Here is a 144,179-nt window from a genome sequence, read left to right on the forward strand (position 1 = left end):
TCCCCTCAGATGATTGATGACCATTTTGTATATTTCTGTTTTTTTTTTCTATTTTGTGTTGCAAGGAAACAACACCCCTATAGAGATCGTGCACGTACGTCATAAAAACACGTGATTTTGTTTACGTCCCCATATTGCCGGTCAAACAAAGCATTGTTGAAAGTTAATTCCGTTGATATAAAACGAAAATATGTTTAGGTACGGTTTATTATTTTGTTAAATACGCATTGTTCTCAAATGAGTCAACTTGGAATTATAAATACTTCTTGATAAATTGAGATAGATAATAATTTGATTGCCGAAGTCCATCAATATTTTCTTGTCTTTTCAGCTGGTATTCTATAGAATGATATATTTGAAGAACTGTCTCATCTATTGTTACAACCAAACAGCACAAGAGGTCTCGGGCATTGTGAAAAAAATCTGCTCCGGTTCAATGACTCTTGCACTTCCAAGCAGCTTCGTTTTACCGGCTATATGGCGCCGTAAAAACGGTAACGCCACTTGCACAATCTCAACAAGTTTATCTGCTTGTCTTGTCCTTGCTTGTTGGGTCATCTCCCAAGTACCGAACTGTAACAATACAATCTGGCCAACAGAGTGGAAACCTCAGAGATCCATCCTTCCATTTTCTTTGCCGCTTATCCTCACGAGGGTCGCCGGGGAGTGTTAGAGCCTCTCCCAGCTGTCAAGGGGCAGGTGGCAGAGTACACTCTGAACTAGGTGCCAGCCAATCGCAGGGCACATGGAGACAAATAGCCGCACTCACAATCAACCCTAGGGGCAATTTAGAGTGTCCAATTAATATTGCATGTTTTTGGGATGTGGGAGGAAACCGGAGTGCCCGGAGAAAATCCATGCAGGCCCGGGGAGAACATGCAAACTCCACACAGGCGGGGCCGGGATCGAACCTGGGTCCTCAGAACTGTGAGGGCAACCCTTTTTCAGCTGAACCACTGTGCCGCCACCCCACAGAGATGTCTTTGTATATTCGTCTATCATTAATAATTGTCATGGCCGTGTCCTTCCTCGACCTGGTGCGAACCCACCTATACCTGCTTGTTGTTGTTGCACTGATTACTGCTGACACTGTACATATTGCCACGTGTGTGGTCTGGTCCTTCGCCTGATCGTTGTACCTTGATGTCACGTCCCCACAATTCCATGTCCTTGTCTCTGATCCTTTGCGTATCGAACCATGCCTCGTTGATGACCTTGTCTTTTCGCCTTGTGATTCTCACACTGATGGCTGTTTAGGGTGCCTACATGTGTATTGATCCTCGCAGTGAATAAATGCACTCCGCGAACCGTACCTGGTCTCGTGAGTCGTGCATATTGGGTTCAGCCTCAAGTTGGTCATGACAATAATCAACATTATCATGTGCCAAACGAAAACTGGAGCTTATTCCAGGTATATGAAAGTGAGCGTCAATGTATACCATGCACTGATATTCAGTCAAACCCATTACTATCCATAACAGATATTGAATACAATGAAAAATTTATTTTGCAGATAAATTTCGTTTTCAGCAGTTTCCATCCACTAGCCTTTAAAGTTTCTGCTTTGCTATATAAAACATTTTACAAAGTTAACCAAGTACCACCCAAAAAAATACAGCACATAACTCCAAGTCCCATGATAATGACCAACAATAACATACAATAGCATAGTAGGCCTAAGTGTTAATAAAAAAAATGAGAATTTTTTTTTATAATTCCTAAAAAGTATATTTAACATTATTATAAGCCACTGTAACATGCACACTTTGAACATTAACACTGCGTTTAAATACAGGGGGGCGGAAACGCTGCTAAAATAATTATTTAATTAAAGGTTATTACACATAAATGTCAGATAAAAATTGTACCAAAAAAATAAATTAAAAACAAATCGTTTTTAATCTAAATCTAAATCTATAGTACTCAAATATTAAGTGCAACACAAATAAATTGTTGTAAGTGCAACGTACCTATGGAGGCCGCAGGTGTCAAACTCAAGGCCTGGGGTCTTGATCTGGCCAGCCACATTGTTTTGTGTGGCCAGCAAAAAGTAATAATGTGTGTCAACCTCCATGACTCTTGCTAAAATTTGTACCAAAATTTCAAATGGTCAAATGATTAATGTAATAAGTGGTAAGATAGGAATATTGCATTTTTTGTTACCAAACCTCCTTTTTTTGAGGAGTTTAAACAGGGTTCTCATCTTTGATTTCTCACTTCAAAACTACCTTTGTATTTCTGCATTACTTTGTTGTGCATACCGTAGAATGACAAGGCGATTAAACATTTATTTGGCCCTCTGAAGGAACCCACAACTACAATGTGGCTCATGACAAAAATTTGTTTAATACCTCTGGTGTAAAAATTTATTATTTTGAGTCCCACTAGAGGTACCCCACGTAGCAACAATGGTAGTAGTGCCACACTTTGAGAATCATTGTGTCGATAGCATTTGTCTCATAAGAAGCAGAGTCATGTTGATTGAAACTGTCAATGTCCAAACGGGTATTTTTAAAGTTCTGAATGGTAATATACTGTGCAGCTTTTAATTTTATTACATTCAACATTTTATGAAGCAATAATAACAATTAGTGAAAAAAAAACAATATAGTGGTGATTATGGTCAGACACTGTTGTACCCTCCAACCTGCTTTGTTTGGGTGTTTTTGGATTTGTTTCAAAAATACTTCATTTTCACTTCAGTGACCTAGCTGCGCACAAGGCTACTCACGCAAAATCCTTGCATGAAGATAATGTGATTTTACATTAATGAGGATTCAGTTATGTAATAAATATAGAAAACGACCTCTTCTTGACTACATAGATAAAACAGTCTTTGTTATTTTGGATGGAGGAGGAATGTACAAAGCCCAATTCCAATGAAGTTGGCACATTGTGTAAAATCTTAGTAAATACAGACTACAATGATTTGCAAAACATCCATCCATCCATTTTCTGAGCCATTTATTCTCACAAAGGTCACAGGAGTGCTGTCATTGGGCAGGAGGCGGGTGTACATCCTGAGCTTTTTTGCGAGTCAATCGCAGTGTACATGGAGAGACACAATATCCGCACTCACAATCACAACTAGGGGCAATTTACAGTTTGGAACATTCCACAGATGAACAGGTTAAGGGGAAACAGATGAGTGTCATGATTGGGTATAAAAGGAGCATTGCCGAAAGGTTTAGTTCTTCACAAGCAAGGGTAGGGTGAGGATCACCACTTTGTGAACAAATGCATGAGTAAATAGTCTAGCAGTTTAATAACAATGTTTCTCAATGTATAATTGTGATTTCATTATCAAAGACTGAGAATCTGAACAATTTTCTGCAGGTAAGTGGCAAACCCGAAAACCAACAGTGAATGAGTGTGACTGTATTCTTTGTGTAAAGGCTAATGCCTGCATATGGGCATAGGAACGCTTAAGAAAAACATTGTCAGTTAAGAAAGTTCAGATATCAACCATTTACCATACATCAAAAAAAGCCACAAATGCCGCAAGTTTCTCTTGCCCCAAGTTTATGTGGAAAAGTATGCAGCAGTGTGATGAGTCCACATTTCAAATTGTTTTTCCAAGTCATGGATGCCATGTCTATACAAACGACCATCTGAATTGTTACATGCAAATTTCGAAAGCCAGCATCTGTGAGTGTAATTGGGGTGTTTTAGTGCCAATGGCTTGGGTTTTGTACATTTGTGAAGGCACAATTCAAGCTAAAATGTAGATCCAGGTTCTGGAGCAACATTTGCTGGCACCCGAGGAATGTCATTCATCATCATCATTCACCTCTGCTTATTTGAGCGAGAAATGCCAAGCCACATTCTGCACATTTTACAACAGTGTGGTTTTGTAGTAAAAGAAAGCGAACACCCCCTCCTCAAGCGTCATCTTATCGTGGTCCCAATGATCCAAGGAGCTAAGTTGTTTGGGGCTTCACGTCCCTGGTAGGGCCACGCAACAGAATAAAAGGTCCTAGGTGAGGGACAAAACAACGTACCAGTCCATAACCCCTATGACAAATACAAATATTGGATCTAAGTTTCCCTTGCCCAGACACGGGTCACCGGGGCCCACCTCCGGACCTCAGCTGGCCACAGCCTCATAGGGTAACGAGGGTTCCCCTTCCCATGGGCTCACCACCTATAGGAGGGGCCATAGGGTGCCGTGTGAGCTGGCTGATGGTCATAGGCTTGGCAATCCAATCCGCAGCTACAGAAGCTGGTTCTAGGGACGTGTAATGTCACCTCTAAGGGATGCAAGGAGCCTGAGTTGGTGTGTGAGGTCAAGAAGTTCTGACTAAATATAGTCAGGGCCCCCTCCACACATGGCTTAGGTTCTGGTACTACTCCTGTTGAGAGGGTTGGACACTCTTCCACTCTGGAGTTGAAAATGATGAGAGGCACAGACCAGGTGTGGATATTCCCTTTTAACCCACGCTTAGCACCTGCACATTGGGGTTCACCCCGTTAGATGAGAGGGTAGCCTCCCTTTGCCTTCGGGTCCGGGGACGGGTCCTGACTCTTGTTTGTGCCTATGAAGCAAACAACAATTCAGAGTATCCACCCTTTTGGGAGTCCTTAGGGGTATATTAAGGGTGCTGGAGATGAGGGTCCGTCGCAAAGTCAAATCTCAGATTCAGGAGGAGCAATCTGATTGTTGTCCTGGCCATGGAACAGTGGACCAGCTCTACACCCTCAGCAGGGTCGTCGAGACTGTATGGGAGTTCTTCCTATCAGTCTACATGTGTTTTGTGGACCTGGAGACGGCATTCGACCCTGTCTCTTGGCGAGTCCTGTGGGGGGGGGGGGGTCTTTCGGGAGTACGTGGTACCAAACCCCCTGATAGAGGCTGTTTCGTCCCTGTATGACCAGTGTCCGCATTGCTGGCAGTAAGATGGACTTGTTTCCAGTGAGAGTTGCACTCCGCCAAGCTGCCCTTTTGTCACCGATTTTGTTCATAACCTTCATGGACAAAATCTCTAGGCGCAACTGGGGTGTAGGGGTGTCCTGTTTGGTGGCTTCAATATTGCATCTCTGCTTTTTTGCAGATGATGTGGTTCTGTTGCCTTCATAAAGCCGTAATCTCCAAACTCAGTAGAGCAGTATGCAGCCAAGAATGAAGCAGCTGGGATGAGAATCAGTTCCTCGAAATCTGAGACCATAGTCCTCAGTTGAAAAGGGTGGTGTGCCCTTTCCAGGTCGGCGATGAGATCCTGCCTCAAGTGGAGGAGTTCAAGTATCTTGAGATCTTGTTTATGATTGAGGGAGGTCGACAGGCAGATCGGTGCAGCATCTGCAGTGATGCTGGCTTTGTATCTGTCCATTGTGGTAAAGGAGGAGCTAAGTAGAAAGGCAAAGCTCTCAAATTACCGGTCAATTAATTTTCCTAATGACCAAAAAAACAAGATCCCGGATACAAGAGGCAGAAATTAGTTTACTCTGCGGGGTGTCTGGTGTTTCCCTTAGAGATAGGGTGAGAGACTCACTCATTCAGGAGGGTCTCAAAGTCGCTGCTCCTCGCATTGAGAGGGGCCAGATTGGGTGGCTGGAACCTCTGATTCAGATATCACCCGGATGCCTCCCTTGTGAGGTGTTCCAGGCACGCAGAAAGAGACCCCAGGGACAACCCAGGACATACTGGAGAGACTATGTCTCTCAGCTGGGCTGGGAATGCCTCAGCATCCCCCCGGAAGACCTGGACAATGTGGCTGTGTAAAGGAAAGTCTGGGCATCCCTACTAAAGCTAAACCCCCTGCGACCTAACCCGGATAAGCGTGAGAAGATAAATGGAATGCGAGCACTAGACCGGCCTGCGAGTAGTCCAGAACTTTCTCCCATATAAAATGTGTGGCACGAGCGCAAAGTACATCAGAGACCCACGACAGATTGCCCAACTGAAGTTGTACATTGAGCAAGAAATTGAAAGAATTATACCTACAAATTCAATACTTAGTGTCCTTAGTTCCCAAATGCTTGAGTATTGTTAAAAGGAAAGATGACGTAACAGTGAAAAACATGTCCCATCTTTTTTGTAACATGACGCAATCACCAAAACAAAATGATTAATTTTTTTTACTACTTTAGCAGTTGAACATACATCTTGTTTTGTGGTATCATCAATTGGATATAGTTGAAGAGGATTTTCAAATCTTTTATTATTATTATTTTTAAATTATATATAGATATATATTATATTTATTATTTTTATTTAGGTTTTACACAATGTCCCAACAGCAATGGAATTGGGGTTTGTAGGAAATTCATCACCTCTTGAACAAGTTTAAAAAAAACAATGGTAGATGGGAATCAAAATGAAGCAAGAGAACTGCATCACTTGCAGATGTCTAAAAGCAGATGTTGAGGAAGAACTACATGCTCGATTCATTGTGACCACGTTTGTCATTTTCCAAATCACTATCTTGTGAGATGAGCTTGTAAGGTTTCTGCCTCTCTTTTTCCTCCAGCACAGAGTTTCCCATCTCCACATCTTTGCTGCGAAGCTCATGTCGCGAGAGGAACTCTATGATGCCGGCTCCAATTGAATCTCCCAAAACGTTGGTGGTGGTACGCAGACGGTCCCTACCGCACAAGAGAAACAGGATGTTAAATACAAGTGTTGACAACATTGATTCATCTAGATTTCACATTTGCAGAAACATAATAAGGTGCCTTGGTGGTGTTTGGCAACATCTGTTTTTAAAGAAATACCACATTTCTGCCATCTCTATCATGGTTTCTGTTACAGGTGTGTAACGTGATAACATAACTTAATGCTTGACATTAATAATTAAATTGCATACCATTATCATACCATTGTTAAGAAAATGTGCAGCAATTGCATGAGTTTGGCATTGCAGAACAATTAATACCCAACAGTGGCAAGAGGAAACCTGTTTTCTCTACTTCATCTTAAAATTTAGTTCATGAAAACTTATCAGCCATTATCTTAAGTACACATGCACAATACAATACATAACCCAAAATTAGCATGCACTGTGACAAGAATGAAAGAGTAGAAGGCAATTGAAGGCTTTTAATTCAGAGTTGCCAAAGACTGTGATTCCTGTCTATTATTATCCAGGCTTCAGACCAGCAGTGACTAAGAATTGGGACACTGGCTGGAAATTGTCTTCATGATTGGCAGCAACATGTACAACTAAACTGGGTTACTAAAAATATAGAACTAAAAAAATAATGTCCATCCACTTATCTATCCATTTTCTTCTGCTTACCCAGGATCAGGCCACAGTGGCAGCAGTTTAAGCAACAAAGCCCAGATTTCCCTCTCCCCAGCCACTTTGTCCAGGTCTTCGAGGCTGATTCTAAGTATTTCCTAGGTCAGCAGGGGGAGACATAGTCTCTCCAGCAGGTCCTGGATAGTCACTGAAACTTCCTTCCAGTGGGAGTGCTCTGAAAGCCTCACCAGGGAGGCATCCGTGGGGCATCCTAATCAAATGCTCGACCAGTCTCATCTAGCCCCTCTTGATGCAGGACCATTCTGTGCTGCTCACGAACGACTGAGTTTCTCACCTATCTGTCCGAAGGGAGCTCACCCTGTAGAGTGAACTCATTTCTGTGATCTTGTTCTTTCGGTCGCAACCCACAGAGCAAGACCACAGGTGAGAGTGGGAACATATCTTTACTGGTAAAATGAGGGCTTGAACTTTCAGTTGAGCTCCTTCTTCACCATAACAGAACAATGCAGACTAGTCTGCATAACTGCAGACACTGGACCAATCTGTTGTTGATCTCCTGCTCAATTCTTCCCTCACAACCAAGACCCCAAATTACTTAATCTCTTCTAATTGGGACAGGATCTCTTTCTCAACCCGGGGCGGGAACAGACCCTTTACTAATTGAGGACTATAGCCTCAGATTTGGAGGTGCTGATATTCATCCCAACCACTTCACACTTAGAGCTGCTTCAAATCACTCCTGCAAGAGGTGAAGATCACAACTTGATGAAGCCAACAGAACCAAATAATCTGCAATAAGTAAGTACTAATTGTAAACTTATTTATAGTGTATTTATAGCTTGTTATAACATTTCATCATTGAGTTTGACTATTATATTTAAGGTTTGCAGTGGTGCAGTGCAACTTTAAACAAGAAATTACACTTTTTTAAAGTGGTGGTGTTTGAAATAAAGGTGGCATGGTGGCGCAGCTGTTGACCTCACAGTTCTGAGAACCCGAATTCCATCCCAGCCCTCCCTGTGTGGAGTTTGCATGTTCTCCGGGCACTCCAGTTTCCTCCCGCATCCCCGAAAACATGCAACATTGCCAATTGCCCCTAGGTGGGATTGTGAGTGCGTTTGTCTCTATGTGCCTTGCGATTGGGTGGCAATCAGTTCAGTCTTTTTTTTGGGATGTGGGAGGAAACCGGAGTGCCGGGAGATGCCAGAAAAGCAAATCTTTGAGTGGTGGTAATGTGATTTGGTCAAGGTTAGCTGTAATTTTAAGTCTGATTTACAAACATAAAGAACCCTCTATAGTTATATGGGCGTGAATAATGTTCTATACTATTTTGTTCTAATAATGCATGCTCCAAAAAAGGACATTTGGATCATCCTAATTTAGGAGACAGGGATTTTTCCACATTGCCCCAGTTAGCTGAGCAATTTCTGAAAAGGGTCTTCTAATTGGAATTATTAATTTGGGAAGCCTAATTATGTTTCTATTGTTAAAACTCACTCCAGAAAATATTCAATACAAAGGGAAAGATGTAGAGCAGGACTTCAGGGAGACTGGAAAAGTGTGTCACTAGGTGGTAGTAGCGATGAGGATACTTTTGACCTTTAAAACGACAACTATGATTCATGCCCACATGTGAATGCAGTTTCCCCCTTTCCATTGGGTCACAATTATACAGTTAAGAAAATAAATGTTTAAACACCCTGCTACATTGCAAGTTCTCCCACTTGGAAATCATGGAGGGGTCTGAAATTTTAATTGTAGGTGCACGGCCACTGTAAGATCTAAATCTGAATAAAAAAAGATTGAAAATCTAAAAAGAAAAATCCAGAAATCGCAATGTATGATTTTTTAACAATTTATTTGTGTGATAAAGCTGCAAATAAGTATTTGAACACCTGTCTATCAGCTAGAATGCTGACCCTCAAAGACCTGTTAGTACACCTTTAAAGGTCCACCTCCACTTCATGTATTATCCTGAATTAGATGCACCTGTGTGAGGTCGTTAGCTGCAGAAAGACACCTGTCCACCCTATGCAATCATTAAGAGTCAAACTTGTAACATGGCCAAGACCAAAGAGTTGTCCAAAGACACCAGAGACAAAATTGTACAACTCCACACGGCTGGAAAGGGCTACGGAGAAATTGCCAAGCAGCTTGGTGAAAAAAGGTCCACTGTTGGAGCAATCATTAGAAAATGGAAGAAGCTAAACACGACAGTCAATCGCAATCGGAGTGGAGCACCATGCAAGATATCAGCTCGTGGGTTCTCAATGGACCTTTCCAACATGTCAATCACTCGTACAATAACAGCCAATCAGATAGCCGCATTGTCTTAACCCCTGGCTTGTCCTGCCCCTCCCGCAGCCATGTCCCACAAACAGCACTCTTTGTCGGCAGTGTGTGTTTTGAAAAGTTAATGTTGGGAGGAAAATGGTCCTCAGATGCGTTTGGGGAACATGCAATTCTGACAAAAGATATTCTGCTAAGTTACAAGGGGCCTGGTTGATTAATTTTCCAAAGCCTAAAACACAGTTGGTGAAGTGTCTCTGATGGATTAAAGCTTGCGGAAGACGTGTGAAAAATATCAACAAACACAAGGCTGTATGTTTGAAGGTAAGTGAGGGAGAATGTATCTTCTCTGAGTTTGATTTCATTATTATCGGTGCTTTATACATTGCAGGAGAACAAATTTCTCTTTGTTAGTGTATCACTGACCTGCTGAATGAAGTGTGTAATATTTTATGCCGACAAGTCCGGTTCATGATACATAAATGCGCTATGTCATGCAAAAGAAATGTCTATTTGGCCATTTGTATCACATCGGACTTTTAAGACAGAGCACTGGGATCCATTACGAGCCAACTCAAATGAATACACCCACTAGCTTATCAAGACTACATTGATATTACTTGTGAGCTATCTAAGTAAAAAGTACTCACCCTGCTTTACATGCGCAGTACGATTCCACTATTTTATCCAGTTGGATTTCAATATGAAGTTTGTGAGGCGTCAAACGTTTTTGCATTGATCCCCAACATTTCGCTGTAACTTGGACATTGCATCCTGCTCCGTCCAAAATCTCAATTCCGTGTACATATCCTTGTGTGGAATAGTTAACACCTCTCTGTAGAACTCTCTTGGACAAGTCCGACGCATTTGGCAAAAAACATACCCCAATATTATATGGAATACGCGATAGAGGACCCAGTTCAAACCCATTATGTTCAGTCGCCATTTTGGAAGATTGTGAGGCATGGCAACTGTAGCTAAGGGGGGCGGGGATGAAGATCGCCAGTTGGAAAGGTCCATGATCCTTAGAAAGGTGAGGAATCAGTCCAGGATTACACGACAGGACTTGATGACCTGAAAAGAGCTGGGATCACCGTTTCCACGGTGACTGTTGGTAATACACTAAGACGTCATGGTTTGAAATCATGCATGGCACGGAAGGTCGATGAAAATTTCAGACCCTTCCATGATTTCTAAGTGGGAGAACTTGCCATATAGCAGGGTGTTCAAATACTTATTTTCTTTTCTGTACTTTCAAAGACACAAAATACTCACAGGAACCAATCAACTGCAATGATCAGAGTAATGTCATCGGTAGGAAGTCCAACAGATGTTAATACAATCACCATAGTGACCAGGCCTGCTTGTGGGATCCCAGCAGCTCCAATGCTCGCTGCAGTTGCTGTAATGCTTAATTAAAGGGCAGAAAAATAATTTCTATATATTTGCTGTATATTATTGCCAATATTTATTGTTGTCCTCCTTTAGTCATTCTTACCTGATGGTGATGATCTGACCAAAGTTCATCTCCATGTTGTTGACTTGGGCAATAAAAATGGCTGCAAGCGCTTCATAGAGAGCAGTGCCATCCATGTTGATTGTGGCACCCACAGGCAATACAAAACGAGTAATTCGCTTGTCTATCTTGTTGTTCTCTTCCAGACATTTAAATGTTACAGGGAGGGTGGCTGAGCTGGGAGATGACAAAAGAGAAATGAGAACAGAACAGAAATGAGAGGAGGCCTTAGATTGGAATGCTGGGGATCACGAGAATGAATTTGATGCTAATTGTAAGATTGAGGCCGCACCTTGAAGAGGTTCCCAATGCTGTGACCAAAGCTTGCACAAGGCCAGCGATGAAAATGAAAGGGTTCTGCCGAGTGATGACAAAGTACAGGGTGGGAAGAATAAGAATGGCATGGATCATTAGCCCAATTATAACTGTGATAGTATACATGCCCAACTGGCCACCCATCTGTGTAAGATCATCCATCTCCACTATTTTTCCTGCAATGAGGAACAGGATACCAATAGGAGCATACCTGAAACGAGGAAGAGGCAATGTTCAGAGAACTGTATTTGTAAAACAAATTTAACAGGATGTGAAAAGTCATGTCCTACCACATGATGATGGCAACCAGCTGCATGATTGCTTCATTGAGGCCGTCAAAGAAATCCCTTAGGAGCTGGCCTTGCTCCTTCATGTTGCCAATTATCAGCCCAAAACACATAGAGAAGACCACCAACCCCAATGCGTTCACTCCGTTTACCTGACCAGGCACTGGTATCACTTCCTCTTGGGTGATCTCCATGACCTCCTGGGTGTCATTGGTTGTATTGAAGAGTGTGTTGTTCACTGTCACAGTCACATGAATGACTTGTTTTCCATATTTTGTTTTGAACTGGACAAAGAAAGGTTGAAGCTTGGTTAGAAAAAGTAAACTGACTACAGGTACCCCACATTTACATGATCCATCCATGCTCAATTTGCACTGGCGTACACGGCCATGAAGTATTTTCCCACTTCCTGATTGCTGCTTCCCCCCACCCCCACCCTTTTTAATTACATGTAAATGTTTGGGATCAGGCGGCACGGTGGAGCAGCTGGAAAGTGTTGCCCTCACAGTTCTGAGAACATGGGTTCAATCCCGGCCCTGCCAGTATGGAGTTTGCATGTTCTCCCCGTGCCTGGGTGGGTTTCCTCTGGGCATTCCGATTTCCTCCCACATCCCAAAAACATGCAACATTAATTGGACACTTTAAATTGCCCCTCGGTGTGATTGTGAATGTGGCTCTTTGTCTCTATGTGCCTTGTGATTGGCTGGCAACCAGTTCAAGGTGCACCTTGCCTCCTGCCCGTTGACAGCTGGGATAAGCTCAAACACTCCTGCGACCCTTGTGAGGATAGGAGGTTAAGAAAATGGAATGATGAACCAAGGTAATTTAAAAAAACATGAAAAACTAAGTGATTGAAAACCATCAGCCATTTGCAAGGATTGGGGATGCTAGCAGACCACATTTTAGTGCCATGATCCACAAATGGAGAAAACTGGGAGGTGTGGTAAATCTTTCCTGAAGTAGACAGCCAATGAAAATTACTTTGACTGTGCAATGATGACTCATCCAGGGAGGCACAAATAATTGCGAACAACATCCAAAGAACTGCAGTCCCTGCTAGTCTCATTATGATCAGTGTACAGAGACATTGGGCAAAAAAGTCATACAGAACCACGGCGGTCAAGGCTCAGTTAACATTTACCAACAAACATCTTGATGGTCCTCAACATATAGTTTATACAGTAATGACACAAAAGTTGAACATTTTGAAAGATGTACAGGCTGTTACATATGGTATAAAAATAACATCATTTGCAAAAAGGGTTAACCCTAACGAAAATCAGGCAAAGAGTCAAAAGTGGTGGCAGTGTGCTGGTCTTGGGCTGCATACTCCTTAAGGACCTGTACGACTTGCTGTGATTAATAGAACAATTAATTTTTGTGTCTACCAGAGAATTCATTCACCCATTTTCTGAGCCGCTTATCCTTACGAGAGTTGTAGGAGTGCTGGAGCCTATTGCAGGTGTCATCGGGCAGTAGGCAGGGTTCACCCTAAACTGGTTGTTAGCCAATTGCAAGGCACATGGAGTTGCATTTACAATTACAATAGAGTGCCCGGAGAAAGCCTAAGCAGGCAAATCTCAGCCCCCCTGTGTGGCTTTTGCATGTTCTCCCTGTGCCAACGTGGGTTTTCTCCGGGCACTTCGGTCTCCTCCCACATCCCCAAAACATTTGTTAAATGGAGACTCTAAATTGCTCCTATGTGTGATTGTGAGTGCCACTGTTTGTCTCTATGTGCCCTTCAATTAGCTGGCAACCATTTTAGGGTGTACCCTGCCACCTGCTCGAAGATAACTGGGATAGGCTCCAGCAATCCCACGACCCTTGTGAGGATAAGCAGTTCAGATAATGGATGGACGTATTTTGAGATATTTAAATTAATTTGTTGATTTGAAACTGTAAAAAACATGGTACATGTGGAAAAATCTGAAATCCGAAAGGGGCATGTACCCTTTAATCTTATTGTATGTGCTGTAAGCTCTGTTGGAAAAAATTACTTTGAAAAAAGCTGGATATTTTGTGGTATGTGCTTATACAATAACAAACATTAGAAATACAAATGAAAAATAATACAAAACGTCCTCAGCAAAAAAAAAAAAAAAAAAAAAAGAAATATACACTAGCATTTCAAGGACAGCAAATGTGACAATGTGATGGCTCACCTGTTGTGTGCAGGCTTGGACCAAGTTTGGAGGAAACATATTTCTGAAATGAAAATCCTCTCACTTAGAGATTATGGAACTCAAATATGTCATGTTTCATGCCCCCACTAATAGTCTACTTTCTAACAATACATAATTGGAAGCTACCTAATCAGATCCAAAAAGGCATCAGCAGGACTGACTTGCTCTATCATTTGTTGTTTTCCAAATTCATCTTTAGAACCTTTTCCTGGGTGGATGATAAGAACAATGAGGATACCAATGAAGACTGCAATAAAGGTAGTGGTCATGTAGTAAATCACAGCTCTCATGCCCATTTTCCCTGAGGCTTTGCTGTCCAAAGCTGCCATTCCTAATGAACACAAGGGTGGAGACAAAAAAAAAAAAAAACAGTTTAGTGTTTAAGAATCTGGACATTGACGCTCCCAGAACTCATGCAAAAAGGGAGAATACATGAATGCTATATTAAAAAGGCCCAGGTTGTCACAGATTTAAACTATCCAGGGAAATAATCATTAAAAGTCATGACTTTGACATAGGCAAGCATATAAGAAAACACTACTTTTCAATCTGCTATTCGTAATACTATTTGCTCGCTGTGATCTAACTTCAGACGCACTTTACACCAAAGTTGTCTGAGCAGAACGAGAGACAAGAAGGATTGCAGAGAATCTGAAACCTTGGTCATCACATAGCACCCAACGAGTCTGGATTGGTTAAACCATTGCATGTCAGCTCAAAGAAATAATGATCACTACTTTTTAGCTTGGCGGAATCTACTGCCAATACAGATCAGAATAGAACCGGAGACTGAAATGATCTTAGGTTCAGCAACCCGAGTTTATGACATTTAACTTGAATATAATAATCTACAGTGTCAAAACTACACAATACAAATAAAAATATGAATGTTTGGTTTTAAACCTAAAATGCACCTTAGCAGAAACCCAAGTCTTAGATCCCAACAGAGCTCAGCAGTGCAGCATCATTTGTTTGCCTGTTATAGCTCTCTGATCACCTACATTATGTGGTCTCGTTAGAGTTAAAGCAACAAAATGTGTATTGTGGGGTGTTATCTGAATTTGAAATTCCTTTAAAGGGATTAGAATTAATAAAACAGTAATTGACACATTTGGCCATTGCTCATTACGCAAATCGAGTGATTCCATTGATCCATTCAAATGAACCAAAAGTCATGGTTTGACTATTATTCACAGAATTATGACCACAAAAGTGATTTTTACCTGTTATTAGACTGGAGACCAATAAGGGTAGAACAAGCATCTGCAGCATTCTCATCAGTAGTTCTCCAGGGAAAGAGAAGTACTTTACCTCTCGATAAGACATCTTATAGGGACGCAATGCAAATCCAAGAATAATTCCTATGAAGAGAATAAAAGTGTGGGTCTGTGTCTCTGTTATTACGTGACTGATTGAATGTATGATCTTTTGTTTTCTATTTGGTTTGAAAAGGCATCCGTACCTACAATAACTGCACCAACTGTGAAGAGGACAAAGGCATTCTTTTTTAGAAAAGTCTGGATGTCCTCTTTGGAGATCTCTTCCACTTTCCTCTTGGCCTTCATGGTCCGTATGTGGATGCCTTCCCTGAAACGCTGCATCCTGCTGGTGTGAACCCAAAATTTACAGTCGGTGATGTTGACAGGTGAATCTGTAAATCTGGAAGAGGAAGTCATTGATTATTTATTTTCATTTGTCTGGTGCATGGTAGATTTCCTTTATGGGAGGGTGACATGTAAGGGCGATGTGATGTGAGAATAATATTTTCAATTTGTGTGATTGACATGGGGCCGGGGGGGAGCTTTATCCCCTGAGTACTGACACATATGATTGATGAAAGACATTCAAAGTTTCACTTGGAGCAATTAGAAATATGGATACTTCAAGTCATTTTAACTGGATAATGCCATGAAGTCCTTCTGTTTATTTGAGAGAAATTACTATCTATTTATGTTTAAAAGGTGGTAGACAAGAATTTTCTGTAACATCCAAGTAATCAAAAAGGAATGAAGAACAAAACAATGTAACAATTGGTGGCAGCATGTTAGAACAAGCAGAGGAATCCGGGTTTTAATCTTGGTTACATTTTTGGCAGTTTTCTTGTTCATTCTATGCATGTGTAGGTTTTCCCAGAACAGTACTATAGTTTACTCCTCCACTCTAAAATATTGTATGTACAACATTGTATATTGTAAGATTAACAGAAATATGTATGAATGGTTGTTTCTACTCTATGTTCTGAATCCTGAGAGACCTGGAGCCTATCCCAGGTGACTGTGGACGAGGACTGGACTCATCGACACTTGGTCACAAATAGACAACAGACAACAAACAATCCGGCTCATGGAGAAGGGGAAGACATTCACTGCTATTTCACAAAAAAAAGTAACATTTGTTGCCAATTTTGTCGACTGTAGGGTTCAGTGATAACAATTAAATGATATTGATGTACTTGTGAAGGAAAAACGCCAAGTTTTACGAGCACACGAGTATAAAATGGTGTGTCGTGTTCACAATGTGAAAATAAATACCTCATGAATATCACAAAATATTTGTCAAAAGCTTCACTTAAAAACAGATTGGTATGTTGGAACCCTTTTTTTTTGCCCATGCACTGCCACAACTTTAATTTTTATGGAAACATTGACAAAGGTGTATCCTTTGTCTATTCAATATACGTAATAGTGCACGCTCACTGATTCATAATACTAGTGATATAATTTTTCTTTAAAAAAATCTCAAACTGCTCATGATTTGGAACAATAATGAATAAATGCGAATATTTTCCCCAACCACTTAATTATAATAATTATTTGCATCAAAACAATGGGGACATTTGTGAATAACTGTTGTACAGATTTTTAAGCCACAAATATTGTGGTCCGGCCCTCTTGACATCTCATTGGGGTAAATGTGGCACATGAACTAAAACTAGTTTGACACGGGTGCCCTAACTCTATTCTACTACAAAATTTGTGGTCCAGAGTTTAGCAGGGCAGCACCGGAGAATATTTTTGAACGCGCTATTGCAACTTGGCAAGTTCCATAGACCGTCCTGCTATCAAAAATCCTCCACCATCCTTCAGCTCTGGCCTTTGGAAGGACTTTGCTTTTAATATTAGGCATGTTCCAGATGGCAATTGTGTCATAGATAAAAGTACAACATAATGTCGCAAGTGTCAGACAATGCTTAACTACACTGGTGGAAATACAACAAAGATGACACTTATGACAACATCACTAAAATGTGAAAATAAATGCCAAAAACAATGACCACCCATCCTACAAAAATGTACCCAATATATTTGGACAGCATGAGTCCAATAGAGCAAAATAAATTGACCGGGCTGACAACTTTTGTTGTTATCAACATGCGACCCCTTTCTAATTTGTTTGTTGTCACTTGAGCCCTGTTAACCAGATTCCTTTGTGAAGCTCACTGTTGCTTTGATCTCAGACAGCTTGACATCGAGAGCAACTGAGATCTACTTGACTTCTGGCACTTTCAGCCACTGTTACCATGGACCCATACATATAAAAACCTTGTGTTACTGGGCAGATTTTGTCTTCTTCTTTGGCTATCCTGCCAGAAGACACACGTCTCGTGTGCGGCAGATACCTAGATAAGACCCGGACATCTGTACTGCACATTCCTTTGTAATAAATCCATTTGCTGTTAACTTTTTCAAATCATTGGTCATATCTTCCTCGACTCATGAACACGCGTAGGGTCCAAACTCGCAAATCCCTACAATTTGGTGACCCCGACCATAAGTCGAGGGAGGTAGACGAGCATTGGCCGTCGACAGATGAGATAAAGAGAGACATATGAGAAACACAGGAGTGTTATACGGACAAGTCGAGGGTGGTGGTCTGTACTTCAGACTTCTCCAGGTCGCGGCCAAAACCAAAAGGTAAGCAGAAGGCTGTTTACTGTCGAATTCTGCATATTGAACTGCCTAAAGTTGAGAAGTCATTGGTATCAGATTGTTCATCCCTCATGTGAGTCATTGAGAATAAGAGAATAAGAGAATAAGAGAGTAAGAGATAAAGAGGATAAGAAATAAAGAGAAGTTGTATATCCCGTCGTAGCTGACATATATTGTAGACATACAATTGCACTGTGAGGTTTACCTGTTACACCTAAGGGGGATGGGATCCCTTAAAAACAGAGGGTTTGCCGTCGGTTTGAGCCTGGGATGTCGCAAGGGGCGTACGAAAAAATGAATAGTATAGGCTAATTTGTTGCGCGATAGGAATTCGGTTGGGTTTAGTCGAAGAACAGTGACCACTAAATTAAAGAAAAAATCATGGATGGTGAATTTGATCATGAATGTGCTGAATATAATCCAACTAAAGATGAAATGTACATTGCAATTGAGCGACAATGATACCTAATGTTGACAAAAACAAACAAAATAAAGAAAGGAAGCGCGCATTAAAATAATGGCAAAAGCACAACTTGGGGAAAATTTGCAATTGGGACAAACTGACGATGTTATAGGAAATTAACAGAGACTATGTAAATATAAATATAAACGTAAAAGACTATGAAAGATGTAAGAGAGATTAAATAAGGGCTCATGGAATTTAAAGAGGTGAACAGAGAAAGGCGCACTGTGCATTTAATGACGCTGACAGTGATGGCAACTTTGAAGAAAAAAGGGTAATGGTGAGTCAAACGAAGGTAAAGTAAGTAAAGAAGATGGTACAGTTACTCTCGGATCGACGCCAAACGTGCCCCTTTATCCAACACTCTCTTGGCCTTATGCGGGTGAGATTGATGCTGGAACGCGACCAGGAAACCACCCGAGACGGCTGGTAAGGTGGCACGTGACGTTGAGGGCATCAAGGATCCCATGAGGAAAAGAAGATGGGGCTGAGAAAAGTTGTATTTGATATGTGGACGCGAGTGAAGGACCACAAAAATGAGAAAGGAGGCACGTCGAACACGCACACACGCACGTGCCCTGAATCACACGTAAGTACATCACACACAGACAGAGGAAGCGAGAGGCGCTAAAGGGGGGGTTTAGTGAAAACTGTCTTGTTGATTTGATGTGAAGCGTCCTCTCGCATCAGAAATAACACGATGATTATATTATATTATATTATATTATATTATATATTATATTATATTATGGCAGCATGGTGGAGCAGCTGGCAAAGCTTTGGCCTAACAGTTTTGAGTTCCCGGGTTCAATCCCAGATCTGCCTGTGTGGAGTTTGCATGTTCTCCCCGTGCCTGCGTGGATTTTCTCCCACATCCCAAAAACATGCAACATTAGTTGGACACTCAAGGTTGCCCGTAGGTGTGATTGTGAGTGCGACTTTTGTCTGTCTCTATGTGCCCTGCGATTGGCTGGCAACCAGTTCAGGGTGTACCCCGCCTCCTGCCCGTTGACAGCTGGGATTGGCTCCAAGCACTCTCCGCGACCCTTATGAGGAGAAGCGGTAAAGAAAATGGATGGATATTATATTATTATATTATATAATAAGCAAACAAAACGCAACAAAGTTGAAAACTTTTTTTTCTCAGACAATTTAGAATATATCCACTTTTTGATCATATTACTTGCACTGTATGCGGTTTTAATTGCTTTTTTTAAAATATTGTTTGTCATTTTTATTGTTTTTATCCCGTTTTAAATGTTTTATCTCTTTGTTTTCAAATGCCTTTAATCATGTAAAGTTATCTCGTGTATGAAATTTGCTTTGCTTTACAATGATGCCTATGACAGAGGCTCTGGCAGGTCCAATATACAAGGCGTTTGATCTTAAAGATGTTGATTGTCTTACTGCTAACTTGCCTCGTCTCTCTTCTGCTGGTAATGCATGGCTGTCTAGTTTTCTGAAAACTTTACAGGGGTATACACTCTGCATGGGAGACTGGAGACAAGCAGCATCTAGATCATGCACTAGTATTGAACAACGAGAAATCGAGACAACTGCAGGTATGCTTAACGTACCCAATGGAACCTTATTGAGAGCACACTTCGAGCGTGTGGCCGCAGCTATCAGAGAGAGGTTCCCCACTCCTGTTACAGCCGCACCCACTTATTTCCCCTATGTTAAACAACCCACTTGAGCACTTGACTAAGTTTACTAAACTTTGGACTGAATTGACTGAACGTCACCCTGGACAGGAGGCTATGTTCAGGACTGCGATCCTGGCAGGTCTCCCTGAATCAGTACAGACCACTCTTAAAGCTGACCCTGACCTCCTGTCCGGAGATGAGCGTAGATTTAGACGACACTTAATCCATCACCTCAAAATGTATTCAAGTCAACAACAGGGTGAGGATAATGAAATTACTAAACTCCAAAAACAACTTCTTAATTTAGAAGTAGCACAGACAAGACGTTTTAAAAGCAGATGGTAACACTTATCGTATGGCATATGAGCCGTTAATGATGTAACGACCACACGATTGTTACCCCTACCAGAGCCCCACACAATGTTTTCTACCATCACACCTGAAATACTTCATAGCGATTGATTTGGCAAATGCATTCTTCTGTATCCCACTCCCACTCGAGTGTAGACACTTGTTTGCATTCAGATATCAGGGATGCAATTTGCAGGTTGTCACATGGCTTCCAAAATACACCTGGAATCTTTAATCAATGTTTGAAATCATTGCTGCAGGATCTAGATCTCCCAGACGGATCTAAACTCCTGATGTATGTTGATCCCAACAGCAGAGTTGTGTTTTTCTCTAACTAAACTTGTTTTGCTTCGTTTGCATGAGCTGGGATTCAAAGCTTCCAGAAAGAAACTTCAGTGTTGTCACAAATAAGTGACCTTCTTGGGCAGAGTGGTGTCCTCTGAAGGATCCACTATGTCCTCGGAGCATCGTTCTTTTATTCTACAGATTCTCTTTGTCAGGTTTAAACAGCCTAGGATATTTAAAGTAAAATTATCAAGGAAGGAAGTCAAGAGGAACTTCTGGCTCGCGAAGAGAACGTGGGATGTGTCTCTTTCACAATCTCCAACCCGTTCTAATCACTCCACATCTCCACTTTTTTATTGCTTAGCGTGGTCCCCATCACACAAAGCAAATTGTGACAAACAAAGCAACCGTGACAAAAATAGTCTATCTGAGTCTTTGCCCGTCATTTACTCTTTGAACCGGTTTCACTCTTTTTAAACCAAAATTGGACTCACCCTGTTGTCTTCCGTCCGTCTCTGGATCCCGTCAACCGTCGGATACCAGCCGGCGGGCTGCACACCAGTCCCGGAAAGGGTCTTTGGACTCAGAAAGAGTCTGCCGTGGCCACGGTCTTTCTGGTATTCAACACACCCGCTGGAATCCTCAGGCATCTTGGGATCCGGCTCGAAGGACCAATTTAATGTCAGGTTTAAACAGCCTAGGACATTTTAAAGTAAAATTATCAAGGAAGGAAGACAAGGAGAACGCGAGGAGAACGTGGTATGTGTCTCTTTCACAATCTCCAACCCGTTCTAATCACATCTCCACGTCTCCACTTTATTCCTTCCACGTGCTGATCTCTCTGTCCAACCTCTGACTAACGGCAGGGTTCTGTTCACTTATGGTTGCTGTTACTGTCAGCTGAATGACTCTTTGGCTGCGGCGGCTGCCGTAGTGGAGCAGCAGCCCTCAGGTGAATTTTTAACTGTTTCTTCTTCCGTACTAACATCTGCTCCCTCAGCACAGGCAGCGGAAGTGCTCGCACCCTGTCTCGCACTGGAACTAGCAGTCGGACAATCTGTTACTGTCTATTCTGACTCAGCTTACGCTTTCTCGGTTGCTGTGTTGGACCTGTCTGCCTGGAAACCGAATTATTTTAAAACAGGTAAAGGTACTCCTATTGCACATTAGATATTGATCCAACGATTAGATAAAGCCCTGGCCAAACCTTTGGCGGTGGCTATTGTCAAGGTCCCTGGACACTCCAAATCCACTTCAACCACAGCCCTCGCCAATAATGCTGCCGACTTGGCTGCCAAGTAGGCTGCGGGCTATGTCCCACAGATGCTTGTCCAATTATTTGACAAATCCTCTCCTGACCTGCCTGAACCTCCATCTCAGAGTGAATTGGTTAAAATACAGCACAACGCCTCTCCTGAGCAAAAGATATTTTGACCGAAACTCACTCTTTGGCTCATATTTGTCACGTCCCATCGGAACGGGGGTAGGACCCAAATGCAGGACTCGGACGATGCAAGGTAGTACAAGGAGAAACGTTTATTATATGCCGAGGTCGGGGATCGAGCAGGCAGTCTGGTGCAGCAGCGGTAGTTGGGACGTCGGGCGAAGAGAGCAGGTGAGCGGGCAGGCAGGAGTCGGTACACAGGAGAACGATCAAGGCAGGCAGAAGTATCAAAGGAGTCAGGCTTACAAGGTTGGTCGGAGAACGGGCGAAGGTCGGTACACACAGGTTGTCGATCAGGGATACGAGAGTGCTGGAACGGGACATGAACCTCAGCGAACTGGCGGGGACCAATCGTCATCGGGGTGATATAAATACACAGACTAATCAGCCCGCATGAGACGCAGGTGTGCGCCCCAATCAGCGCACCTGCGCAGGCACCCGCACAGCTCATGCTGGAGTGGCAGGATCATGACAGTACCCCCCGCCCCCTCAAAGGCACCGATCCCAGACGTGCCTAAATGAAAAAACACAGACAATAATTAACACAGGCAGGGGTGGGCGGAAAGGGGTCCGGAGGAGGGCACGCCCTCCCCCTGAACACCAGTCTGGTGGCCATACAGGCCACCAAACGCGAGGCGTCCGGTTGGACAGGTCAGGAGGACGACCCGGACGCCAAGCACCAGGGTCCCCACGGGGCGATTCGGGCGGACGACCTCTGTGAGGAACCAAACGGCGAAGCAGGAACCAGAACGAGGCAGGCAACTGCTCCGGACGAGAACCTCCCACGCCGTGGTTGCGAGACGACCAGGGACTGGTCGCCACCGAGGCTTGGTCAGGAGGCAGCCGTGGATTGGTCACCAAAGAGGCCAGGTCCTGAAGCGGCTGGGAGCCCTCAGGAGCAAATAGGATGATGGAGAGAAGGACCAGAGCCATGACCGCCACCATCACACCCATCCCGAAGTCTCTCCAGCTCCAGGGTGGCTCCACAGAACTCCCCAGCTCCTCCTCCTCCTGGACAGCAACGTGAGAAGGCGGCGACACCATCGCCATCGCCACCTCCTGGACAGCAAGGTGAGAAGGCGGCAACACCATCACCAACTCCACCTCCTCCTGGACGGGAATGTGAGGAGGCCGCAGCGCCATCGCCCCCTCCTGCACGGCAACGTGAGGCGACTGGGGAACCGTCGCCACCTTCTGGACAGGAATGTGAGAAGGCAGCGTCAGTGTCCCCATCGCCACCTCCTGGACGGGAACGTCTGGGTGTGCCTGTCGCCGACAGAGCAGGAACGTGGAGCGACCGCGGCCCGGTCGCCGACGAAGGAGGAATGTGGAGTGACCGCGGGCCGGTCGCCGACGAAGCAGGAACGTGGAGTGACCGTGGACTGGTCGCCAACGAAGCAGGAAAGTGGAGCGACCGCGGACCGGTCGCCGACGAAGCAGAAACGTGGAGCGACCGCGGGCCGGTCACAACTGGTACTCCAGAGCACGGACGAGAAGCGGCTGTGGAGACGTCGCCACCTCCTGGACAGCAACGTGAGGTGGCATCGGGTCGGTCCCCACTGCCACGTGAGCTTGCAGTGCATTCGTTGAAACAGCAACGTCTCCAGGGCAACGTGAACGACAGATGGCAGAGGGTCAGTCGAAACTGACACGTGGGCGTGTCTCGGGAGCGGGTCAGTTCCAACTGCCGCGTGAGCTCTGCTCGGAACAGCCAAAACCTTGACGTGGGAATGGCGAGGAGGCGAGTCAGTTTCCACAGCTACGTGCGCTTGGCGAGGTGGCGAGTCCGTTCCCACTGCGACGTGCACTTGGCAAGGTGGCGAGTCCGTTCCCACTGCAGCGTGCGCTTGGCGAGGGGGTGGGTCGGTTTCCACGGCAACGGGAACGAGAGTAGGCAGAGAGTCAGTCGAAACTGACACGTGGGCGTGTCTCGGGAGCGGGTCAGTGCTGGAGCGGCAGGATCATGACAATGTTGGCCCCAGAGCCATGCTAACCAAACTTCGCATGTGATGGCATCCTAAAATGTCTGACTTGTGTAGTGCCCACTGTCGTGACTAATATTTGCCAGCTACACAATGTTCACCCCACACTTAGACCGTTGCCAGGTTCATTTGACCCACCCACCTGGCCTGGCACGGAACTGGTCATGGATTTCACAGACATGATCGCTTCTGTTCAAGGTAAGCACTACCTTCTTGTCTTTGTTGACACCTTTTCCGGATGGCCTGAAGCCTACCCCTGCGCTCGCGAAGACGCCATGTCGGTGATGAAAGCTTTGGTGAACCACTGCATTCCACCGTACGGTTTCCCTGCTCTCATCTGCTTGGACAACGGTGCACATTTCACATCCACACACCTAACTACTGTAGAGAAGTGGTTAGGGTTAACTCACAAGTTTGGTTGTGTTTATCACCCCGGCAGTCAAGATTCAGTTGAACGTATGAATCTCACATTGAAGGAAAAACTGGCTAAAATATGTACCTGTTCCGGCATGAATTGGGTTCAGGCTCTCCCCTTGCTCGAATGTCTGCGAGACAAACTGTGTCTTGCTCTACTTGTTTCTCTCCTTACGAACGTCTTACAGGTCATCTGATGCCTGGCCCTTCCTCGTCATTCCAACCACTGGAGGATGGCCTTGTGTCTCCCAAGTTTTCTCATAAACTGTTTTGGACCCAACTTCATTCTTTTGCTTCTAATTTCTCCTTACAGATCCAGGACTCTCTTCCATCACCACCTCCTACAGTTGATCTTCCTGAATGGTCATCTGTCTCGTAAGTGGTCAGTAAGTTGTTCTGGCCCCCACAAAGTGACTGCTCGTGCCTCCAAAGCCGTCCGCTTGGAGGGAAAAGGAACTAAGTGGTTTCATTATTCTATGGTTTGCCCTGCTACAGACTCTTAATTGCACTTTTATTTTGTTGTTTGTTGGTCGATTGCTTTTTGGACCAAGAGAGGGAGAGCAGGAATCTATGGCATTCTTATTATTGGTGTTATTGTTGTTCTTGGTATTTTGATCTGGGAAATCGCTCAAAAATACCCCATACCCAAGCCCACATCAGTGCCACCTGTTAGCACAACCCCCCCGGAAAATATTTACCACAGAGAAGAGTTGTATTATAAACAAAGCCCTATCTGTTGATGAGTGGTTTAGAGTTTTGACAGGCATAACTTCGACCGCCTCCCGCGAAACAGTATGGGCAGATGTGCACGAGTAACTTTACTTTTGCCTATTTCCGTTGTTCCTCTCACCCTAGATGATCTGGCGGTTGCTTCTGAACACGTCAAGGAATCTCTTGGCCTATTACACCGTTCACGTAGGTCCAAACCTACCTGACTTGGTGCTGACAACCCCACCTAAATTGATGCTATTGGCGCCCCCCGTGGTGTCCCAGATGAGTATAAATTGGGTGATCAGGTAGTTGCCGGTTTTGAAAATACACCTGTAATTTCCACTCTTTTCCCCGTTGTTCCTAACGAAAATGTCGACCATACCAATTACATACATTATAATGTGCAACATTTGGGCAATTTCCCCCTAGAAGGACTTGAAGCTATACATGAGCAACTTAAGGCTATATCTATTATGACTTTCCAAAATAGAATTGCATTAGATGCACTGTTGGCCGAGAAAGGAGGTGTTTGCCGAATATCACCCAGCCGACGGATGCCGCACTAAGGCCGTAGATGGACTTAGAACCCTTGCTAAGAAAATGAAGGAACACTGTGGTGTTGACACGTCTATGTGGGATAACTGTATGAATGTGTTTGGTAAATGTAAGGGTGTCATTTCATCAATCTTCATCTCTCTGGCTGTCCTCACCTCTGTTCTCACCCTCTGTGGATGCTGTTGCATTCCTCGTATTCATTCTCTTTTAATCCGTCTGATTGAGAAGGCGACTGGTGCCCCAGCTGATGGCCGCGGTAATTGTGTCCTCATTAGACCCCCGCCCCGACACACTCATCAAGATGATTTTATTGTTGCTATCGTTCCCCCTGAAAATGATACTAAACTTCAACCGCTTCCTGATTGTCATGATGTTGACATGCACCATGATTGCATCGCTCTTCTGCTCTACTGATACCTTTTGCAGGTTATTACTGTTTTAGAAATGTTTTGCTGTTTTTTAGTTATCTAGTACTGTCCTGCAGGTTTAAAGCTTATGGGTGTTCTGAATCATGAGGCTATGCACTTGTTAAAAGGTATGCTTGGACGATTAGAGAGAGTTTTATGCTTTCCATATGTCTTGAAGGGTTACTTTGCGAATTTTCGTGATTGTTTTTGTGATGTATTTTATAGATCAAGAGAGGGAATGAAGACTATTTTACTTTTATTGCACTTTCATTATTTGCTTAAATATGACCTTATACATTTAATCAACGGATAAAGTGTTGCCCATTTGCTAATCAGACAAAGATGTGTTATGGAGCCGGTGGTTGTCCTTCATCTTTGTACGCAGAAAACCGGCTGGCGCCATCCTCCTCTCCCAGGCATTGCCGTGGAGACGAACGACACCAGATAGGGAGCGGAAAGTTACCATCCCGGCCTAGGACCAGACTGCGTTGAGGGTGGGGGGGGGGGGGTAGCCACTTTTACCGTGAACCCATACATATAAAAACCTTGTGTTGCTGGGCAGCTTTTGTCTTCTTCTTTGGCTATCCTGCCAGAAGACACACGTCTCCTGTGCGGCAGATAACTAGATAAGACCCGGACATCTGTTCTGCACATTCCTTTGTAATAAATCCATTTGCTGTTAACTTTTTCTAATCATTGGTCATATCTTCCTCGACTCGTGAACACCCGTAGGGTCCAAACTCGCAAATCCCTACAACAGTCACTACTGATGATTTAACCAAAGGTCTGACAGACTGCGACTGATCCATTCATTCATTCATTCATTGAACACTTGGAAAAATATTTTTCAGAGGGCCTGCCAGACTTCTACTTTAAAAATGTTCTTCATTGTTTGTTATTTATATACCAAAATATTTCACTCTCTGTGTCTAGTGATCTCAACTCATGCATTTCACACTTTTAATTGAACGACGACAGTATGTTAAGTTTTGGCCATTATTCTAATTTATTGGGATGTACTTATAACTATACCTGTAGTAATGGTATACCTTTTCATCCATCCATCTATTTTCTGAGCCGTTTATCCTCACAAGTGTCACGGGAGTACTGGACCCAATGCCAGATACCAACGATCAGGAGCCAGGGTACACCATGAACTGGTTGTGAGCCAATCACATGGCACATGGAGACAGACAGTTGCACTCACAATCACACTTAGGGGCAATTTAGAGTCTCCAATTAATATTGCATGTTTGTTGGATGTGGGAGGAAACCGGAGTGCCCGGAGAAAACCCACGCAGGAACGGGAAGAACATGTAGACTCCACACAGGCCTGGCCGAGATTTGAACCCCGGTCCTCAGAACCGACAAACGCTCCAAGGAGTTGCACAACCATTCTGGCCCATATATGTATTTATATAAAACACACGGACATAAGGGTAGATTGTCACTCACCTCTGAAATGTTGCTGCTTGGTTCTTCTCGGTTGAGGGTTATCTTGCAGGTGGATCGAGGTAAGCCGTTTGAGTTCTTTTAGGATTCAAGAGAGCAGAGTAACTAACTATACAACACAGAATTTGAGGAGAGATGGTGCTCCCTACTCAAAACTATAATTGGATGGAGAGAGAGAGCAGAATAGACAGGGTGGGAGAGAAAAGAAGATAATTTACAAAGTGATCCTCCCATTGGTCGGTTTTCCCGGTGACACATTTTCAGGCAAAACTTACAGTTATGTCATCTCATCCTTCTCTCCAGTCTTTCCTCCATCCTTTGTGTTGATCACACCTCACTTTGCTTTGGAGCCATTTCTAGAATTGAAAAAACTGTTTTAAAATACACACCTCACTGGGGACTTGTTATAGTTTGCACTTTTTTCTACAGAGAACATGCCACTGTGCAATTAGCTGATAAAAGTAGAGCTTCTCCCAACATGACCTCACTGTACAGATAAAATAGTCCCAGATGAAGTGGGAAATAATTAGTGAAGAATATCTCTAAAATGAGGCCGTACCTTTAAAATGAATAAAAAAATACTTACTCTCTTGCCATGCTGGTGAATGAAATCTTTATCACAGTATGTTTTGAGCAAAGACAAACTTGACATTAGTAAGGTGGTGGCAGAAAAACATACATGTGTGTGTGTGTGTGTGTGTGTGTGTGTGTGTGTGTGTGTGTGTGTACATATATATGTATATATATAGAGAGAGAGTCTCCAATTAATGCATGTTTTTGGGATGTGGGGGGAATACCGGAGTGCCTGGAGAAAACCCACACAGGCAAGGCTGGGATTTGAACCACAGTCCTCAGAACTGAGAGGCCAACGCTCTAAATAGTTGATCACCGTGCTGTCTATACAGCAGAAAATAAGTATTTGAACACCTTGCTATATTGCAAGTTCTCCCACTTAGAAATCATGGAGGGGTCTGAAATTTTAATCATAGGTGGATGACCATTGTGAGAGCGATAATGTAAAAAGAATAATCCAGAAATCACAATGTATGGTTTTTTTTAACGATTTATTTGTGTGATAGAGCTGGAAATAAGTATTTGAACACCTGAGAAAACCAATGTTAATATTAAGTACAGTACTGTTGCTGAGAGAGTTTCAGCTCCCTCCAAAGATTTTCTGTTTGGTTTAGGTCTGGAGACGGGCGAGGCCAAGACAGAACCTTGATATGCTTCTAACGGAGCCACTCCTTTGTTTTCCTGGCTGTGTGCTTCGGGTCATCGTCATGTTGAAAGACCCAGCCACGATCCATTTTCAATGCTCTGACTGAAGGAAAGAGCTTGTTCCCCAAAATCTCACAATACATGGTCGTGGTCATTCTCTACTTAATACAGTGCAGTCATCCTGTCCCATGTGCAGAAAAACACCCCCAAAACATGATGCTCCCACCCCCATGCTTCACTGTAGGGATGGTGTTCTTGGGATGGAACTCATCATTCGTCTTCCTCCTAACATGGTTAGTGGAATCATGACCAAAACGTTCCATTCTGGTCTCATCTGACCACAAAACTTTCTCCCATGACTCCTCTGTATCATCCAAATGGGCATTGGCAAACTTAAGACGGGCCTTGAGATGTGCTGGTTTAAGCAGGGGAACCTTCCATGCCTTGCATGATTTCAAACCATGACGTCTTAGTGCAGGGGTGTCCAAACTTTTTGCAAAGAGGGCCAGATTTGGTAAGGTGAAAATGTGTGGGGGCCGACTATTTAGCCTGACATTCTTTGAACCATTAACATTAAATACAAATTAACTTTTTGGGATTTTTTTTTTAATTTAATTACAAATGGCATACTTTTACTTTTACATTTTTTTTTACATTTAGGTTTTTACCGAAATCACAAACCACAAAAAATTAAGAAAACTATAAAGGATATCTAAGTTCATGTGAAACATTACATATTATTCACTATTATACATGTGAAACATTACATATTATTCACTATTATATGCTCACTGTAGGAAAAGTGCTGAAAACAAAACAATGATCACTGCACCCTCCATGATTTCTAAGTGGGAGAACTTGCAATATAGCAGGGTGTTCAAATACTTATTTTCTTCACTGTATAGGCAGCACGGTGATCAATTAGTTAGAGCGTTGGCCTCACAGTTCTGAGGACTGTGGTTCAAATCCCAGCCTTGCCTGTGTGGGTTTTCTCCAGGCACTCCGGTATTCCCCACACATCCCAAAAACATGCATTAATTGGAGACTCTACATTTTCTGTAGGTGTGATTGTGAGTGTGACTATTGTCTGTCTCCTGCGATCACACAAATAAATTGTTTAAAAAAAAAATAATATATTGCAATTTCTGATTTTTTTTTTCAGATTATCTCTTTCATAGCGGACATGCACCTATGATGAAAATGTCAGATCCCTCCATGATTCCGAAGTGGGAACTTCGGGAGTTCAAATACTTATTTTCTTCACTGTATGTCTATATCAGTTTTGCACATCAAGAGACTGAAATTCTTGCACATTTTTCCTTGCATAACAGCTCAAGCTCAGTGAGGTAGGATGGAGAGCGTTTGTGAACAGCAGTCTTCAGCTCTGCCCACAGATTCTTGATTGGATTCGGGTCTGGACTTTGACTGGGCCATTCTAACACCTGGATACGTTTATTTGTGAACCATTCCATTGTAGATTTTGTCAGGATCCTGCCGGTCCTTGCCCTGGCTGTGCAGGTCCCCTGACACACCTGCAGTCATCAGGAGGCGCACACCTGCGACTCACCCCCAGTAATTACCTGCAATACTTATAGGACCCAGCGGACGGTCTGGCTTTGCCAGATCGTTGCCATTGATGCCTCGTTCCTGCACTTCCTCGACTCTGTTCTCGACTCCCTGTGTACCGAACCCTGCCTGTCTCCCGACCTACCCCATAAGCCTGATGTCATTATCACTGCTGCTCTCGTGGACTGCATGCCTTGGTTACCGATTCTGGACTGAATAAAGATATTTCCCTAACTGCCTCCACGTTTCCCGAGTCGTGCATTTGGGTCCAACTCTGCGTTCTGGTCATGACAGATTTGCTGATTTGTTGATACTTTTCCTCTAGCGTTGACTAGTCCCATGTTCGAATGTTCATGTGTTACATGGCTATAGATTGCCGTGTTTATCTCACTGTTTGCAATAATTAATAATTTGTTTTTCTTTTCTTTTCTTTTTGGGCACAATTAACAGATTCAACACCAGATATTCAAGTCACCCGTGGTGTTCATTCTCGTGTTCAAAATATATTTCTTCATGTCCTCCCCAGTGTTATTGAAGAAGATTCGCGTCTGCCCTGGCACTCCATCACCTGTACGCGTCGCTCTTGACCTCTTCGTTGTTCCGGCTCGGTGGGAATAACGTCCGTTCAATCCATAAAAACATAATCTATCCAACCTCATCACAAACTAAATTTGGATGGTGTTTATACGATGGCCGGATAAACAACATATGATGATTCTGCTTAAAGATAAAAAAAATAGTTCTGAAAACCACCTTGGGTGGCTGCGTGAAACTGAAGTGTATTTTCCCCCTTGAGTCAAGGTAGCAATTGGAGGAAGCACTCTTAGACTGAATTTAGGGCTAATTATTTTATTAAGAGGTGTCACAGCTGCGTGCAAGCCGTCCGATCGTCTGTTACGTTTGTATTAACCGCCCAAGTCTCCCCACCGTTCTCTTGTCCGTTTCTTAAAGATTCCCGCTTTCATCTTTCACATCACCTCACCCATGCTGCATCCTTCCCCCTTCGTGGCTCCAGGGTGTCTGTGGCCCTTGCATACTTGGTTGTGATAAACAAAATAAATGCAAATTTAGAACCAGAACCCTGTTGAACACCCCGGGGGATCTTTTGAGGTGGCTGACTGTGAAAACACCAATCATCAGAGGTTTGGGTGAATGTGGGAGCCCCCTGTACTAAAACCAGTTTGACGGCGTTGAATTTATTGTATCTTTTATTATAGAAACTCTTTGTAAAAGACCAGTTGACCATTTTTTTTCATCACCAGATTGGTTCGATACTAAATTACAGAGGTTTTGGTGATATATTTGCCACTCAAAATATCATCAATTTTGTACGGCCAATTATCCTATTTTGTGCGAACATACCACAAGGTCACCCACTTCAATAAGACCACGCATTCATCTATTACCTTGTCAATACCGATATTTTGCTGATCATAGATATCAATCTAAATACGACGTGCTAATTTTGAGCTACGTGCCTACGATGAACTAGTTCGGCTAGTATGAGCAAAGTCATCAGCACATTGCGTGTAAAAGTACAAGGATGCTGGGAAATAGTGTGACATTTTCTGAGATGTGCTTATTCAGATTTTTTTTTTTAAATCGAGTAGTGAACAATTATTACCTGCCACAAGTAAACCAGGGATATAGAATGATTCTTTTTCAATCAAACTTTGTTTTGAAATGACTAAAAAGTTAACGTGAAAATCGTCGGAGGAATGAGCCGTTTAGATTTAATTTCAATATCTATGCATAGCCTTCGATAAGGAGGTCGCCCCTGCCAACATGGCTCCCACGTCGGCACATTGGTTATCTTACTGCTGCTAAATATATTGCCCCGTATCTAGTATATAATTTCATCCCTGTGGATACGTCATTACGTAGGAAAATACGTGCTGGGTTGGTTTGTACGTGATGTTTTACGCCGTCTTGATTTCCATAGTTGTTTAGGAATTCTACTTTTTGCAGTTGTGTATTAGAGTCTGTGCAACAAGATGAAATCCAGTTGTTAATCAATCATGAGTTTTGTGGTTTACGAATTTTAAGCAATGTGCTAGTCGTTTATAGCTTTGTATTCCTCGTAACGTAGGACTAGCTTGTACACTTGACAAAGGGCACGATAACTGACCTCGTTAGTTAAATGAAGCTTTAGTCCACTGATGTTGCACGTTAGCGAAGTGACTGGAGAACTATTAAAACTAGGTTCTAAACAGTTACTATACGCCTGTAAATTTGGTTGACCTTCCAAACTCAAGTGTGTACTCCCACGTCTTGAATAGAGAGTCGTAACTACAGATGGGTTCCTTGACATGAGGCGCCCTGTAGGAAAGTACTCGTAGCAGCGATTAGGCGCGTCACACAGCAAGTCACTCAGGGGACTTTTATTTGAGCGATTTTGCATTTGGCAAAGTGATGCCTCGCCGTTCTGTGGTGAAGTTGGTGTGCTTTGGGAGTCACGTGGCGAGTGCCCGCAGTTGCCGACTTCACATTTCGTCGTGTAATTTATCAACGAAATCGACAGATGGCTTCAAACCGGCAAAGGTGGCAGTCGTGACCAAAACGACCCGATATGAGTTCGAACAGCAGCGTTATCGTTATGCAGGACTGTCTGAGGAGGATCTAAAGCACCTGGTGAGACTATGTTCCTTCATCATTTTCAAGTAATTTGCTCAGTAACGGTAAAAACGGCCCAGTGTATTTTCTTTCAAGGCAGTTATCCATCAGAACAAACACAGTAGAGTCAGTTGTCCGAAAGAAGTTTAATAATTTCAATGTTTGACACTAAGAGGCATTTAGTCTTTTTTTTTTTGGGGGGGGGGGGGGAGCATACTGTCCTTCTTCGTCACTCAAGCTGCCTTTGCCAGTGGAGAATGTTGCAATACACCAGAGGGATCTGTAAGATGAAGTGCCAGGATGAGGCAGCTATTTTGCGTTCTCCCAATTACAGACAGCAAAAGAAATCTTCCCAATGTATGAATATGGATGAACATATACTTAAAGCCAGACATAAATACACACTGTGCAAAAACACACATTTCCATGTTTATTTATTTATTTTTTTTTGTCTCAATACGATGTCAAATAAGACTAAATCACCAAAATTGTTTGATTTTGTTAAATGCCACAAAAGTGAGAATTAGGATCATTTATCAACAACAATAAACACGTTTTTTTTATGAAGCTCTTTATCATTACCGTTATGCACTTTTTCTTCAAAAGGCTACCAACATTTTTTCAATTTAAGTATTGGGTTTCCTAAGAATGCCTGCAATTTTAAATAATCAGTGATGTTTTAAAAATAGGCCTTTAAGGATGTCCTGTGGAGCATGGGAGGCATTTACCCACATACAAGTAAAGTGGCATTAAAAAAAAAAAAAGTAAAATAGGTTGTCTTTACTGTTATTGATCAAATTGTGTGGCCCTCTAACCTATTGGTTAATGCTAATTAAAAGTACCTTTTTATGACTTTTAATGTTTTACAGCTTGCCATGAAGGGTTCCAGCTACAGTGGCTTACTGGAAAGACACAACATCCACACTAACAACGTGGAGCATATTGTGAAAAGCCTGCAGTAAGATTTTCCCCAAAGACATAACAATTACATTTGTCTGTTGAGATGGAATTTTTGCTTTCTTGCTGCTACAGTGCTTGTGTTTGAAAGGCATTTTAAAATGTTTATAGGAAAGAAGGAATTGAAGTTCAAGTGGTGAAAAGGGGTGAATATGATACAGAAGTAGTGCAATGGGCGGATGCCATTATTTCGGCTGGAGGTAAGAATGCTTTGGGTTACATTTGATTCTACGTTGATAGACTGGCAGTTAATGAATAATTAGAATAATCTAGGAATATCGCGATATTCACCCAGGCAAATTATCGTTGCTGATATTTGGAATTTTGAGGCATTTCTGCATCAGGCTTATTTATTTTTATTCCAATTGCTGATAGGAGAACACTTTGCAAATAATGTATTTAAATTTTTAATTAGTGCTATAAGTGAGGCTATCCCTATCCCTTGGAATTCCCTACGCTGTAGTTTAAAGGTCCACTGTCATGAAATGCATGATTTTTTTAGTATGTTATTAATGAAAAAGAGGCTGCCGAGAATGGACAATTCTGTTTTTTCACCACAAAACATGATTTTGACATATATGGCTTTTTGTAACTCCTGCCATGAAAATCCTCTTAAGGGATTTGTTTTTGGAAAGAAGCAGGAAAAGACGTTAACAAACAGCAGCAGCGCACTCAGGCAGGCTCGTCTGTTTATACGCATTTTACCTGTTGGAAGGTAGCGCTTTGTTCCTTTGTGTTAGCCAAAATGCCGGTTAGTTGTATTGCTGGATATTGTTCGAAAACTCGGGAGGATGGGTTTACTGTTCATATGGCTTTGTTGACAAGGCTGAGCTGGTGGGGAGGTGGTTTGGCCGGGCTCTTCCCCCACCGGCCACCGGGATCTGGGCACCCCACTTCGCACGTCGGCTCGCTGGCGACGGCTTGCGCGTCGGCTCCAAAGTGGAGGTGGTTTGGCCACGTGTGGGAGGAGAAAGGAGCTCTTCCTTCTGCCCAGCATGGGTCCTCCTAAGTACGCTACAAACTGTTGGGGAGTCTGTTATTACTTAGAAGTGATCCACATATCATCCAAATATGACTCAAAACAATAGGGTAATATTGCCCACTTCACTTGATTGTGAGATGTTCTCTTCTTCAAAAAGAGCTTCCGTGTTCAATAGCAAGTGCCACTACGTGTTTTCATTGTCGAATGTCCCAGTCTAACATCTGCTGCTGACACTGCAGGCAATATGGCGACCACATGAATGTCGAATAAGACTTCAGCAACTTTGCGCATGGATGACACGTTCTCCGCTCAGATTTATTTTTTCGTATAGACATTGAAGTGAATAATGTTATATGTATTTTTCATTACGATATCTATTTTAGAATGTTTCTAGACATGACAGTGGAGCTTAAACTTCCTTGTGTGTTTTTACACTTGTTGTTGTTACACACTTGGCCAATGATTCTAAATCTGATTCTGATTAATGTAAAACAATGATAACAAAGTAAGTTATGTTACCAAGTTTTTGAAAACCTTAGTGTGCTATGTATAAGTACGTTTTTACGTTTAAAATATGTGCCGCTGGACTTGGTTGAGCTACCTGCAGTTATTAGAATTTGAAAACAAAGATGTTCGTTGTCAAAAATAATAAAAATAATAATAATAACATGCTGGAACTCTGAAAACCTGTTTAAAGGTTTTTAAATAAAATAGATGACATTTGCATTACTCAGAATTTTGATGGCAATATTTTCCCTTTTACTGCAAATGAAAATTGGCTCTAAATGTCAGTTATTGGCCTTCTTGATGACAAATGTTCAGAATTGGTATCAGGTCTTAAAAAAAAAAGTATCCGTCTTTCTATAGATTATTCTTTTATCTTAATTCTTGTTCTTAATGGTAAATAAATACAAGGGCCCAAAACAGTCAAACATGCACAGGTTTCTGTTAACTTATGAAGATACACAATACATGTTCTCTAACTACAGTTTATTTTATTAGGGGATGGGACAATGCTGCTTGTTGCCAGTAAGGTTTTGAACAAGGACAAACCAGTTGTTGGCGTGAACACAGACCCCGAGAGGTACATCACACCACAGTTGGTAGCAACTGCTAAAGGATGTTAAAGAAGAAATCCAGTGCTTTGCATGAACCCTGTATCCAATAGGTCATATGATATGTACCCTTTTTTGACAATGTGATTCTAAATCCTCTCTCATTTAATAGTGTTTTGAGAAGATTTTTGTGGACAATTATGAATTTTCAGGGGCGCTGCCATTTTTGCTAGCCACATGATGTACGTGGGCATATGTGACATGTCCCGTGCCGTTCCAAACACTGGATTACATGGGACACCATTATGCCCAGTGCTGATTTCTCGGATGTATCCTCATCTGATGAAGAAATAGCAGTATCGGTTGATCGGGAAGACGGAGGAATACTTTACTACAGATTTGAACCTGTGGCTATAATTAATGTTGAATATTCAGATGGTTCTTCGGGTGGAATGGCGCGTAGCCTTTAGCCGAGCTTCAGTGGTGGCGGAGGCCTTTAGCCTAGCTTCGGTCTCTATGGCTAATGGCCTCCGCCGCCTGGAACATCGTCAGACTCTGTGTCTTTTCGCCCGAATACTCAACATTAATTACAGCCACAGGTTCAAATCTGTATGGAAGTATTCCTCCGTCTTCCCGATCAACCGATACTGCTAATTCTTCATCAGATGAGGATAAATCCGAGAAATCAGCACTGGGGATAATGGTGTCCCATGTAATCCAGTGTTTGGAACGGCACGGTACAAGTCACATACGCCCACGTACATCATGTGACTCGCGAAAATGGCAGCGCCCCTGAAAATTCGTAATTGTCAATAAAAATCTTCTCAAAACACTAATAATTGAGAGAGGATTTAACATCACATTGTCAAAATAGGGTATATATTACATGAGCTATTGATACATTTTTCATGCAAAGCACTGGATTTCCCCTTTGAATAACATAAAGCATTGTTTTTTTTTTCTTTTCTGACTTGGCTATAAGTTTATGTAGCATCCCTGCAATTAAAAATTCTAAATGGTTTACATTCTCTCTCCACTAAAGGTCAGAAGGTCATCTGTGCTTGCCTGTAAAATACACTCGTAAATTCCCAGAGGCACTGGGGAAACTCTGCCGTGGTGAGTTCAGGTGCGTATTTTATCAAAGATATATTGATTTCGTGGTCAGCTGTTAATTCTATAATCTAACGTTAGACATCACCTTCATGGAGCTGTTTAGTCTTAATTTGTTAAAATATATTTCACCCTGTGTGTAAAAAGTTTCTTCGTGTCTTAAATGTAGACAGTACTGTTGTTTCGTGAATGCTGGTTTCTTTCAGTGAGGACACAATTCTGATTTTATTTGGCTCTCAAGATGCAAAATTCAGATTTGGATCATGGCAATGTATCGAAAAAAGGAACGCTAAGTTTCAGAATCAGGCCTTTTTCCAACCGCGTATGAAAAATCGAGTCCATATCAAGTATCAGCCATTGCGAGTGTGACGCAAACGTGCACATAAGATATACTAAGTCAATGAAAGCTTCATGTTATCGAAATACTGGGGTGTGGTAACCCCTAACCCTGTGAAATCTGTGATTTTTAAATATATTAACTCCTCCCACACTCTGAATTCTTTAGAATAAACAGTTAAACATATTAAAACACACTTTAAGTATTCCAAAGCGAAGTCTCACATTTTTTACTGTCATGACATGCGAGAACTATGGTATACCATAACTTCAAAAAAAAAAGAAAAGACTCACAGAGTTATCAAAATAAGAAGCAAAGTGTCTTTCTTTAAAGCTGGTTATTTACAGAGATTAGTAGTAAAGTGCTAAATTTACACTGTTACAGATACTCAAGTAACGTTATGGGTAAATTGTACTTGTCAATGTAGTTTTAATGAAACATACTTTTTACTTTTACTCAAGTATTTACGTTAGGAAGCAACAGTAGATTTACTCGGTTACAATAACCTACATGCTACTTGCTTTTTCATGACTTACATTTTTTACTTCCGCTTGAGGCGCCGTTGTGCGAATCCATCACCATTACAACAGTGATGTTTGACTCGGCAATGAAAGGACGCAAAGGCACATGGCGCACAAAATGTTCGATTGGGTTTTGCAGGCCAATTTGTGTGTTGTGACAGCAGCATGCTTGCATGCAGCTTTAACATGCAGTGTAATTTTGTCACTGCTCAATCTTGGTTGTATCATCTTATTTGTAATTTGAGAAAACAGCTTGCTGTAGTTTGCAAATTTTTTGCTGTAGATATGTGAACATAAGCACTATTTTATGGTCGCATGTAACAGTTAACCATACACCTTGTATTCTCTCTCTGTCTCTCTCTCTCTCTCTTTCTCTCTCTCTCTCTCTCTCTCTCTCTCTCTCAACCTCTATTAAGCAAACACCTTCATTCACTCATGTATATGGATAAAGTGAATCTTTCTGTAAGGGAAAAATGCATTTTTTTTTTTTTTTACACCTAAAAACTGAAAGTTGTGTATGTGTACTCCCATTGATCATGAGTTTGAATATGTCATTACTTCTGAACACAGTCACACACCAGTTACAAGGAGAAGTACATCCTTGGCAACCAGATTTTTTTATTTTACTTGAATTTAATTTTAGCAGGTAAAGACCAATCAAAACACATCTCTTTTATTGTAATTGTGACCTGGCCAAAAAGGCACCAAGTCAAACATGAAGTCCAACACAATCAGCTTCAAGGTTTTTTTCACCTACTCTCTTAAAAAGATATTTAAAGGTCTACCGACATCCCTATATACATTTATAATAGATATTGTTATGAAAACTACATATAATATTATTCACTTCAATGTCTATAAGGAAAAAAAATGAGACGAGTGTGTCATTCATGCGCAAAGTTGCAGATGCCACACTGGGACAGTCTCCATTGAGAAGACGCTGTGCCACCTGCAATGGGAGACGAACAACAGAGATTTTTGGATCTGAGAAAATCGCTCCCTTTGTACTTCTATTTTATTGTTTTGCGTTGTATTGTGTGTTTGTGTGTGATTAAATTGTTGCCAAATGGTTTGTTATATGTTGCTGGTTTGACCAAGGGGATTTTTTCTAATTTCACATGTAACATATGCTATAAACTGTGAGAAAAATTTGTCCCCCACAACTGTTTTTATTTATTTTTTTATTTTTAATTTATTTTATTTTATTTATTTATTTTCATAGCTCTATACATACCTACCTGTCATTTGGAACCCACAAAGCTCTTGTCCTTTGCACCTGTGCAATCCATTTTTCACATTCAGGAATATCGTGGACCAAAACCTTCTCCAGAATGCTTAGGACCCCAGACTGGACCAAAGTTTCATCTTATAGCAAGCCAATTACACGAGACACACAGCTAAAATAACAGAGTGGCTTCAGAACAATTCCGTGACTGTTTTTGAATGGTCCAGCCACAGCCCTGACTTCAACTCAGTTGATTATGTCTGGAGAGACCTGAAAACCCTGGTAGTTGTCTCTACTCTTTTTACTGACTGGCAATCAGTCCAGGGTGTAGTCTTTATTTCTCAAAGTGAGTTGCAATTGGTTCCAGCTTCATGCAATACTGAACAGGATAAGGAATGGAAAATGGATGGATACTAGACTAAGGGAGCAAATCTGAGCTCACCTTCTTTGTACTACATTCAGGTGGCAGTGGCGTCAGAGGATTCGACTGCACCTTGAGGGCACCGGAATAAATCCCACTCCACTAGATCTGCATGAACAGCAGCTGAGCCTGGAGCAGCACAGCCAGGCCCACCGCATCACCACCATGAACAACCAGCAGAGTAAATATTTGCATTATGTGACCCTCCACTACACTTGAAAATTTCTTAATCCTACAGTGCTATGGAGCAGTATTTGGCCTATTCTCAAATTATTATTATTTTGCATAGTTTCCCCAACTGATGATTTTAGGATTAAACATCTATTCAAAGCTATTTGGCCCCATTTAGCCATCCATCCACATTCTGAGCTGCTAATCCTCATTAGGTCACCTGAGTGCTGGCGCCTATCCCAGCTAACTTTGGACCGGAGGCAGGGAACACCCTGAACTGGTCACCAGCCAATCGCAGGGCACATAGAGACAGACAACAGTCATGCTCATAATCACACTGAGGCAGATGCTCATAATCAAACTGAGGCAGATGCTGTGAACGGTTGTTCACCGTGCCACCCACGCTCTCAATATGTTGTTAAAGTTGTTTGTTGTTTCAAACTTGTGTAGCGGATATGGCGGTGCCACAGGGACTGCCAATCACATGATACCTGTGACAATGCCTGGTGTACATCACCTTAATCTAATTAGCAGCTTCCTGACAAATGTTTATTCTTGGGTTCAAAGACTCCTTCCCCAACCAAAAGTTTGAGGGACACACCCTCCAAGAAGACTACTTGGTTAATATTCAAACATGAACATTAGGCGCTGTTGAGGGGAACTCCAGCCAGTGGACTTGCTTTTGATGTCCGTTAAGTAGGGTTAGGGTTGGATGAAAAGTGCATTTTGATATCTTAAGTCATCTGTAGAAATATTCCAAATGTCTCCCAATCAATGCATGTTTTGGGGGTGTGGGAGGAAACTGTAGTGCCTGGAGAAAAGTCACGCTTACATAGGGAGAACATGCAAAGCACACTAAACTTGATAACTAGTTGGGCCACCCTCGGCAGCAAAAAATTAAATTGTTTTCTATAACTGGCTGTGATTCTTTAACATCTGTGTTGAGATATTTTCCTCCATCTTTCCTTGCAGAATTGGTTGAATTCAGCAACACTGGAGGGTTTTCGAACATAATGGCTTTTTTAAGGTCATGCCACAGCATTCAAATGGATTGAAGTTTGGATTTAGTGAGGCCACTCCGAAGCCATTTTGATTTGTAAACCATCCAGAAGTGAACTTGCTGTTGTGTTTTGGATTCTTGCCCTACTGCAGAACTCGTGTGCTTCAGCTAGAGGTCACGAATTAATGGTTGAATGTTCTCATTCATTTTTGGGTAAAGAGCAACATTCATGGGTACATCAGTCACAGCAAGTTGTCAAGGTCCTGAAGGGGTAAATCAACACCAGAACTTCACCTACTACCACCATGTTTGACTAATTCTTGTCCTGAAATGTTGTTACATTTATGCCAGCTAGAACAAGACAAACTGAAAGTTGGGAATTCTTCCAATTTTATTTATTTATGTACTTTACAACTAGAACTAGCCTTTACGTTTAGCAGTCACTGTGATTTGACGGGCGCACCATCGCACTCGCAAATTTGCACAGTCGAGCATAAAAAATCCCACAGGTAAAATTTGTTTCAAGTAAAAATACATAATTGAAAGACGTGGCTTATTCTGTGAAGTCTTGACATCAATTTACGTGTTAATTTAATAAATGTTGGTAACAAAACAAGCCTAATCCTAAACAATCAGTATTCACCCGCAAACAGGAAATGCAAGTTAACCGTACTGAGCACATTCAAAAGTTATGCCAAAAGCACATGTTCCGAGCTTCTTCACGTACTGCGAGCGCATTTATGTCAAAAGTCATCAAGATCATGAGCCATGTCAAAGGAAATTCAGTTACACTGAAAACATTTCTGTGATATAACACAGGTAATGTTTCAGTATCTAACTATAATAAATATGAGATTGTGATTTACTTTGACTTGATCTAAATTCTAATGTTAGACTATAGACTATATTTAGTTTTGCAACTGAATATCTATTGACCTATAAAATGTCTGTCTCAGTGTGTGCAGTGTCAATAAATTATGATTATGGTAACATCTACATATTCGGGTATAACATCTCAGTAAGTTATTTTAAGGTCTTGAGATTTCATCCCTAATCACACCAGCAGCTTTATATATGCGGGAATTACTGATCAATATGAGTGGCTGCTTTTAGTCAGCGGTGCTTTTTGCTTTTGGAAGTCTGCCATAGAGACGTTTGTTGTAAAGTCTCTCCCTTAATAATGAGTCAGGAAAACCAAGGCAAGGAAGGCCTGCAGTTCTTTCGACGTTTTCCTGGCTTCCTTTTAGCATCCTGGATGAGTTGTCGCTGTGGTGTTGGTGTTTTTTTTTTAGTTTTTTTTTTTTTATCCCACTTCCATGTTTTGTATATTTTTTTCAAGATAGGTATTTTTTGCAGGCGTTATGGCATTTTTTGAAGGCTTTTGACATTTTGGCTGATTTAATTTTGTTAAGCTGAAGTGATTTCTTGATTTAACAGTTCTGGAAATAATCAAACTTTGGTGTGGTCAGTAAATAATGAACTTGGCTTTACAAAAAATGTGATTAGCCACAGTTTATTCATGATTCAACAATGCAGTGGGGGTGGGGCAATTATATATATATATATATATATATATAAATATATATATATTTTTTTTACACAGGACCAGATACCTTTGAAGTTTTTTTTCCCTCTTTAAATTTTATCAACATTTACAAAACTATGTCGCATTTTTACCTAGTTATGCAACTATGCAAAAAAATAATTTGTCATGGCACTGTTTGTTCTCTTCTTCCTTTCGATCATTTCACAGGGACTGGAACACTGAATGAAAGTTTCCTCAAGCCCAGTCTTCTCCCTGTCAGGAGCCTGAACGAAATCTTCATCGGAGAATCTCTGTCCTCTAGGTGTGACCAATATGCTCACCTGCTACATTACTCATCTTGGCTGTCCGCATGAGCCCAATCATTTCTTTAACTTGTTATTCCTCCAGGGCATCCTACTATGAGATTTCTGTCGATGACGGTCCGTGGGAAAAGCAGAAGAGTTCAGGGCTCAGCATTTGCACAGGAACCGGGTCCAAAGCCTGGTAGTCAAACTTATGTGTGTTGGAGTATGTGCGTGTGGGGGGATGTCCAGAATTGTGACACAAAGATTGCTACAGAAGCATTGTGGCTTGTCATTATGCTTTTCAACAAATTCTGTGCCCATTAGTTTCGAGTGATTTCAGTGACAGTTGTGGCTTATTAATGTTACCTATGTTGCGTATACAAAGAAATGGACATTTTATCCACGGTGAAATTAACCGTAAATTTCACTGATGTTCTTGGTCTGATTTACTAAATCCAGCACAGGGTGTCCTGAATCTCTACTGGGTACAAGTAAAGTCCCAGACAATTTAGCTCTTAGGATCATTGGGACACACAAACTCCTTCACCACGATACGGTGATGGCTCCAGAAAGGGGCCATTGTAGTTCAAAATTGTTTCCATCCATTATCGAAGCCTTGTTTTTATTTAGTTTTTTTTTTTTTTTTGTCTACAGGTCATATAATATCAACAAAATTGCAGAGCAAGCAGTAAATGAGATCCTGAAAATAGGTAATCAGTTTCACATCTTTGAAAGAAAACTACACTGAATTGCTAAAAGTACACTCAGTGTCTGAGTTACGACTTAAATCAGTTGCAACAAACCAGTCGTAAATTGGAGCATATACAAAATAGCCAACACAAGGGTTATACTTCATCCATCCATCGTTCCATCCATTTTCTGAACCGCTTATCCTCACAAGGGTCGCAGGAGTGCTGGAGCTAATCCCACCTGTCATCGGGCAGGGTACAAGCTGAACTTGTAGCCAGCCAATTGTATTCATTTTTATCATTTTGTCTTAGTTTTTTTTAATATACTATTCTCAAGTGATGGAATTGACTTTTTTCCCCCCATACTCCATAATCACTTTCATCTTCGTCCCAGTGTCTTCCTTGGTTTCTTGGTGGAATTGCAATCAGATGACTCAGACTTCCTCTTGGGGATGATGATTTACAGTAAACGAATATAAAATTGTACTGTGTAAAGAGAGATGCTACTGTGACTGAGTGTAGTGGTAGAATGCTGCTGTGAGTGAGAGATGCTGGGATGCTGAGCTGCCATAAATGTTGTACACGGTGCCGGGCTGCCACAACTATCTTACGTACTGCGCCGCTAGTAAAATCATATTTAATAGGCATCTGATGGACGTGCTCGTGAGTACGGATGTTTGTAACTCGCCTACGTCATAACTCGGATACTGATTGTATTTGGTCACCTGTCAATATGAGTTCAAGTCATATCCCGTTCTAAATCCTTGCTGCTATACTCTTTCCAGCTGTAACACCTTTCAACAAGGTTTAGGAGTGAGTTTATGTTTACATTTGTAAGGTCACAGACTGATTTTGGACTAGAAGGCGTGCCTCGAAATCAACTCAAAAATTTTCTTTCGGGTTGAAGGCAGGACTCCATATAGGCTGGCCAAGTTCATCTGCACCAAATTCTCCCATCTACAGTGCCTTGTGAAAGTATTTGTTGTTGATTCTTGACACAAAAATTACATTTGCTATCTTTATGTTTAAGGCCTAAAATGTGGCAAAAGGTTGAAAAGTTCAAGGGGCCGAATACTTTCACAAGGCATTGTATGCCTTTATGGACTTTGCTTTGTGGATTGGTGCACAGACATGTTGGAACAGGAAGTGGTAATCCCTAAACTGTTTGACTACTCTAAACCTCTTGGTGTGCTGAAGCATTCAGATTTCCTTTCACGCTGGAGATCAAGGGCTAATAATATTTTAGACGTTTCCAACTTTATGGCCACAGGTTGTAGATGACCCGTTCCTATTCGTACATGACACTGCGTCATTGCACAACTCATTGGTCACAGAACCGCAATTCAAATTTTGATGTAGATGAACTTTGACTAGGTGGCATGGTGGATCAGCTGGAAAGCATTGGCCTCATAGTTCTGAGGTCCCGGGTTCAATCCCGGACCCACCTATGTAGAGTTTGCATGTTCTCCCCGTGCCTGTGTGGGTTTTCGGCGGGCACTCCGGTTTCCTCCCAGATCCCAGAAACATGCGACATTAATAGGACACTCTAAATTTCCCCTAGGTGTGATTGTGCGGGCGGCTGTTTGTCTCCATCTGCCCTGCGATTAGCTTGCACCAGTTCAGGGTGTACCCCGCCTCCCGCCCGGTGACAGCTGGGATAGGGTCCAGCACTCCCTGCGACCCTTGTGAGGACAAGCTGGTAGGAACATGGATGGATGGAAGAACCTGTTTCTACTGGGCTACACAATTCTGACTTCAGCCCTTTAGAAAACTTGGATGAATTAGAATGGAGACATAGAGCCAGGCTTTATCAGCAAACATCAGTACGTAACCTCACAAATGTGCTTCTGGGGGAAAAAAAAATTCCTTATACACACTCCTAAACCTTCTGGAAAGCCTTTCCAGAAAGAGTTTATGATGTACTTTCAGAGAGTGGACCGATGTCATAGTAAATCCTATGGATTACGGATGGGATGTCACTTCAATTCATATCTAAGTCAAAGAGAGTGAATACTTTTGGCAATTTAGGGTCTGCATGCAGTAAACCACTAGCTTGCTGGCTAACCAATAATATCCTTTCTTCCAGGAAAGTGTCAAACGGGGCTTGCGATTCCACTCAACCTTAAATTCATTGAGAAGGGTGAGTTTCAAAAACACTATTATTCTTTAGTTTTTGTTTTTCTTCACCGCTTGTATTTGTGTGCGTAGTTACTGACAAATACAATGAATCACTGGTGTTCAATCCTGAGGAAAGGCGCTTGTTCTTCAGCATCCGAGAGCCAATTGTGAACCGGGTGTTCTCCAGCAGCCGGCAGAGAGGCTTTGCCAGCAAGTCAGTCGCTGACACTTGTTTGCCTCCTAACGGTGTGGTGTCCCAAGTGTTCCCTTGCTGAACTCTACTCTCTTTTAGGGTGTGCGTTCGCTCTCGCTGCTGGGACGCCTGCATGGTGGTGGACGGCGGGAGCTCATTTGAGTTTAACGATGGTGCCATTGCGACAATCAGCATGAGTGAGGATGATGAGCTCCGCACGGTAGTTCTGGATAACTGAGGGAAGCCGGGAGCACATTAGACAGTCTTCTTTTTAAACAAGGTTAAACTGCTACAGTACCGTTCTTTTGGAGAGTGGTTAAAGGGAAATACTGGATTTTTTTAACCTCTCCAATTTTTTTTTAATCCCTTGAGAAAAATGTCCCCCCCCTGGATTTTAGTCCTCATCCCAGTTATTTTGTCATGTCATCCCATGTAACGCTTGACTGAAATGTAGAGTATTTATGGAGATTGGGAAGATTCTCTATTCAGACTCTGTGATTACCAGGCAAAACCACAGATCAGTTGCCTGCATGGCAGCATGTGGCGTCTTGTGCAAAACTATGGATGAAAACTAGATCTTCCGCTGACTGGGAATTGTGTTCATGTACATTTAATTTCAAAATTGAGCAAAGTGCCGCCTACTGTGTGTTGTGCAATTTGGATGTGATATTTATTGCCTCTATTGTCTCCCTCCTATCTTTTCTATTTTGAAGGGAAAAGCACATAGGGGGAATTGTTTGAAAATTTATTTTTGGAACAATATTTTTGTAGTTGTGCTAGCATTTTAAAAAAAAATGCACTCCACACCAAGTGGGCCATTTTACTCCTTGTTTTAGGTCAAAATTTAAGTCGCAAAATGTACTGTTAAAACATGATTGAGATCTCTTTGTAATCAGGTGGAATTATTGTGGCTTTTTAAAAATGAATTACAGTATCTAACTTTTACCATTTTGAATCGCTCAATCTGATATATAGTATGGTGGATGTACTGTTTATTAAATCTGGAAGGGCTTCAAGAGTTTTTAAGTCACTATATTGTGATGTGCAACGTGCCATGTGGCTTTCCATTTAATGTTTTAAGTTTCATAAATGACTGTGAAAAATTAAATGTTTCATTCTTAAATCATTAGGATATCTACTTACACGAGATATGGTTGGTGCTTTTTTCCCCAACTTATATTTTTGCAAAAGCACCTTTTTACTTAGTGTACATAAAGACGTAAAGGAGCTGTTTATACTGATAAAAAGGAAAACAAGTTGACAGCTTTTGGCACTGGATGCTTTACTCTTTTTAACAGATGAAGACAAGTTCACATGTACATTCAATTTGAATTTTTAAAAAAAACAGGAAATGTACATAGAAAAGGTACAATGAGATCTAAATATACGGACACTAGGGACATAAAGCGACAACCTAGATTAGTAACATACAGAACATTTCCTCTGCAATGATTTATTGTATGAAAATTAAGTGTTCACACTCAACACATTTGACGCAAATATGCAGTAGTTGAAGTTCCGTGTAGGGAAAAAAAACCATCTTAACACTGATAAATAAAAAGATTAAAAATGTGTCAAAAATATTGAGACATTTTGTAAATCAATTACCACCACATTTTATCATATATTAACATCTGAACAGATTTAACATGCCATTGAAAAGTTTCTAATGCCACAAAAGCAAGATTATTTTCTGAAACGACATTGAAACCGCCCTATAGCTTGAACCTCAGTCGATTTTTTTTGTTCCACATACTATGGCCACCACTTGTGCCGCTGATGCTGGCAGGTGTGGGTCGGGCGATGGCAGAGAAAGGCAAGGAGTTAATGCAAATGCCATGGCTTTCATTCCTCAATGAGGACAAGTGGCTGTCATTTACGAGGCCAAACACATCTAGGTACTGCAGCGTAGGGAATGTCTTCCTAAGGTCACTGCAAATGGAACGCAAGTTAGTTGGAACGCTCAAAACGAGAGCCAGGAAAATGACGGGTGGAACTTACGTGAGGGCCGCGATGTGAATGTGGTAGCAGCGGCTCAAGGACAGATGAAGCAGATGTTTGAGCTCGGAGAGTACAGGGAAGCAGTCAGCCAACAGCTGAGTGCTGTCACTGGAAGAGGAATGAAGAAAGTGGGAATGTGATACACACACAGGAAGACCTTGACAACATTTCCAGTAAGTGTACTGTGCTGCTATAACTTAAAAATCAACATGATGTTATGTCAGTTTTACTTTTCCACAAAAGTGGTGACTCTGGGCTTAGCCTACTACCCTCCTTAAATTGTATGGCCTAAACAGAAACTTCCATCCATCTTCTTAGCCACTTATCCTCACAAGGGTCACAGGAGTGCTGGAGCCTAACCCGGTTGTCAAAAGGCAGGAGGCAGGGTACACCCTGAACTGGTTGCCAGCCAATCACAGGGGACATGGAGACAGACAACAGACCCACTCACAATTACACTAAGGAGCAATTTATAGTCTCCAATGAATGCATGATTTTGGCGTGAAGGAGGAAGAAAACCCACGCAGGCACAGGAAGAACATGCAAACACCACACAGGTGATGCTGGGATTGAACCCGTCCTCAGAACTCTTAAGGCCAACACTTTACGGCTGCACCACCGTGCTGCCTAAACAGAAACTTAAAAAAAAAAAAAAAAAAGCTCATACTTATTGTGTCGTAAATTGTAAAGTATGTTTGTAAAGTTTCAAGCATGACTTCAAAGTAATAAATTCTGATTATATGGGCCATTTTCTGAGAATGAGATCAGTAATTGTAAATTCTGTACTTGTAAAAAATAATTTAATAGCACTGTTTTTATATGGGTAAATGTGTCCCATGCGTGAAACTTGTATTTTCAAAAAGTTGGTTAAATATTTTAGCCATTCATATTTAAATCAATCATTGTCAGAACAAATGAGGTTGACCCACTGAAATAAACTTCTTGCCTTACAAAGAAGGAAAAAAGTGCATTCTGGTAAAGACAAACAGCTTCATAGAAATTGATTTTTAAATTCTGTGGATACAAGTGTATAATTGATCCTAACTACTACTCAAAAGGTACAGACATTTTCAGAGATGTGTATATGCTGTATCTCGAAATAACGGCATCTATTTTGCTGTGCAATATTGCGTGCATGCAGCATGGCTGCTGCATCCTGACACTTCCGATCACTGGTATGTTGCAACAATACAATGATGCTTTCTTCACTGGCATTAACAGTAAAGACAGCTTGAGTGACAAAGAAGGAAAATTTATAAAACCAGCCAAATCTGAGGGGATTACTGTTTGGGGTCTACAACAAGCAACTGGTCCAAGAGCTGAGGTGGACCACTTCCCCGGAGTCATTGTAACTGAGAATTCTAATCTGACTGACCAGGCAATGCCCTGAGGCAGAACCCACCAGAGCCACCTTTTCTTTTTCAATGGACTCTTATGGTATCATAATGAATATTGTACAGCATCTTGCCATTATAATGAACTTCGCACAGCACCAGACTATGTAATAAATGTTTCCCACCCAAAATCCATTGCAACCTGGTGATCCTGGATGGGGGGGATTTAGAGTTTGCCCTTGCCTGATTGGGGGGGATTCAATTCAATCATTGCCAACTGTGGGCCGGTGAAGACTTTTGTGACTCATTTGTGATTAAGGGTTCTACAAATAAACATGACTTCACAAGTCGACAGAGGTCTTGGGGAGTGAAAAGTGTAGAAAATGAAATCGATGATCATTTTTTTTCTCAGCGCATTAATAATAATAATAATAATGAAAAAAAAAAAATCAAATCAGGCTTCTTGTTGCATCACCCAGCATGAGTTATGCTTGTCCTGTCAAAACAGGAATGTTTTACCAGAGAATGTAGACACAAAAGCTGTGACAGAATTGGTAATTTCATGGCCAGATTATTCACTTCCATTTAGTAACAAAAGGTAAAAAGTAGGAATTGGAAATCTCTTCAGACAAACGCTTGGAGGGGCTTGGCTTTGGGAATGAAGTAAGGCTACAGTCGTCATGCTCCAGCCCTGGCTGTGCGGGTGCCCGCGCGGTCGCGCTAATTGGGAGGCACACACCTGCACCTCATTCGGGCTGATTGGCCCCGGTGTATATAGGACCTTGGGGACGACTGGTCCGGCGCCAGATTGTTGAGGTTCATGCCCCGTTCGAGCACCCCCATATCACTGATCGTATTCCTCCGAGGACCTCCGCCTGTTCTCCGACCAACCCCGTAAGCCTGACTCCCTTGATACTCCTCCCTGCCTGCCCGCGGACCTGCTCTCTAAGCCCGACGTACCAACTACCGCTGGTGCACCTGCCTGCCTGCCCGATCCCCGACCATTGAATAATAAACGTTTTTCCTGAATTACATCTGCGTTTCCCATGTACTTCTGCATTTGGGTCCTACCTCCGTTCCGATGGGTCATGACAGAACGATCTGGCCAAAACAGGACCCAGCAGGAAAGACCCGGCGTCGCCGGGACCGACGCAAGGTAGACCGACTGCCGGAGGACCAAGCCTGTCCGATCCGGGTAGGCTCCATGACGTCCTCCGCTTCCATGTCATACGCTCCACTGGCGAGCTACGAATACGTCCCGACCACGACCAGTCCAGCACCGCATATTCTTTTGGACTATGAGGAGGACCTCGATTTATATGACCAGCTGCCTGACTACGACTCAGATTACTTCGACTATGAGTCTCTTTGCCCGATCTTCAATCCCGGTCAGTTTGCTTCACCTCCCCGCGTTTCCAGCACCCGGTGGTTACAAGTACACCAATCTGTTTGAGGGAATCCGCTTGGCCATCTATCCGGGTCCTCCGCGCGGTGGCCAGAGGAGACGCCCAGGCCGGGCACTCTCTTGTGCCTCCCGCTGCGTGGTAAATAATACACCGTCTTCGTCCTCCCACTCCTCGCCGGCAACGGTGAAACCAGCAGACCCGCAGCTGGTGGCGAAGCTTCCAGCCCAGGGGGAGGAGGGGCTGCCAAATCAAGAGGTGTTCTGCTGCAAAATGCAGGCGGAGATAGAGCGGCAGAATGCCAAATTGGCGGCTCTCACCGTCCAGGTCCGGCAAGGAGTAGAGAACCAGCCGAGCTACGCTCACGTCGCAACTGCGACGGACTTGTCACTGACTTTTGCTCACGTGGCAGTGGCAAAGGATCCGCTACCAAGGCAAGCGCACGTTGCAGTGGGAACGGATCCGCCACCTCGACATGCCCACGTTTCAGTTTCGACTGACTCGTTAATGACTTATGCCTAAGACGAGGTTTCAACGGACTCGTTTCTGACTCATGCTCACGCGGCAGTTGGAATTGACCCGCTCCCGAGACACGCCCACGTGGCAGTTTCAACTGACTCCCTGCCTACTCTCGGTCACGTCGTTGTGGGAACAGATCTGTCACCACGCCACGTCCACGTTGCTGTATCAACGAATGCACTGCAAGCTGACAGTGCACGTGACAGTGGAAACAGATCCGCCGCCTTGCCATGCTCACGTTGCGGTTTTGACAGACGCGCTGGTGACCGATTCTCAAGTCACGGCATCCATCGACTCCTCCCCCAGCCGAGCCCACGTTGCGTCTGGCAGCAGATTCATCACTGCGTCACACTCACGTCGCGATGGCGACAGGCTTCCGGGGGGCCGTCGAAGAAGAAGGATGGGATTTACTATCGAAGATGGTCTTGCCAGAGCGTCCGCAACGTGTGTTTTCCTATTGAACAGGATTCAGAAACGTAGTGCAGAGGGCTTGGGTTCTGAGGATGGAGGCAATTCCGATAAAGATGAGGCGAGCTATTTTCCTCCTGTTAAGAGGGGGAGGACCTTATCATCCCCGTTGCTCCAGGCTGTCCCCAATGATGCTGTAGTGCCAAGGCAAACACCACGGGAGCAACAACGCAGCGCTGTGCCACCTGTGGGGGTTCCGCAGCCGCCTCACGCTCCCGTCCAGGAGGAAGTGGTGGTGACGCCGCCGCTGCCTGTTCACGTTCCCGTCCAGGGGGAGGTGGTGTTGGCGCCACCGCTTTCTCCCGTTCCCATCCAGGAGAAGGTGGTGAGGACGCTGCCGCCGCCTTCTCACGTTCCCGTCCAGGAGGAGGTGGTGAGGACGCCGCCGCCGCCACCTTCTCACGTTCCCGTCCAAGAGGAGGTGGTGATGGCGCCGTCGCCTCACGTTGCCATCCTGGAGGGGGTGGTGATGCCACCGCCGCCTCACGTTGCTGTCCAAGAGGAGGAGGAGGTGGTGATGGTGCCGCAGTTGCCTCACGTTGCTGTCCGGGAGGTGGCGACGGTTCCCCAGCTGCCTCACGTTCCGGTCCAGGAGTACCGGCGGCCTGAGGCCGCTCCACGCTCCTGTCTCGACAGTGACAGGTATACGGCCTCCTTGCACCCCAGTCTCGGTGGCTGGCACCTTCCTCTCCTGCTTCAATGGCGACCAGTCCACAGTCGGTTGAGAACCATGCCACGACGACCACCGAGCTTTGGCCGCTTCCGGACCGCGACTGATCCCTGGCAGCCTCACGATGAACCCTCGGCAGCGACCACTCTCCGGCCGCCTCATGATCTATTGTCACTGGTCCAGGGCTGCCTCACGACCGAGCATCGGTGGCGACCAATCTCCGGTCGCCTCGCTACCACAGCTTGGGAGGGCTTCGTCTGGAGTGGTTGCCTGCCTTGTTGTGGTTCCTGCTTCGCCGTTGGGTTCCTTACCGAGGTCGTCCACCCGAATCGCCCCGTGGGGATCCTGGTGCTTGGTGTATGGGTCGTCCTCCTGACCTGTTCACTCGGACGCCCCGCGTTCGATGGCCTGGATGGCCACCTGACTGCGGTTGGGTGGGGGCTTGTCCCCCAGACTCGCCTTTTCAGTGTTCACTTTACTACATTAACAAGAACTAGTAGTGCATGGCTGATTGATGTTCAAGGTCAGGGAATACAAGTGGAGGTTACAAATATTTGATGTGAAGACTGTGGTGAAGGCAAACGTACCTCAAATCTAACGTGAGAATGCCAGGACATCTCTTCACCAAGACCTTCACGTCTAGAAAGAGAGAAAACATCTCAGTAAAAGGGAAGCATGCCTGGATTCACCAAGGAGAACACATACATGTATTACATACACACTATCATAAAATAACAAGATAAGAAAAAAAAGACCTGATAAAGTAAAAGTTAAAATCAAAAAATTTCCCTCACTTACCATCTAATATGAGGCCGTCTCTATATCCGCTGAGGTTGAGGTGTGTAACAGTGGAACTCACATTACTGACTATGCTTTTCACATGATGACCGTTGAAGTGGCACCATGATATATTCAACTGTTCTATTCTGTAGGGTGGAGACAACAAAAGGAAGTGAAAATGAAGATGGTGTTGGGCTTGGGGTGGGGACCAAAAAAGCCAGATGAAGTACCTGCAGCAGGATTGTAGCATGTGAGCTAGAGAATCAGCAGAGAAGTTGAAGCAACCACTCAAATTGAGCTGCCGTAGCTGCAGATTCTGGGCCAGACCACTGCAAGAGGAATTCAAGGATCAAAGTCTCACCATTCTTAAAACATCCAGGCACAGTTTACAGTTCTATTTAATGACCTACCTTCTAAATGTAATATTCAAGCATATACTTGACAATGACTAGGCTGAATTTGCAGGTGCCAAACTTCCATGTAATGTCTATACAGTCAACCTATGTTTGGAACATCTACTGTTACATACATAGAAAGTAATGTACAGTAGTGTTCAAAATAACAACAGTCCAATGTGACTATCCAGATTAATCCACTTTTTCAATATATTTTTTATTGCTACGTCAAACAAGTTCCCGGTAGGATCAGTCGAATCTCAGAAAACCAACAAGACCCAGCATTCATCATATACACACTGTTAAGGCTGTGTAATTGGGCAATTTGTTGAAAGAGGTGTGTTCGAAAAATTAACAGTGCGGCATTCAATCAGTGAGGTCATCAATTTGGTGAAAACAGGTGTGAATCAGGTGGCACCTACATAAGGATGAAGCCAACACCTGTTGAACATGGATTTCTTCTTGAAAGTCTGATGAAAATGGGTTGTTCAACATATTGTTCAGAATTACAGCGTACTTTGATTAAAAGTTGAACTGGAAGGGGGCAAACCTTGTAAAGAGGTTCAAAAAAAATTATAGGCTGTTCAACTAAAATAATCGTACAATGGAGAGCAAAACCACATTCACGTGGCAAAAAGTGGAAGACAACCATCAAAATGAATCAGAGGAGTACCAGAATGGCAAAGGCTCAGCCAATGATCAGATCCAGGATGATCAAAGACAATTTGGAGTTACCTGAGTACGATGACAGTGAGGAGACGTCAGTGTGAAGCTAATCTATTCACAAGAATCCCCTACAAAGTCTCTTTTGAAAAAAAATAAAAGAAAACTCATGTGCAGAAGAGGCTACAATTTGCCAAAGAACACATCAACTGGCCTAAAGAGAAATGGAGCAACATTTTGTGGACTAATGAGATTAAAATTGTTCTTTTTTGAGGACAGGGGCCGCAGACAGTTTGTGAGATGACGCGCAAACTCTGAATTCAAGCCACAGTACACAGTGAAGACAGTCAAGCATGGTGGTGCAAGCATCGTGATATGGGCATGTTTCTCCTAATACAGTGTTGGGCCTATTTATCGCAAACCAGGGATCATGGATCAGTTTGCATATGTCAAAATACTTGAAGTAGTTGCCTTACGCTGAAGAGGACATGCCCTTTAAATGGGCGTTCCAACAAGACACTGACCCCAAACACACTAGTAAACTTGCAAAGTTTTGGTTCCAAAAGTTAAGGTCATGGAGTTGCCAGCCCAATCCCCGGACCTTAATCCAATTGAGAACTTGCGGGATGACATAAAAAATGCTGTTTCTGAAACAAAACCAAGTAATGTCAATGAATTGTGGAATGTCGTTAAGGAATCTTGGAGTGGAATAACAGCTGAAAGGTGCCACAAGTTGGTTGACTCCATGCCACACAGATGTGAAGCAGTTATAAATACTTTGGTCATTAAACTTAATATTAGCTTAGTGATTCAAAGGTTTAGCAAATCATAGAAATGAAAAAAGTTCGTACAAAATAGTTTGGAGTTTGTAAAGTCAATGGCACACTGTTATTTTTTTAAACAGTCCCCTTCAACAATTAGCCCAATTGCACAGCATTAAGGGTGTGTAAATCATGAATGCTGGGTCTTGTTGGCTTTCTGAGAAGCTACTGCACCTACTGGTAACTTGATTAACATGTAGCAAAACGAAAAAAAAAAAAAAAAAAATTTTCGCAGTTAATTGGGACCAAAACCACCAGCAAAAAGTGAAAAACTGTGAAGTAGGGGTGCATATATGTTTATGTGGGTACCAGTACATTTAAAACATGCAAACAGTATTTGTACTTTGCATATTTGAGACCAAAATAGCTATTTATATAAATCTTTAATTATTAAACATTATATATATATATATATATATATATAGTATTATAAATTTATAATATAAATCAAAATTATAAAACTATTATATTACTGTTTAGTTAGCATTCATCACTCGGAGACTTCTGGTAGAGGCTCTGGCAATGTAACTTTTTTTTTACCTCTGAGATAGGGAGTTGTTTTGTGGGGCTGGGGGGGGGGGGAGTAACAGAATGTTTGCAATATGTAAACAGTACAGTATTTGCATAGTTGAGAAAAAATATAAAAATACAAGTGTCTAGTTAAACATCAAATTATACAACATGCTGCACAGTAACATTGTTACTGAAGTACGTAATTAACATTCCTCTCGGAGAATCTTCTGCTGGGGGCGCTGACGGTGTACAGTATATAGCTGAGTTTGTTTTTTTTTTTTTTAATCTTTGAGCTGGTTTTTTTGTGTGTATGTGTGGCACATGGTGTTTGGACATTAATAACATGTACAGTTATAAACTATTATTTTTGGCCCATTCAACTTCAAATTCAACTCTTGTGTGACTGGACGTATAACATTTGCTTCGTTTAAGTGTGTTCGTTCTTATATGGCAATTCGTCAGTGGAGGGCGGTGTGTTGCAGCTGCCTGAGTTTTTAGCTTTGAAGTGGGCCATTTATGAACGCTTCAGTGACTACTTGTACCATACCCAGTCGTTTGTGGTTCATACGTATAATAACACCTTAACGTATATACATACAACTGCAAAGCTCAATCCTGCTGGACACAGGTGGGGAGGCTGGCCGACTACCAATTCACGATACGCTATCACCCAGGGAAGAACAACAACGATGCTGATGGACTGTCACGGATGCCACTTGGTATAAAGGACTACATGAACAGCTATACAAGAGAGGTCAAGGGAGAGACTTTCAATGAGTTCATGGAGAATGTGAAGGGTGAAAAATGGAAACCTGTGCAAGGGTGTTGGAGTGATCAAGACCTGTGCTTTGAACCTGGTAAGACAGAAACAGCAGTATCAGTCACCCTCTCACTCCGTCACAGATCCGTGAGGCTCAGGAAGAGGATGAAGCAGTGGCACGGGTACAAGAACCAAAGACAGAGACCAAGTAGGGCAGAAATAAAAGCAGAGAAGCCAGCAGTAGCAATGCTGCTAAAACAGTGGTTCAAAATCAGCTTGGACAAAGACGGCATCCTGCGATGTAGGACCTTTCAACGAGGACAGCTAGTCATCCCCAAATCCTACCAACCATTGATCTTCAAAGAACTGCACAAAAATATGGGTCACTTGGGTGTTGAAAGGACTCTCGACTTGATTCGAGAAAGGTTTTACTGGCCACAAATGCATCGGGACATAAAACACTTTGTAACCAAAGTCTGTGCGCTGCGAGTGCGTGAAGAAGAAAAAAACATGTAGTCAGACCCGTGCACCTCTCACCCCAATCTTGACGACTTATCCATTTGAGCTAGTCTTGATTGATTTTCTCCATCTGGACAAGTGCAAGCATGGCTACGAGTACATATTAGTGGTTATGGATCACTTCACGAGGTTTGCACAGGCCTACGACACAAAGAACAAATCAGCAAAGACTGTGGCTGACAAACTCTTCAATGATTTTGCTCTGAAGTTTGGTTTCCCCAGCAAGTTGCACCATGACATGGAGGGAGGGGGGTTCAAGAACAGACCGATGGAAAGGCTTAAAGAACTCCCTGGCATCATCCAAGGCTCGCACACCACGCCGTATCACCCTCAGGGGAATGGACAGGTGGAGCAATTCAATCGGACTCTCCTCTCCATGTTGCGCACCCTGGAGGAAGAGGAAAAGAAGGATTGGGAGGAGTCACTGTCCAAGGTGGTCTATTCATAAAACTGCACAAAGAACGAGAGTACGGGCTACACCCCTTATTACCTCATCTTTGGACATTCGGTTCGGCAGCCAATTGACCTTCTCTTTAGCATTGAACAAGGCAACGCTCTTGGAAGTTACGAAGACTAGGTGACTCAGTGGAAAGAGAAAATGCAGGATGCCTACCAGATTGCTGCCAAAAATGCAAATAAAGGAGCAGCCCGTGGAAAAGCCAACTACGACAAGAAAGTGCTTGGCCAAGATCTCCAACCAGGTGATCGTGTCCTTCTCCAAAATCTCACCTGGAGAGGAGGGACATGAAAGATCCAGTCCTACTGGGAGGACCAAGTCTTCAGAGTGAAGGACAGAAAAGGCAAAGACAGTCCAGTCTACCAAATGAGTTCAGAAAATGGAGTTGGGAGAGAAAAGGTGGTCCACAGAAACCTACTACTGCCATGCGACCATCTGCCCCTTGCGTTGCCTCCAACACAGCCTCTACTGCAGCCGAGGAATGTGCTGAGGTCCACAGGGAAGAATAGGGCATCGCACCACGACCAGCAGCAGCAGACAGTGTCAGACAGCAGCTCAGAGGATGAAGACAGTGGCTGCATCTATCAGTGGCATCTCCTGTCCGGTGGGAAAAAGCAACAGAGACAGGTGGTGAATCCTGAGGCTGAACCTTTCCGGTGTCCGTTAGGTTCCCCATCTCCAAACGAGGATGTGTCAATACATTGCGAAGAGGATTTGCCACTACAAGGTGAAGATGATGTGCCACGACAGAGCAAAGGGGTCACTGATGTTTTAGGTGAGCAACATGAACCAGTCCCAGCAACATCTGGGGCACCTGAATGCGGTGAATCAGGAGAGCGATCACCTCAGTTGGTACGAGCACAACCCCACAGACACAGGCAGCCACCTCTAGTGTTGAGCTACAAGACTGTAGGAAAGCCATCACTGATCTCAAGAGCATGCCAAGTAATGGAGACTCAGTATAATGAGCAGACATGTTTATGGTGATCTTGGTGTGTTAATGATTAGAATGTCGGGAGACATTAAAACCTGTGCGGGAGAGTGTGGCACATGGTGTTTGGACAATAATAACATGTACAGTAATAAACGTTTTTATTTTTGGCCCACCCAATACACAACACACACATTTTTTTTTAAATACTTTAGCCCTCAAATTCAACTCTTGTGTGATTGGACATGTATAACATTTCCTTCGTTTAAGTGCGTTCGTTCTTATATTAACAGCACTTAGCCAGCGGAGGGCGCTGTGTTGCGGCCGCAGGCAGACGCTGCCCAGCTCATTTGCAGAAGAAGCTGCAGTACAGTGAAACTTATTACGTGTGAGAACTGTTAGCGAATGCTATTCATGTAATATGAACTAAACGTGTAATCTGTGCTGTTTACAGAAAGAAAATGACTTTAATATGCTGCACAAAGAATTGGGTGACTCCATTCTTTAAGTGTAACATATGTGGGTACCAAAATGCTTAATATGTGAACAGCACAGTACATATTGAGACTGCATATTTGAGACAAACAATTTCAACAGTACAAATATCTAGTTATATCTTTATTTATAAAACATTTTGCTCCACAGTAACATTTTTATTGCAGTGTGTACGTAATTAACATTCCTCACTCGTAGAATCTACTGGGGATGCTGACGGTGTAACTGAGGTTTTTATTTATGTGAAAAACATGGTGATGGGGAGTTGTCCGTTTTTTCTTCTGCTTCAAAATTCCCCTGTACAAGGACATAACCCCGTCAACACAATTGCTAAGCTCGACAGCGTGTACCATATTGTCGTCAATGGCTTGTGCAAATTCTTTCTCCACGTAACGACGAGCAGCATTGTTGTCGGCGGAAGAAGCCTCGCCAAAGAGAGGCACGCTACTGAGGCCGTAACGCTTTTGAAATCATTCAAATCAACCTTTGCTTGCCGAAAAGCCTCGTCCTCGAGGGGGTGAATCCCTCCTTGCAGCACTAGTGCTGGCTTGGGGTTCGTTAGCACATTCAGCCCCTTCATCATAGTCACCAGGCAGGATTTGATCGTGAAGGTCATGAGCCTTTGTCCTGATCATGTTCGTGTCCAAACTCACTACCATTTTTCTGCAATCCGCTATTCGCAAAGCTAACGCGGCTTCCATTCAAACAATCCTCTTATTTCGCAGAGTCCCCACACGGTTCGCTTCCTTGTTGAGTTATTGACACGGTTTTGCGGATGTTTCCCTCGACGTTTACGTAGCGGACTTAACTTCTGTCATCTTTCAGCAAATCCAGCAGTTTTATTTTTTCGACGATCGTCTTCATCTTCCTTTTCCATTTGGGTGCTTCAGAGGAAGCTTTAACATCAGGACAGTGCTTTGATGGCATTGTGAACAAGAGAGGTTATCGACCACACTGTCAACAGCGTAGAAAATGGGGGAAAGGAAGGACAAAGGAAAGGGTAGAACAGAACTTGCTGGGTGAGGCTTCGGTGAGACCTCAATGATGCGCAGCCAATCACCTCACGAGATAAATCCACACATGCGCTCATTGATTGAAGTTGCGCCGGGGACTAATCACGCACTTTGTATCAAAGCGTCTTCCTGCAATATGCCAATATGGCTGGATTATTATAGTTTTTTTTTTTTTTAAATGATTTTGGGGGAGTTGAAAAAAAATGCAAACCACTGAAGCCGCAAAAAGTTAAACACGAAATTGCGAGGGAACCCTGTTTTCTGAAAATGTGGATTAATCTGGTTAGTCACATTGGACTGCTATTATTTTGAACACTACTGTATGCATTACAGTCATCTCAAACTAAACTGTATGTTCTGAAGAGATTCTAGGGAGAGAACTCACTTGACAATGTTGTCAGAGAGCTGCAGGCCCTCCAGACTGGCACACTCTAGCAGATTACATTGACAGAAGATGCGCTCAAGAGTGGGCGTAGTGACGATGGAGCTGGACAGGTCAATTTCAGCGATCTTCAGTGTGCTACAGAACAAAATGCAACAATGTTATTAAAAACACACTCCGAGCATGATCCCCTGAAGATCGATGGTGCTGCGCACTCTCTCGAGCTCCTCAGAGTACACATCGCTGAGGACCTCTCCTTGACCAGCAACACCTCATCACTGGCCAAGAAAGCTCACCAGCATCTCCACTTCCTGTGCAAGCGGAAAACAGCCAGAGCCCCAACCCCCATTATGTGCTCATTCTACAGAGAGACCCCAGAGAGCATCCTGACCAATTGTATCTCTGTGTGACTATTTGTGCCATTTAAAAAAAAAACAAAAAAAACAAAACTTCATTCGTTGGACAGTAGTTATTATACAATTGGGATTTGCTCATCATGGGAATAGTAAATGAGGATTTAGTGTCTGAGCTGAAATGTACAGAACAATCCTCATGTTGGAATTTAATGTAATTTTTTAAATTTTCCTCATTTCATGGCACAACACTGAAGAAATAAAACTTTGCTAGAATTTAAATTAGCTTGTATAACTTATTTAATTTATTGAACTACTAAAGGGAAAGAACTAATTTTGCCTGCAACAAAGGACATTTCCAGCAAATGTTTCGGAGAAGCTGCAGTAAAAAAGGTTGAAAACATCCCACTTTCGGCGACCACAATAAAGAAGAATAAATGAAATAGCAGGGGACATCGAGGCACAGTTACAGTGAAGAAAATAAGTATTTGAACACCCTGCTATATTGCAAGTTCTCCCACTTAGAAATCATGGAGGGGTCTGAAGTTTTCATCGTAGATGCATGTCCACTGTGAGAGAGATAATCTAAAAAGAAAAATCTAGAAATCACAATGTATGATTTTTTTTAACGATTTATTTGTGTTATACAGCTGCAAATAAGTATTTGAACACCTGTCTATCAGCTAGAATTCTGACCCTCAAAGACTTGTTAGTCCGCCTTTAAAAGTCCACCTCCACTCCATGTATTATCCTGAATCAGATGCACCTGTGTGAGGTCGTTAGCTGCATACGGACACCTGTGCACCCCATACAACATGACGGTCAATCGCAATCGGAGTGGAGCCCCATGCAAGATATCACCTCTTGGGGTCTAAATGAAACTTAGAAAGGTGAGGAATCATGCCAGGACTACACGACAGGACTTGGTCAATGACCTGAAAAGAGCTGGGACCAACGTTTCCAAGGTGACTGTTGGTAATACAATAAGACGTCATGGTTTAAAATCATGCATCGCACAGAAGGTTCCCCTGCTTAAAGTAGCACATGTCAAGGCCTGTCTTAAGTTTGCCAATGACCATTTGGGTGACACAGAGGAGTCATGGGACAAAGGTTTGGTGTCAGATGAGACCAAAATAGAACTTTTTGGTCATCATTCCACTAACCGTGTTTGGAGGAAGAACACCATCCCTACTGTTAAGCATGGGGGTGGTAGCATCATGCTTTGGGGGTGTATTTCAGCACATGGGACAGGACGACTGCACTGTATAAAGGAGAGGATGACCGCGGCCATGTATTGTGAGATTTTTGGGAACAACCTCTTTCCCTCAGTCAGAGCATTGAAGATGGGTCGTGGCTGCGTCTTTCAACATGACAATGACCCGAAGCACACAGCCAGGAAAACCAAGAAGTGGCTCCATAAGAAGAATATCAAGGTTGTGGGGTGGCCTAGCCAGTCTTCAGACTTAAACCCAATAGAAAATCTTTCTAGGGAGCTAAAACACTGCGTTTCGTAGCGACAGCCCAGAAACCTGTCTGATCTAGAGAAGACCTGTGTGGAGGAGTGGGCCAAACTCCCTCCTGCAGTGTGTCCAAACCTGGTGAACAACTACAGGAAACGTTTGACCTCTGTAATTGCAAACAAAGGCTACTCTACCAAATATTAACATTGGTTTTCTCAGGTGTTCAAATACTGATTTGCAGCTGTATCACACAAATAAATCCTTTAAAAAAGTCATACATTGTGATTTCTGGATTTTTCTTTTTAGACTATCTCTCTCTGAGTGGACATGCATCTACGATGAAAATTTCAGACCCCTCCATGATTTTTAAGTGGGAGAACTTGCAATATAGCAGGGTGTTCAAACACTTATTTTCTTCACTGTATATCAGGGTGACATCTATTTCTTTCTACTCTCTTCAGTCCACTCTGTGTCCCACCTCTTCTTGGCTTCCCTGTTTCCTTGTATGATTTCCTCTATTTTGAGGTTCCACCAAGTGTCCTCCTCTTTCCTGACAGAATATACACAAAGACTTTGTGTATCTTCTAAATCAGGGGTGTTCAATGCGTCTGGTCAATCGCAAGGTAGTTTCGGTCAATCGCGACGGTGTGCCGAGAAAAAAAAAAGCAGACATCAGTCGTGTTTTTTTTAAACTTCGGCTCAGTGTGCATTTGCAAACAACGACAGTACAGGAAAATACGCTGTCAGTGAGTTCCCCCTATTTTAAGCTCTCGATTAATAAATCTTAAACATGAGTATGGATACTGCAGTAAAGAAGACAAAAATGTATCACTTTCATACGGAATGGGAGGCAGACAATTTTTTTAATGATGTCATTTTCGAAGTGTGTTTGCCTCATCTACCAGTGTAGTGAAATGTGTCCCGGCATTTTCAAACTGTTTATGGAAAATACGACATCGACATTCCGCCGAAAAGCAAGCTGAGAATGAGAAAAGTGAACGAACTAAAATGCCTGCAGCTGTAAAGGAGTACATGTACACGGTGCTGTGAAGCCGTGGCTGATGTGTGGAAGGACATCTCAGATTTTGAGTGTTTCTCACTGCAGTTGGACGAATCCACTGACGTGAGTGACACAGCCCAGGTGTGCCTTTTCATTCGTATGGCATTTAGTTATCATCAACGTGAACTCAGATAGATACAAAAAATGTTTAAAGTTAATTTTGCTGTGTAATACTGGCTCATGTGGTTATGCAAGGCACACAAACATACATTTACACAAAGAATCCTCAATATACTTGCATTTTTGTAGTGGGTAAATCTTTGTGACTTGCTCATTCTATTCCATCATTGGTCATTGTAAAAAAAAAAAAAAAAACAAAAACAAACGTCAGCCTGACGTCTTTTTTTTAACTTTTCTAACAACAACGAGCTGCTGCAGCACATCCACATCATTGGGTCACACACTCTTCTTTCTAGTTTACCTCACACTGCCCCCCCTCCACTCTTAAAGGGGTACACTCATAATTACAAATGTTACAGTCCTTACACAGCCTATCAATGTTGTTTATAATGACAGTGTGCTTATGCGCCGGAACGCACTTCCAGTAATTTACCACACACTGCGGCATGAGTATTGCTGTACTGACAATGTTTGGTTTTCCCTATGCATATGCAAAGTCTTTCTCACATTTAAAAAAAACATTAAGACCAACCTACGTTCACGTAAAACAGAAGTCTCAAAGGCTCCATGAAGTTTAATTTAAGGATGTATGAAACAGACGACTAAGCCATCACTAAAGAAGTCGCATTAATGGTAAGAAGTACTTTTGTCATCATTGGTTAGCAACAGCATAATGTTATTTAAAGGAATTTAGAGACCTGTTGTACCGATTTGACTTTCAACAATCATATCAAATCACAAAAAACTGCCTTCTACCATCTGAAAAACATAATCTAGAGCAAAGTCTTGTATGCGTCAAGCAGACCAGGAAAAGCTCATCCATGCTTTTATCTCAGGTACACTTGACTACTGTAATGGTCTTTTGACTGGACTCCCCAAAAAGAGTATTAAACAGCTGCAGCTCATTCAGAATGCTGCAGCTCACGTTCTGACCAAAACAAAGTGGCCAGACCGTATAACTCCAATCCTAAAGTCCTTGCACTGGCTTCCAGTCAGCTTTAGAATACATTGTAAAGTCCTGCTACTGGTTTATAAATAACTAAATGATTTAGGACCTGAATACATGAAAGAAATGCTTGCAGAATACAAACCCAGTAGAGCTCTGAGATCGACTGACTCAGGTCAAATAGTGGAGCGCAGAGTCCAAAGCAAACATGGTGAAGCAGCATTTAGCTATTATGCTGCACACACATGGAATAAATTGCCAACAGAGGTGAGGTCAGCCCCAAGTGTGAATGTTTTTAAACCCAGGTTGAAAACTTGGGGTTTTTCATGCTTTTTAGAAAATACCCACTTTTTCATCATATTACTTGCACTGTATGCAGTTTTAATTGTCTTTTTTTAATGTTGTGTTTGTCATTTTTATTTTTTATCCCATTTTAAATGTTTTATCTCTGTTTTCAAATGCCTTTAATCATGTAAAGTACATTGAGTTACCGCGTGTATGAAATGCGCTGTACAAATAAATTTGCTTTACTTTGGTTTACTTTTCAAGTGTTGGTCTGACATAAAAGCCACGAATACACTTGTATTTAGTTTTAAAAATATTTTATGGCTATTTTGGAACTACATTTTAAAATATTTGCCGTTTATGGCCCCCTGAGCCTAAAAGGTTACCAACCCCAGACCTAGAGCCACGGGATCCCTACCGATGGTCTAAACTTTGGATGAACGCTCAAATTTGTTTGGCAAAGTTTTAAGTCGGATGCCCTTCCTGACGCAACCCTAATGCAATTATCCAGGCTTCAGACCAGCCTACAGTGTCCAAGAGCTTGTACCCCCCCCCCCCCCCATAGGACTGCATTTTGTCATAACGCCTCTAAGATTTAAAAAAATAAATAATCTTGACATTTTCCATGATATCAGGTTAATAACTATACTGAACTGGATGAGACACATTAATGCCTGAACTCACCACGTCGCCGTTATCTGCAGGTCGTTAATGAAACCGCGAGGGCAGCGTAACCTGCGGACCCCCGTCTTCAGCACCTGGTGCAGCGCTGGACCCATATTGGTCACGCCCTCCAGGTCAACACTGTTCCACAGGGATTCATCAAATCTAAAAGACACATGCGGTGTAGTAGGAAAGCATTGTTTATATATTTGAGGTATCACAAAAGCAAAAAAAAAAGTTCGACTGTTTACTTTTTCCTTATGAAACGAGAGGGTTAAAGCTTTTTTTTGGTAGGTTCAATGTTTCTATATTTCCATAACTCTATTTTCTGTAGGCCTTCAGAAATCAGTCAAAATGCTCAATTTGAGAAAAATGTCTGGCATTCAATGAATTAAGCATTTTTTGCACCTTTACATATTCCGGATTTCAGCGGGACTAAAATACTCACACACCCTGTGATATCACAGGGCTGGGCCATATAGTTTCCAGCGTGAGTTCCCTTCCCTACTCTACGTACAAAGTGACGTCATTTGGTTTGGCTGCTCAGTTGTGAGTTGGTTGTGCTTAGCGTCCACAAGGTCCATTTACCGTTCCAGCTTGAAGTTAATAAGTTAGCGATGAGAACACCCCAAAAATGCATCTTTGCTGGTTGCTTCCATTTACTAGTGGTGGGCAAGTGAATCCTCATGAAGCACTGAGGCTTTCCTAAAGGGGAAATCCAGTGCTTGCATTAACAGTGTATCCAATAGGTCACGTTATATGTACCCTATTTTGACAATGTGATGTTAAATCCTCTCTCATTTAATAGTGTGAGAAGATTTTTAAATCGACAATTATGAATTTTCAGGAGCGCTGCCATTTTTGCGAGTCACATGATCTACGTGGCCGTATGTGACGTGTGCCGTGCCGTTCCAAACGCTGGATTACATGGGACACCATTATGCCCAGCGTTGATTTCTCGGATTTATACTCATCTGATGAAGAAATAGTAGTATCAGGAAGACGAAGGAATACTTTCAGACAGATTTGAACCTGTGGTGATAATTAATGTTGAATATTCGGATGGTTCTTCAGGCAGAATGACGCTAAGTCTGACTACTCGCAGGCCTACGCGGGACATAAATGCATAAACAAAGCCCCCAGGGATCTCCGGGCCGGCAGCCGCGGATGGTTCCTCGGATGCGGAGTCTGACAAGCTAGCTACGGCGTCAGCCACGAGTCGAGGTTCCAGGCAGCAGAGGTCGTTAGCCCCGGACGCCAAAGCTAGGCTAAAGGCCTCCGCCGCCACTGAAGGCGGGCGTTGAGCTCTGGCGGCGGGCCACGAGCCAAGCTTCTCCGTCCGGGGAGGCCTTGAGCCGGCTTCAGTGCCGGCAGAGGCCTTTAACCTTGCTTCAGCATCCGGGGCTAATGAAGCGGGCAGCAGCGGGCCACGAGACGAGCTTCCAGGCGGTGGAGGCCGTTAGCCTTGGACGTCGAAGCTAGGCTAAAGGCCTCCCCCACCACTGAAGCTCTGCTCAAGGCCTCCCCCGCCTGAAAGCTCAGCGTACGGCCCGCCACCAGAGCTCGATCCTCGTAGATCATGTGACTCGCAAAAATGCCAGCGCCCCTGAAAATTCATGATTGTTGATAAAAATCTTCTCAAAACACTATTAAATGAGAGAGGATGTAACATCATATTGTCAAAATAGGGTACATGTTACATGACTTATTGGATACACTGTTCAAGCAAAGCACTGGATTTCTCCTCTAAGAATTGTGCTGAGAAAGATTAAAAGCTTGAAGTCTTCAGCGATGGTGACCTCTAGTGGACAACTGAAGTCATAGCAACCACTCAAGAACACAAAAGTTATGCAGTTTAAAATGAGAACAAAATTCAGAAGTCTATATGATCATTCAGTGCTTTGTTCATTCATACCAAATATTGATTACATCGTCATTACGATAAAATATTCAAATGCCCTGAGACTGAAACACATTCCAGGTTAACGCAAAGAATAATGCAAATTATATTAAATGTGGATAAAGGTTTATTTAAAGCTTTGACCTTTATTTAAAAAACGGACTAAAAGTTCCAAAGAGAATGATAGATCCTTCCTACTTTGCAAATGATTACTGTTTGATTGTTCAGAAACTGTTTTTTTTCCCGTGTGCGCGTGTGTGTCTTTTTTGTTGTTTTTGAAAGAAAACCTTTAAATGGTTTGTCATTTGTAGACTTATACGGTTGACTTCCCATAATACATTCCATCTCCAAACTCTCCTCAGTAATGCATTTTATACAGATAGTATGCTGCCAAACCTGTCAATTCTATCAAACCGGCTGAGCTGTCTTCGGCTCAGAATGCGTCAAAACACCAGGAGCCAATGAAAAGCTTCAGAACATTTTGAAGGGGTGAAGCGTGAAGTGAAACAGCGATAACATTCAGAGCTTCAAACGTCACCAGCCATGTGACATTGGTCTTTCGATACAAGCTCCGACACGGCATTTCGAATCAAATCGGTTCAGGACGACTGAGATAAACCCATCACTAATCAGATCTTATTTACATTGAGATTTTATTATTCATTAATATTAGCAGGCAAACATTACTCTGTGGTGTGTTGACTTTACATACAATGTTTTTGCTTAGGTCCCACTTTAAGAATGGTTTGTTTACAAAAAAGAAATGATTGTTTTGGTACAATTTATTTTTTTATCTGCAATAAGTTTCATTTCAGTGATTAAGTACATTATTTTTTGTTTTGCTGGATTTAAACGGTGTTAATGTTCTAAGTGTACATGATACAGTAATTTATAATTAAATCTACATTTTAGGAATGCAAACTTTTATTTTTTGACACAGGCATCCACAATGCTACTGTAGCTGTATTTCAATGAGTTAGTAATGATGGTGGTACATGAAGAGCTAAATATTTTTGAGTGGTAGTTTGTATATTTGAATTTGAGAAAACCGATCTACTGCATATACTGTATAAATGGACCCTACAAGTTAAAACAAAAATTTTGCCCTCATAATTTTATGGATGGAAATAACATTCTTCATCACAACATTGATCTTGTCGCCTGAAATGTAAAATAATAAAAGAGGAACTCTAAAGAACGAAGACAAGACTCACGCCAAACGATGCCAGCGTCTGCAAATGACCGATGTCCTGAGGAGGTCCCGCAGGGGGAGATAGAAGAGGATCCTGAGGATCAACTCATCTGGAAGGTGGTCCCATGAAATGCCTGTGGGAGGACGTATTCAACGATCTTAAAACTAATTGGTGATGGATATAATCACGACAGGGGCGTTTGGAATCTTCAAGGTTTAGGGGTGCTGATCTCCTGGCCTGGCAACCTACAGTATATTTCACAGTTTTGTACATCCTAAATCCATCCATTTTGTGAGTCGCTTATCCTCACGAGGGTCGTAGGAGTGCTGGAGCCACTCCCAGCTGTCATCAGGCAGGTACACCCTGTACTGGTTTCTACTGTATATGAAATGCAATGCATGCCATATCTTCTTCTTTTCCTTTCGGCTTGTCCCGTTAGGGGTCGCCACAGCATGTCATCTTTTTCCATCTAACCCTATCTCGTGCAACTTCTTCTCTAACACCCATTGTCCTCATGTCCTCCCTCACAACATCCATCAACCTTTTCTTTAGTCTCCCTCTCGCTCTTTTGCCTGGCAGCTCCATCCTCAGCACCCTTCTCCCAATATACTCACTCTCTCACCTCTGGACATGTCAAAACCATCTCAGTCTGCTCTCTCTAACCTTGTCTCCAAAACATCCAACTTTGGCTGTCCCTCAAATGAGCTCGTTTCTAATCCTATCCAACCTGCTCACTCCAAGCGAGAACCTCAGCATCTTCATTTCTGCTACCTCCAGTGCTGCTTCCCATTGTTTCTTCAGTGCCACCGTCTCTAATCCGTACATCATGGCTGGGCTCACCACTGTTTTATAAACTTTGCCCTTCATCCTAGAGACTCTCAGAGAATCTTCTTGTCGCATAGGACACCAGACACCTTCCGCCAACTGTCCCACCTCGCTTGGACCCGTTTCTTCACTTCCTGACCACACTCTCCATTGCTCTGTATTGTTGACCCCAAGTATTTGAAGTCGTCCACCCTCGCTATCTCTTCTCCCTGGAGCTTCACTCCTCCTCCTCCGCCCCTCACATTCATGCACATAAATTGTTTTACTTCGGCTAATCTTTATTCCTTTCCAGTGCGTGCCTCAATCTTTCTCATTGTTCCTCTGCCTGCTCCCTGCTTTCATCGCAGATCACAATATCATCTGCGCACAGCATAGTCCAAGGGGATTCCAGTCTAACCTCATCTGTCAGCCTATTCATTACCACCACAAACAGGAAGGGACTCAGCGCGGATCCCTGATGCAGTCCCACCTCCACCTTTGTGAATACTAACATATCAAATCCTTTCTTTCTGTCTCAGTATGAGTTATAATGCAGTTGTGCAGCTTGTCAATAAAACCTTGGCTTTAATACGAACACATCCATATGAAATAACACCTAGCTGTTCTCATTGTAATTCAGAGGACACTGGTGATGACAACCTGACACATATCCTTGTCAGAAAAGAGCGCAAATTTCTCCCGAAAAACATAATGTTAGCTGTGATTCATTGTGCAATGGTAATAATATTAGCACATTAGGTTGAGTTTAAAATACGAGCTACATCATGAATATTGGTTTGAGGTTGGTATTAAAACCATCCGACTTGAAGGCAACATATTACAGTAGGTTTTAAGGGAAGGTCTTGTTTTTCCTTTACAATTGGGGGGTGTTCATATGTGGGTATATTGTCAATGTTTGTCAACAGCAGGCCTGTGAAGCCCAATGAGACTCTTTTTGTTATCATGGTCAAAAAATAAATGAACATATTGTAGTTTTGTTGCTTAACTATTATTCTGTTTGAACCTAATAGATTATTCACTTTTTGAGCTTGGACATAAAATCTCTGAATTTTAGGGGTGTTTGAGCAACTCACCAAAATAAATAAATACCTGTGGTCTGTTCTTACCTGATAGACATTCTTTCCTCTTCCTTGATCGTCTGGCAACGACATAAGGGTTGCACTCATTCTCTTTGCCCTTGTATAGAGAGTGTTGCAGTTTGTGTTCATGTGACCACTGCTGAATGAACTCTGTTGGAGTGAATTCAGTTTCCAGGGCCTCGGTCAGGTCATCTTGCCACTTCCGCTTGCTGCTCCCCTTGGCCAGGGACAACATGGAGCCCTCGACGAGAGGCAAATCGTGCAGGGGCATGCTGACTGGGAAAATAAAGCAACACATTTTGTGGTGTATTTTATTTTTTTTTTTTTAATGCGGATCCAGGTTTCGTTTATTTTCCGTTTCGGTTTTCAGTAGCTCGCACAAGTTGGTTTGGTTTCCCTGCAAGACCTCTGCCCGCCATATTGAGACAGACAACAAACCGCGCAAATTCAGGGGGAAAAGAAGTTCTTTCTGATTGTAAAACACGAGTGCATGCAATTTTCAGAAAATGTTGCAGTAATAATGACTTTATGGAATTTGTTCCTCGCAAGTTAAGGTTTCGTAGACTTGGGAGAAATGAGAAGTTGCGCGGAATCCTCACAGACAATGAAGCGCATTATCTGTTTTGTAATCTTTCCATTTTAGAGGGACATCTCACCGAACACACTCATAAAATTGCAACCTTGCAATCTATAAATCTATTTAAGAATAGAGACGAAGCCATTCGGTAACCAGAACAGCACCGGGATAGCAATGTAACATTACACCGCGGACGGAACCCCCAAAACCAACTTCCCAAACTTTAATTTAAAATCAGAAACAAATGTCATACCTGTCTTCTCTGGCAATATTAAACAATGCACGTGCTGTAGATGACTGCTATATACTAGTTCTGCACAGGAGCTCTCAAAGTGGGACTCATTTAAAACTCCCCGCCTGCAGCAGGGCGCCTTGCAACAATACGTCACTTACCCCGCGCACATTTTACATCCGCACATGCGCTTTCTCGAGCATTTGCCCAGAAGGGTCAGTAAATCGCACCAGACATGACTGTCATAAATAAAATGCAGTGTCTCACAAAGATCAGATTGAGTTGTTGCAAGAAAGGAGAGTATTGTACATGTTTTCATACATGCAGGTCTGAGCAGATTAAAATTTATATTTTAAATGCATAGTCATGACGTATCCACATAAGGAGAAATATTACAATAACCCAAAAACAACTGCACAAAATTAGTCTGGTGAAGTGTTTTTTTATTTACACAGAGATATGAAACATGGACAAAAGCAGGAAAGAAGGTTCTTTAAAAAAAAAAAAAAAAAAAAACATTCCAAATGGGAAATTTTCATCTAATATAGGTTTTTATTTTGTTGAAAATAAAAATAATTACAGTTTGGATCCCATGAACTACAAACAACGTCACAATTTTATTAAGAAGGATACACTCAAGATGTAAACATTTGACTTCAAGTGGAATTTAAGAAAATAGTTTGGCACTGTTGTGCTTGAGATTTTTTGGGAGAGTCTGGGCCATTCCGCATGTGAAAACTTTCTTGCTCCAATTACAGGCTGTGGATCTCAGTTCATACTGTGGTACCCTTAAATATATTTTTAAAACATTTCTTTTGTATTCCTGTGCAACAATTCAAATTTGAACCATTTCAAATTCATAGCCAATTTATTTAGGGGATTGAGGTGCAAGATGTTTGAGTGCCCCCCCCACCAGGTGGAGGCTGCCAGTGATAAGGATGTGGATCTCTGCTGCATTGAGGAGTGGCTCAGCTTTAGCAACCACGCTGGGTTTCAACTCCATTACTTTCTTGGTGGGGTCGGCTAGCACTGGATCCCTACCCTGTGTGAGCCATAGAAGGGCGCTGAGGATGCAGGGAAACACCAGTGTGTCCGCTTTCTCCTGGTGGACCAGAGACAAGCTGTCCTCAATTAGGAGTGGGGTCCCATTAGTGTTCCCCGTGCTGTTGTGCAGACACCAGCTTCTCTCGTTATGCAAGCAACGAGTCAGCATGTGCTCCACTGACACGTTGAAGTTCTGTTGGTCTGAGAAGCAAAAAAGGACAAACAGATCTAACAACGGTATGCAAAAAAAAAAAAAAAAAAAATATCACAAGGAAACAAGAGTCCTTAATCTAAAAACTATGCCACATTAGTTTAGCATATGTATACATGTGTGCTCAGAAACAGCTGTATATTGAGAAATTGTTTAACATTTAAGATTACCAATTTTCTTAACCCTGTGATATTTATTGCAAGATTTAATGTTTTTTTTTTTTTTTAAACAGCATAAACCTGTTACATGTGACCATTGGATATTTTTCTTTTTCCCCTCAGTATTGTATTGGTGAGAACAGTGTATTACAGTAGAAAATAATCCATGTTTAACAGAACATAAGTATTAAGATATTTGTGAAGTCTGCCTCTATTTAAATACACTGTAGTATTGAGCAGTAACTTGATAGTGTCCAACTAGACATTAAATTTCATGCCCATTTATACTGTAGTCTGTATCTAACCATTTGAGTAAATTTACACATATCTACCGTGACTTAATATGCATTAGCATTTCCATATTTGGGTGTTTAAAGTGACGATATTGCTGTAAAGTATGCACTTTGTGTTTGGATTAGACGACGAGATTGTAGCACCCTTATTGGCTCTGTTTGCTATCTTGACTGACAAATCTGGTTAGAGTTACATTCGTGCTCAACATTATTGGCAGTCCATCTTTTGTGAAACCTGGATTAGCTCTTCACAGGTAAATGTACCAAATGTGAATCATCAGGATCTTTGAATTTGAAATCTAAAGTAATTTAACAGATTTTTTTCTTAAATTGATGCTAGCATTTTGGTTTGCCGACATTTCTTTTATATGATAGTTTTACAGTAAATAACAGCTGGAGTGACTAACTTGAAGCAGGAATGTTTTATATCTTATTTGCTTATCTTATTTATCTGTTTTGCGAACTTAAAACTCATCACAGTGTGATTGCTGGAACAATGCACGCACTTCATGTTTGGTACCAGAGTTCTTTCGCCGCCGCCCCCCCACCCCCACATCATCAGGACCTTTGTGATATGACGACACACACACACACACACACACACACACACACACACACACACACACACACACACCACACACACACACACACCACACACACACACACACACACACACACACACACACCAAGATGAGGGTGGTGAAACATATCATGCAGCCCTATTTTAATAATGAATGAAAATCACGTCGGACGCAATGATCTCACCTGCGTTACAGGAGGTGATGGTCTCAGTGATGTTGGGACAAAACACAGCAAAATCAAAATTGCAAGGCTGGAACAGGAAAGCAGAAAGGTAAATTTCGTGTTCCCATTAAAAACCGATTATACAGTAAGCATTCCAGCCACTATTTGTGGCAAAACTATTGTGTAACTGCATAGGTATGCAATAACGAGTCAGCCAAGAAGCAAGAACTTCTGAAAGGACTGGTTGGAAGGTTCATTGTACATGCGTTCATTGGCAGTAAAATGCCTAATTTATACCTGGTATTATTAATGAAGAGTTACATATCACTCACCACAAGAAGTTTAAGCATAGCAGCGCAGTCTCTCTCTCCTGTAGCATTAAACAGCAATATTCTTGCAACGGGTCCACTGCAACAGAGATGTCAAGATGTTGCTTTAGGAATGCGCTTTGAACAAGTGTCAGAATAAATGATGTATCAGAACTAGACTAAACACCAGAGTAAATGAAATTACTTTATAAACATGTTTCTTCATTTATTTATTCTTACATATTAAAGCACATTTTGTAAAGGTGTGAATCTTCTGTTAAGTGAGTGAATGCAGTCAAAGTACTTAAACAGAAGTTCAAATTTTTGTCTTAGGAAGGCTCATGGTAAGGGATTAGTCAGGTTATCATGAAAAAAAAAAATCCTTTGCGCAATGTATGTACTTTACTGTACTAATTATTGTTGCATATCTTCTATTAGAGTTGTGTAATGAAATGGTCACCTTGTGTTCCTTTCATGCAGAGCTGCAATCTCTCTGAACCAACTTACACAGGCCTGCATACTACGCACTGTGTGAGCACCATCCAAGAAGTATGTAACTGCTCCATGTTTAATCATTTGATTCCTTCCGGGCCACTCAGTGTCTGCCAGTCCTAACATAACAGGGGAGAAAGGGAAGAGAGCAATAAAAAAAATATATCAGTTAACACTGTCACATTTGTCCTGTGTCATTTAAGGAAAATCTACATTCAGAACATTATAAATGAATGCTAACTGTTGAGTTAGGAAGCAATTAGTTTATTTTGGGGAAAAGATATGAGATGACGTTGTCAATGGAATTATGTATATTTGTTATTGGTCTGAAAAATTTAAAAGCATACCTATAACTTTTTTTTTTTTTTAAGTTTTTTTTCAACTACAAAATTAAGTAGTATATTTTGGAATTCCCAACACGGCAATACCATGTTACTAAGAAAACTTACTTTTCAAAGGTTTACCTTTTTTCATGATGGGGGAGGGCGTGAAGGGAGTTGCCTCAGGTATACTGGAGGTTTCAACACTGGTAGACAAAAACTTTTCATCTGTTGAAAACAACAGTCTTGAATTTTTATGATTTCAAAACAAATATATAAAAATTCCATTACAAGTCTGCCATCTTGTGTTACCCGGTAGACATCTTCTTTGTAACCATGTGTGACACAGCTGCAGGGCCAAAGAGGCATTGGATCGCTGGTGCCGCCCCGCCAAGCCCAGGTTTAAAGGTCCACAGTTTGCCTGGTAGTCATCAAAGTCCGGACACACCCACAAAGGACACTACAACAACAACAACAGGTCAGGTGGAGTCTTTCATCCAAATATAATTTCAAGGAGGCAGACAGTGCCCACCCACTTCCTGATTTCAGGGTTTTTATTTATTTATTTTGCACATCTACCACACATAAAGGTTTCAAATCAAAACAATTCTAATAGCACTCAGACAACCCAAGGAGATACAAAATACAGTTTTCTCATGACAAATTTATTAAGGAATTAAAAAAAAAAAAATCCAAACTTTACTGTGTCTGAAAAAGTAATTGCCTCCTGAACCGAACAAAGGGTTGTGTTATTCTTGGCAGCAATAACTGAAATTAAGAGTTTACATATATCTATATGTATATAAATAATTTTACCAGACTTACCAGGTTTGTCGACTTTTCTAATGTAGTCGTACAAAAAAAAAAAAAAAATCTCTGTTCAAGTCCTTTTCCTCAAGCCATGACCACTTGAACGTGTTCCTAACACTCGCTTCTATTGCACTTATGTCAGCTTGCCTACCGTTTTGAACATTGCGCTGGGGCGAACCTCGCCAATCACGCATGAATTAGTTTACACAAAACGCTATTCAAATACTCGACATTCATTGATTAAATGTGCCTTTTGTGTGCACACATGCACCCTTGTGGCTTCAGTTCTCACGGAAATTTCGAAATCTCCGAGATATGGCGAAGTCACGAGAATGTGAGGGGCGTTACTGTTACTAGTGTTAATGCCTGAACATGGCTACGCTCGTGAAAGCAAAACAACGAACTCAAGCGCGCGTTGGTTCAATGTTGTCAACTAATATCCGGATTAATTTTAGGCAATTGATCCTCAATTTTCTGGAGGAATTTTCGTGAAAATTTTAAAAATCGGGAATACCGGGAAAATCCAGAGGACTTTCATCACTGCTATGATAATTACTCCAAAGTTTCCAAGCACTTTATTTATTGGTATCAGACCTTCAGTCAAAAAAAAAAAAAAAAAAACCTGCTCAAAAATTACAATGCACTTAATATCCACGTCATACATTTAATGCTTAGCCCACCAGCCTGTACAGTACAATCTGAGTGGTTCTTTTGTTACCATGACAAGTCCAGAGAGAGTCTAGCGATTAGTGAGAGCCCCCATAAAGACAGACATTTTCACTCATGGATTCAACACTTCATCATGAAACTGCCAAATTATACTCTGGGAACCACTTTTCCAACTGGATGACAAGCTTCAGTTAGAAATACCCACCAATAAGCTCAAATGGGTTGAAATGCCGATGGGTTCTCCAGGACAAAATGACCTTGACGTGTCTATTGGTGTCAATTTCTATAAAACAACGACTTACTCTAAATGGCACAAATGGAACATTCATGAGAAGCACTATCTTAGCAATAGAAACCGGTCTTTTGTTATGGAGGATTTTGGTGGTTTTTTTTTATTTTTCACAATATGTCCCCTATAAGAAAGGTACATTAAATGGATGATTGCTTACGCTGATCTCTTTGGCCCTGTTCCTTAGTATGGCCATTGCTTCCTCTGGCTGTTTGACTGTGAAAGCAGGCACTCCTGGCTGGAAAAATAAATAAATAAATGGGCAGGGGAAACAAACAAACAAATTAAAAAAAAAACAGGTGAGGAAGAGCAGAAGAGATTTACAATAAAATTATGGTCCCTCAATAGCATTATCAATTCTATTCCAAAGAACGTCTCAAAACAATGTAGAGAAACACCATTTCCCAGAGTCATGTTATGCACATATTGCCAACCAGAAAAAGGCTCACTAATCAGTCCCTCCAGGAATGTGTAATGATGCAATCGCAACGATTTGCTCAAATTGAAACAATCCCCATGAATTGTGTATGTGACCCGGCAAGTTCATACAATCACTGCAACCTTTCTAAGACCTGGAATAATCAGTTAAACACGTTGCAGGAATTAAGCGAGTCACAATTTTGAAACGCGTCATCTCATCTCAACTGAGAAAAAAATTAATTAGACATGATTCAAACAAAATCTCTCACAAAACGTTCAAGTTGAGTGTGTAGAGTGCATAAAACTACAGCTAAATATTTAATCACCCCCCACAATTTTCATTTTATTTTTTTTTAAATCACATCTACCACAGATTTTGTACAAAAGCTGGTGTCAAATCAGGCATTTTTGGACCACAATATCACCCACAAAAAAAAAAAAAAAGCGAAATCCATATGTAAAGTTGTCACTAGTCTTAAGATACATCACTAGTCTTACTTAAGATACATCCAACTACAACCAATGTGGCGATGCCATCTCATTGGATCTGGTGAAAAGCTAGCAAGCAAACAGTCATATAATACGTAAAGCCAACACTGACCTTAAAGATACCACCTTTTTGCCAGGCAATCTTTTCTATAGTGTCTCCAAGAATCTGCGTGTGGTCTATGCCCAGAGAAGAGATGCCACATACCCATGGTCTTCTGCAGAGGTATACAGTCAAGGGGAAAAAAATAATTACAAAACAGTAACTTCAACTGTCAGAAATCAAGTCCAAAATTCTATATCAAAATGGAATAGCTTTGAGTGTCTGGCTGTCACATCTCCAGAGAGTTTAGGATTAGTAGAAAAAACAAATCTTACCTTATAATGTTGGTGCAATCATATGCTCCACCAATCCCAACTTCAACCACAGCCAAATCCACCTGAACAAAAGGACCGAAATGAAAGACCTGATTGACAGGATTTCATCAAAATACAGTTGATCATCCTCATTTGCACATTTTGAACAGTGTTGTTTGATAATTCCAGGGACAAGCTGTTCACAACACAGATGAAGAGGTACAGTACATGTCAAAGTTAAACTCAATATTGCTCTCTGGCAATCTAATAAAAATGCCTACCTTTTCTTGAAGGAATACATGAAAGGCCAAGATGGTGAGGAAGCGGAAGTATGCAGGCATTGTCCCATCGTGGGCTTCCTAAGAGTTAAAACTATTAAATAATATTGACTCAAATTATATACAGCACATTAAATTCAAGACTGAATAAACTTCATTGTTTCCTGCTAAAATTAGTACTAACGTCCTCAATAATCATAATAAATTAACAGATACTGCAAGCATTTGTTGCAACCCTCTTTTTACAGTAACTTGAACAACAGTTGAATGAAAGTATTCTTGACCTCTGATTTCAAACTATGTATCCATTCACTTATTTATATATAATATGATAAGGTGATTAAACATTTGTTTTCACAGCCATCAGGGCCTTCTGAGTGAAAGCTTAACTACAATGTGCCCTACAACAAAAATAGGTTTGACACCCTTGCTATACAGGTGGCGTTAAACCCAGAGGATTTGGACTTTAGACTGATAGTGAAAGTCGAGGTATGCTGCGTTAAGAAAAAAAAAAACTAGCTCCAATTCGTAATTGTCGAATATTATTTTTGGGGTAAAGTTAAAAGTCCACATTTTTTTCCAAAAATACACTATGATAGTGTACAAACGCAAAATTATAAAAAAGATATTTAAATATTTTAGGGTATAGGTGTAGCTCACCAAATGTTCAATTTTAAGTATTTACAGGGACTTAAAAAAAATAAAAATTCTTCCCAGACCATAATTTATGCAACCTGGCATCACATTTGATAGACTAAAAATGAACAGAAAGCTAAAAGAACTAGATTTTTTTTTCTGCAGTAAGGGGAGCTCAATTAGGAAAGAATTTCAAGACACTGAATGAAAGTCATATGACCCAATTGAAGTGTCACATGTGGGTCATGCTCATCACTATGTGAAAAGCCTCCTTTTGTCCCATTTCTTTTTTCTTTTTTAAAACCAAACTACTCCAAAACCCCCAGCCATATTTTTTGCAACCTGGCATCACATGTGAAACAGATTAAAAATGAACAGAAGTGTCAAAGACTCAGAAATATTTTCTTTTTATGCAGGAACATGAAATCAATTGGGAAATTTTTGAGACACTGAATGCAAGTAATATGACCCAATTGCACTGTCACATGTGGTTCATGCTCATCACTAAGTGAAAAGCCTCCTTTTGTCTAGACGCAAGTAAACTTTGAAACTCTTATCATCCATCTGACAGGAGTTGCACTCAAGACACACCAGCACTTTACAAAAAAAAATTACATTTCAAAAGCCAATAATTAAATTTTTAAATAATATTGTGAACTAAATCTCTAGCTGTGGTTGGTCAGCTAGTGAATAATTTCCAAGTAACTTCAGTAACATTTGATATTAAACACTTCAACATCTTAAGAATGACGTATTAAAGTACCCACCTTTGTTTCATCCAGCCGTCCGTAAACCTGCCAGAAGTATTTCGTAAAGAGGTCCTTTGCAATAGGCTTTCCATTGACTCGGATCCTCTCCCTTACTTCGACCAAATGTGGTGAACTACAATCAAAATAAAAGAACCTTGAAAAAATATATACTAAGAAGGATCTCTAAATGGAAGTGTATGGTAACACAAATCGTCACAGCAAAATTTATGCTGTGGACAACCACGATTTCCAGGGAATGAGGACCAATCAACAATTAGCAAAAATTCACAGATCACAGACAGCCATTTGTGTGCGTCCACAGTTGAAGCCACAAGTTTACATATACTGTGCAAAAGCACTTTATTTCTGGTCTCATTGTCTGAATTCTAATCAGACTAAAAGGTTTCAGGTCAGTCAGGCTCACCCAAATTATTTTATTTTGTTAAATCCCACAATGAGATAATTTTTTTTAATAATTTTCTTTCTGGTCAAAAGTTTACATAAGTACTATGTCTATAAACAAAAATGGGGGAGATCAGATGAAGCCATGGCTTTGGAAGCCACTGATAGGTTAAGTGACAACGTGAATTAATTTTTAGCACACCTGAGGATGTATTCAAGACCACACCTCAAACACTCCGCTTCCTTGTTTGAAACTGTGGATAAATTAAATCGGCCAGGAAATCAGAGAAAGAATCATGGAGCAACAGAAGTCCGGCTCATCCATGAGTGTAATTTCCAGATGCTTGAAGGTGCCACGTTCATCTGTTCAAATAATTAGATGCAAGTATAAACCTCTTGGGACTCTCCAGAAATCACACCGCTCAGAAAGGAAACTGCCTCTGTGACGCTGAATGTGTTTTGGTCAGAAATGTAGAAATCAACCCCAGAACAAAAGCTAATCTACATTGAAACGTGTCCTTCACCGACATGGCTCAAAGGCCGCTCACCGAGATTGAAGCCATGATTCCTAAAGAAGTGTAAAAAAAAAGGAAAATTTCAGTTTGCAAAAAGACAGCAATACAAAAATGTTCACTTCTGGAGACATGTCCTGTGGTATGATGAAACTAAAGTGGAGCTGTTTGGCCATAATGACCACCATTACATTTGGAGGAAATCGGGCAATGATTGTAGACCTGAGAACAGCATACCAACTGTGAAGCATGGATGTGGCAGCATCAAGTGGGCCTGTTTTGCTGCACGAGGAACTGGAGCTCTTCATAAAATACATGGTATCATTACGAAAGATTACATGGAGACATTATGATCACATCATCACAAGACATCAGCCAGAAAGCTGAAACTTGGGCGCAAATGGGTGTTCCAAACGGCCAATGACCCTAAGCATACTGCCAAAATGGTTAAAAAGTGGCTTGAGGATAAAGTAAATGTCTTTGGGAGGCCATCACAAAGCACTGCTCTGAATCCCATCATAAATTTGTGTGCAGATCTGAGAAGGCATGTAAGAGCAAGGCAACTGACAAACCTGATTCAGTTACACCAGTGAGGAGGAATGGAAAGGATTCCAGCAGACTATGCTCAGGAGCTTGGGGAAGGTTACCCAAAACGTTTAACCCAAGTCAGGCAGTTCAAAAGGAAATGAGACTTCATACTACATACGAAATTTATGTAAACTTTGACCAAAGAAAATATAAAATACTCTCATTATTGTGGCATTTAACAAAATAAATAATTTTGGTGATCCTGACCAACTTGAAAAAGAGGTTTAGTCTGGTTAGAGTTCCAAAAGTAAGACGAAATTTAAATGTTTGTTTTTGTGGAGTGTATGTAAACATATGACTCCAAGTGTGTGTGTGTGTGTGTGTGTGTATATATATCTTCTAACATTATATAAAGGATAAGTTTGTTTTTTTTAATACCCCATATTGCATATGCATGGATAAAGCATCAGTAGGCATTTTCAGGGTTAGTTTTCTAAAAAAAAAAAAAAGAAAAAAAAAGCATAGATCATTTTATAGTTCAAACTATGAGTCGTAGAACAAACAAGGTGACAAAAATGACCCCCAGCATATCTCATCTCAGTTTATTGCCATAGAATACAAATGTTAAATTCCTGCACCCACAGTCCCACTATACTGCAGATTTTTTTTACAATTAGTGTTCCATCATTATTCACGGGGGTTAGGTTCCTTAACCCCCACAAATAATGAAAATCCATGAATGGATCCAGAATTAAAATACCCTTGCATGATACGTACCATATTGTTGCAATCATAAGGGGAACTTCGTCTTAAATTTTCTCCAAAATGGACAGCGCACCTTATGTACACAATGAGTTCTGTAAATGTTCTGTGACTAGACCAATGAAGAACACCTGGACACACTGGTTACAATGTTAGCATCCATGCTTGGATCTGTTTTAGCATGTATGCAAGCTACCATATGACGGCACTCACGAGGCGGTGAGGAACAACTGCAATTTTAAATTTGTAAGCAGAAGAAACTTACATTGTCCCACACATTGACAGTGGAGGCAAATCATTACTCAAGATGTTGTTCACACTCACGGTGTCACTTCGAAACTAAAATGATCACACTACAGGAAACAGAATAACAAAACTAGCATATAATAAAACAAAACAATGACTGAATAAATTACAAAACATCCTTTGTAGCACTAAGGAGGTCCTTAGGGCCACAAACCATGCAACTCTTAGGTAGAAATGGTCAAAGATGCCCACAATCCACCCCACCAATTGTTTATAATGGTGTATATATGTCAACGAAAGCTGGGATAGACTCCAGTACTTCCGACGCTTGTGAGGATAAGTGGTACAGAAAATGCATGGATGGATGTTCACTGTGTTACTGTATATGTTTGTGTGTATAGCTAGTAAGCAATTGCGTTAAAATAAGTATTCTATCTGACTTTTCAATGACACTGAATCGATGAGTAAATATTTTTGGGCAAGTGCAAACACTTTATGAGTTAACAATTCCCTCTCTTCCTATTGTGCAAAATAAGTCAATCCAGATGAAAATGATCAATAATTCCAATCATCTGTCCCTTTGCATGTGACTAACTTGGGAAATTAACGTCATGCAAATTTGTGACTAACATTTCTCCTCCCCACATGACAAAAATAATTGTGGTGCCCCTTACAAATAAAGCACAATAACATTTTAGATTACCATTTCAAATTTTAGTTATTTCGTTACTTCTATAATGGGCAGCATAGTGGAGCAGCTGGAAAGCGTTGGCCTCACAGTTCTGAGGACCCAGGTTCAACACCAGCCCGTCCTGTGTGGAGTTTGCATGTTCTCCACGGGCACTCCGGTTCCCTCCCACATCCCAAAAAAACACACTCCAGCAACCCATTTGAGGATAAGCGGCTAAGAAAATGGATGGACTTCTAGAATGTAATGCTAAGGTACAGTTTTACCACTTTTTCCTATTCAGTACTGTTGCAACAACAAACAGACATCAAATGTGAACCTAACAATACAAAAAAAACAAGAAAGTCGCAAATACGACAGCATAGAAAAGATAAACTAGGGATGTCCCGATCCAGATATTGCAGGTTTGAGTTTAAGCCAATATCAATACCTGTCCGATCCGTTATCAGCAATAACCACACAAATATTTTGTCAAATGGAATATTAGAAAAGGTTTGATCAAGTGATATTACTCAAACAGAGAACAATAATCAGTAACAGCAGATGTGAGAAATATTGTCTGTTTCATTTTCCTTAGTTTTGCAGTGAACTTGAACTGGAGTGTCAACTTTAAGAAAGCAACATTGAGTCACACACCTTGCTACAATGCTAGCACCTTAGCAAGCCGTTGTTGAAATCACATTGGCTTTGCAGGCCATCCCAGCGGTGCCTCGTAGAAGTGCTGGAGTGAAGTGGTTGTATATGTGTGGTATAAAGAGATTTGAGATCCAGTCTGATCCTTGTTTTTTTTGCTGACAGACCAATTTCCGATCTCCAACATCAGATCTGAAGATCTCTATGTGGTACGGTGCTAAATAACATAAGGCAGAAACATATGTGCATTTTGTACTTTAAAAAAATTAATCCCCCCCCAAAAAAAACATTTATGCAAATAATATGTGGGGTGGGGGAAGCCACCATGAGGGCAGCAACACTTCTAAAACTGATTGCATTTCATGTGAATGCAACCACTGTCATTTTAGTTATCTTCAGGAGAATACATGGGGTGTTGTAAGCATTAAAATACATTTTGATTGCTGTTTACAATTTCATCTGATTATGACGCACACTACAGAGCTCGTGCACGTGATGTCGCCATTTTCACGGCGCCATATTGCCGGTCAAACAGAGCTGCTCGACATTGTGGGAGACGTTTAACCGGAGGAGAATATTTACAATACCAGAGATCTGTTGTGCTGTTGGTTGTCACAACAGATGAGACAGATATTCAAAGAGATCCTTCTATGGAATACCATCTGAAAAAGACCAGAAAATATCGATGGATTTCGGCAATTAAACATGATGGATGATGCCCAACCAAAATACACACACGCCTGTGTAGCGATCGCTTCATTTCAGGCAGGAATTATTCTTCTCAATCTCAAATTACCAAAAAGTATTTATAATGCCAAGATGGCTCATTTGAGAACAATGAATGTTCAAAAAAAAAAAAAAAGGTTTAAGGAGGTTAAGTATGGCCGCAATCGCTTCCCTGTACGTTCCATGGAGATGACTCAGTCCTCTTTTTTTTCCCCACCCAATCATAGTTAATGAACGAGAGTTTGTGTAAAACCAGGAGACATTTATTTAAATATTGGAATTTGTATTGAATACTAGCGGAAAAGAGAGATTGATTCCGGCAAAGGTTAACATGTCGCTGAACACACTTCCGCATTCACAAGCAGTCAAAACTGTCACTATGTGGAATTTTTTCCTGATGAGAACAAATCCAGCAACAAAGTATTCGTATGTGTCCAGACTTTTATACGCTTTCAAACTTTCCGTGTAAATCTCAACGACTTACTCACCAGATCCACATGTATATCCAGTTGTCAAAGACAAGCGGAAGTGAATTAAGAGTCAAATTTGTTATCGGCGAAAACATCGACTTCGGCATTAAATACGGGTCCTCTATGCAGAGTATCTAATTTTTCCACGTACTGTCATTTAATTTTTACCTTCTAAATGTCTGCCGGGATCAGACAAGACTTTGGGTATCGTGCTACAAGACATATTTCCGTATAGTCTCCAACCAACTTAGCACTGAGCAATGCTTAGCTTGACCGGCAATATGGCGAGATAAACAAAAGTCATGTGATTTTATGATGTAGGTGCACGAGCTCTAAAGAGACCAAACACCGTTATAATTGGTTTAAACAAATCCCATGTACAGTGGTACCACTACTTACGAACATCTCCTGTAAGCAAAGCAAATTTATTTCTACAGCACATTTAATACACAAGGTAACTCAATGTGCTTTACATGATTAAAAGGATTTGAATACAAGATAAAACATTGGGCAACAAAATATTGAAAAAATAAAGTACAATTAAAAACAGTGTACAGTGCAAGAAATATTAAGATTGAAAATACTCTAATAAGCATGCACGGGAAAGAAGTTCTCTCAACCTGGATTTAAAAACAAACATTCACACTTGGGGCGGATGTCACCTCTCTTGGCAACCTATTCCATTTGTGTGCAGGATAATAGCTAAATGCTGCATTTACCATGTTTGCCTTGGACTCTGCGCTCTATTATTTGACCTGAGTCAGTTGATCTCAGAGCTTGACTGCGTTCGTATTCAGGACCTAAACCATTTAGTGATTTATAGACCAGTAGCAGAACTTTGAAGCCAGTGTAGGGACTTTACTATTGGAGTCATATGGTTTGACCTCTTTGTTCTGGTCAGAACCCAAGCTGCAGCATTCTGCATGACCTGCAGCTGTTTAATCCTCTTTTGGGGAGTCCAGTCAGAAGACCACTGCAGTAGTCAAGTCTATTTGAGATAAAATCATGGACTAAAGCAAACGAAAAATTCAGGTTACACAACGCCTCCTCAGAAAAATATTGTTTGAAGTTACAAAGGAAATTCAGGATACGAAAGGAAAAAAAATGGGCGCTGGATCTGCAGCCCTCAAATTCCACTGAACAAAACATCCTGTATCTTGGTATGTGTGGCACGATGAACCTGCTCTACCATTGGCTATCCCCTTTGCATCTCCCTGGTATCCCACTGGGTATGAGGGACGTCAATCTTTCACATTACGAAACAACTTCCGGAACGGATGAATTTCATAAGTAGAGATATTAGAAGTAAAAATGCATATGGATATATCATAATCATGATCATCATCACTTAGCTTTTACCTGTAAAATCCTGTCCGGAAGCCATAGCCTCTCAAAATCTGCTCAGTAAATGCACATGTTGACCCCTGAAAGAATATTAATTATTTCAACATTTGTCATTCCCTTCTTAGTACTCACATACAGTACAATGCTTGAAAACATTTGCCAGACATGCCAGGGTTTACATTATATAAAACATAGCTATATTTTAAAAAGATAGAATTTGTCAAGTATTGTGTATTACTATAGGGTCACAAGGTGAGCTACAGCAAATCCCAGCTGACTTTGTGTACGACCTGAACTGGTCACCAGTCAGTTTTGCAGGGCACAGAGAGACAAACAACCATTCACAATCACATTCACACATGTGGACATTTTAGTTTTCAATCTATCTAACATGTAAGGAGGAAGCATGGGATATCAGAAGAAAACCTTTTTAGAGGCAAAACGTCCCAAATCCACACAGGAAATTTGAAGCTTACATTCAAACCACAAATTTTAGAACTGTGAAGGAGACATGCGAACCATTTGTCCACTGTGTGGGTGCCTTGCATACAATACCCAAGCTTGCACCAGGTTGACTCACCTTGCCCTTTGTTCCTGTCACATGAATGATGTTTAAGTGATCAAGTTCTTTCACCTTTGCAAAACATACACAAGATAAGCAATGACGTAATAAGTACTGAAACGATAGCAATAAATAATAGCTTGTTGTAATTATTACTGTACAATACAGTCAAAGAATGTGCCCTTCATACTATTTGAGCTTAATAGTGTACTCACAGTGATGCTGGCGCGTTCCAGGTAGCCTCTCATGGCCTGAAGTTGCAGCTCGGGGTTGCTCCGCTCTCGCCGTACTTGCTCCAGAGCACTGGCGTTTGTCTGTAATGTGTTGAGAGTACAAATGGCATCCTGCAACAATAGCAGTACACCTTTCAGAACATAAAACCTTAGAATTAATCATCCAAGTACCTCAATTTTTGTGTTGCAGTAAAAATTCTAAATATAGTATTGACGGAAAATTTCCATAAAGCTTTCACCTCACACTGTTGAGACACTGCCTTCATCATCAATTGGACAAAGGTCTTTTGTTCACAATAACCAATTGATTGAATACCTCACCGATTAAGCAATCCACAAATACATCCCAGGTAACTTTGCGCTGTGTAAACCACTACTAACACTGCTGCCAGAACTAGAAATACTACAGCCATGATTATCAATATTACTATTCATTTCCACTCCATTTACAACTTCAGAGAGGAGAAACTCCACCTTAACAGCGACCCTGAACACAAAAATCTACTTGAGAAAATACTAACAATTATTCTTACTACTCATTAGGAATGGGCGAGGGTTGTTATCAGTGCGAATATGAAGAATTTTCGATCAATATCAGCATAAACTTTTTTTTAATCCACAAAGAGATTCATTGATTTAAATTTTCAGGGAGACCAGATGAACAGCCTTGGCCTCACAGTTCTGAGGACCGGGGTTCAAATCTCGGCCCTGCTTGTGTGGACCTTGCATGTTCTCCCCATGCATGCATGGGTTTTCTCCGGGCACATCGGTTCCCACATTCCAAAAACATGCATTAATTGGAGACTCTAAATTGTGAGAGACTGTTGTGCCCTGCAATTGGCTGGCAACCAGTTCAGGATGTACCCTGCTTCCTGGCCACTGACAGCTGGGATTGGCTCCAGCACTACCATGGCCCTCACGAGGAGCTCGGAAAATGGACGAATGAATAGATTTTCAGTTAACTATAAAGAGATGCTTCTGACCCTCAGAACTCCCTGCACAAAACAAATGTTTTAATTTACAACAAACATAAGTGAAGAATGAACATTTTCAGTTATACTGAATTTTTGAAAAAGTATTTACAATAGAAAAGTTTAGGAAGGCGTTTGTTCAAGTTGAATTTGAAAAGACGCGAATACTCACCCTGTGCGATCAGTGCACTTTTTGTTACAAGTTTAATGTCTACTGGTAAGATTTTTTAAGTTTGAAATCTAAAAAGGAATTTTAAACTAAGTTAAGCAGTGGACTTTGTATTTTTCACACTTTATAACAATTTTCCCTTTTATTGCTAATGAATATGGGCTCCACCCTGCTAAAAAAAATTTCTATAGACATTCTATAGAAATCTATAGAATTCTATAAAACTTGTACAGAACAACTTGTTCTATAGAACTTTGGCTGTGATATCCTATAGAATTTCTACAGAACTATAGAAATTCTATAGTTTAGTTCAGCATTTAGAAATGCTCTGTAGAAAATTGTTAGCAAAGTATATAGCCTCCTTGATGACTTACAGTACGAAAACTACCAAACAGCGAGTCTTAATCATGTGAGCATTGTGACGTCGGTGTAAAACAGCGGCAAATAATGCCGAATGCAAGTTAAAATACAAACTGTGATGTAGTCAAAATTCTTTGACAGTCATCACGACTCAACCAATGACTTGAAACACGAACGCTTATGATTCAACTCAGCGAAAGGATAGCGCGTGTTCTGTAAGATATCCACTCGCATTCAGTGCCACACTTCTGTGGAACTAGGTAGCGTTTTGGGTGAGCCAAGAATCTCTCCATGCTTCAAAATACAAAGGAGAACTATTATTTCCACACATTCGTAAATAAACTAAGAGAATGACACCGTCAAAGACGGACTTTTCCGGGTGTACTTCTGCCAGCCATCTTAACGTCTGACAGAAAACTTTGGTGGATATCCAAAGAGTTTCGGTAACAACTTTCAACTAGCTAGTGAGCAGGCGAGCTAACATGCGGCATGCTGCGGAAGATTCGCATGGATATTAGCAGGACTCACTTGGTACTCCATTCCCGGAATGTGAGGAGCAGTCTTTGTGCTGTAGTGTTGGACTGGAAAGCCCGCCAACCTGCACGACCAGACTAGCCTCCTTAGCCCCCCCGCTAATACACGCGGTTGCCACACGGCAGACATGCAAACCATTATGCGGCATTGAGTTGTCACCGGGACCTCCCAACCATATATGGTGTTGAGGCGTGGCTTAATTGGTGACGTTACCCAGCCAAATGCTGTAGTTTTTTTTAATTGTTTTTTTTTTTTAATTATTATTGTACAGTATTTATCGTGTCTACTGAAATTAAAAATATATATATACTTTGGTTAAATAGTTGACTACAAAACCGTTTTATTGAATAAATTTGCAATGTCACCTCGCGTTATAACCACTGCTTCCTTCAACCACACAATATTGGTTTCTTCTTAATTAACGAAATATGTTTCGTCGCTGTTAATGTAAAACAACGGGACATTTATAAATACGTTTCGAATGTGTCTTGGCTTCATGACGGTGTTATACCTTCAGGTCGAAAGGTGTCGTCTTCAGATAGGTTATGGCACAGGGTGGTGGTTGGATTAAAAAGACCACACTGACTGTCCAGAACAGACTAATAACACGCAAGAAATACAGTTTTTTTAAATTGTCTTGATGCAAGTTAATGTACATTATTTCCTTTATTTTATTTTTGGGTTATTTTTGATAAATAAAATGTATGTTTAAAATTTCCAGTGATGTTGAACTAAGTAAGATACTGACATTCAACGGACATGTAAAGCATATTCTGATTCTGATGACAGGTGAAAGCTCAGGATTTGGTTGACGTGATTATTAGAAGAAATGTTGATATTGTTTGTCCAGAACTTCTGGTGGAAAGGCAGAAAGGCCTGAATTTTAGGGGCATGGTTTAAGTTATTTTACCATGATGTAGATGGGAAGAAAAATGGATTAGGGGTTATTTTAAAGGAAGAGTTGGTCTCGGATGTGAAAAGAGTATCAGATCGAGTGATGAGGCTGAAACTTGATATCGAAGGTATTATGTATAATGTGATTAGCGGCTATGGATCACAGGTAGGGTGTAACCTAGAGTTGAAAGAGAAATTCTGGAGGGAACTAGATGAAGTAGTTCTGAGCATCCAAGACACAGAGAGAGTTGTGATTGTTGCCAATTGTAATGGACATGTTGTTGAAGGAAACAGGTGATGAAGAAGTGATGGGTAAGTACGGCATCCAGGAAAGCAACTTGGAGTGACAGATGGTGGTAGACTTTGTAAAAAGGATGTAAATAGCTGTTGTGAACACTTTTTTTTTCCATAAGAGGCAGGAACATGGGCTAACCTACAAGAGTGGAGTTAGACACTAAGAGGACCGAGGAGAAAGGAATGCACCGAGATCCAACATTCAAGTTCAAGTAACTTTATTGTCAGATGTGTTAGAAATAGATGACAATAGAGCAGAGGTCATCAACGCGGTGCCTGCAGGCGAATGGTAACCCGTGAGGACTATATAAGGCGCCCGTGAGGTATGTTCTAAAAATACCATAGTCCACAAATTGCTACTATTATTTGTGCTTTAAATTCTGAATCGGACTTGTTTATGTGAATTAAAATTTTAAAATACCTGTAATGTCATTTTACTACAATAAATTAAAACAAAAATATTTTATATACATGTAATGAACTGAGTCTTAAATTTGCAGCAAACAGGTCATGTAGCTCTTCATACGATCGGTGCTCACGATGTAGTCCCTCAGCCTCAAAAAGGTTGCTGAGACCTGACATAGAAGATACCTGAAAAAGGATTTCTTTCAGACCTGTGGTACTGTGCTTCAAGTGTGTTTTGTCCTTGAGCTTAATTTCTGGTCTACAATCAATGGTATTGGGTGCCAGGGAAGGATAATAATAATGGAGGGAAAGCAGACAGTGAATTGAGTATCCTGACTGCCTGGTGTAAGAAACTGTCTTTGAGGTTGCTGGTTATGGCCTGAAGACTCTGCAAACGCTTCCCTGATGGCAGCAATTTGAAGAGACAGTGGGATGGTTGAGTGAGGTCGGCAGCGATCCTGGTGGCCTTGTGGGTGAGACGGGTGTTGAAAATATCCAGAAGGGAGGGGAGAGTTACACCTATGATCTTCTCAGCTGCTCTCACCATGTGTTGCAGGATCTTGTGACACGAGGTGGTGCAGGCGCCATACCACATGGTGATGCTGCTGCACAGGATCCTCACAATCGTCCCTCTGTAAAAGAAGATCATGATGGCTCCAATGGAAGAAAAGCTGCTCTTGAGCCTTTTTACCCAGCAGTGTGATGTTAGTGGTCAAGGACAGGTCTTTGGAGATGTGTACACCCAGGAATTTGGTGCTGCTCACCGGCTCTACTGCAGCAGCAAGGGATGCTGGTTGTGCCATCTCCTGAAGTCCACTATGATCTACTTAGTCTTTTTCATGTTTAAGTGGAGATTGTTGTCCTTGCACCACATCTCACCTCGCTCCTGTAGCTTTTCTCGTTGTTGTTAATGAGGCCCACCACAGTTGTGTCACCAGTAAACTTGATGAAGAGGTAGGAGTTGGATATGGGTGTGTAGTCATGGGTCAGCAGAGGGAAAAGGAGGGGGCTCAGCACACATCCTTCAGGGGCCGCTGTGTTCATGGTGTTGGAGATGTTGCTGCCAACCCGACCTGCCTGGGATCTCCCTGTCAGGAAGTCCAACAGCCAGTTGCACAATTAGGTGTTGAGTTCCAGACGGTCTAGATTGAGGATGAGCTGCTGAGCTATGATGGTGTTGAATGCTGAGCTAAAGTCGATGAACAGCATTCTGACATGTGAGCCTTTGGTCTCCAGGTGGGGGAGAGTTGAGAGGAGGGCAGTGGAGATACCATCATCTGTTGAGCGATTGGACCGATATGCAAACTGGTGGGGCTCCAGCGAGTAGCGCGTTCAGAGTTGTGGGAACATAAGGTAAAGGCAGAGGTGGTTGATGAGCCACACGATTATAGGAAAAAGTAGTATATGCTCGACTCAGGACAAAAGTGAGTCTTGCAACAATACATGTACGAGTATATATGTGCATGAATGAGGGAGGTGGGGGGGGGGGAGACTACAGGGAGAAGAGATAGCAGGAACTTTAAATACTTAAGTTGGGATCAACACTCCAGAGCAATGGTGAGTGTGGTCAGGAACTGAAGAAATGAGTACAAACAGGTTGGAACAGGTGGAGGAAGGTATCTTCCACTAGTATAAATAGAGAAGAGAATGATGATGGGCAAAGATTATAAAACGTTGTGGTGATGTAGGGATTAGAGACAGTGGCATTTTAGAGCCAACAGGAGGCAGAGCTGGAGGTGATGGAAATGAAAATGTTGAGGGTCGCTCTAGGAGCAATTGGGTTGGGTAAAATTAGAAATGACCTCATCAGAAGGACGGCTAAGTTTAGATGTTTGGGAGATAAAGTTAGAGGGAGCCGACTTCGGTGGATTGGACAGATCCAGAGTAGATATAGTGAGGATATTTGTAGAAGTGGGACGAGGATGGAGCTGTCAAGAGAGTAAGAGGAAGTGAGGGAAAACATGATGGCAGTTGGTGTGAGAGAGGAAGATGCAAAAGATAGCCTTACATGGAAAAGGATGACACGCTGTGCTCACCCCGAATGGGACAAGCCGAGAGGCAAGGAGGAAGATAATCTTAAATGATGTCAATCATTATTAGTTTAAATTTAAACATTCTGACATCAGCACTGAGACATGCTTTTAATATATGAAGTTTTTACAGGTTCGTTCCAGCATGCTGTATATGAAGAGTTCAGATGCAAAAGCAGATATATCAGTTTTGTTTTTTCTGTAGATTCTTTTATTTATAGATTATTACTATACAATCTACAGAAACAACAAAAATTGATATAGCTACATTTGCGTCTGAACCCTTCATATGTACATCAACGGAGCCACACTCCAGCCCAGTAGGTGGTGATAATGTGCCTGAAGTCTGGTTGCCAATCACCACTGATGTCAAACAACCAAGAAGGGGATACGACCACAAGTCAATCGTGCGACAAAGCAGACATGCAGCGAGAAAAGACAAATAACTCGGGTGGCGCTGAAAAGTAAGAATGCTTACAGAAAACCCACTTAATCAATCTGTTGTTCGTGTTAATTTAATGCGCTTTTAGATCTGTCAAATGTAGGTTATCAAATAAATTGTCTCCTGTCCAGGCCTGACCGTGAGGCTGCTATCATGTCTAAATACTATGATGGAGTCGAATTTCCTTTCTGTGACGAGTACTCCAAATATGAAAAACTAGCAAAAATAGGACAAGGGACATTTGGGTGAGTAACAGGTATTTACATATGTCTCTGATAGAGAGTTGTGTTTCTTTTGCAACATACCAAGCTAATTGCTAACAAACGGCAGTGACGATTCAACAGTTTGCGTGTTTACATCAATAGGTAACCTCTATTCACTTTAAGGACTTCATTTAATAAATGTGTTATGGATGAGCGTATAGCTATACGAGATTTTGAAATTGTCTGTTTGTTGCCATTATCGAAATAAAAGCATGAACAAGCATAAGGGTCGCCACAGCCAGTGTAGTTTTCCGTATAAAAATAGTTTGAACGACAGATACGTTGTTGATTTTGTCTGCATCTGTCTGTGATATAGCTTGTCTCTTATCTTTCGCAGGGAAGTGTTCAAAGCAAAACACAAACAGACTGGAAAGAAGGTTGCACTGAAGAAAGTATTAATGGAAAATGAGAAGGAAGGGGTAAGACCTTCACTCTGGTTTTGACACTACAGTTGATCCTGGTATTCCCAGAATCAGACTGTGATGGAAGTACACAGTACTAATTCGATGACCATTGTGTAGAACTGTCTCAGCGGCGGTTGTGGCAGGCCGTGCTTCCTCAGAAGCCGCTAGAAGTAGATCGTTTGTTGGGCTTTTTCGAAGTTTATTTTAATGGGAAATTTATTGCAACAGGGATAGAGACTGAAAAACAAAATCTAGAAAATCACATCAAACACAAGATTGAAGGCAGAGATTACTTGAATAATTTGACAACGTATCAATGGGATAATTGATTGTGAATTGTGATTGACATTCTGGAATTTGTGTGTGTACATTACCAAGTAGTGGGTACAGTTGACGTAATGCTTTTTGGGCAGCTGTTGAAAGTAACAACAAAAAATTTTCTTTTGAACTTACTTTGAAGTCAAGTAATCAGTTAAGTAACTAAGTCACTTTTAAGCTCAAGTAATTGGTAAAGTAACCGTTTTTCAAGGTAACTATGACAACATTGGTCACAGTGGACTTTTTAAGCTGCCACCGTGGTGTCTTGGTATTGTAATGTTTGAGAATCAAAGTTAAGTCATACAAAACAAGGTTACAAGAGCGGACTTAGAAGACAATAAAAGACAAACCACAAGCTGTCAACAAGAGGAAACTAAGTTATTATACATGGAGAACAATGACACAGATCTGAGTCCCCCATTTTTTGGTGATGGTTCATTCCAGTGGAGTTTGGCTGCATTGCACAATTTGCAGTGGGTCTTTTTTTAGGCATCTGTGCTATCTATCACAGGATTTGGTTTACTGGAATTTAAAAAAAAATGCACATACACAGACCCATTAACTGATTCAGACCATAGAAATTGAGTAATGTATGTTGGGTGTGACTCCTCTGATAACCTAAAACTTATGCACTCTACTGTTATCCCAAATTACAATAAAACCACATTGTATCACAGAAGTGAAGCTCTTCATTTAGTCAATTTTTTTTGTAAGTGTATTTTGTGTCCAATTTTCTACCCTTGAATATTTATAAATTGCTTTCTGGTTGCTGTTTCAGTTCCCAATCACTGCTCTGAGAGAAATAAAGATCCTGCAGCTGCTAAAACATGAAAATGTGGTCAATCTGATTGAGATCTGCAGAACCAAAGGTTGGTTTCAACACAGTTTTTACTATCCCTCTCTTATTATTTTGTTAATACAGTGGTACCTCTACTTAGAACATCTCTAAAGAGAAATTCAGGGTTGCGCAATGCCTCCTTGGAAAAATATTGTTTCTAATTACGAAGGAAAATTCAGGATACGAAATGACAAAATAGGCTCCATGGGCCCCAATAAACATTGGTGGAATTAGGTTTTGTGCATACATACATTCATATGTATGTTTTCTCTCAGCAAGCAAATGTTTGCCTCCTCCTCCTTACCCCACGATTATCTTGTCACTTTCTATTCGCATAGTCGCCCAACACCAAAAGGTAAATTAACTTAATTTCAATTATTCTTTACATTGTGTACTTTGAATGCTTATTTTTGGCGGTGTGTTGGGGGGCTTGAAACTCGTTGGGTTATTTAGATGTAAAAAACGCTTCTACTTACAAAAAATTTATGTTGTAAAAAAACTTCCGGAACAAATTAATTTAGGAAGTTGAGGTACCATTGTATTAGCTTTACGGTGTTTTAACTTAAAAGCTAAGCTTTGAGATTTGCTAACTTCATACGCCAGGTAAGATTCTCATGTTTTTTAAAAAATATAACTAAAGTTCATTGTCGCTTAAAGTTTGTATAGTTTCATATTTGTTTCATCCAATCATTTTCCTAGCTACCCAGTATAACCGATACAAAGGCAGCATCTACCTGGTGTTTGACTTCTGTGAGCATGACCTGGCTGGCCTGTTGAGCAACACTAATGTAAAGTTCACCTTGGCAGAGATCAAAAAGGTCATGCAAATGTTGCTCAATGGATTGTACTACATCCACAGAAATAAGGTAAGACAAAAATACGTTAAAGACAAACTAGATTTGCTGAGTGCAACATCGCAGCGGTAACTGGTGCACACGCGCTGAAATTTCAGAACTTCTTCTTCCACTGTTGGCGTATATGAATGCATTTATTTTTCGCCTTGTTAGATTTGCTGCATTTTCATGTTTCGTATGTGTATCTCGGTACCAGAATGATTAAAATATGTCAACAGTATTTATACTTTACATAATTGAGCCTAAGATTACAACAGTAGACATATTGACTTCAGTGATGAAAGTCCTCCGGATTTTCCTGGAATTCCTGATTTTTAAATTTTCATGAAAACTGCTCCGGAAAATTGAGGAAAAATTGCCTAAAATTAATCCCGATATTATTTGACAACATTGAACGAACATGCGTTTGAGTTCGTTGTTCTTTCACGAGCGTAGCCATGTTGAGGCACTAACACTAGTAACAGTAACGCCCCTCCTCTCGCATTCTCTCAAGACGTCGCTTATTTTGCGTCGTCTTGACATTAATTTACATGTTTATTTCATAAACGTTGTTCACTAAACTAGGCCTGTTCCAAAACAACCGGTATTCACCCGGAAACAGGAAATGCAAGTTAACTGTACGTGCATGTACGAACGCGCATGTTCAGAACTGCTTCAGGGAATGCGAGCGCGTTTATGTTGAAAGTCATCAACAACGTGAGCCATGTCAAAGGAAATTCAGTTACACCAGGAGTGCTTATTGCGTCGATCGTGAGGGATTATCACGGCGTTAAAAAAAAAAAACCTCATCGCTTCATTCAGGTGTGACCAATACGTCTAGAGCATGCACATAAAGGCGCGTTCTAGCAAGCCAGCCTCCTATTTACGGCGGTCCTGTGGTCCCCCCCCCCCCCACACACACACGCACACAACAATACGTCACGATTGCCAACAGGAATGTTTGTTCCAATGTATCGCTCGCATGTTGCCACGAACGCTGATGTTGAACTAAACATTCAGCATTTTCAAAACATTGGGAGTATAGACTGTTCGCGTTTATTCCTTGACAGGCCAGTGCATTTAACTTTTCTTCAAATCAAGTTTGTCAGATCAAGAATTTTTATTGATGAAAAATTTTAAATACAGTTTTATATCATGTTTTACTCACTTATTTACTGGAAAATATAATTTCTGAGTTATGTATTTGTTTATTTTATTTTTAATTTACAGTTATGTTATATTAATCCAGTAAGTTATTTTAAGGCCATCCCTAATCACACCCGCAACTTTATCTGTGAGCATGACTCACCACACCTGTACATTTTTCACGTGTGTGTGTGTGTGTGTGTGTGTGTGTATATATATAAAATATTAAAGGCAACTCATTATACTATTAGTATTACTAGATCTATATCTGAGATAGTGAGCAATGTGGTCGAGTGTATCAGTACAACGCGACGTAAGTTTGAGACTTAAACGTTAATAATAATTACTACAGATCACCTTTTTAACATATTTTGCTGTACGGTGTAGAAATTCCAGGATATATTTTTGTGTATACTCTATCTATACGTATGTATAATGTGGGGAATAGGACAATTTTACATGTCTTTTTACTGAATAGTTCACTTAATTCATTTGTCTTGAGATAAACTGGCATATTTTAAGCATACCTGTATTTTAATGACAAATGTAATTTTGTGCTATCCAGTGATAGGGCAATGGGGGGCAAAAAAATCTGAGCTTGGCCCTTTGGGAACTTCTGCCCAATTTTTTTTTTTTTTTTTTTTGGTCAGGACTTAGAAATTTTACTTTCAATTTTTGTCTGAAATTTGTTCATAGATATCGCCAGAATGCACCACAGCCATCCATTTTTTTCAAAAATTTCCTGGGGGTGGGGTATGACCGGACGCCCCAAGTCCTCACATTTGTATTTTCAGGAATTTTCACGAAAGTCCACTTTCATCTCTTTTACATAAAACTTTAATTAGATAACCTTTGTTAATCTTTCATGCAATAGTCGCCTAACCGTGGTCGGGAAACGCATTTAGAGACGCCTTGGCGGTGGGAACAATCATGGCACATGCACCGGTTTGCTGCTTGGGAGGCTTTATTAGATACTTTAAGCACTCAGCATCAGCGTGTCCTCTCAAACACTACTCCTCCCCACTTGCCGTCGCTAAACATGTAAACTGTACAGATTAGCAACTGCTTGTGCTGTGTTTCTATTCCTTCTCACTGCTCCACACAACATCTTATCTCCATAATGCTGGTTCAAAAGTTGCTTCTCTACAGCCCATGAGACCATGTGCAATTTCCAAGGATTCAGCAACACGCCCAGACAGACTACAAGCTGAATGAATGTCTCAATACTTGAATATTTTCAAGCCTGATTTCATTCCCCTCCATTTATTGTATGGCTTGTTAAAAAGACTAATGTGATGTCAAATTTACAAGATATTTTTTGGGGATTGGTTTTTATTGAAAAAAAATAAATAAATAAATAAAACATTGATCATTCTTCTCATCATCCCAGTTCATAATCATGATGCTGTTTGATGTTAGATCCTTCACAGAGACATGAAGGCAGCCAATGTGCTCATCACCCGGGATGGCGTGCTGAAACTGGCTGACTTTGGTTTGGCTCGAGCTTTCAGCCTAGCAAAAAACAGCCAAGGGAACCGCTACACTAACCGTGTGGTAACACTGTGGTACAGACCTCCAGAGTTGCTGCTTGGTAAGAAATGAACACAGGGACTGCATATAAAATTTGGACTGTAGAAATGTTTTCACTGTATAGACAATCATGTTCATTTGCAACTCCAGACTCATATTAACCAATGTATAGTGCAGTGAAAAAGTATTGCCCCCCCCAATTTCCAATTTTAAGATCGCTCAGATACCATCCATCCATCTTCCACCGCTCATCTTCCCCAATGCACTGCTCCCCGCAGCTGGGAAAGGCAATAAGACACATGGCAGAAATTAGCAAGCTTTAACTTTTATCAGAAATTTCTTTTCATTTTTAATACAGCAAATTTTGATTCCCTAGCATGGCGAACGTGGGCAATTTTCACCACGTCCTGTTTCAGTTAGCCATTGCTGAGGTGACAAACACGGCAGTGCCAAGCCTCTACAACCTTGGTAGTGCTATATACTGTTATTTTAGATTTAGGTTTTCATACAAGTTCCAAACACAAGTGGAAAATAATATGTAACGTGTTATGAGACAGTAAGACGTGCCTCCCAAGTTTTCTGAAAGTCGTACAAAAGTGTCTCAAATCAATTTCAAATCGCTCTGATCAATACAAAGTTCAATAACCTTCACAACTTGACAGTTGTTTTTGTTTCGGTGGGTCTAGGTGAGCGAGACTATGGCCCCCCAATTGACTTGTGGGGAGCAGGCTGCATCATGGCAGAGATGTGGACAAGAAGTCCCATCATGCAAGGGAACACCGAGCAGCACCAGCTCACTCTCATCAGCCAGCTCTGTGGCTCCATCACTGCAGAGGTACACCAAGACTGACATCAATTGAAGCTATACTGTACAGTACAGTGGAAACTTGACTTAAGACATTTAAATGGTTCTCTGACCAAGCCCTTAACTAAACGTTCTCAATCGAATCAATTTTACTCTTTGAAGTGAATTAAAAATTCCAATACACACCTCGCCAAATAATTTGCTTTTAATAAAGGAAATAGTAGTTATTAAATACTCTTGCACAAACACACACTACTATTTGTGTTGATATCCCTTTAAGAGGTATGGGTTAGTGAATCACATTGGAACTCTGCTGTTGACCACATGCTTAGTTCATTTTCATTTGACTTTTTTTTTTTGGTTCAGAGGTGGGTAGATTAACCCCAAATTGTACTCAAGAACTCTTATTTGAGTAATATGACTGAAGTAAAAGGTCGTCCTTCAAATATAATTACTTGTAGTGTAAGCCACAGCGTCAGTGGGGAAAAAGTGTTTTTTTTTTTTTTTTTTTTTTTTTCCCCCAAATCAAAGCATCAGTCAGCAGGACAAAAATGTACGTATTAAAATATTGCCCTCTTTATAAAATAAGGCAATTTCTGCCAAAAGAAATTATTTAAAATTAACTTTGTACAGTGGTACCTCTCCTGACAAACATCTCAAGTAATGACAAATTCAGGTTACAAAACGGATAAAGTTTGTCACATCAAGAATTTTTACTGATGAAAAATTTTAAATAGTTTTATATCATGTTTTACTAATATCAATTGAAATTGAAAATTAACATTTCTGAGTTTGACATTTTTGTTTTCCATTTTAGTCATATTTATTTCATTTTTATTTTACGGTTATATTGATCGAGTAAGTTATTTTAAAGAGCTGGTGACATCCCTATAAACATTCTAAAATAGATATTGTAATGAAAAATACATATAACAGTTTTCACTTCAATGTCTTTACGGAAAAAAAAAGTGAGCGGAGAGCTCGTCATCCATGCACAAAGTTGCGCAATTGAGTGTCCCTCGACATCCAAGTTGTCATCATATTAGTCGCGTTATCTGTCCTTGATGTCATCGTCACTTCTGCCGTTGAAAACGCGCAGTGCCTGCTACTATGGAAGCCGAACAACAGAGATATTCGGATTTTTCCAACGCCCCTTCTGACACGGAAGCTCTTTTCGAAAAGGACAACACCACACAACTGAGTTGAAGTTACCGGGGCAATATTACACTATTGTTTCGAGCCCTCAGGGCAATATTACACTATTGTTTCGAGCCATATTCAGATGATATGCCATCACGGCCAAACTGCATCCCATCCAATCCACTTCCGCGGCAGAGCCATGTTGCAGGCTGAGTGAGACATTGTTGGCACATTTCATACGCAGATCTTTTGCTACGTTATGAGAGAGACCGATTACGTGGTCCGCCCCAAACTATTTTTTTTTAGTAGCTGTATACACACCTACCTGTTATTTGGAACCCACGAAGCTCTCGTCCTCTGCACCCGTGCAATCCATTTTTCACAACAAACAGGGTCTCTTTCAAACTTATGAAGGGTAATTCCATTCTCCCGAGTGTTCAAGCAATGTCCAGCAATGCAATGAGCCGGCATTTTGGCAAACACGAGGGAACAATGAGCTACCGTCCCGGAGGTAAAACTAATGGAAACAAACGAGTCCACTTGGGGGCACATCTGTCTTGTACGTCACTTCCTGCTTCTTCTCAAAAACAAATCCCTGAGAGGATTTTCATGGCGGGAGTTACAAAAAGCTGTATACGTCAAAATCATGTTTTGTGGTGGAAAAAACACATGGGACCATATTGGCTGTGGGTTTTTCATTAATAATATACCAAAAATCATCCGTTTGACGACACTTGAGCTTTAAGGTCTTGAGATTCCATCCCTAATCACACCCGCAACTTCATCTGCGACCAAGACTGACCACACCCGCACATTTTTCAAATGACTCATTTCACTATGAAACGCTACCACACTTTTGCCATTTTCCCAATTTTTTTTCTCTTTCCATTTGGAATCAAGTTTCTCTTCACACTCTGTTCCCACTCCTTTAACCAAATAGCTTCAAGTTCTCATTGTACTTCCCACATATTGGTGACGTAACCACATTGTCCCATACACCCCTTTACATGCCCATTTCCAGATCTCCTTTGCAGTAAAAGAATTTTTTTTGAGACGCAGAAGTTGAATTTGAACTAGCTAGCTATTCTGCTAGATCATTTAATTCAAGCTTTCACAGCTTTGAACGCAGAAGTCTCGGACAAACCAAAACTTATCGCACAAGCAAAAATAGATTAATAGAAATGAATATAGCAAGCCAAATAATAATGTAATGCCTTAAAAGTATTGTTTCTTAGAAATAAGTAAACAAATTTTGCATTAAAACTACTGTGAAAAGTACAATTGATCCCAAAGATTACCTAAATGTAGTCTGTTACCACCCACCTCTAGTGTTTTTGGCCATTTTTCCCATTCAACACGTCTTAAGCCCTTTTTATACTCGAGCATGCGGCGACCCCGCTGTCGTCACCGTAGCTATCCTGAGTGTAGTTTACCTTTCAACTCAAGTGCAACCCAACACGTGCAGTTTTGAAAATGTGCTCCAGTTCTTCTCCACGTCAGAGAGGTCGCTATGTCGTATTGGCTACTCCGACAAAGGGTTTAGTTTCATCAGCATTTTTTGGTCCTTTCCAGTAGCGGTTTCTTTCAGTTTACTTTTCTTTCCGTAACAAGGCATTTAATTATGCTGCAAAATCGATAATGAAGTGATATGTGGCGCAGGGAGGAACAGAGAGTACCTTATCACAGTGCGTGACTAAAATGGACCAATCACAAGTGTTTTTCTGCACAGCAACTTTTTTTATGTGCGCGCATTTTACGTAGAGGTGCTGCACGGGGCAATGACTTGGTCACGTGATAGATACAATCCGGACCACGGGAGTATATAGAGGCCTCAATATTCCATTGACAACTTTGGCTCTCCTTCCTCCTCTCTTTTTTTCCAGAGTAAAAGAAAAAAAAAAAAGTTTGTCCCCGAGTTAATGCTACCACATTAGTCAATTACCCAAAAATGCTAACTGTACCAGAGACGTGAAGGTGACTAACTGCACTACACTGATCCATCCATTTTCTATACTGCATATTCTCGCTAGTGTCGTAGATGTGCTGACTGTGTGCAAGCAGTGGGTTGCACACCGTACTGGTCGCTAGCCGAAATTGCTAGACACAAACCATTCACTCTCACATTCACACCTATGCACAATTGAAAGTTTTCAATTAATTACATGTTGTTGGGACATTGGAGGAAATCAGTGGACCCGGAGGAAACCCATGCAACAGGGAATAGGAGAACATGTAAACGCCACACAGACTGAACCATATTTGAACCTGGGTCTTTAGAGCTGTGAGGGGGATGTGCTAACCAGATTCCGGATGTGCTGGCATTACGCTGATCAATTAAAAAGCAAAACAAAAACAAAAAAATTCTGCAACGCACACGTTTAATAAGTGAACCATGATATAGCAAGGGATTGCAAGATTTCATTAATTGTGTTTTTCTCCTGAAGGTATGGCCAGGTGTTGACAAGAAGTACGAGTTGTACCAGAAAATGGAGTTGCCTAAAGGTCAAAAGAGGAAAGTGAAGGATCGTCTCAAAGCTTATGTCAAAGACGCCTATGCTCTGGACCTGATCGACAAGCTACTTGTCCTGGACCCGGCCCAGCGTACAGACAGTGATGATGCACTCAACCATGACTTTTTTTGGTCTGACCCAATGCCATCGGACCTGAAGAACATGCTGTCGACTCACAACATCTCTATGTTTGAATATCTGGCTCCTCCCCGGAGGAGAGGCCACATGCCTCAACAACCGCCCAACCAGAACAGAAATCCTGCCACCACCAGTCAGACTGAGTTTGAGCGAGTATTTTAGGCAAGAAATAGTTTTTAATGAAGGAGGACAACTTGCACAGTGTTTGGTTTAAAACACAGGACAAATGACATGTTTGTAAGGAAAACGTTGTAGTCTTTGATCATGTCCAGTTTTGTTGCATGATCACTTCCTGTGTGAGTTGCTTGGGAAGGCTGCGCTGCAGGTAATAGTGACTGGTGTTGAGAGGCCATCCATAAAGGCTTACTTTAGGATTCTTTCCGCTCATTGTTTGGAACACCTTCAATGGAACAATGGCCTTAAGCTGAATGTCTAGACTTTTTTTTTTAAATATATATAAGTAGCACACATCTATTTTCAGACAGGTATTCTTTTTGAGGGTTTACAATGTGAAGAAAAAGTGGAGTGTGATCCACTTTTGGGTAGCCGTGGCAAACTCAAAATTCATAGTTGGACCTTGAAGAGCTGTTAGTTCAATAATTGTAAATAGTTGGTTTTGTTTTGGTCCAAAAAATATATATTTTGAATAAACTCAAAACCCTGAAATATGTTTGAAAAATTGATCATAAATGTGTGCAATTTGATGTCAAAAGTAATTTGAGTTCAAACGGTGTTATTCTATGAGATGGGGTGTTATTCTATTATATGGCATGAAGTGCCTACAGTAATTTGATGTACTCACTTTTGTGACCTTTTTGTGTGTGCAGTGTGATATTTCAATTCGAAAATATGCCCTTTGGCTCCATTCATGTTGGAAATCACTGGTTTGGTGACAACAGTACACACCCCATAATATAGTGTTAGGGTAATTCCACTAGGTGACAGTATTACATCATTTACTATCTTAATAATCTTCCAACATTGAGTATCTTTAGTTCACTTGTTTTGCATAGTGGCTCTTCTCATTATCCTTAAATAATGAAGATTATTGAAAACATTGCCTCTACAGTTCCGCTTTTATGATGAAGTAAATTTCCCTTATCGAAGAATGAAGTATTCATGTACAGTGAAGAAAATAAGTATTTGAACCCCTTGCTATATTGCAGGTTCTCTCACTTAGAAATCAAGGAGGGGTCTGAAGTTTTCATCATAGGTGCATGTCCACTATGAGAGGGAGAATCGAAAGAGAAAAATCCAGAAATCACAATGTATGATTTTTTTTTGTTTTTTTTGTTTTTAAGGATTTGTGTGATAGAGCTGCAAATAAGTATTTGAACACCTGAGAAAACCAATGTTAATATTTGGTACAGTACCCTTTGTTTGCAATTACAGAGGTCAAACGTTTCCTGTAGTTGTTCACCAGGTTTGCGCACACTGCAGGAGGGATTTTGGCCCACTCCTCTAGATCAGACAGGTTTCTGGGCTGTCGCTGAGAAACACTGAGTTTCAGCTCCCTCCAAAGATTTTCTATTGGGTTTAGGTCTGGACACTGGCTAGACCATGACAGAAACTTGAAATGCTTCTTATGGAGCCACTCCTTGGTTTTCCTGACTTTGGGTCATTGTCATGTTCAATGACTCTGCCACGACCCCTCTTCAATGGTCTGACTGAGGGAAAGAGGTTGTTCCCCAAAATCTCACAATACATGGACGCGGTCATACTCTTCTTAATACAGTGCAGTCATCCTGTCCCATGTGCAGAAAAACACCCCCAAAGCATGATGGTACTACCCCCATGCTTCACAGTAGGGATGGTGCTCTTGGGTTGGAACTCATCATTTGTCTTCTTCCAAACATGGTGAGTGGAATTTTGACCAAAAAGTTTCATTTTGGTGTTGTCTGACTGTTAGGTCCAAAGCACGGACTTCTCGCTCAATGTGGACCCAGAGGCTCCGGCACCAGGATAAAATGATGAGACAGAGTTGTTTTTTTACCAAACTGCAGTTTAGGGAGAGTTTGGGGAGAGAAGAACATATTCTTCACGCCCGCATGTAAGACTCTCTCCGAGCCTTCCCAAAACCACACATTTTATTGAGCTTCACACATAGGGTGGGGGAGAGCAGGTTTCACAAGACAAGTAAGGTTGTTTTGCAGAGACAGTTAATCTTCTCAAGGCCGGGTGTCCTCTGATTAGACACAGTTCTTCCTGTTACAAAAACCCACAAGAATGCAGCTATCATAAATTTGGAGTCACTTTGAGCTCTTAAGCTTACAAGAATGCAGCTATCATAAATTTGCAGTCACTTTGAGCTCTTAAACTTCCCATAGACAAACAGTACACACACGCATCTTTGCACAGTAACAGAGTTATTCAAAGAGATTTATGACACATGAGGTGATACATTTCACAGGCCTCTGTGAAATGTGTAAGCTTATCTTACATTTCCCCCCTGTTGTGGATTTTTGGAACATCAATTGAGCTCAGTCCTATAACAGGTTTTAGAGCACAACATCATAATAATGCACAACATAGGTACCCAGTCAGGGGGAGGCGAAAACCCTCTTAATAGGGAAAAATTCCTCCCCTGCCCTCCGCTTGGAGCGACAGCCTCATGGCCTGGCTGAGAAGGGAATCAAATAAAATATGGCAGAGAACACAGTAAACCTAAATAAAGTGGGAAAGAAAGCGGAGGACAGAGGTTACTAGCACATGTCCTCACCGGTGGGGTTTGGTTCTCAGTACCGCACCCGTAGACAGTCGGAAATCAGTCAGTATTTATACCGGGTCGTCACCATAGTCCGGGTCAGGGAAAAGATCAGGAAAGTGCACATCATCCTTCTGCTGCAGCTGATGATACTGAACCTGGACCACGCCTATCACCGCTCGTTCCACACACCGACGAGCCAGTGGTACGACGCACATACAGAAACAGCAGAACGTGATCAGTATGCACTGTGAATGGGCCTTCCCACCTCGGGCTGGACCAGCACTTCCTCTTGATGACCTTTATCAGCACCTGGTCTCCTGGAGTCAGCGATTCCTGTGTGGAAGGGAGAGAAGGACCTGGCAGATCATTCGCTCTTTTCACATTGTCATTTTGGAAAAGTCTAAGCAGCCAGTCTGTCATGGGGTCAAGTTCCCCTTTTTCCTCCTGTACTCCTGACGCTTCCCATAATGAAAGATGAAAAGGTCTTCCTTTTACTGCTTCAAAAGGTGTGATGCCTGTTACTGTTGGAACTATTCTCATGTATGTTTTGACTAAGGGCAAACACTCTGGCCATGGTTTCCCTGTTTCTTCCATGGTCTTTTTGAGTCTAAGTTTGATAGTGCCATTAGTTCTCTCCACTAGTCCTGCACTCTGTGGATGATAAGCACAGTGATGTTTTAGGCTGATCCCTAGATGTTGGGCCATTTCTCCAATAATTTGGTTAACAAAATGTGACCCATTGTCACTCCAAATAACTCTTGGAATACCGTGATCTGGGATGATGTTTTTACATATAGCTTTTGCTACTGTCAGTGCATCTGGCTTTTTTGCTGGGAAGATTTCTACTCATTTTGAGAATGAGTCCACTATTACTAAGCAGTATTTGTGTGGACCGGATCTGTTCAGTTCTATGAAATCCATGTGGATGATTTCAAATGGGTAAGACCCTTGTGGGCACTTCCCTCTTGTAGGTCTGACATTTCCCTGAGCATTGTGTTTGCAGCATGTGAGGCACGATCTGCAAAAATTTTTCAAATAGCTAATGAGGCCTTTGGTTCAGTAGAAGTTATTTTCTACTATCCCCACCATCCCCCCTGTTGAGACATGGCTTGGCCGATGACTCAATTTAGCCACTGCTTGAAAAAGACTCAGAGGGAGGCAGGGTTTGTCCAAAACTCTGTAAATGCCCAGGCCGTCCATTTTTGCTCCTGCTGCAGTCCACTGTTGCTTTTCATTCGGCGGGGCATTGTCCTGCATGTCCTTCAGAACTTGGAGAGGGATGATGTCTTGCTTCTGCGAAGGATGTGTCGTTCGTTCACACTTATCTTCATCTGTGCTGTCTGCTTCTTCTTGAACATGGGTGTGGCTGGTTCCCATCGCTGCTTGTTTTGCTGCTTGGTCAGCTTTAGCATTCCCTTGGGAGACTGGATCTGTGGCTTTCGTGTGGGCTTTGCACTTACAGACAGCAATTCTCCTTGGGAGTAGAACTGCTTGGAGTAAGGCTTTGAGCAGGTCAGCATGCTGGACTGGTTTTCCACTTGATGTTTGCATGCCTCTCCTGGCCCATTGTGCAGCAAAGACGTGGAGCGTTGAATAGGCATATTGGCTGTCCGTATATATCGTGACCTCTTGACCTTGGAAGAGTTTGCATGCTTCTGTGAGTGCCACGATTTCTGCTGCCTGCGCTGACCAGTTGCCAGGGAGCTTTCCCGCTTTGAGTATTGCCTCTTCTGTTACCACTGCATAGCCTGTATTGTTCTTTCCATCAGGTGTCCTGGATTCCCACAGTTGTAGCACTTCAGGCTTGGTCCCCCTTTTTGTTGACCTTGACCTCTTCTTTGACCTCTCCTTTCTCCTCCTCTTTGCATAGCGTACACCTCAGAGGACTCGTGTGTCTCAGTAGACGTCGCCATTCCTCTTATGGCTGCAGTCAGCGCTGCCATGGCTGTTGTGCTGTCCATTCCCTTCTTTCTTCTATGGTTCTCCTCTGCATGACTGGCTCAATTGGTTGGTGTTCAAAGTTCTGTGAGTCACACAGTGTTTTTGGATGAACCCGCTGAGGTGTGGTTGGAAACCGTCCATAAGGCATTGTCTTAGCTGGCTGTGGTAGGGACCATTGTCGTTAGCATCTTCAGGCAGCCCACTGTTGGTTTTGAATATTCCTTCCAGTCTGATCTTGAAATCATGGACTGATTCTTCTGGTTTCTGGCGGCACTGTCTGATTTTGCTGTAATCTGGTGGCTTCTGGTAAGCTGTCATTACTCGCTCCAGTACTTCATTCATCCTGGTAGTCAGGAGGGGGTCATCTGGGCGTAGGATTGGTCCATTGTTTCCTCCACGGGGGTTAAAATTTCCTCTCACTCTTCCCCAACGATGTTTCAGCGCTGTCTTGAATGCTGTCTCCACTTCAGTCCCATTAAAATGAAGAGAGCTTTTTAGTTCTCTGAAATTAGAACACCAAGAAGCTGGGTCTGTCTCTGGATCCCCCAGGCCTGTACAGGCTTCAGAACATTCAGTTGCTGTCCATGGTCTTGGCACTAGGATGGTGGGTTCGTTATCTCCATCCATCCCATAATGAGGATTGGAAACAGCATACAGTGGGTACATCTCTGCAGCTCCACTTGTAGTTCCACTTGGCCCCACTGGGTGGCGTTGTGTCCTTGCTGGGGTCTGCTCCTGCCAATCAGATAAGCTGGGGTAGATCTTCACTTTTGTCTCATCAGCCCTCCGGCGTCCCCCTCTGGTGGTGATCGGCGAGAATGCAGGGGCTGCAGGATCTGTTGCTTCTCTCCAATCTTCTTTTTCCTCTTCAGCCCCGCCTTCTGCTTGGCTCTGGCCCACTGCTCGGGTGGTTTCACTTCCTCTTGCGCTTGCAGCTTGCTGGTGTGCGTTTCCTGTTGCTGAGCTTCTCTGTGGCGCGGTTGTTTCTTCATCTGGCTTGATGCCAAGGGCAGCAATCAACCCCCCTGTTTGTCTTTCTTGTCTCTCTTTTTTTTTGTGTTCTTTTTCTTTTATATCTCTCTGACTTTTAACACACTGGTCTTCCCAAATTTTCAACTTACTTAATTCCATCTCAACTTTCCCTGTCTTCTTTCCCTTTCTCACCTTCTCTTCCCATCGAGTTTTCATGCATGCTTTTAACCTCTTAATTTCCTCCGGATCTTTAAGATCGGGTCGGAAATCATATTTATTGACCCATTTTCTCAAATACTCACAACTACCCGGATGATGCCTCTGCATAAATTTCACATCAGGAGGTTCAGCCACCTCTTTTGTCTCTGCTTGTCCCATTTTTTGTCCTTTGTTGCTCCTAAGGCGAGATTTATTTTAGAAAATTCTGAATTTTGACGGGTGTGGTTGGGGCTCACGAACCTCCTCCTCCTCTGCTCACTTGTGCAGCGTCCTGCAGCGTTTACTCTATTTTAGTTTCACCTAGAAACTTCGCGTATGCAGAAACCTATTCTGCTTGGTCTCACCTAGAGACTTACACGTATTTTACTCTATTTTAGTTTCACCTAGAAACTTCGCGTATGCAGAAACCTATTCTGCTTGGTCTCACCTAGAGACAAGTTTTAAAAGGCAGGAAGTATCGGAGCGGTCCTCACACACCACTTTTAGTCTCCTATTTTAACGTAATTTTACTACTTGTTAAATCTGGGTTTATTTACGCTCTATTTTATTTTTAGATGTTAAGTTATACCATATAACCATCCTATGAGACCAAATAAGTTTTATCCTACCTCAGTGCCGTGGCCCTGGTCCGTTGGGACCCGTCACCCGACGGTCCGGTCCGGCGCTGGATCAGCGATGCGACCGATCCTTCAATGGAGGACACTGGTACCAGATTCTTGGTCTCGTTGATCCCGCGTCGTTCCAGGCTTCAAGCTGTTGGGTTCCCGGGTTTCGGCACCAGAGAATTGTTAGGTCCAAAGCACGGACTTCTCGCTCAATGTGGACCCAGAGGCTCCGGCACCAGGATAAAATGATGAGACAGAGGCAGAGTTTTTTTTTTTACCAAACTGCAGTTTAGGGAGAGTTCGGGGAGAGAAGAACATATTCTTCACGCCCGCACGTAAGACTCTCTCCGAGCCTTCCCAAAACCACACATTTTATTGAGCTTCACACATAGGGGGGGGGGGGGGGAGCAGGTTTCACAAGACAAGTAAGGTTGTTTTGCAGAGACAGTTAATCTTCTCAAGGCCGGGTGTCCTCTGATTAGACACAGTTCTTCCTGTTACAAAAACCCACAAGAATGCAGCTATCATAAATTTGCAGTCACTTTGAGCTCTTAAGCTTACAAGAATGCAGCTATCATAAATTTGCAGTCACTTTGAGCTCTTAAACTTCCCATAGACAAACAGTACACACACGCATCTTTGCACAGTAACAGAGTTATTAAAAGAGATTTATGACACATGAGGTGATACATTTCACAGGCCTCTGTGAAATGTGTAAGCTTATCTTACACTGACCACAAACCTTTCTCCCATGACTCTGTATCATCCAAACGGTCATTGCCGTGCTGGTTTAAGCAGGGGAACCTTCCGTGCTATGCATGATTTCAAACAATGACGTCTTAGTGTATTACCAACAGCTCTTTTCAGGTCATTGACCAAGTCCTGTTGTGTAGTCTTAGGCTGATTCCTCACCGTTCGAAGGATCATTGAGATCCCATGAGGTGATATCTTGCATGGGGGTCTACTCCGATTGAGATTGACCGTCATGTTTCGCTTCTTCCATTTTCTAATGATTGTTCCAACAGTGGACTTCTTTTCACCAAGCTGCTTGGCAATTTCTTCTAACCCCTTTCCAGCCGTGTGGAGTTGTGCAATTTTGTCTCTGGTGTCTTTGGACAGCTCTTTGGTCTTGGCCAAGTTACAAGTTTGAGTCTTACTGATTGTATGGGGTGCACAGGTGTCCGTATGCAGCTAACGACCTCACACAGGTGCATCTGATTCAGGATATTACATGAAGTCGAGGTGGACTTTTAAAGGCGGACTAACAGGTCTTTGAGGGTCAGAATTCTCGATGATAGACAGGTGTTCAAATACTTATTTTCAGCTGTATCACACAAGTCATTAAAAAAGAAATCATACATTGTGATTTCTGGATTTTTCTTTTTAGATTCTCTCTCTCATAGTGGACATGGACCTATGATGAAAATTTCAGACCCCTCCTTGATTTCTAAGTGAGAGAACTTGCAATATGGCAAGGGGTTCAAATACTTATTTTCTTCACTGTCTCACAGCACAATACTTATTTTCTTCACTGAATCTACAGTTATAGAAATAAGTTTACATATGTGTACACTATGCAAAAACGGCCATTTAATTTTATTTGTCTCACCGTCTGGTTTCAGGTCAGTCAGGCTCACTAAAATTAATTTTGTTAAAGGCCACAATGAGGGAATTTTCTTTTGAGGTTTAAAAGTTTACATTAATTTCCATAGTATCGCGTAGCATTACCTTTGACCTGTCTGACTTGAGCAAAACATCCTGGGTCACCTTCCACAAAGCTTCTGACAGTACTCTGGTGGAATCCTGGCCCATTCCTCCTGACAGAACTAGTGCACCTGAGGTTTGTTGGTTGCCTTGCTCGCACACGTCTTATCAGATCTTCCCACAAATTTTCAATGGGATTCAGATCTGGGCTTTCTGATTGACACTCCAAGACATTGAATTTATCAGCAAGCCACTTTTGAACCATTTTGGCAATCTGCTTCGGGTCATTGTTCATTTGGAAGACCCATTTGAGCCCATGTTCTAGCTTTCTGGGTGATGTCTTGAGCTGTTGCCCTAATACGTATCTCCATGTAATGTTCTTTCTTTGTGATGCCACCCATTTTATGACGAGTTCCAATTCCTGCTGCCGTAAAACAGCCCCATAACATGATGCTGCCATCTCCGTGCTTCACATTTGGTGTAGTGTTTTCAAGTAAACTAGCTTCCCTCTTTTTTTCTCCAGATGTAACGTTGGGTCATTATAGCCAAACAGCCTCACTTTTGTTTCATCAGACCACAGGACATGTCTCTAGATGATGATGTTTGTACTTGCATTTAATTGCTTGAACAGATGAACATGGCACCTCTTTGAAACTCCAGCTCCACAATTCTTTCTCTGATTTCCTGGTGGATTTCTTTTGACTTCTCATGATTTCAAAGAAGGATGCAGAGTGTTTGAGGTGTGGCCTAAAATACATCCCCAGATGTGCCATCAATTGACCCCTCCGTACAGGGCACTTTTAACCACGCCTCCTGAAGTGACGTCACGCCATATCGTTGAAAAGGAGACAGCAGGGCTTCAAGTATTTCAGCGAGCGGTATTTCAATGGTATTTACATGCATATCGACGGAGAAACCATTGATATTAGCGCGAGATCTTTCCAGAGTCAGAGGAAGACCGAGAAGCCACATAATATAATATATTATAACCCAAAGACGAATTCGTCATTGACAGTTTCCTATTTTCGTGTTACATATTACACTTGTGTGCAGAATCTGTATATGTATCTGTATAGCCGTTTGTGAACCGCCGTATGAAGGAAAAGAAGGCGAGGCTTGATTTACGAGTTGTTTCTCTCATTTTCTTTGTGTAACGTCACGCGCTCCCCTCAATAATTATTCTTGAATTAGTGCCGAACCTACGTAAGTCCCGACCGAGTACGACAATCACTACTTTAGTGTCCTCAAACATCCTTCCTTCAGTCTTGGTGTCTCGGTGCACGTCGAAGGCTTTTAGGACTGCTAGTCCGGTTTAGTTTAGCTAATTAGCCGCGAACAATGGGACACGTTTGTGCAGTCAGATCATCGCATAATATCGCTGAACACAGATCAAGTGTGTCAATCATTCACACTTAGCTATGTTATGCAAGCGAAGAACTGCTAATCCATTTATATGAGACGTATTGAAAATCAAATATACGGCATACCTTCGTGCAAACAAACGAAAGTCCAGTTTAGCTTCGCTCGGGAGCGCCGAACAGAGACACGTTTGTGCAGTCAGATCATGGCAAAATATCGCTCAACACAGATCAAGTGTGTCAATCATTCACACGTAGCTATATTATGCAAGCGAAGAACTGCTAATTCATTTATATGAGACATGTATTGAAAATCAAATATAGGACTTACCTTCGTGCAAACATATCTGTTCCGATTGATGGATTCAGTTGATCATGCGATCTTCCACAAAGTTTTATCCATCAAAGACATTTTTCGTACTCGGTCTTCTGTTCCGGTTGATTTTAGATGGATTCAGTTGATGATGCGGTCTTCCACAAAGTTTGATCCATCAAAGACATTTTTCGTACTGGGTCTTCGGTTTTGGAAAGGGTACGAATTGAACTCCACCAACTAGCCTTTCAGGATACCTGTCGTCACTATTATAAAGTCCGCGACTACACCTCTTAACCATATCTATTGTTAAAGAACCCAAATACGCGATAAAATGCCAACAGAAGCTATACTGGACCATGCAGCGTTGTCTGAGAAAACTGCGGGTCAAAAAAAGTAGCCTGGTTTATGCAGATCTCTGGCCTCTGATTGGTCAGTGACGCGGATTGCGCAATTTCTATGGAGGGGTCAATTAAATCACAATTTGTCAGTTAACCTATCAGGAGCTTCCTAAGCCATAACCTCGATCAACATCTGGGTTTCCCCATGTTATTTAAAGAGAGTACATTTGCGTATGTAAACTTTTGACCACAAAGAAAATTTGATAAAATTCAGCCAAGAAATTTTCTCTCATTGTTGTGGTATTTAACATAATTAAATAATTTGGTGATCCTGACTGACCTGAAACAGGAGAGGTTTAGTCTTATTTGACTTTAGACAGTGTGACAAAACTGTTTTTCCACAGTGTATGTAAACTTCTGACTTTAACTGTATTTAATTTTAACTTGGAACAAATTATTTCCAATGGCAAAACATTTAGAGCAACTTGGAAGTCGACAAGTTGACTGCATTTGTCTCAGCTACACTTGTTGCATCCGGTTACATATTGAAATCCAGAAACAATCCAGGAGAAGTCTTATGTTACTGATCTTTTAAACGTGCATTTATAACCTCCTAAGCGCCAAATAAAAAGATGCACTGGTTGATCCATTTATGGATATCCATATATTAGTACTGTATTTTGAAAAATTAAATATAGTTTGTCATAAAAATAGAATTTTGTTCGTCTTTTTTGCGTTCACGTGATAGAAATTAATGAGTTATTTTACACAAATTGAAAAGATCAGCTGAAGATGAGTCAATTTTTAGGAGTCATTTTTATGAACTGAAATGGTATGAGAAGGTGTTGTATTTTTCTTTTCTCGAAGAGATTGTTAAAAGTCAAGATGATATAGCTTAGTACAGCTGAAAGAGTGGTGGACATCCAAAGTGTGCTGTTTTGTGAGAAGGAAACAGGACAGCTGCAATGTATCGTTACCATCCAGTGGTTTACGATCCAGAAGATCCTCAGTTTAATACTTATAACACTGATATTCGCTGTTTTTTTTTTCAGGACACATTGTCTCTGCCACAGAGATATTTTAATACACTATAAAATTGATAATTGGATAAAATATTTGTATGAATGTCTGCCTATTAAATCAAAGCCAAAATGAATTACCTTTATCCCTTTAATTGGCTTGGACAGAGAAAGCGGTGCAAACTAGTTCACTGTTCCTAGCCTCGAAATATCATAAGTGGGGGGACTGTCATAGTCTGTGTTTCATCTTAGATTTAGGTTTCTGTTCATGTTTTCCTGTGTCCTGTGTCTTATCTTCCTCGTTAGGTTTTTGTTTCCACGTGTTCTGACCAGCCCAGTGTTTTGTGTCCACCCACCAGTTTCATGTCCAGGTGTTCCTCGTTGTCTCAATTTGCTTGTATTTTGTTTCCCTGGTTTCTTTCAGTCCTAGTTGGTTCATAGACATGTCATTTGGTGTTGCAGATAGTCATGTGTCTAGTCATGTCTTTAGTCCTGTTTTGTTGAGTTTACTACGAGAATTACTTTGGTTATTGGTCTTTGGTTGCTTTCCTACATGTGCCCTTTGATTGGCTGGTCACTAGTCCAGTGTGTACTCCTCTCATTCAAAATTACCCGGGATAGGCTTAGCTCAACCCTAACGAAGACTAGTGGTATAAAAAAATTAATGGCGAGAAAAACTGTTGGAGTGCCATATGTCTTTGCCTGTGGGCTACTAGTTTAGATTGACAAGAACTGTACCATTTTATACCGGAGGGGAGTGTTTCTATTGTAATTCCATAAAGTTCGTTCCGATAAGAAATACCGGTAGTCACATTTTGTGTGGAAAGTTTTTTCGTTTGTGAGAACTGTATGTTCTTGAGTTTACTACGTTACAGAGATGGGACTTTGTTCCATTTTGACTTGAACAGATAAGAGAAAATTATTTCCATTAATTGCATTTTCATCCAAATTTCCATCAATCTTTACTGGGTGCTCGCTAGGCACAACTGTCCCCTCTTAATAGTTTTCTGGAAATTGGTTTTGAGGTTTTTCAAATTTCTGCCAGAGATCAGAGCAATACCAGTTTCTTTTTTGCTTTCAACCAAATAGTTGTTACTCATCACTGACTGACAGGCTTGTCTTTATGCTGGAGTTAGTCAATTTTAGTCAGTTTAATACAACTTCTGTCAATCATGAATCAGCTCTCTCTTCTCACTGTGTGAACTGTCCAACGAAGGCTCTTCTCTGATGATGATTGCTCTTTTAATTCAAGTACTCCACCACTGTCACATACAAAGAGAAAGAAGCTGTGTGCAGACAGCAATGACAACAGCTAACGTAAATTACAGAGCACTCCAGTGGACAGATGGCCCTCCGACAGCATCTTGCATACAAATGCATTCAAAATTCTGTGTCATAGGTACTGCACTATTTATCTGCACAGATAAGAGGTTGGCGCAAAGTGATACTGTCAGATGTGCCTGGTTTTTGCCACATGAGTTTCAACTGAGAAATTATTCCAAATAGCTAATGTTTTTTTTTTCTTTATATAAACTTTTTTTTTCTGGGGCAAATGCTAATTTGGGATAAATATATTTTCTTATTAATATGGGTTTTCCTCATCAACATCAGTATTAATAGACATAACATTGAAAGTATTAGAATTCTAACATACTGATTCACAAGTATAGAATCTGTCATTTACATACATAAACAATCAGATTCCAATTTATCAGGGGCATGTCTAAGGGCAACTTATGTATAATTTGGGCCATTTGCTACTTATGTCTTTGGCATGCCTTCATGGTGACATGGGCCGGTATGTCATATTCTTGGATGTGGCTCCAAACATCTGGTATAAGTACTACTACTGTATAAGTAGAGCAGAAGGGAGTGGGGGATGGGTTAGTAGAGGTGAAGGGGTTGTCTGGGGGTAGAAATCAGTCTATATCTGGTGTGACCCCCATTTGGCTCATGCAGTGCAACAGCTATTATGCACAGGTGTGCCAGTAAGGTGTAGCTTTACTAGGTAGGGTTAGGTTACTAGGTATCCATCCATTTTCTAAGCTACTTATCCTCATGAGGGTCGTGGGAGTGCCAGAGCCAATTCTAGCTGTCATCGGGCAGGAAGCAGGGTACACCATGAACTGGTTGACACCCAATCGCAGGGCACATGGAAACAAAAAAAGGTCACACTCTTAATAACACCTAGGGTCAATTTAGAGTGTCCACTGAATGCAAGGGATGTGGGAGGAAACCGGAGTGCCCAGAGAAAACCCATGCAGGCAGGGGGAGAGCATGCAAACTCCACTCAGGTGGTGCCGGGATTTAAACCCCAGTCCTTAGAACTCTGAGGCCAACACTCTACAGCTGCTCCACCGTCTTCAAATCTTAAACACAAGGTATCAGACTTTCAACTGTCCCGCCACAGTGTTGAACAGAGAATATCGGACTTTAGCATGGCTATTGATGCACAGTTGAACCCATACCTCCAATCATGTATTTTAGTGTTGCATTAAATAAGAATTGTTACATACAGTACAAGACTTGGTTGAACTCGAAGTTTGTCTACGTGGGAAAGAACAAACAATTTCTCTTTTCAAGTTGTGGGGGAGTCGCTGTGACAGCTCAGGTTGCTGAACATGTCCACTACAACAGCAAACACCAGTTAGGTAGATTATCCAGAGGTTTGGGATTGTTTGCTTCTCATTCAGTGCTGATGCTTTTTTTCTTTGCTCTTGCTCTGCTTCCTTTGCATCTGTTTACATTTTTTTCTTGCTGATAAGCTTGTTTTTCATCTAAAAAATGTTTTAAGAAGCAGCGACTCTGGGATACTTTTAAATATGTGGGACTGCATTTTTTTTTTTTTTTCAAGATAATCAGTTGTTTAATCATTACATGAGCATAATTAGCACAAGCCTGGTGTTAGCAACAAGACCAGCTATAGAGATGCATCCGTTCTCTATTGAGGACTATTATGGACTACTGCAGAGGATGTCAACTCTGGAATCAAAAATCTGCCGTCTTGAAATCTATGCGGATGTAAATTGACAGTCAGGGAATGAAACCACTCTACAGATGTCTCAAAAAGGTGAACAGAGGTGTGCTAACAGACAGCCACCTAGCTCAACAACGAGAACTGACGTGGACTGTGGAAAGGATAACGGACCCTCCAGCAGTTCTTGGATTTTACTGGGAACAAAACCCAAAAATATGGGACATTTAAAAAGGAAGACACAACAGCACCAGGAGATTACAGAGGAATCTGGCTGGCATGTGTTGCGGGCCACCTCAACACCATGTGAGAGGCCATGGGGAGGAGATGGTTGTTACAGCAAAGAGCAAGAAAAAAAGAATGTGAGTCAGAGCAAAATATTGACTTCAGACTTACAAATAGATTTGAGGCATTCTTACAAGACCGATATCAAGAATGCTCATCCTCCACCACCACTGAAATGTATGACATTAAATCATCCAAGAAGAAATTGGGATCCCAAACATTAATACTTGGAGATGGATCATCAAGGATATGAAACGCTTTTGCAGTGAAAAGAACACCAAAGTACTGTGTTTTACTAATGAGACGGTGTCTGATATCTCTCAAAAAATACTGAAGATCACTGACCAGCACCCAACTGTGAAATCTGTTATTATACACACAGGGGCCCTGGATGTTCTCAAGTAGCAATCAGAGGTACTGAAGCGAGGTTTCATTGATCTCCTAACAAAAGTGCAAAGTTTGGATGCTGAGGTTTTTACCACTCCCACTTGTACGTTCTGGAGATGAACGTTTCTTGAGGCTCCTTCAATTGAATACGTTGTTAAACAAGGTGTGCACTACACTATTCGTGAGTTTAATTGACAATTTTTGACTTTTTTCAGAGAGTAAAAATCTTTGCAACGCAGACTGTTTCTGTCTAAATAGACAAAGGGTTAAGTTATTGGCTGCCAACAATTTCTACTGTGTGCGTCATTCACCGCCCTGTAAAGAAAATGTTTACAAAAATCAAGGTAAAAAGGATCCAGTTGTTATCAAACATCGGGGGAACAAGAGATAAGGCGAGAGAAGGTGCACACAGATTAATTTGCATCATCCAAACAATCAGATGAGCAAATTACAAATGGCCAGCACTTTAAATCTCCCACACCTCTTCCTGCCCCATTGGAGCCATCCACACCTCAAAATTTCTCATCTCAAATCTCCCATTCATAGCCAAGATTCTTGATTATTTTTAATCAACTTTAAATTGACTTTTTGACAAATTTCACTCAGATTTCCGAACTCATCGCGGTGCAGAATCAGCTCTTTTCAAAGTGCTAAATGGTATAAGGTTGAATACTGACTCAGGAAAGGTGTCAATTTAGGTCTTGTTGGATCTCAGTCCGGCTTTTGATATGGTAGATAATAATATATTGCCGAATAGGTTGGAAACTTAGGTAAGACTAAATGGAACAGTGCTCAAATGGCTTAGGTCTACCTGGAGGAAAGGTACTACTTTGTAACCATTGGAAGTGCTCAATCTCAACAAATGGCAATGACCTATGGGGTCCCTCAAGGGTCAGTTGTTGGACCTCTCCTGTTCAGCCTGTATATGCTACCCTTGGGTGAAATTCTTCAAAACTTTAATTTTGACAATCATCGCTATGCAGATGACACATTTATATTTAGCAGTGTCTCCAGATGACTGCAGTTCAATTGAGGTCTTTGTGCCACTGTCTAAAGCAGATACAGTAAAAACTGGATGAGCTAAAATTTTCTTCAACTAAATCACAAAAAAACTGTTTGTTTTTGGCAACAAAGAAAAGAGGATTGCTGTTGGTAAACACCAGGACTCTCTATCTTTAAAAACCAAAGACCAAGTCCGAAACCTTTGGTGTTCTGATTGAGTCCGATTTGACTTTGAACAATCATATCAAATCAATCACAGAAACTAACTTCTACCATCTGAAGAACATATCTAGAGTGAAGGCTTGTATGTGTCAAGCACACCAGGAAAAGCTCATCCGCGCTTTTATCTCAAGTAGACATGACTACTGTAATGGTCTCCTGAGTGGACTCCCCAAAAAGAATATTAAACAACTGCAGCTCGCTTTCTGACCAAAAAAAGCGGTCAAAGCATATAACTCCAATCCTAAAGTCCTTGCACTGGGTTTCAGTCAGTTTTAGAATAGATTTTAAAGTTCTGCTACCGGTCGATAAATCACTTAATAATTTAGGTCCTGAATACACAAAAGAACTGCTTACGGAATACAAACCCAGTTGAGCTTTGAGATCGACTGACTCAGGTCAAATAGTGGAGCGCAGAGTCCAAAGCAAACATGGTGAAGCAGCATTTAGCTATTATCCTACACACAAATGGAATAAGTTGCCAACAGAGGTGAGTTCAGAGGTGAATGTTTTTAAATCCAGGTAGAAAACTCTTCTTTTTTTTCTCATGCTTTGTAGCGTATATCCAGTTTTTAATCATATTACTTACTTTAATCATGTTACTTGGACTGTACGCCATCATTCGTCATATCATTTTTATTGTTTTTATCCCGTTTTAAATGTTTTATCTCTTTGTTTTCAAATGCTTTTCATCATGTAAAGCACATTGAGTTACCTCATGTATAAAATGCCCTATACAAATACCTTTGCTTTAAAGACAAGATACTGAGCCAGCAAGAAGACCTTCAAAATCTGTGAAATCCAGCAGAGAGCTGGTGATTGATGGATTGGCCCCATGTCCAAGCGCTGGCACTAACTTGATCTGGTTCTTATCAGACGTCACAGCCTACCATGCGTCAAGCTCACCCGCAGCTACCAAAGCAATGACTGCGGTATGGCCCACAACAGATCTCAGGAAAGATGGGAATACCTGAGGGACGTTGTGTATACTTCTACAATGTCAGCATTTGGAAAGCAAATAAACAAATCAGCAAACTGGTTTGAAACTTACGCAGTGGATAGAAGACAAGCAGTTGACCCAAAGAGGGACGGGATGTCTGTCTATAATACTAGTCCCAGCAAACAGAACCTGCTGACCCTATGGGAAGCCCGCAGCAAAGTCCAGCAGTCTGCACGGCGGTGCACCAATGACTATTAGTGTCATCACTGTGACAAGATCCAGCCTGCAGTTGACACTGGCAATATCAAAGAGATGTATGATGGCATCAAGCAGGCTATCGGACTGACATAAATGAAAACAGTCCCTCTGAAATCCTTTTTCAAGGACTGACCAAAACAAATGGAACATTGGTTTGAGCATTATTCCGAGCTTGACACCAGTGAGAACATCGCCTCAGAAGATGTCCTCAATGCTGTTGAGTGTCCACCAATGCTGGAGGAGCTGGACAGTGAACCAATGCTCGTAGAAGTACAAGACGCCCTGGACTCCCTACCCACTGGCAAAGCCCCGGGGAAAGACACTATCCTAGCAGAAGTTCTGAACTCCCTCAATAACGATCTGGCTGAAGAGCTGCACAATCTCCTCTGCCTGTCCAGGATTGAGAGTGAAGTACCACAAAACATGAGGGATGCCAACACCGTCACATGATACATGAACAAAAGTGGCAGGTTTGACTGTAACAACTACCGTAGCATTTGCCTCTTGAGCATTGTTGGGAAGCTGTTTGCTAAAATTGCACTGAAGAGACTCAAGGTGCTTGCAGAGAGAATCTACCCCGAATCTCAGTGTGGCTTCCGTACCAACAGGTCCATCATCGATATTGTCTTCTTCCTCAGACAGCTGGAGGAGAAATGCAGAGAGCAAAGACTGCCGCTCTATGTAGCCTTCATAGTCCTGATGAAGGGCTTTGATACAGTCAGCAGGGATGGGTTCTTCAAGATCCTGCCATAAAAAGGTTGTCCACCCAGGCTACTGAACATTATCAAATCCTTCCACAACGGCATGACTGGCACTGTCATCTTTGATGGCTAAATCTCAGAGAGTTTAAGGATCAAAAGAGGTGAATCTTTTTAAATGTCCTGCTGAAGCACACCTTCGGCTCAGCCACTGAGCATCTATCCTTGACCTAGATCAGACAGCGAACTCTATAACCTCTCCCGGTTCAAAGCCAAGTCAAGACTCAACCATGAACTCCCAAAATACAAACAACTCATAAACTGTCCGACGAGTGAAAATATCACTTGGAACCACTGCACCACAATTAAAAAAAAAAAAAAAAAAAAAAAAACTCATATTGTCCCATTCACTGTGCTGCCTTATGCCCCTCTGATTATTGCCTGATCTACTTAATACTTACAAACAGGCAAGAACTTAAGTGTGTGAACCCTTTGGTAAAATGTAAAATGTAACCACCTTCAAAAATGGACCCGGACATGGACTATAAAAGTATTTTACCATTTGACGTACACAACAATTTCACATAGCTTATTTTTATAAATTATATGAATATAATGTATATTTATAAATGTAGTAACATTTTTATAATTATTCTGTAAATATTTATCGAACACTTATTTTGATTATCAGTATCAGCTTTTAAAAATATAGAATTTGATGCATTTTACAATGGGACAAAGTTGAGAATTAAGTTCAAGTTATCAATGGTGCGGCCCTCTGACACAATTCTGTTTTCTCATGTGGCCCCTTGTATGAATTGCCTGCCCCTTTTTTAGAGGCACAATGTTGCAGTAGCATGTTGAACAAGGAGCTCCACAAGATTTTGAGCATTAAGGAACAGAGGGCAGATCACATGCCACTACTTGGGCTCTGCTATCAAGGAGGTTTGTAACCACCTTAGCAAAAACAACCCTAGAGATAATAAAGTTCACGTTCAAGGCTCTGCTTCTTCATTGGATGAAGGAGCTTTCATGTATATTCTTCACACAGAATGTCCAGAGTCAAGGTCCACAAACAAGAATCTCCTTGATGTCAATCAGAAGAAGAGCTCCATGGCCTTGCCAAGAACTAACCAGTCCTAACTTCTGCCAGAGCAGCGCTAAAAACTACATTTCACTTTACCTGCTGGTATTCACTACATTCCTCCAAGGTCCCATGGGCCAAAATAAGCCAACGGGACTCTTTCTTAAGCATGTCCACCAAAGGATCTGTAGCCTCTTCAACAAGTGGCCCACTCAAACTAAATATTTCCTGTCCCTCACTTCTTCAGATAACAGACTATGACAAGCCTTCCCAGCAGACCATCACAATATATTAGGGCCCGACCAACATGTGGTCAGACCAGTGCCGCAAAACTCACCATCTATTGATAAATTCTGAGTTCAGTCCTCTCTTCACCCGAGTTTCCAGGACATGTGGCTAAAAGCTTTGTTGCCAAATGTGTAGCTTGGAACATTTAGCCATTTTTCAGACCCATGTAGTTATTATGTTAAAAAAAAAAAAGTAACAATATCAACAAATCTACAACAGAGCTGATGCAAAGGGTAACCCACATTTCCTTTCAGGCTGTGCTGGCCCAGTCACCAGGCGCTCTCCATGGTACCCCTGTCCGAATGTGGTTCCTGTTGACCGAGGGAAAGAACTCTAGGTCCAACCTTGTCCCTCATCTAAAGCCTGTTTGCCCTAACTCTGAAAAGAGTCAGTTATTTGTCCATAATGTGTCAAAGATGGTTATCTTAAACATTTTAAAGGCTCAAACATACACATTTCACTTTTTTTTTCAGCTGTATGACAATAAAGAATGCACTATTAAAAGCTTATTAAAACATTGCTTGCATAGTTTATAAAGCCAATTTCAATTTGTATTGGTGAATAAAAAACATTTTTTGGTGGATTGGGAGATGACATTTCATTGTATGTTACTGCAATTTTTTTTAGCCTGCTGTCAAAGTAATGAGCCTACTGCTTTTATACTCACAAATGTGCTAGCACATATTTATTGGATATTACTCAGAAATGCTTGGATAACATTGTGCTTTTGTAGTAATTTTGCTCAAGTATTCGCACATTTGTAAGCATAGCGACTACTACAAACAAACTATGCTGTAAACTGTGATAACCATTGTCTATACATGCAAGACCCACCACTGATTTAGAAACATTACAAAAATATTTTTAAACAGTTATACACCTACATCATATCTTGAATATTTTTAAACCCTTCAAAACACTTCAATTTACTCAGATACTGTATTCGTTAGCACCTTTTCTCACTCTTGCTTGTGTAGGTCTCGCTTGTGTAGGACGCATGCTTGCCTCAAGATTTGTTTTTGTCACTCGCTGTGGGAAATTGCAATAAAACTGAGACAAAAGAAAATTACGTAAATAAGCATACATGTTAATTATCCAACAATACTCACAGAGAGGCTCGCTTGGTGACAATGAGTTTCTTCCAGAAGAGCTCATCTCAGTGTTTCAGCACAAGTCACATTATACTGAAAGGCAAACACTCTAAATTTTAACTTTCCTGTACAATGAAAGCCCATGGAAAAAATAGATTGCTTAAGCATCTGCATTATAAAAGGGATGCAAACAATGAACCTGATATAGCTGGAGAACATCGTAGTCAGGCTACTTTGTTCTTGACAAGTGACTTTTGGGAGCCACAAAGGCTGATGCAGTCAGGTGAGAAATATTGCTTTTTTTGTTCGGTGCATCACTCCATCAGTCTTCCCTCCCTTCCTTTCCGACTTCTCTCCTTCAGTAACCCTCTCACTGTCAGCCAACGGCGTTTAAATGTGGCTGATGGCATCCAGCGTGCAGGGCAGCACACATGAAAGGGGTCCTGTCAGTCAATTTAAGACAACCATATGTGTGCCTGCATGAGCTCTGTGCCAGCAGCAGGCTGCCTCTGCCAGAAGACATTAGGGAAGCAGCAGGGTGTCATTAAGGCATTGCGATGATTGATTAACCGTATCGTGGGCATGAGCCCTACCAGTCTCGGTTTCTGCCTCTTCTTTCACACCACACGCACACACACAAAGTCATAGCGGTAGGCTGATGTGGACCTGGATGAGACAGAGGGAGCCCCCTGCAGATACAAGGGTGTAATTGCATTAGGTGCCCAGTGGCGAGAAGATGAGCTTGGCTTGCTTTGAAATGAACACAGTCAGGGGGGCATATTAAGTCATTTGTAGAAATCGAGCCCTTTGCTTCATTCCTGAGGCAGTTTTTATTTGCAGCTTTACTGCAGAGTTTCACAGAGCTATGGCTTTATAATGGCAGCTCCCGGTTGAACATCTGAATAAATTAAAAGGTCTTTCTTTCAGCAGAGGATAACATTTAGACTTTGTTACACTATGAAGAGTTTTGACAATGACTGAACAATGATTAGAATTCCAGCAACAATACAATTGTGTTTTGGGGGATGCAGACCTCGGGGTGTTTAACAATTTATGTCAACATTAAGTCCTAACTTCAAAAGGAAAGCTAGACGGAAATGACTGACACACCATATTCAATTGCTCACATACATTACACAAATGGTTTTAAAAAGTGTAAGTAAAGTATAAAATATATGAATGAGTAAAAATGTTTGGATTCACTTGCCAGAAAATCTGGTTGACCTCTTGACATTAACATTACCTGATGTGATCTAGTGCTATTTATCCATCCATTTAATGAGCATTGTCGGGGGCTGGAGCCTGTTCAGCTGAATTCAGGAAAAAGATAAACTACACAGTGGTCTCATTGCCAGTCAATCCCAGGCTCTATTTGGGGACAGACAACCATTTAGACTCACTTTCACATCATGACCGAGGGCTCTATTTTTGTAACTGGCGTAAATCCTGGCTGGTCGAGTGTCCATAATTTCTCAGTTTCGGGAGAGGCGGCGTATTAAAAAAGGGAGTTTTGCGCCACTGTAGAAATGACACAACTGACTTCAATCATGTCCAATGGAAGTGGCTCATCTCACTTCCTTTAAATGCAGCGTGCATACAGTATTTGTAGAAGAAAGTATTTTGCTTGAGTTTGGGGGATTGAAGCTCTTAATGTACTTATACAGAAATGCAAGCAGACTTCAATGGGCAGAATAATGGTGCATTGGCTTGAGGGGAAATTACATAGTTACACTGTGAGGTTGGTTCATGCAGACCGCCCTCCACCCCCGGAATCATAGTTGTACCATTGTGCTGGCCAGTTGGATGATTAAAATTAATAAGGATGGAGCTTTGTGCTCCATGGTAGCGAATAAACTACACTTCTTACAATGCTTGTTACACTTTTCGTTTACTTTGTCATGAATGGGTGGCAAGGGCTGGCAAGGAAAAAAGGGAAAAGCATGATGCTAGTTGCTAATGTAACATGTCATGAAGTCGTAAAACCCGAAATAAGTGATGGTGTCAACAGGACAGTCCAGTTGTCACGTACGTCTGGCTGGTACTGGGTATAGCGGAGAGTAACCAAGCGCGCGTGCACACACACACGCACACACACACACACACACACACACACACACACACACACACATTTATTTATACATGTATGTACAGAGTAAGTTTCTTTCGGCTTGTCCCGTTAGAGATTGCCACAGTGTAACATCTCAGATGAACGCGCATATCTGTTTGGCACAGTTTTCCGCCAGATGCTCCTCTGATGCAATCCCTATTGGGGAGTAGAGACCCCAGCGAGATAGGAACTCACGACCCCTAGTTTACCAAACTAATGCTCTAACCACTGCGCTATGGGGCCTTATACTCTACATACATACATAAATTTCATATACTTTGATCCAGGCAGCAACCGCGTCCGTCTTGTCAGGGTTGATGCAATGAAAACAAAATAAATATTGACGTATCCCTTCTTAGTAGTTATGATAATACAATAAAGAATATCTTGTGCAAAATTATTTTTTATCTAATATACTGTATAATATTTTGCTATCAGTGTCCCATGCTAATGTTCTTGACAATATTTTGAAAGTATGGAAATTCAGACGAATTTGGACAAATTCTTCTTGAGGTATATTTCGACAGGTTGGTACCTCTACAAGGTCCAAGTGGGAGCTTAAACGGTATAGAGGCTTTTGATTTTGTCTCAAAACTATGGAATTACTTTCAAGCGCACATCAGGCAAGCACCTTCACTATCCAAATTTAAAACTATTTTAAATTCCTTGGCTTTTAGCACAGCTTCATCGTCTTATTTTTATTTTTAGCTTTGTTATTCATTTACCATTTACTATTTCTAAATGATGTCCAATTGTGTTACGTGAGATTTCTGTTTATGTGCAGCACTTTTTTTAAGTTGCGGTTGTTTTCAAAGCATGCCCGTGACCCTAGTGAGGATAAATGCTACAGAGAAACGATGGATGGATAGTTCCATATTTGAGTCCTTGTATTAAAATTAAATCAAGATTACCATAATCTTCAGATTTAGTGTCTCATTTAAACAGAATGTGCAAACTAAAATAAAAAGTTTGAATATCTATACTGCAGATACTGTGATTTGACGGGCACGTATGTGCCCGTGCGCCATCGCACTCGCAAATCTGCACAGTCATGCGCGAAAAATCCCAGGTGTAAAATTTGTTACGAGTAGAAATACATAAATATTGAAAGACGGCGCTTATTTTGTGTGGTCTTGACATTAATTTATGTGTTAATTTCATAAACGGAAACAAAACAAGCCTGATCCTAACCAATCAGTAACACCAGAAACACCCAGAAACAGGAAATGCAAGTTAACCGTACTGGGCATCTTCGGACGTTTTGCCAAAAGCACATGTTCCGAGCTGCTTCACATACTGCAAGCGCATTTACGTTGAAAGTCATCAACATTACGAGCCATGTCAAAGGATATTCAGTACCTCACTATAATAAGTACGAGATTGTGATTTTCTTTGACTTGAACTCAGTTCTAACGTTAGACTAGTCTTTCCATATATCTAAATGCGAACGGTCATTTTCCCCCACAGTACCGCGTTATCTTGAAGTTGAAAACTTTTCCCTCTAAATGCTTTAGGAAGATACAGATCATCTACTGCTAGCTTTCATCAATGCATTGTGTCATGAGCAAGACTTGGCCACTGCCAAGAGAGAAGTGGACACACCATTGCTCTGGGCAGTGACACCTGTCACTGCTCACAGCTGTTTCACATTGGCACTGTACGAGTAATTAGATAGGCATTTAAGTTGGAGTTTTTGTCACTGGCATTTGCCAGTTCATTACCTTGCATTAGTGAGTTGCATTCACTGCCTGTGGGATTCTCCGCTTCATCTCGTAAATTAGATTAACCATAGTCACAGTCTAATCCTATCCTGTTGAGTTTGTTAGTTTGTCCCATAGTCATGGGACCTTGCTCCATGTCTTTTGGATCCCGCCTATCTTAGCGTTTCTGTACGTACCTCTGCCTTGTCGGACTTCTGCACCGTGTATGACCCAGTTTCCAGAATAAACCACATTAAACATTATGCCTCTGCCTCAAAGTCCTACATTTGGATCCTTCCCCGTACAGGTGGTCCATGACGGATCGAACTGGCCAGAACAGGACACAGTGGGAAAGGTGAGGCATCGCTGGGGAAAAAGGACCAAGCATCTTCTATTCGGGTGAGCTCTGTCATATCGTCCTGTCCTGCCTGGTCACCCGCAATGCCAACGGGCCAACCACGACCTGTTCACCACCGCATAACCTTTTGGACTCAGATTTTTCGGATTAATATGACTGGCTGCCTGATTCCGACTTGGACAATTAATGTGAATTTTATCTCCCGGTGATGAGTCTCAATGAGTTTGTCTCGCGGTCCAGCGCCTTCAGCTACCGAGTGCCTTCACCCTGTGAGTCTAAGTCCTCTTCCTCTAATCCTATTTGGGGAACCCGTTTGGCCATCTATCCGTGCCCCCTTGTGCCTCCCGCTGCGCGGCGACCAAGACACCGCCATCGTTCATCCGCGCCTCGCTGGCAACGACCGAGCCAGTGGCCCAGAGCTGATGGGGAAACTTCCAGCCCAGAGGGAGGAGGGGTCCGCAACTCCAGCGCAGCAATGCGAGGATCAGGGGGTTTTCTATCGAAGAATCTGGGCAAAAATAATGTGGCAGAGTGCTGAACTTAAGGTCCTCACGGACCAGGTTTGACGGGAATTAGATTACCGGCCGACCCCTCTACTGGGTTTGTATTCCATTAGCATTTCATTCACGTATTCAGGACCTAAAACATTTAGTTATTCATAGACCAGTAGCAGAACTTTAAAATCTATTCACATGCAATCTATACACATGCAAGCCTTCACTCTTGATATATTTTACCTCTAGATATATGGCAAAAAGCAGCTTTAATAATTGATTTGATGTGACTGTTAAAAGTCAGGTCGGAATCTACAGTATCAGAACACAAAGGTTTCAGACTTGGTCTTTGGTTTCTAAAGTTAGTGAGTCTAGATATTTACTAAACAGCAATCCTCTTTTATCTATTGCTAAAAACAATTATCTCAGTTTTGTTCAGTTTTAGTTGAAAAAAAATTGGCTCATCTAGTTATCTGCTTCAGACAGTGTCACAACACCTCAATAGCACTGTAGTCGTTTGGAGAGACTGCTACATATAACTGTGTGCTATCTGCATAGGTATTAAAGTTCTGAAGAACTTGACACAAAGGTACCATATTCCGAGTAGTGAGACTATGATGAAAGAGGGCTTTGAGGAAATTCTGGTCCACTATCTGGTGTATCCGGACATGGAAGCAGTACACCATCAAAACTCTATATAGTGAGGATGCCTTACTGTTGACCTCAACTCGGGACATTGTGAGTCAGTGGGAAAATACTTAGAAGACATCCTCAATTCCACCGACACGCCTTCCCATGAGGAACCAGAGGATGGGATCTCTGATGGGGGTCTCCTATTTCCGGGGTTGGGGTCCTCGAGGTGGTAAAAAACACTGCCTTGGTGGCAAGGCTCAGGCCCGCAGGGTGTCTGGTCTCCCCTTTAGAAATGGGGTAAAAATTTTGTTCATCCAGGAGGGGCTCAGAGGGGAGCTGCTGCTCCACTTAGAGGAGCCAAATGAGGTGACTGGAGCATCTGATAAGGATGTTACCGGGATGCCTCCCTGGTGAGGTCTTCTGGGCATGTCCCACCGGGAGGAGATCCTGGGGACAACCTGGGACATACTGGAGGGATTACGTCTCCCGGCTGACTTGGAATGCTTTGGGATCCCCCTGGAAGACCAGGATGCAATGGTTGGACACAAGAATGACTGTGCTTCCCTGCTCCTCCCCCTGTGATCTGACTTCAGATAAGTGGAAGTAAATGGATGGATGGATGGATGAAGTTGTATACTCATTATAGGATGCTGGTTGTCCCCAGAAAAAAAAATGCATTATGTTAATGTGTATGGAGAGGTGCTGAAGCGCTGCTGTATCATTTGCATTTTGTTAGTAGCGTGGCAGTATGTTTTTTTCTAAATGCAATTTATTCCTCTTTTGGTGTGACTGAAGCCTAAAAAACCCTTGATCACATTTGATGGTTTCATCACAGCCTTGGCCAAAACGTGTGATGCTTCACTTTTGTAAATGTATAAATGATGTTATGGTGCATAACATAAAATAAATGTGCAAAACAGTGACATTTATCTTGCCTGACAAGGACCTTAGCGTCCCGAAACCTCTGATCCTAGAATTGCCTCTGGTGGTACCAGAGGAGATGCATCCATTGGGGATGTGAATGTTTAAAGTTTTTTTCTCATTGTTCTCATATATTAAATAGTTAGATTTTCATGAAACATCTTTGTTCATGAAATCAACCCTGAACTTCATAACTGACTGAAACATTTCAACACTGACATTATTTTCTCAAGAAACAGATTGATTAATCTTTTTTTGCAAATTCAGATTCATTGACTATGATGACAGTATTCCATAAGGGCTGGAGAACTCCCATAACAGCATGAATCTAAATTTCACCATTTCCCTTTCATTTTATCCCCCACCTTGTTTGTCTCCTGGAGCTATGCCGAGCGTCATTTAGATGACTAATGAAATCATCCGAGAGAGAGTGAGCTCTGGGACAACTACAGCTAATGTTTTGTTTTGGTATTAACATGCACAAGGCGCTTTAACTCCCACTGACTTGGATAAAAAATAAACAAACAAACAAAAAAAAAAAAATTTCCAATAGGGTTCATCAATCAAATCAAAGGGCACACACAAGGGGGGTGTCAAAATCCTGGCATGCACTCTGAATTTCTGTTTGTCATTGCTCAAAGACGAAAAGGCCTTATGAAAAAGAAACTACCCTTAGACACAATATATACTGGTACATCAAACCCCTATACATATTTTATGTTCATGTACTCTCAATCTCAGAGTATTTTAAATATTTTCATGATGTTACTATAACATATACGGTGCAGAATTGTACTATAGTTCAGATTTTTTTCCCCAAATGGGTTAGCAATGTGACCAGTAGTTACAAGTTGAATTTGATTTGGATCCACAGAAACCCGTGTCAGTTGGGCAAAAGGGAAATACATTTTCAATATAAGTATGTTCACCCAACTCTGTGGGTGATCAAGAAAGCAATTAGCCAAAGCTTGAAATGCTTTTTTACCCATTAACTTTTTCATCATGCAACGTTGTTACATATAAAATACTGTTACTTTCACCTTATAAATTCTGAATTATATGAATCCCTATTTAATGTACAGTGAGGAAAACAAAGTTAAAAACAAGTGCGATGTGTTCACAACTGCGTTAAGCGAGAGACAGTCTCCGTTCAGAAAAATCCATGTCTAAATTGTGGTTAATGACACACATAAAATGTTGAATCAGTATTTACCACCAGTATTATTTGGAGCAATAAACATTCATAAAACCAAAAACAAACATACCTTACCTATGGACAATATTTACCATTAAAGGATTACAAATAGAGGTAGCATAGTGGGTCAGCTGGAAAGTGTTGGCTTCACAGTTCTGAGGTCCTGGGTTCAATCCTGGACCCACCTGTGTGGAGTGTGCATGTTCTCCCTGTGCTTGCGTGGGTTTCCTCCGAGCACTCCGGTTTCCTCCCACATCACAAAAACATGCAACATTGATTGGACACTTTAAATTGTCTCTAGGTGTGATTGTGAGTGTGATTGTTTATCGCAATGCGATTTGCTAGAAACCAGTTCAGGGTATATCCTGCCTCCTGCCCGTTGACAGCTGGGATAGGCTACAACACTCCCACAACCCTCGTGAGGATAAGCGGCAAAGAAAATGGATGAATGGATTACAAGTATATAATAATAAAATAAAAATTATCATAAGGTAATGTGAAACATCCCAAAAGTGCTGTATACCTTGGGATCAGTAAAAATTTAATTATATGAAGGTTATATCCTTATCTAGTTACCCTTGAAAGATTATGACCACAGTATAGTCCATTTGAAATTAATCAGTGGATATAAAGAGCAAGTTTTTACCATCCATCCATCCATCCATCCATCCATCCATCCATCCATCCATCCATCCATCCATCCATCCATCCATCCATCCATCCATTTTCTTTGCCACTTATCCTCTCAAGGGTCGCGGGAGTGCTGGAGCCAATCCCAGCTGTCACCAGGCAGTAGGCAGGGTAGACCCTGGACTGATTGCCAGCCAATTGCAAGGCACATGGAGATAGACAACAGTTGTACTCACAATCACACCTAAGGGCAATTTAGAGTGTCTGATTAATTTTTCAGGTTTTTAGGATGTGGGAGGAAACCCACGCAGGCACAGGGAGAACATGCAAACAGGGATTGAACCTCAGAAATGTGACGCCAACGTTTTCCAGCTGATCCACTGTGCCGCCTCCTACTGGTCTATCAATCACCAAATGATCAGCCCCAAGTGTGAATGTTTTTAAATCTAAGTTGAAAACTTATTTTTTCTCATGCTTTTTAGAGTTATTCCACTTTTTAGTCACATTACTTGGACTGTATGCGGTTTTAATACTTTTGTAAATATATTTTGTTGTCATTTTTATTGTTTTTATCCCATTTAAAATGTTTTATCTCTTTGTTTTCAAATGCTTTTAATCATGTAAAGCACATTGAGTTACCTCGTGTATGAAATGCGCTATACAAGTAAATTTGCTTTGCTTTGGTTTACTCACAACGTTTATCTGTGGCTGTCCCAGCCCTGGCGGTGCAGGTCCCCTGCACACCTACGCCTTATCAGGGATAATTAACCCCAGTATATTTAGGACCCAGCGGACCGCCTCAAACGGTCTGCCATCTGTGCTTCGTTCCCGCACTTCCTCGTTCCTGATCCTGGACCCCTGTGTACCGACCTCCACCTGTCCTCCGACCAACCCTGTAAGCTTGATTCTCTTGATACTGCTGCTCACTCTGACTGACTCTCCGGCTTATGACCTTGGACTGAATAAAGATCTTCCTTTAACTGCCTCCCTGTCTACCGAGTCGTCCATTTGGGTCCGCCCTAGCGTTCTGGTTATGACAGAATGATCTGGCCACGACATGGACCCAGCTGACTCAGAAGCCATCCGCCGCTCTCTACAGAACCAAGGCAGACACTTGGAGACTACTCTTCAGGTGACCAACCAGAGACTTCTCGAGATCTGTGTCCAATTAGACCCATGGCTAGCTTCTCAGGCTAGCGCCGCTAACGCCACGTCGACAGCGTCCGCCCCAGTTCGTACCTTGGTCCAGGTCGCTCCAACTACCCCGCCAGTTGCAGAGTTTCAGCAGTTCGGGGCCACACCTCTCTCTCGGCCTGAATCCTTTTCTGGCAACATGGGGAACGGCAAACCCTTCCTCGCCCAATGCGACCTCCACTTCAAGCTACAGGTTTCTGCCTTCCTGATGGACTGCGCACGAATTCCCTTCGTCATATCCCAAATGATGGGAGGAGCAGAGGCGTGCCACTCCTGGACCTCCTTCGTATGCGCTATGACGTAGGTCTTCCAGTATGCTTCGCCGGAACGTGAAGCAGGAGCGACGTTGATTACATTAGGACAGGAGCAGCATCGTGTGGGAGATTATACTATTGAGTTTTGCATCAGAGCAGCTGAAAGTCGATGGAATGAAGGATGCGCTACTCGACGCTTTTTTCCATGGACTTTCACCGCAGATCTGCAGTCACCTCATTGCAGTGGATCTGCCTACCTCCCTGGATTCGCTCATCGGTCTATCTCTCAAAATCGACCAGATGCTAGCAATCCAGGGACAAGTGGACGCGCTACTTGAAGGAGAGCAGGGCGCGTTCGCCCCACCTGTTTTCCTTTTGCCGACGCTCATAACTGCGGCGGAGCCGATGGAGGTTGAGGGGCTTGATGGTCCGGCAGAGGAACTACTGCGATGTCGGCGAGAGGGCCGATGCTTCCACTGTGGACACCTGGGCCACTTAATAGCCCACTGTCCGATCAGGCCCAAGCGCTCTGCCCTCAAGATCACAACTCCAGTGAGTCTGAATTACACCGTGGCGGGATTGAGTCAAGCACTGCTTCAAGTCACCTTGAGCACGGGGGGTCGTACTTATTCCGCTACGGCCTTTATTGACTCGGGATCGGACGCTAACCTGATTAATCCATGGCTTGTCGAGGCCTTGAGCGCAGTGACCTTTCAGACGCAGCGGTTCTGCAACACATTCGTGGCCAGTGGTAAATTCCTATGCCGAGTAACTCACCGTACGCAATCTCTGAGGATGACATTTTCGGACGCTCACACCAAGAAGATAAGTTTCCATGTATTTAACTTGTGGAGCAGCAATGTCATCTTGTGCAGCCCTTGGCTTAAAAGACAAACCCACACATTGACTGGACCACCGGTCAAATGAGGGCATGGGGCGATGAATGGAGTAAGGTGCGTTTCGGGGCTCTAGAAGAGAGGAATTTACAGATTGCGCCAGTCGACTTACAGGAATTGAAGTCCGTATCAGAACTATCAGCAATGCCGTCCTGTTATCGGGCCTTAAGGAAGTATTTTCAGAGGGAAAGGCCAAATCCCTTCCGCCACACCACCCATACGATTGTGCTATCGAGTGGTCGCCCGGCACCTCACCCCCTCGAAGCTCTTTTCATTAACAGGACCGGAACACCAAGCCATGAAAGAGTACGTGGAAGAGTCGCTGGCGGCAGGACTCATCCGACCATCATCGTTCCCAGCTGGAGCAGGATTCTTCTTTGTCAAAAAGGACACCTCGTTACGCCCCTGTATTGATTACAGGGGACTTAATGACATCATCAAGAACAGGTACCCTCTTCCCCTGATTGCCACCACATTCGAGCTGCTACAAGGGGCCTGGGATCTTCACCAAGTTGGATTTACGAAATGTGTACCATCTGGTACGCATCAGAGAAGGGGACGAGTGGAAGACTGCCTTTAATACACCAACAGGCCACTACGAGTACCTGGTGATGCCGTTTGGCCTGACTAACGTGCCAGTGGTGTTACAAAATTTTATTAATGATGTGCTACGGGAGAGAATGAACAAAAATGTGTTTGTCTACTTCGACGACAGTCTTCTATACATTTTTGGTCAACTGTATCAAATTCCGACAAGCTAATAGAGTTTTCCCTGGGTGGCTTCAGATGTAAAATCATGTTGTCTTTTTGCTGACATTTTGACCTGATGGATTGTATTTTTTCACAAAAATAACAGGCAAACTCATTCCATTTGAGTAAAACAAACCGCTTTTGGTTGTTCCTGATAATTTACCAGAAGAGTGCAGCATTGAGTGATTGGGGATCCTGCTACCAGAAAAGTGAGTCAGAAAATATATTTTGGTTCAAACCTCAAGTCGAATGAAAACTCCGCAAACACACACACATACAAAAATTTTTTTTTTAAACATCATTGTTATTCTATCATTTTTACAATAATTGTTTATTATTGTTTTTTTTTTTCTAGATATGTGATTTTGTGTTTTACTCATTGTGTTCCTGTATTACTATAGTTTTCTGGCTTTGTTGGAAAATTATGTTTTTCAGAAATAACTTGTCATGTCTGATTTCCCTCTCCTAAATCCCAAGAGAACTGGCCACAGTTAATGTAAAAAAAAAAAAAAAAAAAGGCATTTTCACTGGGCCTTTGATATGCTTAACTGTAATGTCAGACCAGAGCTCTTTCAGATAAAAAGGAAAGGAAAATGTCAGTGCAGATTTCTATCAACCAAGCCAGTTCTCTTGGTGGCCAGCTGCCTTTGCCAATGGGACAACTGCCCTTTTAGTTTCTGCACTTTTCGATTTTAGTCAGGATTTCATTTTTATTAACATTCAACATGCTGTTTGTACCCCCAACCCCACCCCAAAGAAAATCATAACCAAGCAACAAGTAAAATCATTTTTCTGTTCTCATATCGGTTGGTGAAAGCAAGTTGATGCATTTGTCATGTTATTTGACAAATATGAATTCTGAACTCTACAGATGATGGATGTGGGGACATATCTGTGCTTTTATATTGGATTTTTGTATTGAATTGAAAGTTTCTATAATTTTAGCTTGATGCTGGTGGTATTGAGAAATGGTTAAATCCCCACTGAAGCCCAAGTACCAAATCCACATCCCAGTGGGAAACAAATCACAGCAATAAATACAAATGTGACATGGTCTGTGTTTTGGTTTCTGTACTTTTTAAAGTTTTCTCGTGTTCCATGTCGTGTATGTTAAATATTTGCCCGCTTGTTCATGTGAACCTCCTACCTTATGTTGACCAATCAGCTCCCTACAGCCACTGCGTCTTGCCCAAGTGTTCCTTGTTGTATTTAGCTCCCTTCTTCTTCTTTTCGTTTCAGCTTGTCCTGTTAGGGGTTGCCACAGCGTGCCATCTTTTTCCATCTAAGCCTATCTCGTGCATCGTACATCCATCAACCTTTTCTTTAGTCTTCCTCTCGCTCTTTTGCCTGGCAGCTCCATCCTCAGCACCCTTCTCCCAATATACTCACTCTCTCGCCTCTGGACATGTCCAAACAATCGAAGTCTGCTCTCTCGACCCTTGTCTCCAAAACTTCAAACTTTGGCTGTCCCTCTAATGAGCTCATTTCTAATCCTATTCAACCTGCCACATTGTAGTTATGGTTTCCCTCATAGGGTCTTTATAAATGTAGAATCATACAGTATGTGTGTAATCACCTCATCATATCATTCCATACACAGTGGAGCCTGGGTTTTTATACGCCCTTGTTTTCAGATGATTCTTCATCTTTTTGGTTTTCGTACAGTTAAGCTTTATTTTAAAAATTACGTATTTTGTCTTGTGGCATGGTGGATGACCACTTAGCACATCTGCCTCACAGTTCTGAGAGGCCAAATCCCAGCCTTCCCTATGTGCAGTGAGCATAAGCAGTAGAGAAAATGGAAAGATGTTGGGATGTACTTTGGCCATTTAGACTTCCATAGAGTGACTCTCTAACATGGACCTAGTATAAAAATGTCAATTTCATTTTGAAAACACTTTGGTTTTGTCAAACGTGTCCAGAAAAGGCCCCAGTTTGACCCAGGTGTGTATTTGCTTTGTCAATAATTGGCAAAGACCGCCCTCTTACTTCTGATTGCTTGCCACCATGTAGAAGACCCACTTGTGAGAGCACACATTTATTATGTGGACAGCATTGGCGGAGTTCTTTGTTAGTGATGTAAATTAGCTTGAGAAATTGTAATGACCTCTTTTCAGGTCTCTCAAAAGAAAAATATCTAAATTTTAGGAATACATGGATGATATGAATTCATATTTCACATGTTTACGCAGGTATCTTAGAAACAATATTACTGTCTTGAGTGTGGCCAGGCCACTGCCCTGTGCAGGGCTGCCTCCGGCAGCAGCTCTGCACCTGCGCCTCATTGGCTCTAATTACACCATGTATTTAAACCTTGTGTGGAGTGTTAGCAGTGGGCAGTTTGTTGTATGAGACTGCGTGAGTATATGAGCTGCTTGCTGTTTTTGCCTTGTTGTCACGACCAGTGTTCCAGTGCCATCACAGCCAAGTCTAGTCTTGTTTTGCCTAGTAGCTATCCAACCTCATTTTCTGTTTTTGTCCCTTTGTCTGTGCTGGAATGCCTTCCTGTGTATAACCTCTGCCAGGAATAAAACCACCCTTGGAATCATGCCACTGCTTCGGAGTCCTACATTTGTTTCGAAGTTTATTTCCAAGGGGAGGTCGGAAATTACAGGAGGCAGGTTACAAATCTTTTTAACCCTTGAAATAAAATGACAAAATTCTCTTTATTACATTTCCATAATTTTGTCAATGTAACAAAACACAACAATAATGGAAGTTCAATTTAAAATGCCCATCATTTTATATCATATTATCATTTGGATAATGGGCTAATACAGATAATTACAGGATGTATTGCCTTCATCATAGGGTTTACATAACGATTTTCATTGTTTTGCAGTGTTTTTTTTTTTTTAAAAGTCAAAATAGGGTTGTTTCAACATTTTGGGTTGCTGGATCTCCGGTCTTGTCAATGTCTACACTTTTAAAGGCCATTCAGGTGCAAAGATGTTTTTATTGTTGCAAAGTTAAATCAATTTTGCAAGGGAAAGTGGGAATAAATACTTCCACAGAGATGTGAAAGACTCTTTGCTAGTTATTGAAAACACTTTATTTTAGTTGTTTTTGGTGAGGGCACCCCAACATGTGGGTTCAGGGCAAATTAATTTTACACAGAGATGTGTAACTTCATATTTTCCAATCATTTAAAAACTGGATTATATACAGTAATAACTTCGGGTTATCGTTACTATTTACATTTGTTTGCTGATCTTAAACATCAAAGTGAGAAAACTGAAAAAAGTAAGAATTTTGAGAAGGGTGTGAATATTTTTTATGGCACTGTATGCTCAGTTAAGACACTTATTTGCTCGGAAGTGTAAATGAAGTGACTGAAAATTGGTTTTGTGAAATTGCCTCATACATAAATGCTGGTATTTTCTAACCTCTCAAAAAGGAAGGTGTTTGTATAAAATTGGTTTTCAAGATTGTATTTTAAGTTCTGGAGCCAGGAAATGGCAGGTGGAAGAAGGAGAGATAAGCGGAATATGATTCATATTTCACATTCTGATGATCGGCAAAGAAACATGATCAAATTTGAATGCGCTTCCAATGCTGCAAACTCATCTGGTCAGGCTTCTGTTTCCGCTTAAATTGGTTCAATAGCTTTTAATGCTCACAAACAATTTCCCACAGATGACAATTCCATGAAGTTAAATTAAACTTTATTAACATTATCCCACATCCAATGAAGAGGCCTAATTACTCAACAGATGGTTGCTTCATCCTTTGTAAATGTGAGCTGTATCTCTGGATCATTCACTTTTGATCATTTTATTCATTAATGTGTGCGAAGTCCTTAGATCAAGTTAAAACATGAAGGTTAAACAATGGCAATTATATTTGTTGTGTAAATATGTTCATAAGGAAACCAAATGAAAATAAACATGAGCCTCAGCAAGAACAAATCCTGCCTAAAAATGACGTTTTGTGTACACATCACGTGAGTGTGTTGTTCCCTTCACTCTAGGCTCGTGCAATTATATTGATTATGATTCAGCACCAACTTTCCAAACCGGAACGTAATGAAAAAAAAACCCAACTTAGTTGAAATAATGAAGGATACACTGTTCCCCAAAATATCATTAAAAGTTTGCAGGTGTCTTGAAAACTCGTCTGTGAAAATACTAATGTCTAAATATCTTCTTCTTTTCCTTTCGGCTTGTCCCGTTAGGGGTCGCCACAGCGTGTCATCTTTTTCCATCTAAGCCTACTTGTGCATCCTCCTCTCTAACACCCACTATCCTCATGTCCTCCCTCACAACATCCATCAACCTTATCTTTGGTCTTCCTCTCGTTCTATTGCCTGGCAGCTCCATCTTCAGCACCCTTCTACCAATATACTCACTCTCTTGTCTCTGAACATGTCCAAACCATCTAAGTCTGCTCTCTCAGACCTTGCCTCCAAAACATCCAACTTTGGCTGTTCCTCCAATGAGCTCATTTCTAATCCTATCCAACTTGCTCACTCCAAGCGAGAACCTCCGCATCTTCATTTCTGCTACCTCCAGTTCTGCTTCCTGTTGTTTCTTTAGTGCCACAGTCTCTAATCCTTACATCATGGCCGGTCTCACCAATGTTTTATAAACTTTGCCCTTCAGCCTAGCGGAGACTCTTCTGTCACATAGAACACGAGACACTTTCCACCACCTGTTCCACCCCGCTTGGACCAGTTTCTTCACTTCTTTATCACACTCTCCATTGCTCTGTATGGTTGACCCCAAGTATTTGAAGTTGTCCACCCTCGCTATATCTTCTCCCTGGAGCTTCACTCCTCCTTCTCCGCCCCTAACATTCATGCACATATATTCTGTCTTACTTCGGCTAATCTTCATTCCTCTCCTTTCCAGTGCACGTCTGTCAAAATATCCCAAGGGTCCACAATTCTTGTACGATTAACACCCCCCACATTTTTTGCCTTGCTGAAATTAACCTGTTTTGAAGTGGTGGTCCTGGCTTGCGCAAATTAACCTCAGCACACGTACTCCTTTTGCTGCAATGATAATGAGGGGCAAAATCAAGGGTGCGGTATCATGTTGAGCCATGAGACAAAAAAAAAAAAATAAAAGTTACAACTGCAAAACTTGCGCAAGCTCAAATAAATATGGCACTAGTAAAATCAGTGCTTCAGGCTTTTATTACCTCAAAATGTTCTGAAATTCCAAACTTGTTTAGCCCTCAGACCTTCTGGTGGGGGAATAGGTCCTGAATGTTGTATGTGCATACGCCACAAACAGCAGTTCAGAGTAGCCACCCTTTTGGGAGTCCTTGGAAGGGGTACTGGGGAGCGCTCCCGCTGGGGACTCCTTCGTCCTGCTGGGGGACTGCAATACTCACATGGGGCCATGACAGTGAGACCTTGAGGGACGTAATCGAGAGGAATCCCCTCCACCCTGATCAGAAACTGAGTTCTGTTCTGTTATTGGACTTCCGTGTTCATCATGGATTATGCATAATGAACACCATGTTAAATCATAAGGGTGTCCACACATGCACTTAGCACCAGGACATTCTCGGTCATCTGCATGTCTTGCACGCTTGAGCGAAGAGAGAGGCAGTGCTGTCAACTGACCACCACCTGGTGGTGAGTTTGCGCCGATGGGGGAGGATCCCAGTCTGATGTGCCACGACCAAACATATCATGAGAGTCTATCCTACCTCCGGCAGAAATTTACCTACATCCCGGGGGGAGCTGGAGACATTTGAGTCTCAGTGGAACAGGTTCCATACCTCCATTTTAACAATTTGTCATGTTAAATTAATTGAAGACTCTAAATTTGACTTAATGGAGGTGTGAATATGAGTGTGAATGGTTGTTAGTACAGTGATAAAGATATGATATTACCATGTTAATTATCATGATAAAAGTATATCATTACTACCATAGTTGCTGTTAGGATTGTTTTATCATGCGTTTGTTTCTGTTAGTCTTAGTCTGAATTGCTATCTTTGTGAGCTGCGTGCGTGTCTTGAAGTGTGACCCAGTGACACCTGTGAGGCGATGTCCCCCTGCCGACCTCAAGCTGATGCCCCTGAACACTGGGAAGCGATGTCTCCATCCTGGTCTCAGCATGTTTCCCTTCTAATCTTAAGCAGATACTCCTCAACACCGGGAGGAGATAACGCCCTTCTACCACAGGAGGATACCCCCAAATGCCATAAACATGTCTTTAAACAATGCCCTGCTTTTTCTCTTGTGAGTTTATCAGGACACTCTTGCGGCCTTGAAGAAACATGTACCTTAGTGTTTATGTGCTGTTGGTGTAGCCATCTGTGTCAGCATTTTCACCGTGTAACCATGTAACCCTTTGACCTGAGAATGCAATAAAAAAGAGCAGACAGGGACTACCACTTTGGCAGTCTGAAGTAGCGCACTCTCACACTGTGTCCTCCGTCTGTCCCGTGCACGAAAAGACAATCTTAGTTGGTTTGAGTTCACTCTCTACAGTCCTCAGGCTTGTCTTAGCTGTTTTTCTAGGAACATCTCTGACATTCCAAAACTTGGTCCTTCGAGCCGGATGACAACGTTTTCTTTTCGGCGGATGATCGACGACGACTGAAATCGGTGCACTGTCCGAGTCTCCAGGAGACCCGGAAAGTCCTCCTTTCCACGAGGCCAGCCCTCGGACATCCTCCGCCGGGAGAACAAAAACGTCATCCTATGAATTGCATGTGTCTCAACCAACGGAGATTGTCACAGGTCAGTGTTTAGATTACACTTGGAAAAGTAGTACCGTATATCTAGTCAAAAGACTAGCATAGCTCCTATTTTTCGCGGATCAGTGTTTTTATAACACAGCTTAAATGGCAATTTAACAGTTGAAGGATGCAGCAGGTTGGTAGAAAGACTGATGGCAGGTGTTACAGGGAAGTAAGGAAAAGCAAAGATTAAGATTTACATCTTAGGATGGCGAGAGGTTGGTTAGCATAGGCAAGAAAGAGAAAGTCAGCTGAAGTAATGCAAGCAGTGACTATATTAAAACCAGCTACAACAGTTTAACACAGGCTAAAGAAAGTGAGGCAGAAAGAGACCTGTAAGAAAATCTTGAAAAAAAAGAAAAAGAAAAAAAAATGCTGTTTCCCTGGGAAATACATTCGCTGATAAAAGTGCCAATGAGGCAGCAAGAGGAAAATATGGCACACACATATTGACACAATCACAAGCCTCCAAACCTCCTTTTGATTTAACAGTTCTAAAAGATGTGGAAAACATGCTCCTCAAAGTGAAACCCAATGATGGCTTACAGAAAAAACTGAATAAGAAGATAATATACATTAGAGTCTCAAACTGGCGGTCTGCGGGCCATTTGTGGCCCCCAAGATGATGTTTTGCGACCCTCACCTTACATACTATGAAAGTCAAATGATGGTGTGGCCCTGAAGTTTTATATGAATGGCACTTTATGGTGTCGTGTGCAGAGCTGGTGAACCTACCAATCATGGTGGGGTTGTGGCTTTTGGGGTGTGACAGTGACAAGTCCTGATGCAAGCTGAGAAACATTTTTCATTGAGTGAAAGTTAGTGATTTTGCCATGGAGAGTTTTAATAGTTTTACGCACAACCTGATTACACCAGCTTTCTTGCTTATCTTGCAGCAGCGACGAGTCCGACAATGCCAGCAATTCCACCTGCTGGTCCCAGATTTCATGCCAGGCCAGGAGATGATGCAGACTGAAACATCTGAGGTCTTCAGGACGGACCTGATCACCACCATGGAGGTGCATGACTCGTACCAGCTCAACGCAGAGGATTACTACGTCCTGGCCGCTCCATAGAAGCAGAAGCGAGAGAAAGGGTAGCCACGTACCTGTTAGCCCACAGCCCATCCCGGAGCCCGTGGCCCGAGTGCTAACTGACAAAAGCAAAGATGTCTTGTCCATCAGGCCCAAGAAGCTGATTCGCACATCTGCCACCCTGTTCCTCAGTTATGTGGACATCAGGACTTTGGCGGAGGGCATGTGTCACTACAACCTCAACGAGGAAGTTGTCACCTGGCTGCAGGTCATCAACGAGGAGTTTGCAAGGGTGGCCCTTCTGGCACTGGATAAATTCGCCATAGAGTGCTGAGCACTGTTGTCATAACAACATGACACACACTACCGAGAGACAGTAGGGCCTTGGCATCGAGTACAACAAGAATGTGGTGTACGACGTGCCAGTTCCCCAACGGAGAGGATGGCAACAAGATGGTGTTCTGCAACAAGTGCAATATCTGCGTCCACCAGGTATCTTGCCAAAGTGCCAGTTGTGCCCGAAAACGGGCGATGCTATGAAGCCCACCCGCAGTGGAACCAAGTGGGTCCATGTCAGCTGTGCCTTATGGATCCCAAAGATGAGCAATGGGAACCCGGAGAAAATGGAGCCTGTCACCAACGTGTCGCACATTCCCAGCAACAGCCTCCACTCTGGCTTGGAGATGACCATCATCACTCAGAACGACAAAGTCATGTTCAATTACTACTGGCCCAAGCACTCAGGGCCTTAAAGGCAGTGACTCTGTGGAGCGGGATTCCACCACTGAAGTTGAAAATGAGAAAAGCGTCGGGAGCAAGAAGGGCAAATTGAGAGGAAAGGTTGGAGGGGACAATAAAGAGGACATGGCCGCCCTCGCCCTCATCCCTTTCACCTCGTCGTCCCCCTCGTCGTTGCAGTCGTCCTTGTGTCTTGTTTGTAAATGTGACCTGCAGGAAAAGAGTGTCAATGTCTGCAAGATGAAATTGCAAGAGATGGAGGAGGTCTTCTACCAGTTTGTGGACGCCGAGGAAGTGGGCCGTCACCTCAAGATGACATCCAAGACAGTTGACTTCCTGTACCAGTACTAGAAGCTGAAGCACAAAGGTAACGTCAACCAGCTGCTGCTCATCCCTAAGAAGGACTAGGAGGACACCCTGGCCAGACGTGAACACGAGTTGTTGCTGAGATGACTGCAGCTATTCACGCACCTCCGCCAAGACCTGGAAAGGGTGTGCAACCTGACTTGCATGGTGATGAAGATGTAAAGACTGTTGTTTGGAAAAATACAAGAGATGGAGTGGAGGACAAGGGCCTGACTTTAAATGGAAAAGGACTCTGCACTGTCACCAGCAGAGCTGAAGAATCTCTTCTGTGTTTACCCTTACATGCCGTGGGGCGCCAATGTCTACATGACTGTCCCAATCACCAGCGAGGGTTACATCTCTAAACACGGCTTCCACTGTCAGTGGAGGCTGTGTGTTTACCTCGACATCAACTGTTGCCTTTCTCCTTACATGTTTCGCGACTCCAATACCAAAAATATCTACACTAGCTTGCTTGGGCTGCTGTGTACCCGCACTTGATGGGTTCAGAAATGAGCAACGATGTTCACCCACTGTTTATTTATTATTATTATTATTATTATTATTATTATTGGTCCTGGTTCACCTCTGGACTTTGGTATTTTGTTATGATGAAGTTCCTTGTATCTGTAATTACTGTTCTGGGTTTGTTCTGCCTTTTCACGATGTGTATTCATTCATTATAAATAAACTGCAGTCACGAGTGTATGAGTGTACAAACAGATCTAAGAGGGTATTAGTCTTCATGTTTATACATTATCATTATATGGCTTCGTGATATCCTTTGTTAAACCATCTTCTTCAGAGAGCCTTTTTTTGAATGCTATTCACCACACAATATGGGATATACACTGTACACAGTGAAGAAAATAAGTATTTGAACACCCTGCTATATTGCAAGTTCTCCCACTTGGAAATCATGCAGGGGTCTGAAATATTCATCATAGGTGCATGTCCACAGTGAGAGAGACAATGTAAAAAGAAAAATCCAGAAATCACAATGTATGATTTTTTTAAGGATTTCTTTGTGTGATACAGTTGCAAATAAGTATTTGAACACCTGTCTATCAGCTAGAATTCTGACCCTCAAAGACCTGATAGTCCACCTTTAAAAGTCCACCTCCACTCCATGTATTATCCTGAATCAGATGCACCTGTGTGAGGTTGTTAGCTGCATAAAGACACCCGTCCACCCCATACAAATCAGTAAGACTCAAACTTGTAACATGGTCAAGACCAAAGAGCTGTACAAAGATGCCAGAGACCAAATTGTACAACTCCACACGGCTGGAAGGGGCTACGGAGAAATTGTCAAGCAGCTTGTTTAAAAAAGGTCCACTGCTGGCGCAATCATTGGAAAATGGAAGAAGCTAAACATGACGGTCAATCTCAATCGGAGTGGAGCCCCATGCAAGATATCACCTCGTGTGGTCTCAATGATCCTTCGAACGGTGAGGAATCAGCCCAGGACTACACGACAGGACTTCGTCAATGACCTGAAACGAGCTGGGACCACAGTTTCTAAGGTGACTGTTGGTAATACACTAAGATGTCAGGTTTGAAATCATGCATGGCACTCACCATTTTTGGAGGAAGAAGAATGATGAGTTCCAACCCAAGAACACCATCCCTAATGTGAAGCACGGGGAGGTAAAATCATGCTTTGGGCGTGTTTTACCTGCATATGGTACAGGACGACTGCACTGTATTAAGGAGAGTATGACCGTGGACGTGTATTGTGAGATCTTGGGGAACAACCTCTTTCCCTCAGTCAGAGTATTGAAGATGGGTCGTGGCTGGGTCTTTCAACATGACAATGACCCAAAGCACACAGCCAGGAAAACCAAGGAGTGGCTCCGTAAGAAGCATATCAAGGTTCTGGCATGGCCTAGCCACTCTCCAGACCTAAACCGAAGAAAATCTTTGGAGGGAGCTGAAACTCTGTGTTTCTCGGCAACAGCCCAGAAACCTGTCTGATCTTGAAAAGATCTGTGTGGAGGAGTGGGCTAAAATGTCTCCTGCAGTGTGTGCAAACCTGGTGAACAACTACAGAAAATGTTTTACCTCTGTAATTTCAACCAAAGTGGGGGGGGGGGGGGTTCAGAACAGGAAGCCCTGCAGATGTGGAAAACGCTGATTGGCTGTAAGTTTTCCAGCCAGGGTCATTGGAATGTCTGAGTG

General features: G+C 41.9%; 5 protein-coding genes and 1 long non-coding RNA gene across 6 annotated transcripts; 2 read left to right on the forward strand and 4 right to left on the reverse strand.

Moving 5' to 3' along the window:
• Window positions 1-6,371: 6,371 nt before the first annotated feature.
• On the reverse strand, window positions 6,372-31,950 carry LOC133490713 (excitatory amino acid transporter 1-like). Its single transcript, XM_061801130.1, has 12 exons — window positions 31,837-31,950; window positions 27,704-27,784; window positions 27,432-27,583; window positions 15,252-15,448; window positions 15,013-15,150; window positions 13,916-14,120; window positions 13,769-13,811; window positions 11,610-11,890; window positions 11,297-11,530; window positions 10,987-11,181; window positions 10,764-10,898; window positions 6,372-6,582 (listed from the first exon to the last, which is right to left on the reverse strand). Exons 4-12 carry the CDS (start codon window positions 15,388-15,390, stop codon window positions 6,372-6,374), a joined length of 1,581 nt encoding a protein of 526 aa, XP_061657114.1. The 5' UTR covers window positions 15,391-15,448; window positions 27,432-27,583; window positions 27,704-27,784; window positions 31,837-31,950.
• A 140-nt stretch (window positions 31,951-32,090) lies between these two features.
• nadk2 (NAD kinase 2, mitochondrial) lies at window positions 32,091-46,542 on the forward strand. Its single transcript, XM_061800816.1, has 12 exons — window positions 32,091-32,843; window positions 33,695-33,783; window positions 33,894-33,982; window positions 35,767-35,848; window positions 36,862-36,945; window positions 39,475-39,614; window positions 42,358-42,451; window positions 42,538-42,633; window positions 43,089-43,144; window positions 45,210-45,263; window positions 45,332-45,455; window positions 45,534-46,542. Exons 1-12 carry the CDS (start codon window positions 32,625-32,627, stop codon window positions 45,670-45,672), a joined length of 1,266 nt encoding a protein of 421 aa, XP_061656800.1. The 5' UTR covers window positions 32,091-32,624; the 3' UTR covers window positions 45,673-46,542.
• A 142-nt stretch (window positions 46,543-46,684) lies between these two features.
• skp2 (S-phase kinase-associated protein 2, E3 ubiquitin protein ligase) lies at window positions 46,685-70,453 on the reverse strand. The gene is made up of 10 exons (XM_061800817.1): window positions 70,273-70,453; window positions 69,470-69,718; window positions 67,560-67,671; window positions 64,467-64,610; window positions 59,562-59,696; window positions 52,840-52,938; window positions 52,628-52,755; window positions 52,417-52,468; window positions 47,436-47,543; window positions 46,685-47,366 (listed from the first exon to the last, which is right to left on the reverse strand). Exons 2-10 carry the CDS (start codon window positions 69,711-69,713, stop codon window positions 47,150-47,152), a joined length of 1,239 nt encoding a protein of 412 aa, XP_061656801.1. The 5' UTR covers window positions 69,714-69,718; window positions 70,273-70,453; the 3' UTR covers window positions 46,685-47,149.
• Window positions 70,454-70,783: 330 nt separating this feature from the next.
• Window positions 70,784-87,815, reverse strand: fpgs (folylpolyglutamate synthase). Its single transcript, XM_061800815.1, has 15 exons — window positions 87,650-87,815; window positions 85,604-85,732; window positions 85,407-85,460; window positions 84,842-84,906; window positions 78,534-78,648; window positions 77,134-77,211; window positions 76,874-76,935; window positions 76,611-76,713; window positions 75,750-75,827; window positions 74,134-74,281; window positions 73,966-74,049; window positions 73,470-73,620; window positions 73,034-73,109; window positions 72,723-72,789; window positions 70,784-71,496 (listed from the first exon to the last, which is right to left on the reverse strand). Exons 1-15 carry the CDS (start codon window positions 87,791-87,793, stop codon window positions 71,120-71,122), a joined length of 1,731 nt encoding a protein of 576 aa, XP_061656799.1. The 5' UTR covers window positions 87,794-87,815; the 3' UTR covers window positions 70,784-71,119.
• A 3,779-nt stretch (window positions 87,816-91,594) lies between these two features.
• cdk9 (cyclin-dependent kinase 9 (CDC2-related kinase)) lies at window positions 91,595-102,443 on the forward strand. The gene is made up of 8 exons (XM_061802039.1): window positions 91,595-91,742; window positions 91,852-91,965; window positions 92,321-92,402; window positions 93,484-93,574; window positions 94,243-94,409; window positions 96,942-97,113; window positions 97,739-97,887; window positions 101,442-102,443. The coding sequence occupies exons 1-8, from the start codon at window positions 91,612-91,614 to the stop codon at window positions 101,805-101,807; spliced, it is 1,272 nt and encodes a 423-aa protein (XP_061658023.1). The 5' UTR covers window positions 91,595-91,611; the 3' UTR covers window positions 101,808-102,443.
• Window positions 102,444-121,795: 19,352 nt separating this feature from the next.
• Window positions 121,796-122,727, reverse strand: LOC133515264 (uncharacterized). The gene is made up of 4 exons (XR_009798995.1): window positions 122,644-122,727; window positions 122,250-122,559; window positions 122,069-122,143; window positions 121,796-121,988 (listed from the first exon to the last, which is right to left on the reverse strand). It is a non-coding gene; the product is annotated as an uncharacterized LOC133515264 (long non-coding RNA).
• Window positions 122,728-144,179: the final 21,452 nt, after the last annotated feature.

Source organism: Syngnathoides biaculeatus, chromosome 17 (assembly GCF_019802595.1).
Source record: "Syngnathoides biaculeatus isolate LvHL_M chromosome 17, ASM1980259v1, whole genome shotgun sequence".
Lineage (NCBI taxonomy): Eukaryota > Metazoa > Chordata > Actinopteri > Syngnathiformes > Syngnathidae > Syngnathoides > Syngnathoides biaculeatus.

What these genes read in the sequence shown, in the direction of transcription:
- fpgs (XM_061800815.1), bottom strand. Translation starts at nt 87,793, where the DNA reads ATGGTTTGCATGTCTGCCGTGTGGCAACCGCGTGTATTAGCGGGGGGG. An exon ending in TGACAGGAACAAAGGGCAAG is followed by an intron (nt 84,907 to 85,406) that starts GTGAGTCAACCT and finishes ATATTCTTTCAG; the next exon opens with GGGTCAACATGTGCATTTAC. An exon ending in TTCCGGACAGGATTTTACAG is followed by an intron (nt 78,649 to 84,841) that starts GTAAAAGCTAAG and finishes TTTTGATTGTAG; the next exon opens with TTCACCACATTTGGTCGAAG.
- cdk9 (XM_061802039.1), top strand. Translation starts at nt 91,612, where the DNA reads ATGTGCCTGAAGTCTGGTTGCCAATCACCACTGATGTCAAACAACCAA. An exon ending in AACTCGGGTGGCGCTGAAAA is followed by an intron (nt 91,743 to 91,851) that starts GTAAGAATGCTT and finishes TCTCCTGTCCAG; the next exon opens with GCCTGACCGTGAGGCTGCTA. An exon ending in TGAGATCTGCAGAACCAAAG is followed by an intron (nt 93,575 to 94,242) that starts GTTGGTTTCAAC and finishes TCATTTTCCTAG; the next exon opens with CTACCCAGTATAACCGATAC.
- nadk2 (XM_061800816.1), top strand. Translation starts at nt 32,625, where the DNA reads ATGCCTCGCCGTTCTGTGGTGAAGTTGGTGTGCTTTGGGAGTCACGTG. An exon ending in AGGAGGATCTAAAGCACCTG is followed by an intron (nt 32,844 to 33,694) that starts GTGAGACTATGT and finishes AATGTTTTACAG; the next exon opens with CTTGCCATGAAGGGTTCCAG. An exon ending in TGCCATTATTTCGGCTGGAG is followed by an intron (nt 33,983 to 35,766) that starts GTAAGAATGCTT and finishes TTATTTTATTAG; the next exon opens with GGGATGGGACAATGCTGCTT.
- skp2 (XM_061800817.1), bottom strand. Translation starts at nt 69,713, where the DNA reads ATGCCCCTGCACGATTTGCCTCTCGTCGAGGGCTCCATGTTGTCCCTG. An exon ending in CTCTCTGACAACATTGTCAA is followed by an intron (nt 52,939 to 59,561) that starts GTGAGTTCTCTC and finishes TTCCTCTTGCAG; the next exon opens with TGGTCTGGCCCAGAATCTGC. An exon ending in ATTCTCACGTTAGATTTGAG is followed by an intron (nt 47,544 to 52,416) that starts GTACGTTTGCCT and finishes TTCCTCTTCCAG; the next exon opens with TGACAGCACTCAGCTGTTGG.
- LOC133490713 (XM_061801130.1), bottom strand. Translation starts at nt 15,390, where the DNA reads ATGCAGCGTTTCAGGGAAGGCATCCACATACGGACCATGAAGGCCAAG. An exon ending in GGTCTCCAGTCTAATAACAG is followed by an intron (nt 14,121 to 15,012) that starts GTAAAAATCACT and finishes TGTGTTCATTAG; the next exon opens with GAATGGCAGCTTTGGACAGC. An exon ending in ATTGCAGTTGATTGGTTCCT is followed by an intron (nt 6,583 to 10,763) that starts GTGAGTATTTTG and finishes CTTGTGCGGTAG; the next exon opens with GGACCGTCTGCGTACCACCA.